At 46.2% G+C, this 140,567-nt stretch overlaps 10 protein-coding genes across 11 annotated transcripts in view; 3 read left to right on the top strand and 7 right to left on the bottom strand.

Moving 5' to 3' along the window:
• Nucleotides 1-660: 660 nt before the first annotated feature.
• herpud2 (HERPUD family member 2) lies at nucleotides 661-10,778 on the bottom strand. Of its 2 annotated transcripts, none has more exons than XM_030103269.1 (9): nucleotides 10,658-10,778; nucleotides 7,168-7,553; nucleotides 5,100-5,177; nucleotides 4,541-4,639; nucleotides 4,294-4,439; nucleotides 2,697-2,822; nucleotides 2,280-2,615; nucleotides 2,071-2,197; nucleotides 661-1,246 (listed from the first exon to the last, which is right to left on the bottom strand). In XM_030103269.1, exons 2-9 carry the CDS (start codon nucleotides 7,312-7,314, stop codon nucleotides 908-910), a joined length of 1,398 nt encoding a protein of 465 aa, XP_029959129.1. In that variant the 5' UTR covers nucleotides 7,315-7,553; nucleotides 10,658-10,778; the 3' UTR covers nucleotides 661-907. The 2 variants fall into 2 exon arrangements, with proteins under 2 accessions (XP_029959129.1, XP_029959128.1); XM_030103268.1 differs by having other exon boundaries at nucleotides 4,541-4,642.
• A 1,250-nt stretch (nucleotides 10,779-12,028) lies between these two features.
• pkdc (protein kinase-like domain containing) lies at nucleotides 12,029-14,301 on the bottom strand. Its single transcript, XM_030103270.1, has 2 exons — nucleotides 13,826-14,301; nucleotides 12,029-12,678 (listed from the first exon to the last, which is right to left on the bottom strand). Exons 1-2 carry the CDS (start codon nucleotides 14,194-14,196, stop codon nucleotides 12,081-12,083), a joined length of 969 nt encoding a protein of 322 aa, XP_029959130.1. The 5' UTR covers nucleotides 14,197-14,301; the 3' UTR covers nucleotides 12,029-12,080.
• Nucleotides 14,302-42,786: 28,485 nt separating this feature from the next.
• On the bottom strand, nucleotides 42,787-49,956 carry tmem116 (transmembrane protein 116). Its single transcript, XM_030102945.1, has 11 exons — nucleotides 49,839-49,956; nucleotides 49,335-49,381; nucleotides 48,302-48,365; nucleotides 48,046-48,177; nucleotides 45,976-46,080; nucleotides 45,725-45,774; nucleotides 45,538-45,621; nucleotides 45,151-45,286; nucleotides 44,554-44,698; nucleotides 44,324-44,403; nucleotides 42,787-43,485 (listed from the first exon to the last, which is right to left on the bottom strand). Exons 1-11 carry the CDS (start codon nucleotides 49,896-49,898, stop codon nucleotides 43,318-43,320), a joined length of 1,071 nt encoding a protein of 356 aa, XP_029958805.1. The 5' UTR covers nucleotides 49,899-49,956; the 3' UTR covers nucleotides 42,787-43,317.
• Nucleotides 49,957-50,351: 395 nt separating this feature from the next.
• On the bottom strand, nucleotides 50,352-60,470 carry LOC115397389 (zinc finger protein 835-like). Its single transcript, XM_030103666.1, has 9 exons — nucleotides 60,331-60,470; nucleotides 59,013-59,130; nucleotides 56,298-56,941; nucleotides 55,920-56,192; nucleotides 55,732-55,783; nucleotides 55,070-55,371; nucleotides 52,492-52,605; nucleotides 52,239-52,410; nucleotides 50,352-52,156 (listed from the first exon to the last, which is right to left on the bottom strand). The coding sequence occupies exons 2-9, from the start codon at nucleotides 59,083-59,085 to the stop codon at nucleotides 51,267-51,269; spliced, it is 2,520 nt and encodes an 839-aa protein (XP_029959526.1). The 5' UTR covers nucleotides 59,086-59,130; nucleotides 60,331-60,470; the 3' UTR covers nucleotides 50,352-51,266.
• A 539-nt stretch (nucleotides 60,471-61,009) lies between these two features.
• Nucleotides 61,010-63,517, bottom strand: mrps12 (mitochondrial ribosomal protein S12). Its single transcript, XM_030102672.1, has 3 exons — nucleotides 63,335-63,517; nucleotides 62,695-62,744; nucleotides 61,010-61,635 (listed from the first exon to the last, which is right to left on the bottom strand). Exons 2-3 carry the CDS (start codon nucleotides 62,741-62,743, stop codon nucleotides 61,253-61,255), a joined length of 432 nt encoding a protein of 143 aa, XP_029958532.1. The 5' UTR covers nucleotide 62,744; nucleotides 63,335-63,517; the 3' UTR covers nucleotides 61,010-61,252.
• Nucleotides 63,518-64,987: 1,470 nt separating this feature from the next.
• LOC115397262 (ectonucleotide pyrophosphatase/phosphodiesterase family member 7) lies at nucleotides 64,988-69,092 on the top strand. The gene is made up of 5 exons (XM_030103491.1): nucleotides 64,988-65,231; nucleotides 67,309-67,454; nucleotides 67,529-68,152; nucleotides 68,489-68,711; nucleotides 69,019-69,092. Exons 1-5 carry the CDS (start codon nucleotides 64,988-64,990, stop codon nucleotides 69,090-69,092), a joined length of 1,311 nt encoding a protein of 436 aa, XP_029959351.1.
• Nucleotides 69,093-69,381: 289 nt separating this feature from the next.
• slc4a7 (solute carrier family 4 member 7) lies at nucleotides 69,382-91,461 on the bottom strand. Its single transcript, XM_030102360.1, has 25 exons — nucleotides 91,307-91,461; nucleotides 85,949-86,030; nucleotides 85,550-85,690; nucleotides 85,340-85,478; nucleotides 85,106-85,266; nucleotides 83,809-83,997; nucleotides 82,747-82,856; nucleotides 81,370-81,527; nucleotides 81,111-81,198; nucleotides 80,133-80,279; nucleotides 79,925-80,028; nucleotides 79,672-79,846; nucleotides 79,432-79,565; nucleotides 74,112-74,357; nucleotides 73,759-73,864; nucleotides 72,545-72,706; nucleotides 72,282-72,395; nucleotides 71,991-72,152; nucleotides 71,668-71,919; nucleotides 71,345-71,413; nucleotides 71,083-71,256; nucleotides 70,873-71,004; nucleotides 70,721-70,794; nucleotides 70,535-70,645; nucleotides 69,382-69,940 (listed from the first exon to the last, which is right to left on the bottom strand). The coding sequence occupies exons 1-25, from the start codon at nucleotides 91,349-91,351 to the stop codon at nucleotides 69,859-69,861; spliced, it is 3,357 nt and encodes a 1,118-aa protein (XP_029958220.1). The 5' UTR covers nucleotides 91,352-91,461; the 3' UTR covers nucleotides 69,382-69,858.
• Nucleotides 91,462-121,451: 29,990 nt separating this feature from the next.
• LOC115396940 (IgGFc-binding protein-like) lies at nucleotides 121,452-126,748 on the top strand. The gene is made up of 4 exons (XM_030103028.1): nucleotides 121,452-121,505; nucleotides 123,051-123,132; nucleotides 124,128-125,273; nucleotides 125,812-126,748. The coding sequence occupies exons 2-4, from the start codon at nucleotides 123,072-123,074 to the stop codon at nucleotides 126,219-126,221; spliced, it is 1,617 nt and encodes a 538-aa protein (XP_029958888.1). The 5' UTR covers nucleotides 121,452-121,505; nucleotides 123,051-123,071; the 3' UTR covers nucleotides 126,222-126,748.
• A 1,501-nt stretch (nucleotides 126,749-128,249) lies between these two features.
• si:dkey-11p23.7 (V-set and Ig domain-containing protein) lies at nucleotides 128,250-134,504 on the bottom strand. Its single transcript, XM_030103492.1, has 3 exons — nucleotides 134,432-134,504; nucleotides 133,047-133,433; nucleotides 128,250-128,727 (listed from the first exon to the last, which is right to left on the bottom strand). Exons 1-3 carry the CDS (start codon nucleotides 134,502-134,504, stop codon nucleotides 128,297-128,299), a joined length of 891 nt encoding a protein of 296 aa, XP_029959352.1. The 3' UTR covers nucleotides 128,250-128,296.
• Nucleotides 134,505-139,304: 4,800 nt separating this feature from the next.
• Nucleotides 139,305-140,567, top strand: part of cmtm7 (CKLF-like MARVEL transmembrane domain containing 7) — a 3,732-nt gene continuing 2,469 nt past the window's right edge. The window contains exons 1-2 of the mRNA XM_030103445.1: nucleotides 139,305-139,538; nucleotides 140,214-140,390. Of these exons, the coding sequence (XP_029959305.1) occupies nucleotides 139,425-139,538; nucleotides 140,214-140,390 (291 nt within the window). The 5' untranslated portion in view covers nucleotides 139,305-139,424. The remainder of the gene's footprint in view (nucleotides 139,539-140,213; nucleotides 140,391-140,567) is intronic.

The following is a 140,567-nucleotide window of genomic DNA, read 5'->3' on the forward strand; positions in this document are numbered from 1 at the left end:
TAATTCGTTGTAAAAATAAAATAAATCAGTTAAATGCAAAACTGATTTATTCTAAACGATTGAAAATGAATTAATAACATTTATTTCAGATATAAATGTAAAATCCAGTAATATTTATATCAATATAAAAGGAGCCGGAGGAGGATGGGAAGAAATCACACATCAGAAACTGGAAAACAATTTGCTTTGCTTCCATGTTGTGCTAAAAGAAAAAAAATATCTCTTTTTATTAGAATTTATGGCTTGATCTGGCCCCTGTGAGACATTTTTAAAGTAGAACTGAAACAATCCAAACACCAAATTACTGTAAATACCTGGTTTCATGTCTATCATCTGGATATGTGAATAAATATCAGTTTTAACTTTTCTTCTTAAAATTAAAAAAGAAAAAAGTTTCACACTTGAGCTTTTTTCCTTCTTAACCAGGATGAAACAGTGTTAGAATTTCCAAAGCTTACAGCTTAATTGCTTAAAAACCTCGGAAGTTTGTTAGTAATACTTTTGGGGGTTTTTTTTTTCACAATTTGTTTTCAGATTCGTTTCATCTTTCTAAACACCGTGTGATTCAGACCGTTTGAACGATGACTTCTGCTCTTTTCCGTTTCAGGATTAATGGCTGCGGAACACCTTTATAACATGAAGAAACACAGACCTCAGGAATCAAACTGCAGTAAGGTTTTTATTAAAAAGAAGCAAATATTCAGGAATTAAAGATGCATATACTTACATGTGTAAATACACAAAATGGGAAAACAAAGTGCTTCCGTAGCTGCAATGTTTGTATCCACAGTGTGTGAATACAGGAAGATGTTTCATTTCATGGATTAAGGAGACGTTTCCCTATCGCTGTAGGGAGAAGTCGGGCTGCTTCATTTCACATCCGTCATTTAAAAAGTTTCAAAAACACTCAAACTGGAAGACGGCTCCTTCCAGCGTTTCTCCGAGTCCGCGGTTCCACCAATCGATGAGAAGAAGAATCAAAACGTTCGCTGAAAGTCTGTTTCCGTATGGCTGGGGTGGGGGTCGTGGAGAGGCGGGGGGGGGGGGGGGGGGGGGGGGGGGTCTGGTTCCTAGTTGGCCGGCTGCGGTCGCCCGCGGGGATGAGCGAGGTGAAGAAGGTGCTGATGAAGGACCAGGCGGTGGTGAGGAAGCCGGGCTCCGGCATGGCGGCGGCCCGCTCCTGCTGCCCTCCGCCTCCTTCCTCGCCGCTCTCGTCGTCCTCCACCCCTTCATCCATCAGACGCTCCTGAGACACAGACAAGACAACAGCATTTTTCAAAGGATGTCTGGGGTTTTTTTTTTTGGTCCATATTTCTAAAACAAGCATTCTGAAGCAGTGGATTGTTGAAAAGATTGACGTGGATCAGATCTGATAGCGATCGGAAAAGTCGAGTCTGTGTGGCATCAGTCTTCACGCGCAGACAAAATCTATCTGGACAAATGAGATTTCTGCTATTTATGCTTCAGACTGGAGAGTCGGGATTTGGTGGAAACAACATGAAGATGGATCCACGGGGCCTCGGCTCCACAGCTCAGCTGCTGCTGGTGTGAAGATCCTGAGGATCATTTCAATATCAGTCTGGTGATGATCACGTCTGTTAGTTTATGATGAGGTTAAATCTGGGTGTCAGAGCTCCAGCCATCCTTTTTTTTTTTTTTAACATGAGGAGTTTACTGAACTCTTAATAGGCACCAGATTTCAGTCTAAAAGAGCACTTTGACCTCTGATTGACCCAAAGCGATGTTAACAGTCTTACTTCCTGCACAGAGATGGTTGGAGTGTATCTGCACCGCTCCCAAAGCGCTGAGTCAACATCCTCCAAACAGGATTCTTTGTAATTCACAGTCTAAAGCAGGAGACGTTATGAGCCGTGAGAGGAACTCCCGGGCAGAGAGGAGGCAGCAGACTTTCAGGAACGCCGCTCTGCTCGGGTTCAGTCTTCAGACGGCAGAGTGACGTCTGCTCTCGATATTCATCCCAATGTCCTGTAACGGCTTAAAACCCAGGCGGAGGCTGAACTAAGAGACGCAGATAACGATCGGACTGAACAGCACGGATTCCAAACCCACCAGCTCCTGCATGTCCCGGTGTCTCCCTGCGTCCTGCTGAGGCGCCGCGGGCGGCGCCGCCGCCGCTCGCTCTCCTGCTCTCAGGTTCTGCTGCTCGGGCCTGAAGGGAAACCAGCCGGCCTGGTGCCTGAAAGACAGGAGCAGGGGTGTGAAGCTCCCACGGGGGGAGGCGCGTGGCGCCGGCGGCGTGTGCGGCGAGCGGGCCTCACAGGTACACCAGCAGCATGGCGCCCACCACCATGACGAAGCGGCTGAAGGAGGAGTAGAAGTAGACGATGCTGAGCAGCACGCCGGCCCGGGACACGGTGTACAGCCAGTCCAGCCAGTCGCGGTTCAGCTCGTCGTCGTTCAGCACGGCGCCGCCCTGCGCGTTCATCTGGATGGGGTTGGCCGGCGGGTTGTCCGGCAGCGGGTTGGGCGCCGGGTTGGGCCCCAGCGGCGCCTGCACCGCCGCCTCGTCGGGCCGGGCGGGCGGCAGCGGCGAGGGGGCGGGGGAGGAGGGCGGCCGGGCGCCGGCGGGCTGGGAGGCGGCCACCGCCGCCTGGCTGAAGGGGCGGAGACAACGACAGTGAGGAAGACTCCAGACACTCCCCCGGCGATGGGATGGGGCCGCGGCTCTGACTTACTACTGCAGGTAGTACTGCCGCGCGTACATCTGCTGCCACCACAGCATCTGCAGCGGCAGGTACATGGGGTGGGGGGGCGCGTTGGCCGGGAGGCCCCCGTTCAGAGGCACCTGGGCGGCGTCCGGCCTGCAAACACAGTCATGCTGCTGATTGGTGGAACTGCTCGTTTTTATGAAACATCTAAATCCAGTGAATTCTATCCAAACCTAAACATTATGGCCATCATCAAGAAAAAGGTGAGATAAGCCTCGAATCACATCAGAAACAAACGTTCTGCTATGGTCTCACTAACCACAGGAAATGAATCGAGTCTCACTGCAAAGAAACCGATCAGTGATTGGCTGAGAAAGAATGACTTAAACCAATGAGAAAGCTCCTTTCATTCCACTCTGAGACATGTTGGACGAGGCCTGCTGAAAGAAATATCACATCAGAAAGCCTGGAAGTTCATTTTCATTAAATATGTTCGATTTTTTTCCAGGTTTTATTATGTTGTTCTTGTACAACTTAAAGATAAAATGGCCTTAAAATGAGGAGTAAATGTTTCTAAATAGTCAGTTCCAGACGGCTCCCAGTTGAAATCGTTCTTCTGTTTCCACCTGAAGTTAATTTGACTTCTGCTCTCTGAAGCTGTGAAAGCTCTTGGAGCTGAACACATCCCAGAGTCAGCGGTAGAATCTGAAACCTCCAGATGGCCGAGGGCCTCAGAACGAGGTTGACTGAGTGTTTCAGAGGCAGAAGCAGCTTTCAGTTCCTCTGCTCCTCCACTGGAACGACCGTCCTGCTGACTCACTTCCTTTAATTCACCTTTACCTGCTCAGGCTTCCCAATCAACAACACACTTCACTCATTTTATGTCTAAATAAAGATTTAATTGTATTTATTCTCCTTCTTAATGCCGTGATTTTCATGTTTTTAATCATCTTAATCACCTTGTTTTAATGTATTTCTTTATCTCTTTGCAAAACAGTGACTGAACAGTGCTTTAGAAATAAACCTGTCTTTCCTGTTGAGCACATTTATACACATAAACATCCGATAGTTTCCAGTTCTGTGATGAGAGAAAACGACCGAAATGGGTGAGGAGTTTTCAGTTCTGCTGAACAGTAATCATCTCTAACGTCTTAACATTGCACTGTTCGGGTTTTCTGACACTTTTCCATCAGACCCAGCATTAATATCTTCTGCTTTAAAGTGACTTGGTGAACTTTGACCCCGTCGCTGCTCTTCCTTCTTTGCACCAGGCTTACTGATTCTGACACACTGCAGAAGGAAGAAGCTCCAGAAGAGCTGCAGGCTGAGGAGATTAAATCTTTTACTCGAATCCTTTACATTCGCCTGATTTTCAGCTTTGAGGACAAAACGCCTCATTTCAAGAGACCCACTTCAACCGTCAGTGGTCTTTAGGTTGAGCCTGATCTGTGTCAATTTAAATATTTAACTCAACACCTGGCTGTATTCTTTTGTCCATCTCGTCTGCAAGCTGCTGTGAATTCATCTGCAGAGTTTCACCTGCGCGGGACTTCCTGCCGGGCATCGCTAGCTGACAGGTGTTAGCTGGAGGAAGAGAGAGGTCGGGCGGGTTGCGTTCGCTCACCACTGCGGCACGGCGCCGGGGCTCTGAGGCCCGTACTGCGGGAAGGCGCCGCGATACCTCAGCCCGTCGTCGCTTCTGGGGACGGGAGAGGAGGAGGCTGGCTGGCTGTCCTGATTGGCTGAGGCGGAGCTGGCACTGTCTGAACTCTGTGACGAGACGGGAACAACAAGCGAGAGGCGTTCAGGCTTCCGTTTGTAAAACCTTCACTTCAGCTGAACGTCAATCTGTTAACGCGAGGTTCACTCACACTGGAGCCGGGAGCAGAGGAGCCGGAGGGGCTCCGAGGCGAGGGCGAGCCCGGCGGGCTGCGAGACGCACAGATGAGATGCATCATGTGGTACTCATCCTGCTGCAGGTCAACCAGGCCACGGAGGAGGAGGAGGAGGAAGAGGAGGAGGAGGAGGAGGAGGAAGAGGAGGAGGAGGAGGAGGAGGTGGAGGAGGAGGGGGATGAGGGGAATGAGGGCAGCAACAAAGCAGCGGCACACAGGGAGAAACAGAGAGAGCAAAGATCAGTGTGGAAACGACCAGAAATCACACACAAAGCTCATCCTTTGTTTTCAACGCGCATCAGGTGACGATTGTTTCCCGGCCGGGGTCAATTCACAAAGAGACGCCACGTTTAAACAGAAACAGGAGCGCTCAGTCTGTGTGTGAAAGAGCCGTTGCATTCAATGATTCACAACAATAACGCATCAGGGCTGATTACTGAATGATGAACGGGGGTTTGCATGTTTTCCCTGTTAAAAACAAACATTTCAGCTTCAACAACTAGATTTGCCGGCCGTTGCCTCTTTGTGGTCTTACCTTTCTGAGCACGTCGCCGAGCTGCAGGTGGTCCTGAAGGAGCCTCCCTGAATACACCAGCCGCTGGTCTTCAGACAGCTGTGACACAAACACACACATTCACCACCGAGTGAGACTCTCATTCATGAAAACACCGTGGAATCAGGTCAGCGGATTTGCCTGATATCAATACTGCAGCTGCTTTGAGGGTGAAGACGACACCGCAAACAGCTCGAGGACAGAGTCGGGCCTCTGAGCTAAAATTAACCCTCAAACGTCAACAAGTGTGTTTTCAGGAAACTGGTCCAGCCGGCCGTCTGTCCTGAACAGCCAGCAGCCGTCCTGCCAGCAACAAACAGCACCTTGTTTTTCCAGTTTGTCTCTTTAAGCCTTTATCTGCAAAGAACAAAGGAACCAGAACATTTCAGGTGGCACTCTGTCTCAGCCGCTCACTGCTGCTGACTCGCTTCCCCTCCAAACTGCCACCAGTAATGGTAAAGAAGCATCACCAGGAAGACTTGTCTGATATACTGGTCACTGATAATGATGTACTGAATACCGAGAACTTCTCGTGTCTGCAGGATTATCATCCACACAGGAAGAGTGAAGCGGTTTGTTCTGGGGCTCGCTCCCAGCTCAGTGTACTTGAATTGTTTAGTGGAAAACTGCAGATCACCACAGGAAACATGTGATGAGTGTGAAGAAAAGCGGTGAGGATTTCACCAGAGTTTCACATCTGCTCGCTCCAGTTTGCTGTGAAGTTGTGGTTTTCAACTGAAATGAGGTGGGATGCAGCGAAGTGCTGTGGGAGGAGAGAGAGCTTTGGATCGCAGATTTTCTTTTCAAAGCTGGGAAACATGTCGCTGTCACAGTTTTATATTGTGTCGCTCTATTTACTCTCACAATTGTCTACTTTTTTTTAAATGAAGTAATTCAGGATAAAAGTATCTGATAGTAAATGTTTAAACTGATCCGACACTTCTTGATAAATTTTTATCATAATGCCTTCTTCTACTCCCACATTTTAAGATCCATGAATGAAAATCCACATGAAACACCCCGTCGAGCGGATTATGAAGCCACTTGTGTGTGAGGCAGAACCTCCACTGCGCTAAAACCTGCAACAACACACCAGTTTACAGGCACAACAGACTCATGACTCAGGATAAAGGCTTTGTCTGCAGACAGGTGTTTGTTCAGAGCAGAGAGCGGGATTATCGGCTCCCAGCGACTGTGCTGGACACGTTTCACCGCTCTGTCAATGCTAACATTAAAAAATAATTCATGTTTAGAAATTAAAACTAATTTCATCTTCTGATATTTTTTATTTGTATATTAAACTGTATCTCGAGACCATTTGGGAACTGTGAACACACGAAGAAGGTGACTGAAGATGACAACATCTGATCAGGGATATTTGACAAATTTAAACCTTTAATTGAACAATGTCTGATTATTTTTGTCAGTTTCAACTGAGAGGGTGTATATGTTCAGACTTTCTTAAAAAAAATCTAAAATACATAAAAGCACTGCTGGGAAAATTGTATCTACATCAGGGGTGTCAAACATAAGGCCTGCATGGCAAAACCAGACCCCAGAGGCTCCAATCTGGACAAACTATAGAAAATTAATTTCTTTTTAAACAAATTAGTTAAGAATAGCAGAAACAACACAACACACTGAGACCTGAGCTGAGATACGGGTGATGCTGTAGGAAAGCTAGCTACTGGGCGGCGCTCAATCCACACAATCAGGGTGGGTTTGTAAAATACCCAAAGTGCAACAGCCGCAGGAGACGCTTTTTGGACATTTCACTTCATTGTTTTGCACCATAAAGTACTAAAATTGGCTTTTATCTGTCGTAATTGTTAAACTTCTGAAACAAAGACAAACTTTTTAAAATGTACCATAATTCTGTGACTATTTCAACGGTCCAGTCCACTAAAGAGGAGAGGAGTCTGAGTGCGGCCCCTGAACCAGAGTGTTTTTGACCCCCCTGACCCAGACGCTCACATTCCTGCACTGTACTGCTGACTCCATGTTGACACACTGGCTTGGTGTGTATTCAGGTGAAGGAGCGGCCACTCACCGGCCTGCTGGGGTACACGACGGAGATGTGACTCTTCAGCTTCTCCACCGTCCAGTTGAGGAAGCAGTTGATGGTCTGGTCCTCATACTTCTGGTTGGGAGCCTTGATGACGAGGGTGACGGGACTATCGAGGACCCCGGGGTCCATGGCTCATATTACGAGCAGGACGGGCTCTGCGGAACCTGAGCTCAAGGAGAGCTTAGCGGCACGACTCAGGACTCCCCTGAGGAGGAAGCGACTCTCAAATTCTCTCCATTCTGGACTCTGTGCAACACCGGAAGCAGTTCCTGCTGTAAGCTGGCGAGGACGAAGGTTCCCCCACTACAACGTCTGAGTCATCTGGCGCTCTGAGTCCGGCTCTGCAGGGATTCTCCGTGCTTTGATTCCTGAAAAACACAAAGTCTTTTTAGAGTATGTCTATATTTTTGGAGGCAGGGCTGTGGACCACAATTTAGTTCAGAGATCACAAACAGTCAAATTTCATCTGTAGTGGTTAAGAATAGTAAAATAGAGCAATAACAACATTCAGTTTTGAGATTTTTTTTTGTTGTGGCAAAGAATATTCGAGATGAAAATGCTGATATTTTCACAAAAAAAAAAAAAAAAAATTACCAACATTACAACCTCAACATGAAGCCCATTTTAATGAAACTGTCTGGTTCAAATACAGTGAAATGCCCCATAAAAACTGTTGCATTATGGGTGTTTTTACAAACGCACCCTGACAACATGGCTTTAAGACTAATGCTAGATAATCTGTTCAAAAACAAATGTTTGTTTTCTTTACAATTTTAAAAACTTTTCTTGGTGGTTCAGTGGCCGGATTGGAGCCTCTTGCGGGCCAGTTTTTGACCCATGGACCTCATGTTTGGCACGCCTGGTTTTGAAAGATACAACAGCTCCCAATAAATCCAAAGTCAATGAGCAATTACATAAAAACCATAAAATCACTTACATAAGTGTTAAAGTGAAGCTGCTTCTGCACGTGTGTGTGTGTGTGTGTGTGTGTGTGTGTGTGTGTGTGTGTGTGTGTGTGTGTGTGTGTGTGTGTGTGTGTGTGTGTGTGTGTGTCACAAGATTAAACTTCAGGACTTTGGCTAACCTGACATGTTTGTCTAAACTTCAGTGGTAATTAGAGCCAACTTTCAGGAGGGCGTACAGAGAAGTGCGCTCCATGATCATTCCAGCCTTTACCCTGGTAAACAAAAACACGTTCCTGCATAGCTCTTTCATTCTCCCACGCATCGGCTTCACCACATAAACAGGGAACGGAAAGCATGTGGCCGACATCTTATATTCATGAGACATGAATTATTATTATTATTAAAAGGCTAACAGCAGATTTCCGACCGTCAGTCCACTGACTGTAAATAAGGCATAGGTCACACAGCCCGAGATTAAAAACGATCCCACTCCTTTCTGGTGCATATGAACTGCGACATTTGAATCACTGATTACATATCTCATCAGAAATGATCTCTGTTGTGTTTATTATTCAAATAACTGGATTAGCTGGAGTTAAGTGGCTTGCATGCTAAAAACAATCTAAAAATAAGACAAAACCTTTGGCAACACTTTACTTGAAGCCCCCCTGTGTAACACATTATAAGTGCATTTATAAAGCATTATAATGCCATTATAGCACGTGTAGCTATAGCTATAAACATTCATAAATGATCACAATGCCAGGACCGAACCCTAACCCTAACCCTAATCCTATGCTGTATAGTGAGTTATAAAGCATTGTGATCATTTATGAGTGTTTATACTATTTATAATGAGTTATACCGGGTGCTTCAAGTAAAGTTACCAAACCTTTTACTCCACTCTTCTTTCACAGTGCATAAATCCATACTAGTGATAAGCTAATGGAGAAAATTTCACAGCAAACATTGATTAAACAAAATTCTTAAGAAGAGCAGACAAAGCATTGAGACCGGAGCTGAGATATCAGTGACGCTGCCGTGAAAATATTGAGATCTTCATCACGCAACCTCTGCGCCACAACAAAGAAAAGCTTGCAAGTTCACGTTTCAAGACTATTATGGCACTTTTTCACCGGTCCGCCCCACTCAAATGTGTTCGACTCTCCTGGTTTAGAGACACGACAGTTTCAGAAAATTAGACATTACTGTTCAGTATAATTTTGTGCTGAAAACACACTACGCTGAACAGATTGTTTGACTGCATTTTTAAGAATACCGATATTTATGGATTTTGTGCAGTATTCTCCAAAAGTGGTTTTGATATGCTCTCTAAAGAGTTAGTGCTATTATTATTTATAACAGTATTATAACAGTATTACTTCATATTCATGTTGAATGTGAGGTATAATCAGAAGTTGGGGGTATATTTTAAATGACATGGAACTACAACAGATAAAAGATAACAGAGCAGTAAACAGTCTAAAAACTACAAAAATTTGAGCAGAATACGATATTTTACCGATCCATTTTACAACAAGGGATTGTAATGAATGTATAGCGGATGATATAAAAAAAAATGAATAAGCCATGATAAATATTTACAGTGGCAGACTTAGTTTAGTTTTCACTTTCAGAATGAAGACCTGCTTAAAATTATTGGTATCAAACTCACTTTAACTATGTTATCTAGGAATTTTTTTACAATGCGCTTGGTGGTTTGACAGGCCAGATTGGAGACTCTTGCAGACCGGTCTTGGTACACGGGCCTTATGTTTTACACCCGGACATAAACTTTCAACACAAGGAACTAATGGATAAACTATTGACAGCAATATATTTTGAAAAAAAAAAAAAAAAAAAAAAAAAAACAATAGGCGGGGAGGGAACTTATTAGTATTCCAAACACTATTTCCTGTGAGTTCAGAGTAAACTTTCTGATGTGAAGCTGTGTTTTACTCAGGTCATTAAAGTATTCTTACATCTTGTGAAGAGGCTTTCCGCCTCACCGCAGAACAGGCCTTTCTCTCTGATCACACCCTGGCTAGAGCCACTGCAGCCACGCTGTCAATGAGTTAATGAGCTGCTCTGGCCTTTATTAAAGGACTTTAGCGAAGTGTAAAATAAACGCAGACGTGCCTAAACGTAGCAGCAGCTCTTAAAAGTTAACCTGCAGAAGTAATCCCGCTGGCAGAGTAACGCTCTCCTGTCGACTGACACGCATCCAAAACAAAAAGTCAACAGTTTCACTTCCTGGCACCAGGTGCGTTACATCACCTTTACTGTAAACGGGAGTCAGAGATCATTCCACTGACAGAGAGTGTTGTAATCCCCCGTGAATCCCGCAGACACACAGAATAAGCCCACTTTGTGTAGGAACGGGCTGCTTCTGCTCCCCTGTCATCTTCACGAGCCTGCCCTGCGGTTAGCTTGTTGGCTAACGCCGCTTCGCTGAGCCTTTCTGAGCTAACTGGATTTGCTCGCGGTGACACCGCTTTCACGGAGCCTCTCTCCGACAAATAAACCCGGCATGTCGCCGTGTGGCGGTTTCTCTTCCCTCTCCGTACCTGTTTACTTCGGTGTGAGCGTCGTCCCGTCGCCCCAGCTCCGCTCGTCCGCCTGCCCGTCTTGTTGTTGTAATGTCGGCGGACGGAGCGGAAACCACGTCACCATCCTGCTCATAACAGCTGATCACCCGGACGCAAGCAGACAATCACACACCGAGGGACGCTTCCAGGCCGCACAGTGCTTCCCCATCATAAATACAAAGTAATAACACCGTATTTATCAGACAGGAGCCGGTGGTGCAGCAGAAAAAAAATGTTTAGGGTCACGTAGTTGCCAGAAGACCCCTGGAGGTGTTACACTAAATTATGCCACTCTTCATATTCTGTGACGAAGGAAACCTGTTAGGGTCAAATCAATGAGGAGACGGAAACGATGTTAATTTGTGATTTGCATTTAATTATTGTGAAGAATATAGTAGAGGCACGATTTGAAGTTTAAAATGCTGTGTTAAAACCTTAATGTGAGGTAAAAGCGGAAATATTAAAATTCTCACAGAAAAGTCAAGAATGAAGTTAAGATTTATTTTGGGAGAATAAGGTTGAAATGTCAAAATGTTGACATTTAGTCGAACTTGTTACAAACAATGATGCTGCCAACTTTATATTTAAACCATAATCTCTATCTGATCTTTTTCGTGAGCTGATCCTTGACTTTGTTCTAATATTTTTTTTGTCAACACAAGTTTGTCATCTTCACTTTTCTTGCTTATTTCTGACCTTTTTTTAAAAATGCACAAATTTTACTCATGTTCTAATTTTTTGTAAACTTTGTACATCTTTCCTATCACAGAATATCACTTTCTTGGCATATAATACCTGTAATTGTGTAATACTTAAAGGTGCTGTAGGCAGGATTTTGCTAGTCAATGCTAATTTTTTCTTTGTTTTCTTTGGATTAAATGTTAGAGTATCCATTGATAATCCTTTAGGAGTGTAGCATAACTGCACTACCGCGAGGGCGCAGCGTTTCCATCTGTCTCTGTTCTGAGCTGAAAAGAAATCTCAACGGCTCCAGGTATCTTTGACCAATCAGAAGAGCCCCTGAGGCTCTAACCGTGATTGGTCGAGGGGCATTCGTCACACGTTCTTGTGGGAGGGGCTTAACTTGCGTAAGAGCGTGATGCGAGAGAAAAGAGGACAGGATTGGCTGTGCTGGGTTTCAAATGGCCATCTTAGATGGGTCAAATCGCCATCTTGCTTAGGTAACCCTAAGCAAGATGGCAGGGATGCCGAATCCTGCCTACAGCACCTTTAAATTGATAGAAAACTGACAGCAAAACATATACTGATAGTTAAACAAAAAACATCATTAATCAGTAATCTCCTAAAAGATGTAATTAGAGGGGAAATAAAAGAGCTGAAACATTTCTCGTAAACTTTTATTTATTTACTGTAAAAGACCCTTTCTGTTTGTTGTACAAGTTCAGGATTGCTGTTTCAACTTGCTCAGAACCTCCTTGGTTAAGCGTTTACTGTATCGGTTGATCTTCCAGTGTCCGGGCATCCAGCCCAGCAGGAAACGGTGAAAATCAGTCCAAGCGAAAGCAAACATCTCCCTCCACTCCTCCTCCAGGGCCTCAAAGTCCACATCTTTCTTCACAGAGTGCCTCAGCTCCGTGAAATAATAGTCCAAAAGTCCCGGCACCTTCTTTTCACACTCCTTCTCCTCCATGCAGCTTCCCAGGAAGTACACCACGTCCTTCATGCCGCAGCCGCCGCCCACGTACTGGAAGTCCACGGCCGCCACGTCAGCGCCGCTCTGGGAGAAACAGAAGTTGGCCAGCTTGGCGTCTCCGTGGACGATGGTTTTGAAGCGGCACTCGTTGAGGACGCGGTCGATGTCGGCGGCGGCCGCCTTGAGCTCGGCGTCGTCCATGGCCTCCAGCTCGTCCGGCCGGGTCTCCAGGTGCCAGTAGGTCCCGACAGGCCACAGACCCTCAGGGGGAACCCCCAGGAAGAGGGCATGGAAGTGGGCCAGCCAGCTCAGGCAGGCCTTCATCTCCTTCTCCTTCACACTGGTCCTACAGAGAAAACATACACTCTCAATCAGAGGCTCCCTGTTTTAGAAAAACTTCTCCACTGAGAACTTAAATCATACAAACTGGCTTCAATCATAAAGCACGTCTCAATCAGGTTAATACGGTTCAAAGACTCAGTTACAGATGATCCACAAGATGAAATGACACACACACACACACACACACGTGACGGCGAGAAAACAGAGAAACATGAAAAAATCTGGAAAAAAGCACACTCAATTTGAAGAGAGTGAACCTGAAGGACTCCCATGCTAAGTCCTAAAACACAGGTGCAAGATTGAGGACAAGGAGGGAGAGTATCAGCGGTTCCACAGTCGAATCAGACATTGTTAGTGACTTTCTAAAGAACTGGAGACTGACTCATTCTCTGCAGGGTTCAGCCTGTGTCACCTGTATACTTGTAATTAATAAATAAACATGATGAGGAAATACACCTAATACACCTAAAATGTTAAACTGAAATTAAAAAAAAGGTCAAGCAAGTATAAACAAGTGCTCCACGTAACCCAGTGACAGTAACTGCTCTATTTGAGATCTTATCTCCCAAAATCCATCAAATTTTAAACCTTTTGTGACTTCATTAGAACAATGTTTAATTCTGTGGCCCCCTCCACTCCTTCTTAATAAAAGACATACTTAATTTGATTAAAATCAGGTGCACATTAAAATTCAGTCAGTGGAAGCCTTCCTTTGCACATCCTGACAGCCCACATGATCCCTACGCTTTTTTGACTTTTTGTGTTTTATTTGACTTATTTGACTGTTTTTCTCTTAACTCTGTATTAGATTAATAACTTTTCCTGTTGGTCATCTATGACAGTGTATTGGGTGTATTACTAACGGATCCTGCGCAAGGTGGTGTGGCGCTGGAGTCAATCCCACCTAACTATGGGTGAGGATTTCTTTTATTTCTTTGTAAATGTTTAATGCATTTTTTTTTCTCAGCAAAGCTTTGTGAATAGTCGTGTGTCTGAAAGAGGTTCGACAAATTAATCTGTTTTGCCTCGATCAGCCAGAAACACGGATGTGATGGTGACGTTGGAGAAACAGCTTTTACTTGAAGGAAGGTGAGTCTTCAGTGACATTATGACAGAACATGCAGGTGATGGAGAGTGTTTTAATACTGCACCTTCTTACGTCATATCCGGCCACATCCAGGTCCTCGAGCACCATCAGCATCTCGTCTCCATGGGAACAGGCCTCCAGGCAGGCCGGGATGCGGCAGCCGGGCTCGGTGGAGAAGTTCCGGTACCAGTGCGCCTCCACCTGGTAGGACCGGACCTTCCTGGCGTGGCCCCGGTCGGTGTTCCAGCCGCCGGGGTGCTCCGCCTCCGCCGGGAACTGCACGTGTTTGACGACCACCGACGGCCGGTCGCAGCCCTCCAGGTGCAGCCGCACGATCTGGCCGTAGCCGCTCCACAGGGTCTGGATCCGGGCCCCGATCCGGAGCGACGAGGCGCCGCTGCACCGCAGGACCAGGTCCCGGTACTCCTGCTTCATGTCCGCAGGCAGAGCTGCGAGGAGACCGGAGGACTGAGGACCGTGCACCAGCAGCCGGATCGATATTTACCTCCAACCTGATCGACTACCGGCCACCAGGAAGGACCGTCAACAAGTGGGATTTAAAGAGACAGACGCACTGCTGCTGCCCCCTGCTGGACTGGAGGGGGCACACACAAGGTTTTACATCACTAATATTTACATGCACCTGTTCCCAATAAGTTCTGAAAACCTGGCAATTGGTAAAAGCTTTGTTTTTCCCACAGCCTCAAACAAGCATCACTAGAAACACACACACTGGAGTGTTTTTTTTCTGACCTGGTGTAACCAATAAAAGCCTAACTCTATTTTTCCAACAGAACTGTGTTAAGTCCAGTTGACATCCATTGTAGTTGATATATTTTGCCCCAACTGTCACCAGATATAACAACACTTCCCTCTTTTCCCCATTTTCTCGTTATATATTCTGTTTCTCATTTTCATCTTATATACTCCATGCAAAAAAAATGTTTTTGAGTGTGTGTTCACATGTATCAATTAGGGCTGAACGATATATCGTTATCATATCGATATCGCGATACGAACATTCAGGACATTAGTTTCTCAAAATCAACGATATCAAGATTCCCCCTGCTTGCCCTGCATGTAAGCTTGCCCATGCACAGGTAAGGCCAGCCAACCACAAACCTCGTTTACTGGTTGACAGCTGATGGCAGAGGGCGGTTGCAGAATCTGCACAAACGAGTTTGGTGGTGGTGGCAGTGAGTTCTTAGAAATATAACTGCATTTTTTTTGCATCCTTTTGTATTATGATGTTTTTATTTTTCTGAAAAATGCTTAAAGCTAGGGTTGGCGATTTGAATGAGATACATTTTTTTAAATACTGGTTAAAATGATCTTTATGACCCGATAGGAAGCAATTCATAGCGTGTTCTTAAAGTAGTTTGGGAAATATCCGCTATCTACAGCAGGAGTAAAACGGGAAAAACAGCAACCAATCGTCTTGACGGGACACCTTTTTTTTAAACCAATCAAATCCCTTCGCCGTTCGACCTGCCCCCTGCGCGTACATGTCAATGACGTGCACTGACCCTGGTTCAGTGCGCGCGTAGAAGGACGGAGCGTCGTTGCAGAATGGCGGAGAAGAATGTTTGGGGCTTTACTTACCGGTGAGTGCGCCATAACTTGGAGTAGTCCAAATAAAGAAAAACGAAGAAACGAAGCGCTGAGGACAGGTTACGCCAGGAACGCACTGGACGCAGAAGGGCTGCGCGCACCGCGCGCACGTCTCCGCATCTCCGCTCCCAACGGAGCTCCTCCAATGGGGTGGTCGCTGGGCGGATCCTTGGGGAGATGCTACATTCGTGCTACATGCTAGTTTTCCAAGATCGCCAACCCTAGCTTTAACTTTCACTGAATCCATTGTAATATATCGTATCGATATCGAGATATCTGGTATGGATATCGAGATATGAAATTTTGCCCGTATCATTCAGCCCTAGTATCAATATAGGTTTGTGTGTGGAATCGCTGATGTGTGTAAACCCTTGGGTTAGTGTGTGTGTGTGTTTTTGTTAATGTATATAAATGTGTGAGTGTCTTCACATGTAGTCCAAAAAGGTTCATCGGTCTTCCAAGTTATAATCCAAGTTATAATCCAAAACAAAGGTTCTTTTCCAAAGACCAGAGAGGTATTTTGCCGAAACCGTCAGGTAAATAACAAAATACCTCTCTGGTTTTTGGAAAAGAACCTTTGTTTTGGATTATAACTTGGATTATAACTTGGAAGACCAATGAACCTTTTTGGACTATTACGCGCAAGTCATGGATTACAGTGTATCAAAGACTTCCGGGCATTGGAGCGCCTGGAAGAGAAACGGGCACGTTTCCGCAACCATCTAAAATTCAGCTTAAGATGTCGAGACAAGGAAATCATCCCATGCAGCCTCTGTCTAAAGAACCCCATCCCAACCCATAATGCTGAAAAGATAATAAAAGGAGCGAATACGGTAGCACCGCAAACAAGGTAAACTCAATAGACACACGACTGAAAACAAACATTGACAGCTGTATACACATCTACGCTATGGATGAGCACACGAAAGGTTTGGTAGATGAATATCTTAAGGCAACACACGAACGCGTTTTCATTAAGACAAAAACAAGACATATTGAGAAACTACTAAGACTAGAGACACGCAACCGGAAAGAAACTGAAGAAGTCAAAATTAATCATAGGTGGGTGAAGAACCTGTCTGAGCGGCAACTCTCACAAATCGAATTAAAAGTGCTATCCAGAGGACTTAATTACGCCATTACCCCCAACAAGATGCCATACTATGATTTTATATTGGCCACGGAGCTAGCGTGCCAATCAATAAAGGACCAAGGAAAAAAAGCAGAACTCAGGAACGAAGTAGCAGGAATCTTAAAAACTGCAAAATTACCACCAGGCAACATAACAAAGGAGGAGAGAAAGGCCATCCACGCACTTCAGAATGATAAAACAATAACAATAATACCAGCGGATAAGGGCAGAGCGACGGTCATCATGGACACAAAGTGCTACGAACAGAAAATGGAGGACATGTTAAAAGACACAGATACTTATGAAATAATGAGAAAGGATCCAACAGAGGAAAAAAAGAAGGCTCTCAAAGCTCTGCTCAAACCACTGTTAGCAGAGGAAAAAATAGACAAAGACACATACAACCACCTTATACCAACAGCCAATATCACTCCACGTATATATGGCACACCTAAAATCCACAAAAAGGATGCCCCCCTGAGGCCCATAGTGGACAGTATAGGATCAGTTACCTACAACTTGTCAAAAGCACTGGTGGATTTAATTAAACCATTGCTTGGACAATCGAAACAACATTGCAAAAACTCAAGAGAACTGGCAGAAGAACTTAAGAACATTCAAGTACACCCAGATGAAATCCTAATCTCGCATGACGCCATATCCCTCTTCACAAAGACCCCCATACACGTTACTCTGCACATAGTGGAAAACAGACTCAGGACAGACAAAACACTCAAGAAACGCACCAATTTGACAGTAGAGGACATAGCCCGGCTTTTACATTTTGTCTCCACGTCAACATATTTCCAGTATAAACAAAACATTTACAGACAAAAAGAGGGTTTCGCCATGGGGGACCCCCTCTCAGCCATCATGAGTGGTTTTTTCATGGAGGATCTGGAGGAGAAGGCCATCAACACTGCACCAGCTCAATGTGGACTCACTATGTGGAAGAGGTATGTGGATGACATCTTGGAGAAAATAAAAAAAAAGGACACACACAAGAATTAACAAAACATCTCAACACAATTGACACCACCGGAAAAATACAGTTCACACACGAGGAAGAAGCGAACCATGCAATACATTTTCTGGATATCAACATTTCCCACAAAGAGGACGGCAGCATTAAAATAAACATTTACAGGAAACCAACGCACACCGATCAATATCTCTTATGGACATCTGAACACCCCACAGCGCACAAACTTTCTGTAATAAGAACACTTTTTGACCGGACCAATATAATCACAGACGAGGAGGACAGGAGAAAAGAAGAACAACACATCATTCAAGCGCTCAAACAATGCGGATACCCCGACTGGGCAATACAAAAAGGAAGAAGGCAGGTTCAGGAGAAGAAAAGAGACCCAAGCCAAAAGAAAACAACAGAGAGCGGATGGAGGGCAGCACGATGGTAACCCTCCCATACATCAGGAGCATCACAGAGAAAGTACAGAGAGCAATGAAAAAACAAAACATCAATACTCCAGCAAAACCATATAGAAAACTCAGACAAATACTTGTACACCCCAAAGACAGAATACAGCCGGAACAAAAATGCAATATTATCTACGAAATCCCATGTAAGTTATGTAACAACATACATTGGAGAGACAGGGAGGACTTTCAGCACGCGAAAAAAGGAACACAAGACAGAATGTGAGAAAGAAACCACAACAGCACTAACACGAGCAACAAAAATAAAGGCTGAACAGGAACTACTCAAGTCGGCCATTTCAGATCATTGTAAAAGAGAAAATCACATTATGGATTGGGACGGAGCGAGAGTCATCGGGACAGAAGAGAACAAACACCGACGCTGGATAAAAGAGGCTATTGAAATTCGGAAACGTGCCCCCGAGACAGTGAACCGGGATGAGGGGGCCTTTTTGCTTTCACACACCTGGGATGCTGTACTCAAGAAGTCGGACTGCAGATGGCGCTGTTCTCCCGCTTCCACTAGTGGGAGAATAGCGCCAAAACCTGTATAAATCAGCTGACAAGATACGTCACCACAACATCACGTGCCAACATCACTCTGAAGAAGACAGCTGACAGCTGCCGAAACCGTCAGGTAAATAACAAAATACCTCTCTGGTCTTTGGAAAAGAACTTTTGTTTTGGATGTCTTCACATGTGTTTATGTGCATAAGCATTTGTGTTAGCGTGTGTATGTGTTCACATGCATATGTGTGTGTTACTGTGTGTCATTGCTCAGCTGAATCTTTTGGAGTTTTTTTTTCCTTTAAATATTATATATATATATATATATATATATATATATATTATATATATATATATATATATATATATATATATATATATATATATATCTTTAAATGGATTTAAATGCTTCCACAGGTTAAAGAGGTTTAATTTATTTGAACAAACCACCACCACCACCAAAGGTGTTTTGTTTAGCCATTCGGAAGTGAAAATCCACTTTATTGAGACACGGTGGAGGAGGTCTGTAAGATTTTCAGTTGTTGTGATGACTCTTACGGGCCCAGGATGGCCAGCACGTCCGAGAACAAGGAATGAACAGCCCAAAGTCTTGCAGAGCTCTTCCATTTATTAATCACACCAGGACACAGTGGCAGCATCTCCCCTCCACGAACAACAGGCGACCCAGGTGTGTGTGTGTGTGTGTGTGTGTGCAAACCCGGGACTAAACCACCCAACCAAAATGCAGAGGGCTGTGCTCAATTACATCAGCTATTGAATTAGTGGTATTTACAATTAAGTATTCTATTTACATCATTCAACACTCACTCTGTACAACAACAAATAGTCCTATCTTCTCCATCCTAAGTTATGCATTTAAGTTCCCTTTAAACCAAACATCGCAAATCCCCCAAGTGAAACCTCCCCTCTCTTGGGCTCCACTTGGGTCAGTCCAATCAGGGTGATGATGTGCAGCTGGCCTGCACTCACATGGGCGCGCCTCCATGCCATTTCCCCCAGCCAATCACCTCAAAGAAAGAGAACTGGTGAGAAGTCAAAACAAACAAATGGATGTGAAAACTAAATAAGGATCCGATCTTCAGTTAACACAAAACCATCTGTAAAAGAAATGCAATGTATGAACCTAAATGAACACCTAAATAAATGTGTGAAGACAGAAACTAAATGAAAATGTACATAACAGAATGTGGGTGGCAGAATACACCTGATTAGTGAGGGAAGGCTTCCAGCTTCCTCACAAGGTCTGATGAAATCTGTTCAATGACCTGTTGTCATTCTGAAAATCCCACAGTTCCCTGCCAGAGGACAAACTCCCAGGACAAGAGGTCACGAGGAAAAGCAAACAGGGAGGAGCGTCCGGACCTTTAAAGTGTCTCTGAGCTGTGGATCAGATCACATCGGATCGGACTCCACCATGAGGGGCTTTCAGGCGGCTCTGGCTCTGCTGGTCCTGGCTCTGCTGGCTCTGACCGTGCCGTCCCCCAGCAATGGTGAGTCCAGAGCTTTCTGGAGACGGAGAGGTTTCAGGAATCTGAGTGATGGTCTCTCCTGCAGGGCAATACATGTCGGGCACGGCGCTGAACCAGCTCTACAACTCCCCGGGTTACCAGGCTGAGAGGATGAGGAGGCCCTTAGGGAGGCTGTCCTTCTCCATGGGACCGATCAGCCACTCCGGAGTCCGGTCAGTTCCTCCAGTCACTGGGAGGAAGATGCTCTACACTCTGGATGCTCTCTTCTAGAAGATGTGTGAGGTGGATGTATGACCCGGTGTTTGTTGTGTTTCTGCAGTGTGACGCTGGCTGATAACTCTCAGTTCCTCATTCACAAAGGGGATGACTATGGAATATCCTCTCAGACAGTGGTGACGCCTGCTGGAGAAATGACTGATCGATGGAGTGTAAGACCATGGCAGGGCACTTTCTGAAGTGTTCACAGACAATGGTTTCTGAAGTGTTCACAGATGATGGTTTTCAGAAATACTCATGAGTCCATGTGGTGAATTTTACCAAGTTTCAGTTTTTTCCATTATACTGAGAGTTTTCACTGTCAACAATGACTTCTCTCCAGTCTGGTTTTTATTTTCCAAAATCTGTCATGAATTATCTAGGTTTTCATTTTTGTGTCAGTTTGTGTCTTGAAGAAAATATTGGAGTTGAAAATGTTTCCATCTTTCTGCAGGTGGTGGAATCGAAAGACTTTGCAGGTCAGAAGACAGTCGGGGATTTTGTGGCAGCAGGAGGCTCTGACTACAAGTTGCTCTTTGATAACTGCCACCATGGAGCCGGCAGGATGATGGACCAGTGAGGAGAACACAGACGGAACCAAATAAAAAGGTGAAAGCTCACAGTGTGGTGTCGTGTTTCCTCCAACAGAGGGCGGCAGAGTTTCAAACCCTCAACACTGATCAGACATGTTTCCTCTCCTCACAGGCTTTAAATGAGAAAGGGGAAGCTCATGTTTGGCCTTCATCATATTTGTTCATTTATCAAAATGTAAACTTTTCTTTTTCAAGACACAGTTCATCTCTTCCAGGGACATTTGACCAGTGTCCTCTCAATCAGCGTCTGTTTTGCAGAAGAAAGACCTAATAATGCCAATGCAGCTTGACCTTTAACATGGACTCGTGTTCATTTCCAGATCTTTTCATTACCCCATCAAAGTTATACAGATCCCAAAACCCACCTTTGACCACCAAGAGCCCCTTCTGAGATGGTTTCATCACGAGGCATTCATCAACTCGCTCATCTTGTCGTAGCAGGACAAGTGAAGACCTGAGACTTTCTCCACTCGCCGCACCAACTGAGTCTGAGCTGATGATCTGCTGCTGAATTCCAAAGCCCCGTCTGAACGATGTTTTCAAGTTAAAAACAGAAAACTTAAAATTACATTCTGGGTGGTCTAAACCACTGAAAGCACAATTTTATAAAAATGGTTCCCAAGGTGAAAATTTTCTAAAATACGAACTCCGTCTCCATGGAAACGAAGGTAAACATAACTTTCTGAAAATGCTTGTGAAACACTGCTACTGTTCACAGCTGTAGTAAATAGTTGTGCACATGCTCAGCTGATGGCCAGTAACAACAATGCTTGTGTCCAGAGTGTCATGACTCCCAGTCCATCAGTCCATATTCTCCTGGTCCTGGTCCAGGTCCAAATCCAGATTCTCCTGGTTCTGGTTCCAGTCTCGGCTCTGAACGCAGCTCAGGATACAGCTCATGAAAAGTCGACAATAATACCAGGAAAATGCTGTGTGTGTGTGTGGGTATGTGGGTGAGTGTGTGTGCATTGTCATACACACACAAGCTTCTGTCACCTCTGGTCTGCAGTTTCTGCACGCCAGCAGTCGGCACTCTTTGAAGGCGGCTCGTGAATATAGATAGATAAGACCTTTATTTGTCCCGCATGGGGAAATTCCAATCTTACAGCAGCAGAATTAAATAAATAAATCTGAAGACGCTCAGATATTTCGTCACCACGCCGGGGTTTCCTGACATGACGCTAAGATTACGTCATCCACACGCGCTGGCGCGGCACGCGTCAGAACAAAGATGAATGAATCGTTTTTGTGTGGCAGGACGGTGGACTTTTAGTTATGCTGCAGATAATGCCACCTGGGGAGTGTCGCCCCTGGACATAGTTAGAGGAGATGTTATCAAAAACTAGTCCGTGTCACACAGGTCAGTTTTCACACTTACAAAGAGAGTGCCAGAGACGTAATTTCCAAAAGTTTGTCAATAATTTTATTACAACAAAAAAAGGGTTTACCATAGATAAGGGCAGAGCAAAGTAAAGTCTAAGTTCACTAAAATCGTGGGTGAACTCAACCTACGCAAAGGAACCGGGATCGGGGCCTACCAGGCAGCCAGCAAACACAAATACACACAAGGGGGATCTACACACCACGTGACAACACAAACCAAGGACACCCAGAGTGCACGTCACTGCAGCCAGCGGATCACCACCACCAAGGCCTGGCTGGGCTGGGCGCCCATAGTTCCTGAAAAAAAGAGAAAACAAATCAAATACACAAAACCCACAATAGATAAAATAGAAACAAAAATGCTGGGAGAAGAAAAAAAGAAAAAGGAAACAACAGAGGTTTCAACTAATACAGCCAAACAAAAGAACAAACAATAGCCACAGTGTATGCTTCAACAGTTAAAAAAAGAAATAAATTCAGCCTGGCAGCCTGACGTGGACTCAGGGTCACTCATAGTTCCAGTCCAGCAGAACAGCTGAGCCAAGCTGAAGCACACCAGCAGGGGCGTAGAACCAAGACAAAACACTGGTGTGCAATGTTGTAGGTAATCAGAATCAGAATCAGTTTATTGTCATTGCACAAAGTGCAACGAAATTTCAAGCAGCATCCGTGTATATATAAAAAGAACAACCAACAATAGTGCAAATTTAAAAGGAAAACATAAATAGAAAAAAAAAAAAAAAAAAAAAATCATATATAGAAAAGAACTTGCAGTATTTGCAGATTATTGCACATTTCCATGAGTGCGTGTCTGTCAGTGACCCTTCAGATTCAGTGCAGTGATGGCTTGTGGAAAGAAGCTGTATAAAACAAAAAACAAAAAACAGCAGCTCTGGAGGGAGCAGCGGCCGGCTTTACATCACGGCTCAAAGCCTGCAAGTACCATTTTAAAATCAGTACTGACCGAGCATTGGACAAACAGCTGAGGGTCGCTGGGTATACGACCTGCCTGCCCTGCAGACCGGGGAAGATGGTGCACATTGAGGTGTCGACCAGCAGTGGAGCGGCCAGTCCGGCGCAAGGTCTGCCGACTGGGCCCAGGTTGAGCATCCAGCGGAGGAGGCTCGGCCCGCTGGGCTGCGTCTCTCTGTGCACCAGGTGTACTGTCAACAGCCTGAGGTTCCAAGTGGACAGCAGGCGATGGAGCAGAGGAGGGCGCCACACTAGGAGCTGCTTTGGTAGGTGACACGGGGGTTTCCAGGAGCCATAGATCTTCCTCAGCAGACTCACTGTCCGACTGGACTGGTGCAGGTGGGACAGGACCCGGGAAGAGTCAGCTGGGGATCCCGACCTGACTGGCTTTATCATGTCTCTGTGGACCTGGTGCACCTTCAGGAGGTCATCCACCGGGGCAACAGAGTAAATTGCACCCTCCACAGGTGCCTGCACAATTTGGTAGGGACCGAGTTGCAAACATCCAGGATCTTATGCCGACCTCTGACACCATGATCCCGCAAGTAGACCAACTGGCCCACCTTCAGAGGGGCATCACGAACACACTGCTCATGTCGTTCCTTCCGGCGTCTGGCAGCAGCAGACAAGCGTCTGCGAGCGCCCTCAAAGGCTAACCTTAGCCTGGCCTGGTGCTCAGCAACCCAGTCTTGGACCTCTCCTGGAACTGGATCACAAACCCAACCTAGGAGGAAGTCTACAGGAAGCCGCGGCTCACGTCCAAACATCAGGAAAAAGAATCCCCAGTGCCCTGATGAGGTGTGGAGTTGTGGCAGAACAGGACCTGCACCAGACTAGAAGCCCAGACATGCTTCCGTGAGGTTGGGAGTGTGCGCACGAGGTTGTGAACGTCACGTTGCCCATTGCCTGCAGGATGATAGGTGTGGTGCGAGATTTTGAAACCTCGTACAGGCCACAGAGATGCTGAATGATAGAATTCTCAAAGCTCTTCCCCTGGTCTGAGTGAATACGGCCAGGAACCCCCAGTCTACAGAACCACTCCGGACCAATACCTGGACTACAGTGACTACAGCTAATAGTCATGTCAGTCCTGAACAGCACTCAAGATTCAATCCTCAGATAGTGTAGAAACAGCGGCCATGCAACTGCCACACATACTTGATGTCTGTTTCTGTGTTATTGTGTCTGTAGTTAAATAGAATCTTATATTGATACTACTCAGCTGAACCCAGCATGGTGCTGATGTTCTACAACTCATGCAAGATGGCAAAAAAAACAAAATCTTTTCTTGGTCTCGAGCTGAACTGGTCTTGGTCTTGGTCTTATTGTCTTGGTCTTGAGACTCTGACTACAAGTCTAACACCCCCCCCCCCCCCCCCCCCCCCCCCCCCCCCCCCCCACACACACACACACACACACACACACACACGGCTGGGATTCCAACTTATGACATTGTTATAATGAGATGGGAATTTATAAACAATACATCACCAAGGCCAGGGTCACCGCTGAGGACACACACACACACACACACAACAGGATAGTAAAGTGAGGATGACAGACAATAATGGTGCTGTTGCTCTTGCGGATGAGGATGAGGAGGGTATGTACCTACACCACAGCAGATAGCCCCTTACCCTAACCCTAACCATCAAAAATAAATGCCTAACTATAACCTATGTCCTAAACCTAACCTAAACCCAATTCTAACCCTAAATCAAAAACCAAGTCTTAACCCTCAAAAAGGTCAAAAAAGGCCTTTTGAAAAGTGAGGACCAGCAAAAATGTCCTCACTTTCCAAAAATGTCCTCACTGTGTTGATGAAAAACGAATTTTGGTCCTTACTTTTGGGTATGTACAAGAACACACACACACACACACACACACACACACTACTTGTGTGGTACAAATAGTGTGACAAGTATCTTGATGTACCCACTTCTCCAATTGTCAACCGTTATGTCACATAAATATACTGTTTATGTCAAATACATCACTAACATGTTCATAAACCTGTTCCCAATAAGTTCTAATAACCTGGCAATCCAAGAATACATGAAGGTGGTTATAGCTTTGTTTTTCCCAAAAAGCCTCAAACAAGCATCACTAGAAACACACACACTGGAGTTTTTTTCTGAGCTGCTGTAACCAATTAAAGCCTCACTCTATTTTTCCAACAGAATTCTCATCATGTATTAAATTCAGTTGATGTCCATTGTAGCTGAGCCCCAACAGTCACCAGAAATCACAACACTTCCCTCTTTTTAACATTTTCTCGTTATATATTCTGTCATATAAAGACATTTTCATCTTGTATACTCCATACAGAAAAAAATATGCTTGTGTGTGTGTGTGTGCTCACATGTATCAATGTAGGTTTGTGTGTGTAATCGCTAAGCTACAGCTTCAGCGTGTCAGCCACATCATGTCTGAGTCAGCCAACCTGCAGTGTGGTGTGCCTCAGGGCTCAGTTCTTGGACCCCTTCTGTTCCTACTGTATTTGCTTAATCTGGGTCAAAAAATCCAGCAGTTCAGTGATGTCTCCTATTTGCTGTCGACCTTCAGCTCTACTGCTCATTCAAGCCTTCTGAATCTCACAAACTGAGCTTGTTAATTAACTTCTTGTCACTAACCAAGCAGTGGCATCCCCACTATTAAACAGCACCTTGGTGATCTGAGCCCCTCAACCAAAACCGAATTGAGGAACCTTGGGATGGTCTTTGAAAATGCCATGTCACTAGACCACCACTCAAAGCAGCAGGTTATAAACTGTTTCTTCCAGCTGCGCAACATCGCTAAGCTCAGATCCATGTTATCAAAGACGAGTTTAAAAAGATCATTCATGCATTTATATCCTCACGGCTGGACGAATGTAACAGCCTGTTCACTTGCCTTAACAAGAAACAGCTGCTCGTCTTCAGTATGTCCAAAACTCAGCAGCGAGGCTGCTGACCAGCACTAACAGGAGGTCCCACATCACACCTGTATCGAAATCTCTCCACTGGCTCCCTGTTGCATTCCATGTTCAGTTCAAAATTCTGGTGCTGATCTTCTGAGCTCTTCATGGCCAGGCTCCCATGAATATCCATCCATCCATCCATCCATCCATCCATCCATCCATCCATCTTCTACCACTTATCCGGGACCGGGTCACGGGGGCAGTAGTCTAAGCAGAGATGCCCAGACTTCCCTGTCCCCAGACACTTCCTACAGCTCTCCTGGGAGGATCCCAAGGCGTTCCTGGCCAGCCGAGAGACTTAGGCCCAATCCCATTTCTCTTTCTAGCCCTACCCCTTAAGGCCGGTACACACTACAGAATTTTTTCAATCTTGCCCGATTCAGAGACCGCACACTAGAAGACAACAGAGGACAGATTTGCACCCGATCTTCCTCTCCTGATATTCTCGTGTGTGGTGTCGCTCTGGAGCAGAACACAGACTAGCAGATTCTTCAGCCGAGAATCGGCTCCTCACTCTTCCAAATCTCGTGCAGTCCAACGTGACTTTGTGCGGTTTCCCTTCATTCCTGTGCTCACATTCATCTCCACTTTTAATAGAAAGCGAAGAACTCAAGTTCATTCATTCACCCCTCCACCCACCCCCCCAGCGTGAACACAGAGCACGGACTGTCGGGACCTTGTCAGAAAATTTAAATGTTCCAGTACAGCAGTACAGAAGAGGGAAACATAGTTTCAGATCATTTTCTGATAATTTAATTGATTGATTGATTGATTGATTGATTGATTGATTGATTGATTGATTGATTGAAACCTTTATTGAAACCTTTATTGTCCCCTCTGGGGAAAATCAGTTGTCAAACAGCTCCTAACATTTGAAAAGAGGAAGACAAACAGAAAAACAGAGTTGACAGTGCAATAAATATAAACACACTGCTGGTCCAATAAATATGCAGTGCAAGCTAGTAATTTGCTAAAATGCATCAAGTGCAGCTAAGAGTCCCAAGTCAGTTAGCCCATCAACTCTAGCTCCGGGTCTCCTAGTGCCTGCAGGGCCTGGTTGTAGAGTCGGAGTACAGCTGGAATAAACGACTGTCCAAGTCTCTTTGTGCTCTGACGGGGGAGGATAAATCTGTTGCTGAATTTGCTCCTCATCCCCGTCAGCTCGATGTACAGTGGATGGGAGGGATTGGCCAACATGGCCGCCAGTTTTTTCCCCATCCTCTGTTCAGCCACCACCTCCAGGCTGTCCAACCCGGTCCCCACCGCAGAGCTGGCCATCTTCACCAGCTTGTTCAGCCTGGTAGCATCCCTGGCACAGCTGTTGCCTCCCCAGGCATAATTTACCCTCCACATTGAATAATAATTCAGCTTATTAATCTGTGTATGTGTTTTGTTTTTTTCTTGACTCCCGAGTGGAGCAGTAGAATAAAGTTATTAGCAGTCCGTGTCAAATAAAAGCTACTTTTTTAAATCACCAAGTATTTTAAATTATTCTTTTTGTCCACAGATTTGATAGTTTAAACCAGAATAAAAACTGTTGAGCTTTGATTAGGTAAGTTTCATTGTACATCCGCTCTTTCTCTCTGAAGGCATGGAGTAAGTGGAAAGTTTTTATTATTATTATTATTATTATTTTTCTTCCCCATTCTTTCGTGATGGTTAATAATGGAGATTGATTAAAACATTAGGATTATTGCAGGACTGGCGGAAATGCAGATGTATTATTCGGAGTTTGGGTCTGAATCAAGGAAATGTTCATTCAGGAGCGATGAGGATTAACCACTCACTTTCTCCAAGGCTGAGTTTAGGAGCTCTTGCTTTTCTGTTTCACTGTTATATAATATATAGTGAATATATTTCGCAGACATATATTCATCCAGTTCTGACAGCTGAGAGTGTATTTTTTTAAGCAGCAGCACCTTGGTGAGACGGAGCTGTTCAGCCAATCAGGGAGCTTTATTCCGAGGGTGTGGACAGGTCTGCTCGGAGCTGATCGGCTCCTCGCAGAGCGCACCACACACCACAGGATTTGCTATCGGAAATATTAAACATCTTCATTATCTACGATCTCCCCTTCCGACCCCTCCCGAGAGGCTCCGCCCGGAAAAAATCTCTCGGAACACACCGCACACCACACGAAGATCGGACCCGAACTCATATGCATACTCCCGACAATCAGCCCTTGTCAGCTTCGATCAGGAGGATAAGATCGGAGCAAAATTCAGCCCGATCATCCTGTAGTATGTACTGGCCTTTAGCCCTTCCCCTTGCCCCTACCCCTTTGAAACGGAGTGCTAAGGGGTAGGGCCGAAAGTAAACCCCTCCAAATTGGGACACCCCTTCGACAATCGCGTACGTCATCAGTAGTCGCCGCTGCCGATGATGTAGGCAGATGGGACAATTGTTTGCCGAAGAAGAATGTTTTTCTTACATTTTAAAACTTTACTCATTGAGAAAATACTTACATTTAAGAGCTTCTTTCGTTGCGTACGCCGCCATCTTGCCGATCTTGCAAGGTTTTCCCAGTGGCGGCCGGTGGCGAGGGGCGGCGGCAGGAGCGCTTGTTTTGTCCGCTTGTTTTGTTTACACCGCGAGTGGTGGGCGGCGTTAGTTCACTTCCGCATTGGCGGGAGCACTCGTTTCCACACCCGGACATGCTCTAGGCATAGGCGAAATAGGCGGCCGCCTAGGGCGCAGTGTACGGGGGGGGGCGCCGTGGCTGTACAAGGGGCGTGTTCCGTGTGAGCATTACTCTGCGCTGCTCCGAACGCTCTGTGTGAGCACCGCACTGCTGCCCCCCTACCCCTTCCCCCTATCCCTCCATCATAATGACAATCAGGACAACCCTACCCCTCCACGTGAACACACAAAACGGAGGGGTAGGGCCAAGGGGGAGGGCTAAGGGGTGAAATGGGATTCAGCCATAGTCTCTCCAGCATGTCCTTGGTCTTTCCCGGGGTCTCCTTTCAGTGGGACATGCCCGGAACACCTTCCCAGGGAGGAATCCAGGAGGCATCCTAAAGAGGTGCTCAGCTGGCTTCTCTCGATGTGGAGGAGTAGCGGCTCTTCTCCGAGCTCCCCCCTGGTGACTGAGCTAACCACCACCTCAGTCTGCCAGTCCAGAGGCACCGTCCCCGACCGCCATGCGATGTTGCACAGACGTGCATCCAACATCGCATCCCATGTATATCAGAGACCTAATCAAGCTCCACAGCTCGGCTCGAAGCCTGAGGTCCTCTGACCAGAACCTGCTGAGAGTTCCCTGGCGTTTTAAAACTAGGGGTGACCTCTCATTCATATCCACTGCCCCTCGGCTCTGGAACCAGCTTCCTCCAGACCTGCGCTCCCTGGACTCAGTGGATGCCTTCAAAAAACACTTATAAACATTTCTGTTTGAGAAGACATTCTAGACCCTTTGATCTCCATTGTCTTTTGTCTTAGCAGTAACATACAGTATACTGTCTATATGATCTGTGATCCCTTTTTTTTTTTTTTTTTTTTAATTTTACCTGTGAAGCACGTTGTGACGACTGCTCTGGGAAAAGTGCTATATAAATAAATTTTACTTACTTAAAGCTGGTGTCCGGAGTTCCCGTTCGTTTCCAATGTATGTATCATTTTTTTAACAGACCTTAAATGTGTCAGTCTGGTTCGATACTACAATATAATATTAGCATAAAGCAATATAAAAATTTATTTATGAGCCCGCCTTCATCTCATAGACTCCCATGTTATCCGAAAAAGCGCCGGTCAGCTGCAGCCAATAGATTACGAGCTTCCGCTTTGTCATGCTGTCAATCAACATGTGCATGCAGCCAGAGAGCACGCGCACTCGCCCAGGCAGAGGTGAGTTAGCTACGCAGCAGCCGCCCCGCTTACCTCGGATATATCCACTGTCTGCTGAACATCCACGGTAAACAGCTAAACATGTAGGATGTCTTGGGGACTCGGAGGCTCTCATTTTCACCCAATGGATAATGCGCGTGCATAATTGAAGGGGCGTGGCTTGGTCGCTCAGAAAGCAGAGGGAGGGCAGAACCTCGAGATGTTGGATTTAAAAAAACTCTCATTCTTTCAAAACTCCGGACACGAGCTTTAATGTTACTTACTTAACATTTGTGTTGTGTGTGTGTGTTTATATATAGAAATGTGTGTGTGTTAACGTGTGTATAAGCATTTGTGTTAGTGTATGTGTTCATGTGCATAAATGTGTGTGTTACTGCGTGTCACTGTGCTGCTCAGCTGAATCTTTCGTAGTTTTTTTTTTCTTTAAATATTATTTAAAGTGATTGAAATGCTTCCAGAGGTCAAATAGGTTTCATTGGTTGGAACAACCGCTGAGTCAGAGTATTTCCTGGAGCCCCCCCACCCCACGAAGGTGTTTTCCTGTTTGGGAGTGAAAATGAACTTTATTGAGACACGGCGGAGGTCTGATGAAATCTGTTTGATGTTCTTTGGCTTTTCAGAAAATCCTACAGGTCCCTGCCAGAGGACAAACCCCCAGGTGAAGAGGTCAGGAAGAAAAGCAAATAGGGAGGAGTGTCCGGACCTTAAAGTATCTCTGAGCTGTGGATCAGATCACATCGGATCGGACTCCACCATGAGGGGCTTTCAGGCGGCTCTTGCTCTGCTGGTCCTGGCTCTGCTGGCTCTGACCGTGCCGTCCTCCAGCAATGGTGAGTCCAGAGCTTTCTGGAGACAGAGAGGTTTCAGGAATCTGAGAGATGGTCTCTCCTGCAGAGCAATACCTGTCGGGCACGGCGCTGAACCAGCTCTACAACTCCCCGGTGTACCAGGCTGAGAGGATGAGGAGGCCGTTAGTGGGGCTGCCCTTCATCGTAGGGCTGTTCAGCCACTCCGGAGTCCGGTCAGTTCCTCCAGTCACTGGGAGGAAGATGCTCTGCGCTTTGGATGCTGTATTCTAGAAGATTTGTGTGTGCAGTGGATGTGTGTGTGCAGTGGATATTGTGTGCGGTGGTTGTGTGTGTGCGGTGGATGTGTGTAGTGGATGTATGACCCGGTGTTTGTTGTGTTTCTGCAGTGTGACGCTGGCTGATAACTCTCAGTTACTCATTCACAAAGGGGATGGATATGGAATTTCCTCTCAGACAGTGGTGACGCCTGCTGGAGAAATGAGCTCACAATGGAGTGTAAGACCACGGCAGGGCACTTTCTGAAGTGTTCACAGACAATGGTTTCAGAAGTGTTCACAGATCATGGTTTTCAGAAATACCCATGAGTCCATGTGTTGAATTCTTCTCAGTTTCAGTTTTTTCCATTGTAAGGAGAGTTTTCACTGTCAGCAACGACTTCTGTTCAGACTGGTTTTTATTTTCCAAAATCTGACATGAATTGTCTATATCATTTTCAGTTTGTGTCTTGAAGAAAATATTGGAGTGGAAAAAGTTTCTGTCTTTCTGCAGGTGATGGAATCGAAAAACTTTGCGGGTATGAAGACGGTTGGGGACTTCGTGAGTGCAGGAGGCTCCGACTACAACCTGCTGCTTGATAACTGCCACAATGGAGCCGACAGGATGATGGATCTATGGAAGCCCATTTCCGCCACTTGAAAAAAACCACACACATGGTATGTCATTATTATGAGATAGTAAGTCGAAATTATGAGATAGTAAGTCGAAATTATGAGGCAGTCATTGTGAGATACTTTTGCACCAGTCAAAAGTAGCAGGTCTTTGTTGGTGTGACCTCTGCATTTCAAATGAACACAGAAATGGATTATTAGTATATTGAGGACTACTTTAAATGTTACTTCACAACAAATGCAACTCTTAATGTGATTGCGGATTCACATGGTATTATATCAAGCAAACACACTCTGGAATGGATTTTAAGCAAAAAACAGCTCTGAGTTGAAAAGAATAAAACGAATATGGCTGAAGTGGCAACTTGAACTTCATCTGGAAGCCTGTGGCCGTTCTTAACACAACGCCACAGATCTTTATTAGAACGCGTAGTACCTGGCCTCCACAGTAGGTGGCACATAGTCATTCATAGTCATTCATGCGGAAACGCGTATGCTTCACATGTATGGGTTTCTTTGTCCGCTTTGGAAGGTCTGCGCACCACCGATGCGGACGTGCTTTCTCCCATACTACATTTTGAGCTCAGCTGTGCGCATCCCATGCTGGCATGGTGATCCACGCAGCCTTGAGAAGCTTTTCCAGCACTACAGACTGTTTATCTGCTCCTTTGTAACTGATTATTTAGAGAAAATTAAGTACATGCATTGTCAGTACATTATCATTAAGTATTAAAGTTTATTTAGCCTTTTGTTTTCCTGTTTCTGACTCGCGGGGGCGGCGACGGAGCGATTAGTTACTTTCACTTCTGTCTGCAGACCTTCTCCTCCCTCCAGACAGTCTGCTCTCTCTTTCCACGAGTTTTTCACTCTTTCGGTGTCTTTAAGTGGAGCCATCAGGCTGTAGACACTCCGTCTACTTTCACTTTTACCGTCATGTTTTGTTTGCTGTGGCGCTCTGGCACATGCGTACACTTCTGCAACCGACGCGCAACGCCGTCTCAAAATCTGGCTGCTGCACGGACGTCCGCGGATCGGTCCGCGCAGACCCTAGCGGATAGGAATTCATGACGATTTTTATGTCACGCGGACCAACGCACAACGGGCAACACGTATCCACGCGGATATGTGAAGCATGGACGGGCCTGATTTATTACCTGTCCGGTGTGCCACTTACAGAGAGAGGCACACTGTTTTTTGACCGCTGTTTCGTGGCATCACCTTAAGTCGTTTGTTTCTGGTTTTGCACCCAAGTTATGGATAATAAAAGTGTGTGTAAAGTAAATACATTATGAGAAGAATTGGACTTTGGCTTCATTGGAAAAGCCACGGATGATGCGTCCACTAGATGTTTGCGGTAGCAGCCCCTCAGTGGCGTAGATTTTTCACGTTTAGTACTCAGATCAAGATCAAGTCAGTACAATCTTCATGCAAGAAGTGGCTGTACTGGAGCGCATGCACAGATATTATCTCATAATTTGGACTATCTCGTAATTTCAACTTACTATCTCATAATTTTAACTTACTATTGTTGTATTTATATTGCAAAGTATGACCCTGTGGCCCTCTTCACTCACCGTAGTCCATGTGGGAGTGGCAATGCATGCTGGGATATGTTGTTCAGGGCAGTCCATAATGTAATGTCAATGTGGACAGGTGAATATCAATAAAGGTCAACCATAAGCTTCATGAAAGCGTCTTATTTAACACAATAAAGAACATTACATGGTGTCAGAGACTCGCCGGACCGTACGCTTCTAAAAAGAGCTAAACATGGATTCATCGGGAGTGCCTACACCGCAGATGGATGGGGATTCGGCAAACCTTTCTGATGCATGGCATAGATTCGCGCAGCACGTCAAGCTCAAGTTTTCTGGCCCGCTGGAGGGAAAGGAGGAAGCGACCCAATGCAGTTACTTACTTTTGTGGGTAGGAGAAAAAGGCTGTGATATTTTTAATACTTACACATTGAGAGATGATGAAGCTAGAAAGCTGGATACTTATTATGGACGATTTGAAGACTACCTCATGCTTAAAATCAATACGATATTTGCAAAATATAAGTTTACAAGGTGAAGTGGAATCTTATGAACATTTCGTTACTGAGCTAAAGCTACTCGTGAAGCAATGCGGCTTTGCTAACAGTGACTAGGTGGTGTGCAATAAGATCGTATTCGCCACAAACTCACCCCAAATGAGAGAGAAGCTATTAAATCAAGGCTTGGATCTTACACTGGATAAAGCCATTGACATTGCTCTCTCATATGAAATAGCACAAGACCAGCTAAAGACAATGGTGACCCCAAGTCCAAGTTCCCAAGCACCAGTGGCAGCACATGCCGTTTTCTCTAAGCAGAGGCACGCTCAGCAGAAAAACTCAAAAGCAGGCAACAGTAATAACCCAAAGAAAATATGCGAGAGATGCGCGCTGCCGCACAGTGACAAAGAGGAGTGTCCTGCAAAAGGGCGTAAATGCCAAAAGTGCCAGAAAATGAACCACTTCGCCAAGGTTTGTAGGTCATCACAACACAAGTCAAACAACGTATACACAGTTGAACCAGACAGCTCAAGTGGCACAGATGAACTGTTTATAGACTCTATCATCAAAACCAATGAGGGAGAACTAATAAACAGACATTTGCAGACGTTCAGGTGGGATCACAGTCACACAGTATCTGATTCAAACTTGACACTTGAGCTATCACTGATGTCATTCCTGTTCGACTTTTCAAATATGTCAAACTGAGTCCAGCCACATGGTCTCTGTCAAGCTATAGGGAGAGAGACCAGACATTAAAGATACGTGTGAGCTCAAATGCAGCAGAAAAGGCAGTCACCACATGCTCATATTTGATATTATCCCCCAATGGGATGCTCAGAGTTTGCCTCGATCCTCATGACCTAAACAAGGCAATCAAGAGACCATACTACCCTCTTCCTACATTGGACAACGTTTCCCCAAAGTTGTCCGAAGCGCAGTACTTTAGCGTGATGGTTGCACGTTCAGGTTACTAGAACATCAAACTGACACATGAGTCGTCCCTGCTCACTATGTTCTACACCATTTTTGGCAGATACCTTTATCTCCGTCTGCCCTTCGGTATCATATCTGCTCAGGACACTTTCCAGAGAAAAACAGACAAGACATACAGTGGTCTAAATGGTGCTGTAGCTATTGTTGATGACATCTTGGTGTTTGGCAGAGCCAGAGAAGAACATGACACCAACCTCTGAGCCACGCTGGAACACACAAGGGAGCGTGGTGTGCGTCTGAACCCAGAGAAAAGTGCCATATGTGTAACCGAGGTGAGCTACTTTGGTCATAAACTGACACATGATGGCATCCAGCCAGATCCAAAGAAAGTACAGGCAATCAATGGCATGCCACCACCCGGAAACAAAAATGAATTTGAAACTGTTCAAGGCTTGGAAAACAACCTTTCAAGGTTTGCACCAGGCTTGTCCGAGGTTAATGCCCCACTGTGCCAACTGCTCAAACAAGACACTGAGTTTGTTTGGATCAAAACCAGCTCAGGGACTACGGATGGAAATTAGCCTAGGCTAAATCTGGTGTGAAGCATCTTTAAATAATGTTTTTCACACATTGTCCCTGAGAAATAAACCAATAAACTAAACTAACTAAACCATGACAAGGCATTTCAACAAATGAAAGAGCTCATTTCCAGAGAACCAGGCCCAGTACTGAGCTACAATGATACCACAAAGGAAGTGCCCTTGCAGGTGAGTGCGTCAAAACACGGTTTAGGAGCAGTGTTAATGCAGGAAGGTGGACTATTACAGCCATACTTCGAGCTGGATAGGCTTCATTTCAACACCTCAGACTCAGTCATAAAGAAGATCAAGGCTGTGTTTGCTTGACTTGGTGTTCCCGAAAAGCTTATCTCTGACAAAGGCCTACAGTACAGCTCACAGGACTTTAGGAGCGTTTGCAGCTTTATGGGACTTTGAGCATGTTACATCAAACCCCCATTATCCACAGAGTAATGGGCTGGTGGAGAGAACTGTCAGATCTGCCAAGTCCATATTGGAAAAAGCTCACACTCAGAAAAGTGACCCATGCATGTCCATCTTAGAGCACCGCAACACACCTGTCCACGGATTCAAGTCACCTGCACAACTTCTAATGAGCCGACGCCAATGCTCTGTATTCCCAGTCACAAACCAACACTTAAAACCCCGTGTTACAGGCTGGAGAGCAGTCCAAGCAACAAGGAAAAAGAAACAAGCCACTAAAAAATTGTACTAAGACCGCAGTGCCAAGCTGTTATCCACCCTACAACAAGGAGACAAGGTCCAGTACCAGCAAGAAGCTGGCAAGTGGAAACCAGCTGTCATCCTCCAACCATTCGAAACGGAACGGTCATACATGATCTGCGAAGGGCAGACACTCTGCCGCAACCGGCGACACCTAATAAACACCCAGACTCAACCATCATCCACCGAACCACCATGTGACCAACCAACAACTCCACAGCAGTTTCAGTCGGAACCAACTGCAAAAGGGACTAGCGCGCCACACAGTGAGAACACTCTGCCAACCACTCGATCAGGTCGTGTGATAAAACCCAGAAATATTCTTGACCTGTAATTTGTTGGACATGTTGAGTTGGGCCTTACACACACACACACACACACACACACACACACACACACACACAAAAGGAGATGTTATATTATTATTGTAAAGTATGACCCTGTGGCCCTCATCACCAGTGTTGTCACTAACGTGCTACTAATTAACGTGTTTTTTTTAATCTGATTACTTTCTTTCAGTAACGAGCAATGTAACGCATTCAGTTTTCCAAACCAGTAATCTGATTAAAGTTAGTTTCCTAAGAGACTGTGCATTACTATTTCGTTATTGCCTTACTATTTCGTTATTGCCTCATAATATATGTTTACGTATATGTATAACTGAATTTCTTTTTTTTTTTTCTTTTCCCTTGTCCTGTTCGGCAGTTGGGGCGTGCAATATTGTATGATTGTACCTTTTACTATCCGAACAGATTTTAATTTTAGCAGTAGGACGAGACTGAATCTCCTCCTGCTGCTGCCTTTATTTAAAGCTGGCATCCGGCATGGCTGCACAACCTATGTACAAATTCATAATGCAAAACAGTGTTGTCGATGCACCACACGCAAGCAAGAACAATCCCAAACCCCAATCTAGACAACACCAAAACAGAGCCGACAACCAACACAAAAACTGACAGAACCATACTTAAACATATTTTTTTTTTTTTTTTTCCCCCCCTGACGAACCATAGTAGTGAACAGACTAGGCCACAAAAATAAAAGGAGGTGCAGGGAAGGAAGGAAATGTAAGGACACCACAAACCTTTTTTTTTTTTTTTTTGACAATATAGCTAGTAGTAACTAGTAGTAAACTCGGGGCGTGCATCAACAGAGGTCCACTACAGATCACCATTAGTCTAACCACCACAAGAAGACAAGGTAACCGAGTATGTGAAGAGTGATTAAAGATCAGCGTGATCATACAAATATGATGGTGATAGTGATCATGCATATATGACCTCTGACCACTGAGAAGGCCAGAAGCAGGCCAGAGAGGCCCTCAGAGCCCAGACAGCCGGCGGACATCACAGAGCCCGGATCCAAGCCGCCCCCCCAAGCAGACGCCCCCGCTCCGGTTCAGAAATGGGGCAGAGGAAAGCCCCGGCCGGGGACCCTGGCGGTCCCGGGGCCCGGGCCCCGCGGAGCCACGACCGGCAGGAGCCGGTCCACCCCGGGTGCCGGATGCCCAGGGCAGGCAGAGCCGAGAGCCCAATGCCCAAGAGCCGACCCCCCACACAGGCGGAGGGCCATGACCCACCCGGGAGAACCGGCCCACACGGGTGGCTACCCACCCCAGGCCAGTACACCCCCCAGCGCTCCGGCCACGCACCCCGAGATCCAGGGCATCACCCCCCCCCCCCCCCCCACCCCCCCACCCCGGCCCAGCCCACCCCACCTACCACTCCCCGACCCACCCCTCCCACCCTGTCCTCCAACCTCACTTCCCCCCGCCCGCCCCAACCCAACACTCACACCCACTCACTCACACTGACACACACACACACGCACACACACACACACACACACACACACACACACACACACACACACACACACACACACACACACACACACACAACCACTCATCCCTAAACCAAACACACTCACATTCTGGCACACTCACACACACACACGCTAGCAAGCATGTACACACACACACACACACACACACACACACACACACACACACACACACACACACACACACACACACTGCGTCAACCCTGCCCTAAACACACTCACATTCCCACGTCATCCAACTGTCATGTCCTGTGGGAGACCCCCCTGGAAGGCAAGGGAACACCGAACCCCACGTCCAGGCCCCCGCCGCCACCCACAACCGCCGCCCCCACCCCCAAACCCCACCGCTGCAGACAGGTATGCACCCCCCAGAGCCAGCAGCCCCCCAAACCACAGCCGGTCCAAACCCCAGGTCTGTGGGGAAAACAACAGCCCCTCCCCCGCCCTCCACCAGAGGGAATCCGGAAACGGGGACTCCCTGGATTCCGGGGCAGCAACCAGACCCCAGGGAATGCACCGACCCAGGCCGCGGCAGCACGCCTGAGCCGACCGGCCCCCCCAGCCAGGCCGACCCCCCCACCCTAATGGAAGGGGACAGGCCCCAGGCACCAGGGCCCCCAGGCACACCCGCCCCAGGACACCCCGGCCACCCTCACATGAACCGGCACCCGCCGACCCAGGCCTCCTGGAGCCCCCGCCCCACCGCCGCCAGACAGCCCCAACAACCGGCGGCCCCCCAACCCCAATCCAAACCAAACACGAAGACAGCCCCCAGCAAAGCAGCCCAGATCCCGACCCCAAGACAGCGCCAACCACCCGCAGCCATCAGGCCCCCCCCCACCAACAACCAACCCTCAAAGAGTTACCCTATAAGCCCTATAAGTGAATTTCTAAGAGCAAATGTTTCTCTTGCATTTGGGTGTGACGTCGCATGTCACATTTTCCCAGGGGAGGACAAAACGCTGGGTCACGTATATTAAAGGTGTAATACAGGATTTTCTCGAAAAGACGAAGCCAAATGTCTGTTACTCACTTTTTGAAAAACGCGCATGCGCCAGACCATCCTGCCTGCTCTCCTGCTTCTCCCAGGAAACGCCTATCAATGGCGGAAGCGTGCGAGCGCGACCCATCTTCTCCGGGCGTGCACGGCTCTGTATACACTTTCTGCGATTGGCCTCGCTCATAAAGCTTATTTTCTGAAACAGTTACAGTTTCATTATGTCAGACTCGCCATCGGTAGGTACTAGCTGAAACAGAAGCTCACCGGCTACATAAACACTCTGAATGTGCATGCACAACGTGACTGGGAGCAAACAGGGTTAGGGTTAGGGTTGGCGAAAGCAGCTCGTCAGAATGATTGACAAACAGACCCACCAGTTATTTTGATGATCCACCTGGAACTCAAAGCAAATAGAAAATCCTGTATCACACCTAACCACTTGTCATTCTTATGTTGAGGCAGCAAAGGGAGGAAATCGGTAAAAAGTATCTAAGTTACTTTTAAAGTAACTTAGTTACTTTGATATTGAAGTAATCAGTAAAGTAACTAGATTACTTTTTGATGAGTAATCAGTAATCAGTAATTGGATTACCTTTTCAAGTAATCTGTGACAACACTGCTCATCACTCACCGTTGTCCAGGCGGGAGTGGCAATGGATGCTGGGATATGTTGTTCAGGGCAGTCCATAATGTAATGTCAGTGCGAACAGGTGAATGTCAATAAACGGCAACCGGAAGCTTCATAAATGTGTCTTATTTAAAACAATAAAGGACATTACAACTATCTCATTATTATGACTTACTATGTCATAATTTCGACTTGCTATCGCATAATTATGACATACAATCTGTATGTTTTTCGTTTCAAGTGGCGGGAATGGGCTTCCATGTGGACCAGTGAGGAGAACACAGCTGAGACGGAACCAAATAAAAGGATGAAAGCTCACAGTGTGGTGTCATGTTTCCTCCAACAGAGGCCGGCAGAGTTCAAACCTTCAACACTGATCAGACATGTTTCCTCTCCTCACAGACTTTACTGTAAATGAGAAGGAAGAAGCTCATGTTTGGCCTTCATCATGATATTTGTTCATTTATCAAAATGTAAACTTTTCTTTTTCAAGACACAGTTCATCTCTTCCAGGGACATGTGACCAGTCTCCTCTCAATCAGCGTCTGTTTTGCAGAAGAAAGTCCTAATAATGCCAATGCAGCTTGACCTTTAACATGGACTCGTGTTCATTTCCAGATCTTTTCATTACCCCGTCAAAGTTATACAGATCCCGAAACCCACCTTTGACCACCAAGAGCCCCCCCGAGACGGTTTCATCACGAGGCATTTGTCAACTCGCTCATCTTGTCGTAGCAGGACAAGTGAAGACCTGAGACTTTCTCCACTCGCCGCACTGAGTCTGAGCTGCTGATCTGCTGCTGAATTCCAAAGCCCCGTCTGAACGATGTTTTCAAGTTAAAAACAGAAAACTTAAAAAGAACCTTCTGGGTGGTCTAAACCACTGAAAGCACAATTTTATGAAAATGACTCCCAAGGTGAAAGTTTTCTAAAATACTAACTCCATCTCCATGGAAACGAAGGTAAACATAACTTTCTGAAAATGCTTGTGAAACACTGCTACTGTTCACAGCCGTAGTAAATAGCTGTGCGCATGCTCAGCTGATGGCCAGTAACAACAATGCTTGTGTCCAGAGTGTCATGATTCCCAGTCCATCAGTCCATAGTGTCCTCGTCCTGGCCCAGGTCCAAATCCAGATTCTCCTGGTTCTGGTCCCAGTCTCTGCTCTGAATGCAGCTCAGGTCACTGCTCGAGACAATGGGGGGAATTAACTTACTCATTAACTAATGAAGTAACTACAGAGCAACACAAACATATGGAAAGTCTACAGTAACACCAGGGAAATGCTGTGTGTGTGTGTGTGTGTGTGTGTGTACACTCATTTTTCTATGCTTGTGGGGGCCAAATGTCCCCACAAGGATAGGAAAACCTGTCACGATGTGCCTTGTGGGGACCTTTTTCCGGTCCTAATGAGGGGAAACAGTGTTTTCTTCACCATGTTGTTGTTACTGAAAAAAGTAAAAGTGCAAAAACATTTCTTTAGGGTTAGGCTTTGTTGTGGTGTGGGTTAGGGTTAGGATAAGGGTCAGGGTTAGGAGTTAGACATGAATGGGAGTCAATGGAAGGTCCCCACAAGGATAGAAATACAAGCCTGTGTGTGTGTGTGTGTGTGTGTGTGTGTGTGTGTGTGTGTGTGTGTGTGTGTGTGTGCGTGCGTGGTCATACACACACAAGCCTCTGTCACCTCCAGTCAGCAGTTTGTGCACGCGAGCAGTCGGCGGTGTTTGAATGCGGCTCGTGAAGACCCTCAGATGTTACGTCACCACGCCGGGGTTGCCTGACATGATGCAAAGATTACGTAATCCCCACGCGCCGGCGGAGCTGCACGCGTCAGAACAAAGATGAATGAATCGTTTTTGTTTGAACTCCCACATGTTGCATATTTGTGTGTGTAAAATAAGAATGTTCAATGTCGAGCGCAAACACACACACACACACACACAAACACACCTGATTCTCACGAAGATTCATGGCCAAGTTCAGCAGAAAGCCTGATAATGAGCCACATTGCAATCAGCTGTGTTGAAGCAGGGAGACATGGAAAACATGCAGGGCTGCGGTCCTTCAGGACCAGGAATGCCACCCCTGCCCTAACCCTAACCAAAACCTAATTCTGACCCTAACCCAAAAATCAAGTCTTAACTCTTAAAAAGGTCTGGCGAAACGTCAGGACCATCAAAAATGTCCTCACTTTGTTGGTTAAAAATTTGTTTTGGTCCTCACAACTGAGTATCTACAAGAACACACACACACACACACACACACACACACACACACACACACACACACACACACACACACACACACACACGACCGGGATGCCAACTTATGACATTGCTATAATGAGATGGGAGCTTATAAACAATACATCACCAAGGCCCACACTTAATGTTAAAGGTGTAATACAACATTTTGATTTCCGGGTGGATCACCTAAATAACTGGTGGGTCTGTTTGTCAATCATTCTGACGAGCTGCTTTCGTAAGGCGGTTCTACGTGCTTGCGCCCAATCAACTTCTCCCTTTTGCGCATGCGCATTCGGAGTGTTTATGTAGCCGGTGAGCTTCTGAGCTAGTACTTACCGATGGCGAGTCTGACATAATGAAACTGTAACTGTTTCGGAAAAAAAAGCTTTATTTATGAGCGAGGCGGATCGCAGAAACTGTAAACAGAGCCGTGCACGCCGGAGAAGAGGAGATCGCGCTCGTACACTTCCGCGTTTCCTGGGAGAAGCAGGAGAGCCCATAGATATATAAAAACTAGATGCCTTAAGGCGGAGTCAGCAACGTCGTTCACGGGCGGCCATCTTAGAACAGTGGACCACTCTGGGGCGCTCTGTGTAATCTAAGGGAAGGTGAGTGATTTACACTAATTAAAATACTCAACTCACTGAATTCTTCATGGATTTATAGAGTTTGATTCATTACTGACGTTACGTTGCTATGATGCAGACTAAATTTTAATATCACAACTTTTCTTTTTGCATGCAGTTAAATGCCTACATGTCTGACGTTTATAACAAACCAAGTCGTTTGAAAATCAATTGAAAATTGAGCAATCTATAGCTATTTCAAAGTTGACGCTCAATTGACATTAATGTGATGAGTGAGTCAGCGGCCCGGTACCAAGATGGCCGCCATGTGACGACGTTAGTCCCTATTGGGTTACAGCACGCATGAGCCATCTAGTGTTTCTATATATATCTATGGGAGGGCCAGGCGGAATGTCTGGCGCATGCGCGTTGTTCAAAAAGTGAGTAACAGACGTGGGGCTTCGTCTTTTCGAGAAAATCGTGTATTAGATCTTTAATATTGTAAAGCAACAATGTTGAGAAACGCTTTAATAATTTATTTGACAACAGACTTGATTTGAACACTTTATAAAGCATTTATTAAAAGAGAACAGGAAATTTAAAATGTCAGTCACATTTGAGGATAAAGTATAAATAATTTCCCTAATGACTATTAAAACATCCAATATTTCACAATCTCACACAGAAATTCTCTAAATTGGACACATGTTTCACTGAAGTTCTGGAGAAGACTGTCTCTACCCCGAAAGTACCACTGTTCACAAAAAATGTACTATTTACACAGGATATGATTTATTGGAAGCATGAAGTGTGTGTTGATTCACATTTTCTGTTGTTAGTTTGGAAGGAAAAATGTCATCATTTGAAAGTGAACAAATATGCTCTTTCCTGAAAAATGGTTAGTGGTGTTTTTGATCTGCTCTTCACTCTGTGGTGCCCTGTCCAATATGGCGGACGTGCTGATATGTCCATCCATCAGAGTGAAGTGGACATCTGAGACAACCAGCGGAGGTCAGGTCCTCCTCTTTCTTCTTCTCCGCGTCCTCGGAGGTTCAGAGGCGGAGCTCTCTGGCTTTCCTTCAGAACTCCTGTGGAGTGTTTGAGGTGAGGACGTCCCTCAGCAGATGCTCCGTAGCGTCCTGTAGGTCCTCGAGTCTTTCTGAGCTCGCAGCAGCGGCGTCTGCGTGTCGGCGTCCCGGCAGCCGTGACCAGAACGGCGCAGCTGCACCCGAGTCCAGCCGTACACCAGAGAGTTGAGGAAGCCCTGCGAGGCCGAGGTGAAGGCCTGAGGACAGATGAAGATGCAAGATTTGATTAAACCTTTAAAAAAACCCGGAAATGACTGTAAACACAAACACTGAGGAAAAGATACAAGACAGCAGCAGAAATAACAGAAGTGATCAGGAAGACAAAAAATTATATATGTTAATAGAAAAAAACACAAACGTTTCCCTTCCTGGACTGTGACTTTATAGTGGTGAGAGGTGTTCGTGGCCGAGTGATCTCCAGACCTCTGGCATCCAGAGCACATGCTCCAGGTCCGTCCAGAGTGAAGGCAGAGACAAACACGTCCACATCTCACCCATGCCAAGGAAACACCGTCCACCCTACGGACTGCCTGGATCCGCCCGTGGAGTTCGGCCTGGAGGTGGTGCTTGCCTCTGACCAGGGAGTCCAGAGTCCAGGTCTACACTGCCTCTCTGATAACTTAAGGAAGTTTCTGACTTCCAGGAAGAAAAACTGCCATTCAGTCAGCCTCAAAGTGGTTCTGGGGCATCATTGGGGTCTTTCTCCGGTTGTGCTCAGCAAGCGAGGACCTCCTCTGGCCTCAACCATTTTTTCTATTGCAGGCCACCATGGTGGTCAAAATACTCCCTCAAGGCACACCTGAGATGTTCAGAGTCTTTGAGGGTCCAGGATATTGGGTGACGGTCCACATTTTCAAAGCAGAGGACCGGAGAGTGTGTGGATGGACAAGAAGGCACAAATCATACCGAAAACAAAGGCAATATGTTGACGTCTATCATGAATAATGAAACAAAAAATAAATAAATAAATAAAAACCCACACAAGAAACCGCACAAATAACACAGAACAAGTTTTCTACTTCAGTTCAGACTGACCTGTGACACATAGAGGATGACCCCGAGGAACCCGTGAACTGCCGAAGGCAGGACCACCCGCATGAAGGCCAGGGTCACCGCTGAGGACACACACACACACACACACACACACACACACACACACACACACACACACACGGGATAGTAAAGTGAGGATGACAGAGAATAACGGTGATGTTGCTCTTGCGGATGAGGATGATAATGAGGATGAGGATGAGGAGGGTATGTACCTGGACCCCAGCAGATGATGAAGATCAGTGGGTAGAGGATCATCCGTCGGTCCATCAGGCGGAACAAGGCTCGTTGCTGGTTTCCAAGGTAACCCTGCGATGTGACGACCCGTCGGTAGATCCGGCGACTTTTCACCACAAAAACCTGGAGGAGGAGGAGGAGGAGGAGGAAGAGGAGGAGGAGGGGGTGTTTACAGAGGTCAGCTCTGGTCACCATGGAAACAGGAGCAAAAACATTGTACCCATGTTAAAGTGTGATTACACAAAGTAAAACAACTTTATCTTTTATTTTGATGATTTGTTTGGGGGGTTTAAAAAGTGCAGAGTTTTGTTTTTGTGTTATTTATGAGTTATTTCTGGAAAAACACTCACTGAGACTGTTATTAATCTGTAAATACAAACAACACTGCTGAGTTATTGTGTGACACCGTGTCCCAAAACAAAGTGCTAAAGCTCACTGATGCTGTGTTCCTGTTCCTGCAGATCAGAGCTCTGCAAGTGTCACAGAATGTCTGCTCAGCAATCACTGAGAGAATGCATGGAACAGATGAGTGTGAGAGGTGTGTGAGGTGTGTGTGAGGTGTGTGTGAGGCGCACCGTGATGACGAGCAGTGTGAGGATGAAGGAGCTGAGGAAGACTCCCCTGTGGTAGGTGCGCAGCAGGCTGCAGGACGGAATCAGTGGCTGATGGTGGGAGGGGTTGAACACAGGTCCGGTGTGCATCAGCAGGCATCTGAGGCAGAGGTCAGAGGTCAGAGGTGAGAACAGGGCACCACCTTCAGGTCAGTGATGGATCATTCTTTCTTTCTGAGGTTGAAGCTAAAGGCAGGACCAGCAGTTCACATGTGGCACAGTGATGAACAGAGAAACAAAACAGGAGGGTTTTGGTTTTACTCCTCAAAGTCTGGAGGGTCCTGAGAGCCTGGAGGACTCCAGACCTGGACCCGGACCCAGATCCAGACCCGGACCCGGACCCAGACTCACCTGTAGGGCTGGCTGAAGTTAGTGTGACACTCGCTGATGTTTCCCCAAATGAACACTGGAGTCATCAGCAGGAGAGGAAGCAGACTGAAGACACAGCGAAGAACAGATTAAATCCAACACACACACACACACATACACACACATACACACACTCTCAGAGGGAACATTTTTCAAATACTATACTCACCCTGAAAGCATGGCGATGAGTTTTCCTGTTGAACTCACTCTGTTAGAAAACTGCAACAACAGAAATATTAATGAGGACGAGATTAAACCATGTTCATGATTACTGACCATTAAAATACGGTGAAATATTCAGAGGTGGGGGATCGAACCTCAAACATTCTGATTGAAAGATGATCTATCCACAGTGCGTGTGTGTGTGTGTGTGTGTGTGTGTGTGTGTGTGTGTGTGTGTGTGTGTGTGTGTGTGTGTACCTGGACTGAGTAGCCACTCAGGCAGCTGTACAGCTTCTCTCTCAGGCCTTTGTACAGGTTCCACACGTAGTTGAGGGTGCAGAAGAAGGAGGCCATGTACAGGACCTGAAACACAGTGAGTAAAGGTTGGCCCGTGCCTCAGAGAGTGTTTCCAAACAGTTCCGTCCCCTCGCAGAGCGGCAGAGGGCTAAAACTCAGGCGGGACCCCGGGGTCGCTGCTCCAGGACAATAGATGTGGGTCAGGAATGTTTCCTGGTGTTTTTGTGTACATCAGGCTGTCCTCACTCTGCTGCTCTATTCAACCCATTGACCCAGTTTAGGACCCGACGTGAGCCGGGTTGCCTGAGGAGAGTAACCCTGATCTCCAGGACAGAAACAAATCACCAAAGCCTGAAGGATCACACTCAACCCGTCACAGTGTTGTTTTTCAGTTCCGCTGACATAACCGTGCAAAGGCTGAGGAAAGAAAACCACGGAGGCTCTGTGAAGGGTTCCCCTCACACCAAGTGTGTGTGATGGTTCGTCTCTGAGGATAAATTCAAGCTTAAGAGTGAGAGAAGATCCAGCAGGCGGAGTTTGGTTTGCTTCCAGGAAGTGATCCAAACATTGCCGGAGCTGCTCAGGTTTTTATTTCACTCCTTGGATCACACGGCGAATGTCCACAACTGTGCGCAAAAGGAGAAGGATGAAAAGTCCAGACTCTTATCTGCACTGTTTTCATGTCCTCTTTTGTGACCCCTCTGCAGCCTTTGCTTGGAAATTCCAGGTGGGAGCCACAACTTCTGCTCAGTAGAAAACCCAGAGTCTCGTGATTTGAAAGAGAAACACTGAAGTCTGACCACGGAGCCGCAAAAATAAAGGTCAAAGTTCTGTGTTCTGTTTTCTTAATTTCAAGAAACTTGATTCAGAATGAGAGAGACGTGTTCAGGTTTACAGGTTTCCGAGTGATCTACTCTTCCGAGTGTGTCTGGTTATGGTGAACAATAAACGGGATGTGTTCCTCGTAGAGAAGGATCAATTAAGTATCTGTTCTTCTTTCACCTGATGAATGAAATCTGAGAGCAGATTTCCATGAAATCGCCATGTCACCATGACGCAAACCATGTGAAGACAGGCGAGTCTTGTTTTCTGTTTCTCCTTCTAGCATCAGTCTTCTGGCCTTCTGATGGAGATTCCTGGTTTTCACACAGGTTTTAAACTACAGCAGGTCAGAGAGGTCAGGTCAGGTCAGGACAGTGAGAAGACAAAAAGCACCAAGCGACCACGTGCACTGATCAAGGTTTAGCAATCGAGGGCATTCCAGGTTCTGTATTGAGGTTTTCTGGGGTCATAACCCAACAAGGGAATCCCAAAAGAAGATCGAGAAGAACCTTCCCTTTTTTGTATGGGTTTTATTTTAGAGTATCATCTTGGGACCGAAGGAAAATAATGCCAAATGTGTAAAGTCTGTTCACCACTCACATGTCTGGGGTGTTTTCATGTCCTCTTTCAGTGCGCACGGTAAGTACCTACTAAGGCTCAACCCATAACTTCCACCCAACAGAAAGGAAGTGGTGTCCAACATAACGCCCCCGTACGGTCCAGTGGCCAAGGTTCCTGGTTTGACTCCCTTTTTAGAAACTTTCAGCATCACAAAGTCAGTCTTCTGCTTTTTGTATAAACAATAAGTCAGAGTCAGAGTGCAAGACATGATCTTTAATGTCTGCAGAGAAAACTCAGGTCTGTCTAAGGACCCATACACTTCACTATATACATGCTTGGGGGAATATCATCAGAAAATGCTACATTAGCTTCTCTTCACTGTTAAATCTAGAGTAGAATTTAAAATGCTTATTTCAAAAACAATGTACAACCGGGAGGCTGGCACAGTCTCTAATTTCAAGGTTCGGCTGAAGACTGTTCCAGTTAATCAAGCTTAAAATGAGAGCTGGTTCAGGACACAGGACCATTTTCTAGTAAAGCTGCTGTAGGTTAAGATCTGTACTGCACTGCGCTTCTTTCCGTTCGCGCTGTTACATTTCTGTGACTCTCTGTCTCGGTGTAGCACGGTGTAGCACGGTGTAGTTTTACCTGTTCCACGGTGTGCAGGTTGTAGCAGTGGACACTCACACTGCTGCAGTTTCGAGAAAAAAGGACGACTCCAATCAGCCAACAGAAAGCCAGCAGCAGGTCGGACACACTGAGCAGGAAGAGGGGCTGCAGCTACACACACACACACACACACACACACACACACACACACACACACACACACACACACACACAATTAATGAGAGTGGTTTCCACGGTGATGGTTCAATGATGTGACAGTGAAGCAGTGACTGACCTCAGGTGTCCGGCTCAGTCTCTGTAACATCAGACAGTAGATGATGGATCCAGAACCCAAAATACTGTAAACACACACACACACACACGCACGCACACACACACAGGCCTCTGTGTGACAGGATGACGTGAACAAACGAGCTCTGATCAAACGATTTCACGCCAACTGCACGTTCCCCTCCCTCTCCATTGTCCCGGCACCGCGACCTCTGACCTCCCACCTCTTTTCCCATCATCCCGTGCAAATGAGCCAGAAAAGAAAAGTGCTGCACAGTCGCCTAATGAGAATAACTCCACGCAGTCACACGTGTTACTTCATCACAGCCTGGGAAACAAACGACGTGAATTATGAAGAGAGAAAGAAACAAAACGCTTCAATTTTCTGATTTTCCGTGGAAATGCTTGAACGTTTTCTTCATTAAAATGTCTTGGTTTCCTGTTACAGCCACAAGTACACAGCATGGAGAATAATTAACCAACTGACACGTCCACACTGAAATGAAATAAACTTATTGTCATAATTTGTGTCAGTCACGTGAATTTCTCCTCTGTCAGCGGCGCCGTTCTCCTCCTGAACCCTCAGCTACAATAACTTGAAGCTTTGTGCAATATTACAACGTGCGTGTCTCACACACAATCTTTCTTTTACTTTTTCTTACAAAAGGTGAGGGAATGCTGTATTTCGGTCAAAGGGGTTCAGTTATGGAACAATCCAGATTAAAAAGAATGTAACTCACACACCAGATTAAAAAACTGATAAAGTGCAGCCTATTGTTAAAATACAAAGAATCAGTGTGATATGAAATAAAGCTGTTAAGAGAGAGAGTGGCTGTGCAGGCTGCTCAGACTGTGGTTATTTTGGTTTGCTGTTAGTTCACAGAATTATGACATTTTTTTAATTTAATGACTTTTTTTTTTTAAGTTTGATGAATATGACTCCAGAGGGCAGATTCAATAAGTTTATTGTCTCTTCTCCTCCCTTTCATTCAGTTTGTATTGCTCTGTTTTAACTGTTGCATTTGTCTCTGACTCACCTGAGAGAGGCCATGACCAGCTGGATCCACCAGACAGCCTCATACACCTGAACACACACACACACACAGTCACTTCACCTGCTCCTTGTGACCTCTGACAGTGTGTGTGTGTGTGTGTGTGTGTGTGTGTGTGTGTGTGTGTGTGTGTGTGTGTGCAGATGTGAGATTGAAAGCAATAAATATAGAAAAGTTAACGATATAAAATCCCCACAGAACTTATGAAAACTGAGAGTGAAACATAAACTCTTCAGATCCTCTCTGTCTCACACACACACTTCCTCAGTTTTACTACTAAATGAGTTTCAATTCATTTAGAACCTAAAACTATTTAAAAAAAACACACACATAGCAATCTGAAGATTTAACAAGTGGCTTTAGATAATAAAGACAAAACCTAATATGCACATACAATAAAACTAAAAATACACAAAAACATAATTAACATTTACTGATTAAGAACTGAGAAATATGAGAATTGAGAGGATGTCTGTGAGGTGGACTCACCTCCGTCCAGTCTGCAGCTCCTGTGGTGTTTCTCACTGTGTTGTTGGTGAAAATCTCCATCTCTGCAGGGCAAGCTGTCTCGCTCTCACACACACACGCAGACACACAGACACACACACAGGCAGTGAGGAAGTCGAGGATAAATGTCTGGTGCTGAGCCAAAGATGTCCTGCAGCCTCCTGACATGCCTCCTTTTATCCAGCATCCTTCACAGTGGGCGGGGCTTATCACACAGCACCACCCACCTTATATATTTTTTAACCACGCCCCCAGTGCCACCTACAGGTCAGAAGGTTTTACACCAAACAGGCAGTATTTTTTTACTATGCAAGTCTTTAGTTCAACTTAGTTTTTTCAATTTAAAGTGAAACTTCAAAATAAATTTAAAAAATCAGAGCGAGAGAGAGAGCGAGAGAGAGAGAGAGAGAGAGAGAGAGATCTGCAGGCATTTTCCTTTTCAAAATAAAACAAAGAAAACACACAATTTCAGAAAAGTGATTTTATTTTGTTTTCATGTTTGTTTTTTTCCTTGATGTTTTTTGCAGGCTCCAAAAATGTGGAAGTGTGCCTTTAAGACAAACACAGATCACTGATCACTGAAGACAGCAGTCCCCAGAGACATGAAAGGCCTTTACATGGAGGACATACACTGTGTGTGTTCCTTGGTCTTCACTCGTAGGTTCATTTCTGTCCTTTTGTGATTCTCAGTGCCATTTTTTCTTTACAAATTCATTTCAGACCTGAAGGCACAGACTCTGGGTTCATTTGCCCTCAGTGAGGGCTGTAGGCTCACTTTTCATGAAGACAAAACATCTGTGTCAATTAATGTGTGCGTGTGTGTGTTCACAAGGCCCTTTCAACGTCTCTGTCGATGCCTTGGACATCTCAGTCTGTTTCCATTTCACTCTCCAATCACGGCAGTAATGCGTATGAATCTTGTTTCCTCTTCCCTCAATTCAGACTGGAAGGCGCAACTGTCACGTTAGGTACCAGCCTCCCATCCTGTAATGTTTGGTTTAAGGTCACTGGCCAGCAGGAGACAAGAAGGCTGTGTAGCTGCAGACCAGAAGACACAAAGCCTGCAAGTCTAATGTCGGGAAGCAAAGCCCAAAGGAAGGAAGGCATGTAAAACACTGACAGGCAGTCTGAGGTGAGGAGACATTCACAGGTTCAACCTGCAAATGTCCAACTCACACCCTTCAGCACACATTGCTCCCCTGTTGTAACAAGAACCTTTAAACCTCTTCTCTCTGAGTGTAGACTTGCAGGCTGCCCTTGGTCTGAGGAAGTTACTTTTTAAAGTGATCGCTACAATACTCAGCCTGCCAGTCTTACATGAGGGCGAAGGAAACCCAGAGAGACATTTATCAGTTCGTGTGCACCTGTGCACCATGATGCTACGCAAGTCCAGCTCCTTTCTTTTTTCTTTCAGACATGGTCTTCGTTCTCTTCCTGTTTCACCACAACTAGCGACGGCCGACTCTGCGACTCGTGCGGCGGGGAAATGTGCAACTCGTAGGGCGGCGGTGGACTCTGGGACCCATGCGGCGGTGGACTTTGGGACCCGTGCGGCGGCGGCGAAGTCTGTGACTCGAGCAGCAGTAGCGGCAGACTCTGCGACTCGAGCGGCAGTAGCGGCAGACTCTGCGACTCGAGCGGCAGTGGTGGCGGCGGACTCTGCGACTCGTGCATCCTCATGTGGTCATGGTAGACCTGGGCTCCGCTCAGGTTCTTCTGGCAGATGTGGCAGAAGTACGACGCGGCATTGGCGTGCACGTCAATGTGCTGGCCGAGCTCCACGGCCGAGCCGAAGGTTTGGCCACACACGGCACACTGGTAGCGGACACCGGTGTGCGTGAGTTCGTGGCCTTTGAGCGTCACCAGCTGCTTGAAGCTCTTGTGGCAGACGCTGCACTGGTAGCGGATACTAGAATGCGTCTGCTCATGGCCCTTGAGCGCCCCCTGCTGCTTGAACGTCTTGTGGCAGACGGGGCACTCGTAGGGCCGGGCGTCGGCGTGCAGCCGCTGGTGGCGGCGCAGCGCGCTGGAGAAAGTGAAGCTGCGGCCGCACTGGGCGCAGCTGTAGGGCTTTTCGCCGGTGTGGATCCTCAGGTGCTCCCGCAGGTGCACCTGCTGCGTGAAGCTCTTCCTGCAGGTGGCGCACTGGAATGGGCGCTCGCCCGAGTGGATGCGCAGGTGCTTCTGCAGCGCCGACGCCTTGAAACAGTCGCGTCCGCAGACGGGGCAGTGGTGACCCTGCTTCCCCTCGGCGGCGGCGGCGGCGACGTCCGGCTGCAGGTCTGACGTGCCGTCTGCGTCTGTCAGAGACACAACAGGAAGACTGAGAGGCTGCGGCGCCACCTGCTAGTGAGGCGGAGGAGGTGCAGCCTGTCCACGCACCATTAACCACCAGCTTCCAGTCCTCCTCCTCCCCTTCAGAGTTGATCAAGCCGCTCACGTCTCCCTCCTTCGGCTCCTGGCCGTTCTCCGCCTGCACTGCCCCGCTCTGGTTGCCACGGTTACCAGACCGACGGGCAGGTCTGGTGACCAAGGAGGGAAGATGCGCCGAATCCTGCAGGGTATGAAGAGACTGAAACCTCAACATGACAAGGTCCAAAGAGAGAGTGAAACGTGTGACGAGTTCGCTTCTCACCCGCTCGGGCAGCGCGCCACGCTTCACCTTCATCAAGTCCTCCTCCTCTTCCTCTTCCTCCTCCTCCTCCTCCTCCACTTCCTCCTCCTCCACCTTGGTCTTCATGATGAAGTCCTAAAAGAAACGTCTCATCAGGCTCTGGATTCTGGAGTCGTATCAGCCCGTTTAACGAACCGAAGTCAACCACCAACAGAAGCGGCTCTGAGGTAGTGGAAGGTCACCTGACCGGGGCAAAGAGCCACAGCTGCTGCAGGAGACAGGATTACAGGCTGGAACAGCTCTGTTCAATTTCCCAGACATTTCTAGTAACGTTCCATGGGAAGCTAAGCTGGGGAATTACAAAAGTCCAACCACCATCCATTTTCTACCGTTTATCCAGGACTAGGTCACCGGGGCAGCAGTCTCAGCAGGGATGCCCAGACTTCCTGTCCCCAGACACTTCTTATAGCTCCTCTGGGAGGTTACCAAGGTGTTCCCAGGCCAGCCGCGAGACATAGTCTCTCCAGTGTGTCCTAGGTCTTCCCTGGGGCCTCCTCCCAGTGGGACATGCCCGGAACACCTCAAGACAATTAAATTCCTCTACTTGAGCCAGAGTCTCTCCGCCGACCTGAAGAAGGCAGACCACCTTCTTGCGGTCGAGGACCATGGCCTCAGATTTGGAGGTGATGATCCTCATCCCTGTTGCTTCACACTCGGCTGCGAACCACCCTAGTGCATCCTGCAGGTCTGGGTTCAATAAAGCCAAAAGGACAACATCATCTGCCAAAAGCAGAAACAAATACTGTGTAGTCCGATGAGGTTCATTAGGCCTTTTTTTTTTATAAGAATCAAACATGAAAACAAATACTGTGGCTACCAAACTGGGCCCCCTCCGGCCCCTGGCTGCACCTAGAAATTCTGTCCACAAAAATAAAAAACAGAACCGGTGACAAAGGGCAGCCCTGCCGGAGTCTGACATGCACCAGGAACAGGTCTGACTTACTACCGGCAATGCGGACCAGGTTCATGCGTCGGACATACAGAGACCGGACGGCCCTTAACAAGGAGCCCTGGACTCCGTATTCCCACAGCACTCCCTACAAGACACAACGAGGGACATTGACAAACGCCTTCTACAAGTCCACAAAACACATGTGAACTGGTCGGATGGACTCCCACGAACCCTCGAGCAACCTATAGAGGGTATAGAGCTGATCCACTGTTCCGCGACCAGGACAAAAACTGCATTGTTCCTCCTGGATTCGAGGTTCGACTATCGGTCAAATCCTCCTCTCCAGTACCCTGGAATAGACTTTCCCAGGGAGGCTGAGGAGTGTGATTCCCCTATAGTTGGAGCACACCCTCTGGTCCCCCTTTTTAAAAAGAGGAACCACCACCCTGGTCTGCCAATCCAGAGGCACCGTCCCAGACTGCCACGCGATGTTGCAGAGACGTGTCAACCAAGACAGTCCCTGTACATCCAAAGACTTAAGGTACTCAGGGCGAATCTCTTCCACCCCCGGTGCCTTGCCACTGAGGAGCTTACCGACCACCTCGGTGACTTCAGCTTGGGTGATGGACGAGTCCACCTCTGAGACCTCAGCCTCTGCTTCCTCCACGGAAGACGTGGCGACGGGATTGATGAGGTTCTCCAAGTATTCCTTCCACCGTTCTATAATATCCCGGGTTGAGGTCAGCAGCTCCCCCACCTCCACTGTAAACAGTGTTGGTGGAGACCTGCTTTCCCCTCCTGAGGCGCCGGACGGTTTGCCAGATTCTCTTCGAGGCCGACCGATAGTCCTCCTCCATGGCCTCCCTGAACTCCTCCCAGACCCGAGTTTTTGCCTCCACAACCACTCAGGCTGCAGTTCGCTTGGCCTGCCGGTACCTGTCAGCTGCTTCTGGAGTCCCATGAGCCAACAAGACTCGATAGAACTCCTTTTTCAGCTTGACGGCAGCCCTTAATTCCCATGTCCACCACCGGGTTCGGGGGTTGCCGCCACGGCAGCACCGGAGACCTTACGACCACAGCTCCGGGCAGCTGCTTCGACAATGGTCCACTCAGAATCAATGTCCCCAGCCTCCCTCGGGACATGAGAGAAGCTCTCCCGGAGGTGGGAGTTGAAAACCCTGCTGACAGAGGGTTCCACCAGATGTTCCCAGCAGACCCTCACAACACGTTTGGGTCTGCCAAGTCTGTCCGGTTTCCTCCTCCGCCAGAGAATCCAACTCACCACCAGGTGGTGATCGGTCCACAGCTCTGCTCCTCTCTTCACCCGAGTGTCCAAAACACACAGCCGGAGGTCAGATGACACGACAACAAAGTCGATCATCGACCTCCGACTTAGGGTGTCCTTTAAAAAATATTTGCTATAAATGACCATGTTGCGCCATCGACGCAGAATTCAGTACATTCCTGATTTATTCCCAATAATTCCTATAAATCACAGTCTAAAGGAAAGTTTTCAAATTTCACCATTAGATTATGAATTTTCCAACCTTGTCAGGAGAATATTTACTGCGTCCATGGGACGCATGCTAAGTCTTAGTGTTTGACAACATCTGGTAGTCAGGTTACGGTGGCGGCGGCGTTGCTCACCTTGTGCGTGGGATCCAGCACCAGCCCCTCCTTGATGTGGACCCTCATGTGCTTCCGCAGCAGGCAGGGCTTCTTGAAGCTGCGGGGGCACAGGCCACACTCGTGGGGGCGTTCACCCAGGTGCACCTTGTGGTGCGCCCGCAGGCCGCCGGCCGTGCTGAACGCCGTGCCGCACACGGAGCAGCGGTGCAGCGCGTCGGCGGCGTGGATCTTGGAGTGCTCCCGCAGTCTGAAAGGCCTCGTGTAGCTTTTCCCACAGACAGAACAAGTGTAACGCTTCTGGGAGGAGTCAGGGGGGAGGTCTGAGGAGGGGGGGGGGTAGGAGGAAGAGGGTGGAAGGGGGGTGGAAGGGGAGGAGGAAGAGGAGGAGGGGGGTGGGGGGAAGAGGAATAAGAGGAGGAGGAGGAGGGGGGGAGGAAGAGGAGGGGAAGAGGAAGAGGAGGAGGAGGAGGAAGAAGAGGAGGATGGTGAGGCGAAAGAGGAACAGGAGGAGGAGGAGGAAGAGGAAGGGGGGAGGAGGAAGAGGAAGGGGGGAGGAGGAGGAGGAGGGTGTCAACAATCCAACAGTAAGCTGCTTGATCAGCTGACTGTTTTCGCAATAAACATAAAAAAAAAAACTTAAAATGTGAAGAAAACCCTCAGAGTTCAATTCATTTTCTTACCGGTCAATGACGGCACCGTCCGCTCTCCATCCTCAGTCTGTCTGCCCTCCACCTTACACACACACACACACACACACACACACACACACACACACACACACACACACACACACACACACAGTCGGTTGCAGTTTGATGCGTTTTCAGATCAGCGGCTCCTCAGGAAGGTTTCGAGGCGCCCTCCACACCTGGTCATCAGCGGCGGTGACGCCCTTGTTGTGGATCTTCCTGTGCCTCCTGTAGACGCCGTGCGTGGAGAAACGCTTCTTGCAGACGGCGCACTGAAACGGCCGCTCGCCGGTGTGCGAGCGCATGTGCTCGCTCAGCCGGTACGCCCGCGGGAAGCCCCGCCCACAGATGTCACACACGAACTGCATCTCCTGCTGGTGGAGCTTCTCATGCTGCTGCAGCTTCTCCACAGAGGAGAACTCCCTCTGGCACTGGGGACAGGGGTGGCGCTCCTGCACACAAACACACACACACAGACAACCTGTTTTAACTGTGTCAGAGGCAACAACCACAAAGAAACACCCGGCAGCCCCCCGCGGCGCCCCCTCACAGCTCACCAGGTTCTTCTGCTCGGCGTGTTTCTGCAGGTGCTTCCTCAGCAGGCCGGGCCGGTTGAAGCTTTTGCCGCACAGCGTGCAGGGGTGCAGCTTCTGCCCCGTGTGTAGCCGCACGTGGTCGCGGTAGGCGGACGGCGTGGAGAAGAGCTTCTGGCAGATGGGGCAGGACAGCAGGTTCTGCTCGCTGTGGCCCTTCTGGTGGTCGTTCAGTCCGGTGCGCGAGGCGAAGCGCTTGGGGCACAGCGCGCAGCCGAACGGCCGCTCGCCGGTGTGCGTGCGCTCGTGCTGCTCCAGGTAGCGGCGCTGCGTGAAGCCGCGCCCGCAGGTGGCGCAGCGGTGCGGCTTCTGGGCGGCGTGCACCAGGCGGTGGCGCCGCAGGCAGCCCAGCTGGGCGTAGCTGACACCGCAGTCAGAGCAGGAGTAGGGCTTCTCGCCCGTGTGCACGCGCTGGTGGACCGCCACGTTGATCTTCTTGGTGAAGAGCTTGCCGCACACGCCGCAGCTGTGCCGCTTCTCGCCCGAGTGGGAGCTCATGTGGTCGGCCAGGCGGGACGGACGGGAAAACTCACGGCCGCATACCGGACAGCGGTGACCAGCTCTGGCCTGGCGGGACGGAGACAGGGCGCCGCTCCCACAGAGGACGTCTGAAAGGACGACACGGCAGGACGCCGTTACAGCGACTCCTTCATAGGCTGGGAGTCTCCACAGCGTTCTGGACATTTATCAGACTTACTCAATACTTCTTTATAGGGTTCCTTTATGAGGGACTGCAGATAACACTTAACTAATATTCATCATTGACATAATGCTTCTGTAATTCAAGATCATGAAAAAAATATGCTTTTGAGTTCTTTTCAAAAGATTTCAAAAGTATTGAAGCTGAAGAATCACCGGCGAGGAGGAAGATGCTCTATAACCAAAATCAGTGGTTCTCAAATAGGGTACTATACCCCTGGGGGTACTTAAAGGAATACTCCACCCAAAAAACGATTTGGCCTCATTTTCTACTCACCCTCATGCTGAGAAACACTCTGGAGCACTTTTTTGACGTTTCAAATGCAGTTGGAGATGTTTGGGGATTTTCGTTGTCAACAAACAGGGACCGACAGAGCCCGACAGAAAAAATGGTCCATAAAATCCACAAAACGTTCCCATTTTCCTTCATACTGCTCGTCCGCTGTAATCCAAGTGTCCTGAGCGCGTAACGTCCATAATTAATTCTTAACGAGGTCATTTAGTACATTTTAAGAGCCCAAACAGGGCACTCTCATACAGCTCCATTGCATGTCTGCGCGCGCACCCTGAACTACGGAAGCCGCGGCAGACCAAGCAACACGCTTGCGCGCTTTCAGCGACTACTTTTCTAAATTGCAAGCATAGAAGAAGAAGTTCCGCTGTTTATATTCTGCTGTGAGTGACCGAGCTGTGGACAATCACAAAAGTGATTGGCTACTGTTTTAAGCTTTGAATTCGGTGTCCTGCTGAAAGGGCACAAGCGTGTTGCTTGGTCTGCCGCGGCTTCCGTAGTTCAGGGTGCGCGCGCAGACATGCAATGGAGCTGTATGAGAGCGCCCTGTTTGGGCTCTTAAAATGTACTAAATGACCTCGTTAAGAATTAATTATGGACGTTACGCGCTCAGGACACTTGGATTACAGCGGACGAGCAGTATGAAGGAAAATGGGAACGTTTTGTGGATTTTATGGACCATTTTTTCTGTCGGGCTCTGTCGGTCCCTGTTTGTTGATCACGAAAATCCCCAAACATCTCCAACTGCATTTGAATCGTCAAAAAAGTGCTCCAGAGTGTTTCTCAGCATGACGGTGAGTAGAAAATGAGGCCAAATCGTTTTTTGGGTGGAGTATTCCTTTAAAGGCATGTGAGATTTTTTTTTTTAATGTTTTAAAAATACTAACAATTCAAGAATCACCTATAAAATATAATTATTAAATAATTCTTCAATAAATTATGAATATAAGATCATAAATTGAATTTCATATCAAGTCAGTGCTTTCATTACATGACCATAAACACAGCGTTCCCCCCACAGCATGATGGTTTGACCCGACCTGACACGTTCCACTTGTTCTTAACCAACTTCCTGAATCCAGATGTTTCTCAGTTATAATCCTAAAAGAGGAGATTTTAAGTTGATGGTTAATTCTATGTGTAGACTTCTTTATTTATAATCAAATCATTATTTAAGTTGTAAGATATTTTTACAACTTTTTTCCAAATAGTTCAATAAACACCACTACAAATGAGCAATACTTTGCACTGTTATAAAAATCAATAAATCAGAAACTGAAGACATCGTGCTGCGTTTTATTTCTTTATCTATTTTTTCAACTAAAATGTTTTGCCCTGATTAGAGGGTACCCGAATGAAACAACTGTTCACAGATGGAACCGCACTGAAAAAAGGTTGAGAACTACTTATCTAGATATTTGTTCTTCTTGAGATAAACTATCAGCATGCAGACGGAGACAGTTCTAAAAAGAGGGGAAGCTCTTCCTTCAGCATACTAATGCTAATCACAGCCACTGTGGATCCAGGCTACTGATAATGCTGTTGACAAAGGAAAGTGTTTCATGTTGCTGTCAGGAGAACTGAGTTAGTGTAGATTAATGAAGCTCCTCCAAAAAAGCTTTTCCTAAAGCTAAGTTAACGAGAAGACATCTGTAGCTCATCATTGGGAAAACGGAATCAGCTCTGACCTGCAGGAAGCTGCCCACAGTCCTCCTCTCCTCCTCCTCCTTGATACTCCTCTTCTAGCTCTCCTCCATTCATTTCCTCATCCTGCCTTCCTGCTGAGGGAGGGCCAGTGTCCCGCACCTGAAAGACAGTCAAGTCACAAAAACTGTTGCAATAAACAAATGAAAAGATTTTTAATTATTATTATAATTTAATATCTGGTCACCAAAAAAAGGTTAAAAAAATAAAATACAGGACTAAAATCTCAATAAATCTCTGCATTTCTTAATCACTCCTAATGTGAAATGAGTCTCATCACAGGTCATACCTTTAAGGTTGTAGAGGTTGAGCCTACACTTCAAGCCCCTTCACAGTGTGAATGGAGTGACAGGGGCGATCGTTTCCTGATTAATGTTATGTCCATTTATTTTTTCTCAAAACAAACTCCAAACCAGACACCCATCTTTCATGATGAAGATGATATTCAACCGTTTTGCCTTCCAGGCTGCAACACCTGCCAGGCAATGGTCAGTTCTCTATTTAACACCTTGTGCTAATTGGCTCCTACAAAGGTAACACAACATTAAAGCATATTTGTATCATTGTGCCTTATTGTTTCCACTTAATGATGAATTAAAGTTTGAGATGTGATGAATGTGATTAGTTCAAACGGAATGAATTATAGTGTAATGGATTCAAATTAGATTAAATTGAAATATGATTCATTTGAAGTGGGACTGAGCAGGAATGTCATGAATTAAAGTGTGCTTAATTAGAATATGAGCTAAAGTGTGATTGATTAAAGTGCCATAAATCAAAATGTGATTAAAGTATGACGAATCGAAATAGGATGACTTCAAATCTGAAAAATTAAAGTGTGATAAATTAAAATGTGATGAGTTTGATTAATAAAAGCATCCTAAATCAAATTGAAATTAACTGAAGTGTGCTGAATGAAAATATTGTTGATGAAAATTTGATGAATTGTAATGTGATTATTTAAAGTGTGATTAATTGTAAGTAATGAAGTGAAATGTGATGAAATAAGGTGTGATGGTTTAAAGATTTGATGAATTAAGATGTCATAAATGAAAGTGGAGAGTGTGTTGAAAATATAACACGATTGATTAAAGTGTGATGAATAAAAATGTAATGATTAAAGTGGAATCTGGAGTTTTATTAGTGCATGATTTAAAGTTATTGCAGTCAGCTGATCGGGAACAGCCAATCAGAGAGCTCCAATCTCCTCTAGCTTTAGCATCCACAGCTAGCCTGTTATCTCAAATGAAAAAGAGATGTAACCCTCAAATCAAGGCTTCGCTGAAACACAAGATCACGTACCGACCAAAACGTCACTTCATTGTCAAGGTGCCAAGGAAACCACGACGCCCATGAAATGCCACAAATATTCGCTATTTCAGTGTAAAAGCCTCCAGCAGATCAAACAGTACGGCTTCGGTTTCTAATAGGAAAGAAGCTAACTGCTAGTGCTAGCAGCGCGTGACGTCACGCACGTCAGGGTCCCTGAAAGATCAGAGAAAAGCGGCCCGGTTCTGCTCGTTTAAGCGGTTCTATGGTCGATTCAGACCGGGTTCAGATTTCAATACTTACCAGAGTGTCTGGGGAGGGATTACACGTGAAATTAAAACTGTTTAAACACGAAAGCTGCGTCAAACTGCTGCTGATTGTCACATCAACAAATCAGGCGCGGCTCGGTGCTGCCGCCGCTGGCTGGAGGGTGAACTGCAGCTGCACAGGTCCCAATCAGCCGAGTGGTTAATGTGGTGTTTAAAGACAAACTCAATTAATATAATACGTTTTCAGGGTTTTTGGTTTCTGACAAACATTTCAGATGATTTTTGAAACTCAACTATGTGAAGAACTGAACCAACAAACTGTGAATGTCAGAAGCCTGAAAAAAACTGACTGCATGAGGACTGAACTAATAAATTGTGATTATATGAAGACTCAGGGCTTCACACTGACACATGAGAAAGTGAATACATTTTCTGACTCTGAATCAGATTCAGATGAGTTTGATTTTATTGAAAACAGCAAAGAATCAAACATTTTGACCTGATCACCAAAAACATTGAACCCTCATGGAGCCTTCCAATTACTGGTCCAGAACCTTTCAGGAGGGCGCCGGAGTTGTTGGGAAGTCCGAGGTTCTGTCTGCTGAGGTTGTTGAAATGAGATTCACATATTTAAAAAAGAAACAAAAGAAAAAAAATAGCACACACACACACACACCCTCTGGAGTCTACTGCTTCTTCTTCACCACATGAGCACAGTCATATTTGCCCCGGACCACTTTGAGTTTGACCCCCGGCAGGTCCTGGGTGCGCCCCCCCTCCACCAGCACCACGTTGTGCTCCTGCAGGTTGTGTCCCTCCCCGGGGATGAAGACCACCGCCTCCTTCCCGTTGGACAGCCGCACGCGGGCGCACTTCCTGTTGGCGGAGTTGGGCTTCTTGGGCTTGCGGATCATGGTCTTCAGCACCACGGCCTTGAGCTGCGGCCGGCCGAACGTGGCCCCCAGGGCTTTAGGAGGGGTCTTGGGCTTCCCCTGCCGGTGCATCTGGTTGAGGGTGGCCATGGTCCTGGACAGGAGGGGGGACGTCCAGGCAGAGGCATGCTGGGAGGCTGCAGACACACAGGTCATGAGACTTCATCAAACAGCACACAGTTCTAGCAAACGTTACATTAGAAATGTGATACATGATCTGAAGTCACTTTATTAAATGGACACTGACATCCTGCAACTATCACCCTGGAGGGGGGGTTCAGTCAGAGCAGTTGAATTTATTTTAGTAAAAATGCTTTTAAAGATCATGACTGTGACCCTCAGGAAGTAAATGAATGAGCTGAAATCTTCAGTGCTCTTAAGAGGGCTCAGAAACTATCTCTGCAGCAGACTGAGAAAGGAGTCTGAAATGAGACAACAAAGATTCCTCGCAATGCGAAAAAAAATAAAAATTTAAAAAAAACATCTGCAGAATTTAGAGCTAAACAATTTAATAATGAACACACTGGGCTGAAGTCTGCTGAAGCTGGAGGCGCTTTGCTCCCTGCAGTACTGACGGTTAGTATTTACCATCCCTGCACAGTGTCCTCAACATCTTCCAGAACCTTCCTTAAAGCTCCAACAAGGGAGGAGAAGCAGATGCTGGAGCTCACTCTGGTTAACAGATCACAGTCTTGGGGCAAATGATGCCACATTAACCCTGAGTGAGGCTACCGAACAGCAGAAGTCAATATATGGTTTTGCTTTGACTGGAGAAATTATGAGAGGTTTTTTTTTTTTTTTTTTTGTCCTGCCTGTCTGTTTACTGGAGTACTGCTACATTAAGCATTACTGCTGTACTTAGGATTCTGCTGAAGGAGAATTACACCTGCAGGAGTAATCTTTACTGCTGCAGTAATCCTCCAGCAGCAGTGATCCTAAAGGAGTAATCCTGCAGGAATATCGAAGGTTGCATTACTCTGCTGCAGCAGTAATCTTTTAAATATCTGCTTTCAGGATTACTGGTGCAGTAATCCCCAATGCAACAGTAGGAATTACTGCTGCAGTAAGGATTACTGCTGCACTCGGGTTTACTGCAGCTCCCTCTGGTGGTAGGAAGTTGAATGACAGTTAAATGAAAGAAACCCAGACTGGAGTTTGTGGGGTTGGGAAGTTCGGTGGATTCTCTTTGGACTCACCGTGAAACAGAGACGCCAGCAGCGGCCTCACACCCCACAGCAAAGACATCCTGAAACGAGGAGCACAGGTTCAGTTCTAGATCCACAGAGGCCGTGTGGACTTCTGGACGGAGAACCATATCAGAGAGAAATGTAGTGTTCCACAACAACAACAACAACAACAACAACAACAACAACAGTCGTCTGGATGAAATTTTATATTTCTATCAACAAAAAAGGGTGAAATATATTTAAAGTATGTGGGTTACTAAACCGTTTACTGTTTCTTATGTATGCACAGTACACTTTCAAATTTATGAAGTTCATCAATACAATAGCACTGATAAACTTATTTCAAGTATAATGATTCGGCCGAAGTGCAGAAAAACTCCCGGTGGTTTGACGGAAAGTCAGATATGCTCAGTGTTTTTGTTATAAAAACTTCAGTAAAGAATAAAGGGTAAAACTTCACGTTTGACGGGCGGGATTTCGGCTGTCAGCAGGTTTTAATATGAATCAATCAAACTGGAGTCATGAAGATGTCGAGCCAATTACGAGCTAATTACACAGGATCAATTAAAGATGACCGTTTCGGTTGATAACCAGGAATATTCAACCAAGTGCTAAATGCTAACGTCCGCTAGCTCAGGAGAGAACAAACCTGCTCACAGAGTCCGAATAAACAGCAGCAAAGTCCGGCTGAGCGGCCCAGAGCAGCCCGGTACACGGAGCACGGAGACAAAGTCCGAAAAAACACCCAAAATCTTTCGTTTACTCCATTTCCATAGAAAATAATCGGTTGACTTTAGCGCAACGTGAGACAGTGACCTCCATCAGCCGGAAGCACTAAAACAGCTACTTCCGGCCTTCAAAATAAGAGTCAGAAGCGAACCTGTGTTTTACTTCTCGGTCGAGATAAAAGGATATACGGATGGGTGGATGGATTGATTGATGGATGGATGAACGGATGGATGGATTATAAATAAATTGAATTTCAAGAAAAAAAACAAGTTTCCAGCAACATATTGCAACAAAAGAACAAAAACAAGCTGGTTAATAACAACATTGCCATAAGGTCATTACACAAAACACCTCTGTTTGAAAATCTGTAGGATCTACATGAGCAACATCAGTGCAAGATTTTTTTGTTGACTGTACCAAAAAGAGGTACCCCAGGTACTTTTTGTCCTCTTCTGTGAGACTACAACCACCTGTGCTCTCAGTCGATCAACAATGTGTAATGTTACCCATCTAAAAACCAATAAACAACACCCACATTCACATTGAGAAATACTCATTTACAGTACACTGGTTATATGTATTTTATGACATGCATGTCTGTGTATATGTTGCATTATATTTTTTGCAATCTTTCGTAGGCGTATCTGTGTGACGGCTGGTGACTAGACTGTGAATTTCTCAACTGTCAGATAAATAAAGGCATATCATATCTTATCTGACCTTATCTTAAATGCACAATATAAACAGATAAATATATAAAGATAACCTTGAAGAATTTAGTGTCTGTTGAATTAAGGCATGCTGAAGCACCGGTTGGAGGGTTTCTGTCTAGACTGGGTCTATGAACCCAACAACTCAGAGAACCCTGTACACAATGACCGATGATAGATCCAGGAGCTGGGTACACAGTGCCCTGGCAGCTGAAGGAACCCTGTACATAGTGACCCAATAGCTTAGAGAACCGGTATACAGCAACTGGACAGTTCAGAGGACCCGGGTACACACTGACCCGACAGTTCAGAGGACCTGGGTACACAGTGATCCGACAGCTCAGAGAACTGGTACCCAGTGACCCCACACATCCAGGAGCCGGGTATATAGTAACCCCAAAGTTCGGAGAACCCGGTATACAGCAACCCGACAACTCAGAGAACCAGTTCATAGCAACGTCACACATCCAGGATCCGGGTACACAGTGACCCGCTAGTTCAGAGAACCGGGTACACAGGGATCCGACAGCTCAGAGAACCCGGGTACACAGCGACCTCACAGGATCCGGGTACACAGTGACCCCATAGACCCAGGAGCCGGGTACACAGTGACCCCACAGCTCAGAGCCAGACTCTGCCCCTTCTGGAGACAGAAGCTGGGCTCTCGAACGTGTGCTGATGTATTGGTTTCCTTTGTTGGAGGCTTGACGCCGATAAGACCATGAGTGTTCTCACAGTCGAAGGTCTCAGCAGATTATTATCCAGTTACCCGTTAACCCGGGAGGGGCGGAGCCTCAGGTGAACCTCTCAGGTGAAACTCTCTGAACTGCAGTCAGACAGACGTCTCAAGACGAGCATCAAACATGAGATCCCAGCTGCTGCTGATGTTCATGGTGGTGGTCGGTGCCGCCGGAAGGCCGCTGAGCAAGGCGGCGTCGAGCCGTAACAAGCTGCTGCTCATCTCTTTCGACGGCTTCAGGTGGGACTACGACCAGGACGTGGACACGCCGCACTTCGACCAGATGGCCGCTGACGGCGTCAAGGCCAAATACATCACCCCGCCGATGCTGACCGGCACCTCGCCATCACACTTCACCACCATCACTGGTAACCCACGGCAACAGAGGACACTGTCCCCGTCACCACCACCGAGTCAACTCAGTCAACTCCATTCACTCACATTCAACTCAACTCTAACATCATTTTATTTCAGTCATCTTCAAATCTGCGAACAGTTCATTGATTAATCTTGTGTTTTTATGCAAAATTCAATCAACCAAGCATTTATTACAATTTAGAATTCAAGTCAAATCAATTCAAACTAATAAATGTCTTCCGATTTGGCATTTTTCCCTATTCCATTTCTCTATTGAAGGCGACAGTCTTTTAATTTAGTCAAAATTTTAATTGTGATTTTATTCGATTTACATAAAAATAAATTAATGTAAGTTCAATAATGCAATTATTTCTTCATTTAATATGGGATAAAACAAATTTACTTCAAGTTTATTTTTCTTTGTTCTAAATTACTTTTATTTTTTAAAGGTGAAAATGTAGTCAGATCTACACGGAAACTTTACTGTTTTAAGTATTTCATAGATTTAAATTAAAATAATTAGGTTCCATTGTAAAACAGGAATATTTTCCCTTTCTTTCTTTTTTTTTTTTTTTTTTTTTTTAATTTTCTGAAATGCTTTGCATTTGTTTGTGATGATTCATTCCCTAGTTGATGGTTGAAATATTCAGTTTGTGTCATAAATGTAAAATATATGAACAGTTTGATTTAAATTACAGGAGAAAATAACTTTTTTGCAGTTTGGAAAGTTGAGGGGAGGAACTTCAGTGTAAAGCTCGGTTTGTGATTGTGAGAATGCAGCTGAACATTTGGACCTTCAGGGACAATGCTGAGCAGAATTCAGATTATCGACAGATTAAAGGTAATAAAGGCAGATTAGCAGAGATATACTGCAGGAGAAACCAGTTGGGTTGTGCAGGTTTCACTCTCTCTCTGGAATAAACCTGCTGCAGACTAAACCTGGCTTTAACCTAACAATTAAGTTATCATTAGTAATAATAATTCATAAAGCATTGCTATCCTATTCCATTCTACTCTGTAGGGTTAAATTCTAACCTGGTACAGTCCCATTTTAGTCTAGATCTAACTTTTACCTTGTTGTGGAACTTGTTTAACTGTAGTTGGGATAAACCTGCATTGAACTTAGTTTAGATAAAATAAACATAACCACCTGTGGTGGTAGTTAGTTAAAGCTGTGGAACAGCTGCGCCTCAGAAGAACTCATTGGAAAACCTAAACTAAAGGAAGGGCACTGAGGTAGCTCTGCCCTAAATGTAATAATATGAAACTGAGAAACCAGTCACAGAGCTGTCTATCTATAATGTCTGATGAATTAATATTGAATAAAATCACCAAGCTAGCATTATTATCCTCAATTTTGCGCCGGTGTTCCTTCCTGGTTGTTGCTGCAGCAACAGTGCTGCTTTTATCCCGGATGATGTTTGAATTCTTCATATTGTTTCAGAATAACTGTCTGTGACTCCATGGTGAAGGAAGCTGCTTTTCAGGGTTTGTGATTGGTCAGACTCAGCAAACCCCGCCCCCTTTATGTGAACGCCCACTGATCAAGGTTTCAACTGATTATCAAGGACTGAAAATGTTTGGGCTTATCGATCCAGATAACTGAGAGATATTCAGGGAATGTTAATCCACTTTCATAATACAAGCCTCCGGTTTAAGTTAAGCTGCAGTGAACCTGCTTTAATGCAGCTATAACTCATGTTTAACCTGAAAGTAACTAAACCTGATTGAAGTCATGTTGGGTTAAACTTTGTGTGTAGCCTAAACTGAACTTAAACCTAAATACAAAGTAATCGTTTTATGCGTCGGATTATTTTAAATCTGAATTTAGTTTAACTCAGGTTAATCCTATTGCAGATCAAGTTAACTAGAACCAGCTGCAGACCCGATTTAACTTAAGTTTAGAAGAAACATGTCAGTGACCTGGTTTATTTCTCAAATCTACTTTGGCCTGGGTGGAAATGGCTGATTCAGCTTAGTTTCAGAAGATTAGTTCTGGTTAACTTAAACCAGGTACACCCCGGGGCTCAGGGTCTTGGCCTGTGTCCAAAACTTAAACCGGGCTTAAAGACTTCCTGTGTTCTTTAGGCAGGTGGGTGGAGGACCACGAAGTGGTCCACAACATCATGTTCAACACCACCACCAACCTGAAGGTTTTCCACAAGGAGACTCTGACCCGGTCTGAGTGGTGGGACAATGGACCGCTGCCGTTATGGATCACAGCTCAGAACCAGGTCAGGCCCCGCTCACCACTAACAGGAAGTGGCTCTGTCTTCTTCTCGCGGCCTCATCAGTCTCTTTGTCGCAGGGTCTGAAAACGGCGTCCTTCTTCTTCCCGGGAGGCGGAGTCAACTACAGCGGCCAGGCGGTGGACCGAGCTCTGGTGGAGGAGAACGGTCACCCGGACGACAACGAGACGGAGTGGCGACAGAACATCGACACGGTGATGAGTTGGTTCTCCGAGGAGGACTTCCATCTGGTGACGCTGTACTACGGCGAGCCGGACAACGTGGGCCACGCCAAGGGCCCGGACCACTCCGACAGGAAGGAGATCATCCGGCAGATCGACCGAACCATCGGCTACCTGCGAGACGCCATCGATCGGCACGGTCTCAAAGACAGCCTCAACGTCATCATCACCTCCGACCACGGCATGACCACCGTCAAGAAGCGGCCAGAAGTGGAGGAGATCATCATCAACAAGTACCTGAACCTACTGCAGCTCACCAGCTTTGAGATCCTGGACTACGGTGGGTTCGGCATCCTGACGCCGCGGCCGGGGAAGGAGCAGCAGGTGTATGACGCGCTGTCCAACGCTCCCAATCTGACCGTCTACAAGAAACACGAGATTCCAGAGAGCTTCCACCTCGCCAAGAGCAAGCGGCTGCCGCCCATCCTGGTCGTGGCGGATCTGGGATTCAACCTGAACTCCGTGAGTGTCACCACGCCACATTCAACACGCCCAACTCCAGCCAGTTCTTTCAGTCTGCCCCGACTCTGAACAGCAAACGGAACAGGAACCAGACACGTCCCGTCTGATTCCAGAGCGACACCAGGGTTTGTCTCATCATAAACATGCTTCAACTAGTTCTGAAAAGCGCTTTTGGACCGTTGTGGTTTCACAGTGGCTCCAGAATAGATTCAGATGTGGTTTCAGACTCGCTTCATCCAATTTCAGACCAGGTCTTTTAGTTGTTTGTGAACAGATGTCATGTCAGGCAGAAGTCAAAGATCAGCAGCTGACCTCTTGTTTTATTTCACCCCCCAGAGGTTTATCGTGTACGTTAACAAAGGCGACCACGGTTACCACAACGGGGAGATGGACATGAAGACCATCTTCAGGGCCTTCGGTCCGAGCTTCAAGACCAACTTTGTGTCGGAGCCCTTCGACAGCATCCACATCTACCCTCTGATGTGCAGCCTGCTGCAGATCCAGCCCGAGCCTCACAACGGTTCCCTGAGCGTCACGCAGCCCATGCTGCTGCACGGCGGTGAGTCCACGCCACGTTACACCAGCCTCTGGGGCAGCAGGGACGATTCCCATCTCAGCCCACACAGCAGTTCCTCCCAGGGTGACAGTTTTTCCCGCTGTCATCCACCAGGAGGCAGCAAAACGATTCTTGGTCTACTGTAGAAAAACTTGGTATTTGATCAAAATTGCCTTTCCTGGAAACCACAACTCTCCCCTCTGAACAGAAAGACATGTTTATCCACAACAAACAGCTACTCATACATACACCTGATACTCCGCTCAGCTGATAGAGGGTGTGTGTGTGTGTGTGTGTGTGTGTGTTTCAGGTGCTTCACAGAGAGCTCAGCTGTCCGTCGTTCTGCTGGCGTCGATGCTGCTCGTCGCGTTCACACAGCTCTAAGTGATCGGGATCCGACCGGCTTCTTCTCCTCGCACTCTGAGCTTATTTTGGGATGTTTGCGCTTGTTCTCACAGATTTATTTGGAGGGAATGGTAACTTATGATTGTATATGTTCTGTTTATTGTGCAGCTTTTAGTTGAGCCTTCGCAGATTTATGAAATAAACGCTTTGAAACATGTGCACATGTTTTTAACGGTGTGAGGAAACGGTCTGGAACCAGAAACTCCAAACATCCTGAGAAAAGGTCCGTCGTCGTGTAAGCAAACAGTTCACAGCCTTTAAAATTTATTTCAGTTTATTAACAAATAAATCAGACTTCATTAAAATTAACAAATACTCACACATGCACACACACACACGCACGCACACACACACACAAACACGCACACACATGATCAGCTGGGTGGATTAAATAAGACGTCTGCTTCATGAAAGCAGAAACTTTAAAAGCGTCACATTCATTTCCTGTCCGCTCAGCAGCCAATCACAGCGCAGCAGTAAACCACCGAGAAGAGAGGAAAAGGCAACCGATGAGACCTGAGGAAGTGGAGCTGGCTCATGGCGGAGGGAATCTCAGAGTTTTCACCATTAATCGATGAGGAAATGAAAACAACTGACTCGTACTTGAAAACACTGCCTACAGGAGGTGGCATCCGATTGGTCCCGCTGCAAACTGTCCCCTCGCTCCGAGAGGACGGAGAGCCTGCAGCGTCCAATCGGGGACGTTGGATCCGCCCTCCTGGTCCTCTGGTCCCCTACAGGCGGATCATAGCGACGTCTCTGCGTCCACGACTTTGCGCTCGTCCTCCTTCTCCACGGTTATCTGGATGCTGGGCAGCTTCTCCTGACTGAGAAACACGACATCGGAGATTCAGACTTCAGTATTTTAATCCATCGTCTCACACAGAAACAAATTCGAGGCTGTCCAGCAACCAGGAATACAACGTGCAACCATATTTGGTCACTTAGCAACCATCAATGACCGCATAGCGACCACCTACAACCTTCATCAACCCAGAAGCAAACATGTTTGGTCACCTAGCAACCATTAATGACTGCATGACAACCACCTCTGGTCACCAGGCAACCATCATCTACTGCCTAGCAACCAATATCGACCACAACTGCAACAATGTCTGATCACCTAGCAACGATCAACCGCGTAGCAACCACCTCTGGTCACATAGCAACATCATTGACTTATCAATCAAACATACTGAACAAGTGAGCATCGAGGCCCTAAAAGAACTCTTCCACTGGATTTACGCTAACTCAGCTGTTTTTGTAATTTGACACTATAAATAAACCTGAAAATGAAAATTCATACATTTTAGTTCTAATTCTTTTCTGTAGATGAGATATGAACAACATTTTTCAACATGGATTTCTATTCTAAATTTCTAAAAAAATATTGTTTTCCACTGCATGTCAACTCGCTTTACCTGGGGCAGCGTTTCAGGCCCTTGCTGCCTTCGGCCGTTGTCATGGTAACGGACTTCCAGATGCCGCTTTTCGCCATTTCATCAGAGATGTTGACTTCAGACGGGTCGGCGCTGAAATGACAGACAGTCTTCATCCTCTGCGGGCGAGATGGACCGGTCGATCTGAGCGCGGTGTCGCTAACTCACCGTCCTCGGCTCATGACTCCTCGGAAGTCGTACGGCGCCTCGTCCGCCACCTCCTCCAACATTCGCTGAGCATCCTGAAACGCACAAAACAGGGCTGAAGAGGTCTGAAGCTGCAGCTGGCGGCTCTGCTAAGCGTGCTCCGTGGATCCCACCTCCTTCTCCTTCTTCTTCTTGTCGTCCTCCTTCTTCTTCTTGCTCTCTGGTATCAGGTCGTCCAGCCAGCTCAGCTCTCTCTTGGTGAAGCAGAAGTCCAGAAGCTTCCGGATGAAGACCAGAGCCAGAACCTGCAGAGACGAGTCGCTGCGTTAAAAAGACAGGAGGAACTCCGGGAAGCTTCCCGGGACGGCTGCTGCTCGTCTCACCATCATGGGGAAGATGACGGCGGCGGCCGAGACCTTGATGACCCACAGCACGATGAGGCAGAACAGCTGCACCGCGGTGAAGACGTGGACCTTCCACAGCGGGACGTAGCGCAGGTAGATGAGGTCCGGCTGGTGTTTGGCCGGCATGCCGAACAGTTTGATGCGGTCAAAGAGCTGAAGGACGGATAGACAGGATGAGACGGGATGAAATGAGGTGATGAGACAGAAAATGAAATAAAGAAGCATGAAACCAGACACGCACTTGGATGCCTTTGAGAGAAGAGACGCCCATGTAGAGGAAGACTCCATAGAGGACAGGCATCGGGATGAACTGAGGGGACAGAGACATTCAGAGGAATGGTCAGAGGACATGACTCAGCTCCTGCAGTGCTGAGCTGAGTAAACACCGTCCTCTTCTTAAAGATTCACATGAAATCTTCAGACTAACTTTAAATACTTCATCTGAACGTTCATCCTAAATGAGCAACCTGACAGTTTCTGCTGTCTGTTTCTACTTTGTAAACCGTAAAGTTAAAGTTGGCTCCTAAAGTTGGTCCAGCTGTGGTTTGGATGTTGGACTGGGACCTTGAGGACGGAGGTCATGAAGACTGAGCAGCCCATCAGGACGAAGATCATGAAGCCCGTCACACGCTGCTCCCGGATCCCCAGGAACTTGGGCTGTTCTCCCGGCGCGGCGCAGCTGGACTCCAGCTTCAGACTGTTGACGTGCGAGATGGAGAGAACGGTCGCAGCCACGAACCACGGCAGACCCATGATGGAGCACAGACCCAGCATCACGGCCACCACCAGGAGGTCCAGGTGGTAGCCACAGCCTTTCTGCAGAGGGGGGGTGAGACTGTCAGGGAGAAGCTCCTCCTCTGATATGTAAATCATTTTCCATGTTCAACCTTCAGCTTGTGCTCCTTCCTGTTGATGATGACGGCGGTGATCTGCTGGTCCATGAAGATGAGGATGGTGCAGAGCAGAGCAGGAACGGCCGCCGCCAGCAGCGTCCACCACGGGTTCGGGCCCAGAGGAGAGATGATCCAGCCCCGGTTACTGGAGGTGGGCTGGAACCCCAGAGCCCAGAACCCCAGAGGCAGAACTTCAACATGACAGCATGAAAGGAACAAGCAGGGCTGTGATCGCTACAAATTAACTTTAATAACCTTAACTCACACACGCACACACTCTCTGACCTGGAAGCGGTCTGGCACGTTGAGCTTGGTTGAAGGAACTCCAAGTAGGTTATCCAGGAGAACCATGATGAGGATGGTGAGGAAGACAGCAAAGTCACTGATGGTCGATCGAACCTGTGAAAACCCAGAGAGAGCAGCAGGGGAAGTGTGTGAGCCGCTGCTACGCCCAGAGAGAGCAGCAGGGGGCGTGTGTGAGCCGCTGCTACGCCCAGAGAGAGCAGCAGGGGGCGTGTGTGAGCCCAAGTGTTCTGGGTCTGCCTCACCTTGGTGGGAAAATATCTGCTGGTCTTGAACTGCTTGAGGAAGGAGCAGAAGAAGAACGTGGAGAAGAACAGGATGACGGACCAGAAGAGAACGTCTGGAACAAACGGACCGCTCGGGCTGCAGGCCGGACCCACAAACTGACCTCTGAGAGACACACACTCCTACACACACACACAGACACAGACGCAGCTACGTTTAGCCAACAAAAGCAAACTGTGAAAAGTTAGATGAACCTCTTGGAAAATTAGATATTTCCTTAGAGCAGGGGTCTCCAAACTGGTCCAGAAAGGGCCGGTGTGGCTGCTGGTTTTTGTTCCAACCAAACAGGAGCACATCAGACTCCACTCATTTCCTGAAGTGAGTCGAGCTGTAGACTTGGGCTGTGTCCGAATGTCCATATTCCCTATATAGGGTACTACATAGTGAAGACGCCATTTGTAGGGCTGTCCGAATGTCCAGATAGCAAAAAAGAAGGGCACTAGAAATTTCCCACAGTGCATCTTGAAAAGTAGTGAGCATCGATGGTCCCTAGACGGCTCAATATTACCCATCGTGCATTGCGAATCTATGTATGTATGAATGTATGAATTGAATTTCTTCAATGATTAGAAAGATGACAAGGAAACTAAAATGCAGAATAAGAGCACATTTTAAAAAAAAAATATTACGAATGTTTTTGTGTCGTGGAATTAAGTCTTCGCGAGCCGGTGTGTCTGGTTACCATGGTACCGGCCGGAGGGTCACGTGATCAGCACTGGGAAAAAGCAGGGAGCTGCGTGTTCGAATCGCCAACGGATTCAGGGCACTACAAAGTCCACTATGTAGTCCAGCACTATGTAGTGACTGAGGGGTGAGGGCATAGTGTGGACATTCAGACACAGCCTTCGTGAAATAGGTGGATTCCATTGACTCTACCTCTTTTCACCAAGTCCACAGGTGGACTCACTTGAGGAAATGGGTAGAGTCTGATGTGCACAGCCACACCGGCCCTTTCTGGACCAGTCTGGAGACCCCTGCTTTAGAGTTCTCTTTAGCCTTCAGATGGTGAGGACACTTGCTTCTACTTTGGATTTAGGAGTTCATTCTACTCATTCTCGACACCCCCAGGTGGACAGAGGATGAACTGCACTGAAGCATCGACATGGCTCCCTGCTTTAATGTTCTCTGAATAGGAATGTAAAACAGATTTCTTGGATGCGTGTGTGGCTCGTACCGTCACGCTCAGCTGCTCCCACTCCACACTCTCGGGCGTCACATTCCTGCTGTGCCACATCTGTCGCAGCTCGGCAGAGGCGTTCGCCGGCTCGGCGCACTGACACCTGAAAAACATTGTGGAAGGGGTTACCATGACCACCAGGTCGGGGTGTGGGTTTCGAACCAGGGACTGACTTTGTGGCGGCGGTTGCCGCGGTGATTTTTGTGTTGGTGGTTGTTGCTCTGGTTATTGTTGCTGTTGTGGTTGTGATGGTTGATATGATGGTCCTGATGTTGTTGCTGTGGCTGTGTGCGACACGCGGGGATCAGACTGCACGGAGGCTCATCGGGCTGCAGGTGGCGCTGTCTCACGTGTAGAAGGTGAGGTTGTCCAGATGGTTGTGCATGTTGATGGGGTAGAGCTCTCCCAGGTGCACCAGCTTCTCCAGCGCCTCGTAGATGAAGATGATGCAGATGAGGGCGGCGAAGGCCTCCTCGGTGAAGCGCGTGATGTAGCAGACCAGCGAGCTGGCGTCCGTGGCCACCAGCAGCAGGCAGAGGAAGGACGTCCACAGCCCGATACTGGTCCTCAGGGACAGGTAAGACAGGCCGTAATCACTGAGGAGGAGGAGAAAAGTTCACACTGATTACACAGCACAACGATCGAGACCTACGCATTTTTTTTTCAATAATTTGACATCGGTGTTACAAGTCTAACAACCAGCCTCAAATCCAGCCCGTTCTGAATATGATCCCTGTATTATACTGAATTTATTCAGTAAACACAGATCCACTACCAGAGGAAGTGGTTATTCCCCCACATGACACCATGGAGAGAAAATCTCTAAATCACCTGTTTGAACACACATTCGCTAAAAAGGAGGGTTCAATATCACTGCAGTGAAATGCCAGTTCCTACAAGAAAACAGGCCGATCAGCTTGTCTGACTGGACAAGTTGTCTGTGACAACACTGTCCAAGTCCACGGCACTTGAGCAGAAGGAAAGCTCTTGTGCAGCAGTTGGAACGTGCAGGGATGAAAGCTTGGCCTCTTGGCTGTGGTCTCTGGGGCTGCAGTTCAGTGAGAGTGCAAGCATCCTCCACCACAGCCTACAAATACACAGAAGCACTAAAAACTTTAAGAACACAAACTAAGCACACAATTCAAGTCAAAATATAAAATAATGCTTAATGCAAAATTTTGTGCAATTAAATTAATTTTCGAACAAGTTCAAGTCTGCAGCCACTTGGTTGAAGGGGGGAGGAGTCAGGACTGCAGGCCCCTGTAGGTCCACCGCAGACCCCGCCCCTGGATGTGACCTCCTGTTCTTAGACCCGGATGATCACTGACTGCTCAGCGTACTCAGCCAATCAGTAACCAGCCACAACAACGTCCCGCAGTCTGTCCTAAAGTTCACAAAGTTCAACACCGACTGATTGGATGTCGCGGGTGAACGGCGAAGAGATCAGAAGAAACATCAAGGTTACTACTGCCAACGAGAATCTCTCAGACCATTCTGTCTCTATTTCCACAGATGACCTGTTATCTGCCGGCCCCAAGGTAAACATGGACTCTGGATGGACTCCAGCTATAAGAACCCCCTGTGGGCTCAGCCCGCTGTCTGACCCATCACCATGTCCCCCCACGTGTCCGCCCTGCTGCTGGCTCTGCTCTGCACGGCCCTGCTGGGCTCGGCGCAGCCCGTAGACCACCAGGCCGAGCTGAAGATGGTGAAGGATGCTCTGGAGAACCTGAGGGCCGAGAGGCGAGGTAGGGATGGACCCCGGGTCACTGAGCCGAACTGAGAATACCGAGCAAAAAAAATGCAGGCTGCAGATTTCTATATTTGTGTTTTTAACCGAGTCAACTCGCTCCCACCTGGACGCCAGCACAGGGTGCTGTGTAGCTTCAGCGGGAGCACAGTTTTCTTAGGAGGAAGCCAAAGGAGCTGGCTCAGAAGCTAAATGAGGTAGCTGATGCCTCTGAAATAAAGAAGAAATATTCTGATGTTATGATTTTTATGGCTTAAAAACTGAAAGGATTATCTTCACTTTGTGTCATAAATCTGCAACATGGAAGTTTCACTGACTTTTAGATGCACTGAAATTGATTCACGTTTGTCTCTGTATCTATATTTTTTAATGTCTTTTACTGTGTGTTTATCTGTTAATGTGCACGTCTGTGTGCTGATGTGTCACTGAGTGGCTGCATGCTTTATGGTGTGTCTCTGTGCAGTGATGGATGAGCGCCTGCTGGTGGCTGAGCGCAAACTGAAGAGAGTTCGAGGTGATGCAATTTTCTTTTACTCAACATTCTTAAGCTACAAGTTCTAAACATATTTATGTGACATTACAATATTCTAACTGATGACCTTGTTTCTTCCAGAAACACCCAAAGTTGCATTTGCAGCCTCTCTGGGAGGGAATGGCCTCACGAAGACCACATCAGGAAACCAAAACCTGATCTACAAGGATGTGCTGACCAATGTGGGCGGAGCTTACAACGCAGAGACAGGTCAGACACACTTGCTTCACGATTTACTTACATCTGACACACAATTCACAAATCATTCTTAATTAAATCTACATAAAAAATAACCATTTCATGGAAAACTGGAGCTCCATTTGATGGCAGCAAAACATTTATAAAAGTAGGGACATGGCCTAATCTAGTCTCACATAAAGTCTGAAAGCTGTTACAAACCCAGTTAGGAACCAGATCTGAAACCAGGTCTATACCGAGACCCAAGGCGGTCCAAATCCAATTCTCAAACCGTGACTCCTTCTAACTAATGGAGTTCATGGATGAAGGAACTCCTCTACTTTCTACTGCTTTCTTGATAAAAATAATCAATGAATAGAAACACTCGGCTCCACCTACAAGTCACCTCTAAAACTACCCCTCCTCTCTCCCTTCAGGCATCTTCACTGCCCCCATCCGGGGGGTCTACTACATCCGCTTCACCGCCAACGGCCCCACCGACTTCCCCATGAGCGCCGTGCTCTACAAGAACAGCGACTCCATCCAGCTGATCGTCCACGAGCAGCCGTCGGGCGAGGGCAGCGACACGGCGTCCAACGGCGCCGCCCTGATGCTGGAGGCCGGCGACACGCTGTCCCTGCAGCTGTGGCACAACACGCAGATCTGGGACAACAGCAACCACCACAGCACCTTCAGCGGCTTCCTGCTCTACTCCATGTGAGCCGGCACAACTACCAGTACTGAAGCTACCAATAGAACCACCAGTAGAACTAGTGAGACTACCAGTCAAACTACGAGTAGAACTACTGATACCAACGCCGCTCCTCTTCCTGCTCCACCACATGTGAACCAGCAGAACTAACAGTGGTGGGACTATCGGAAGAACTAACAAGACTACCAGTAGAACTACTAGTAAAACAATGGAGACTACCTGTAGAACCATTGATACCACCACAGCACCTTCAGCAGCTTGCCATTTTATCCCACACGAACCAATAGAACGACCAGTAGAACTGAGACTGCCAACAGAACTGAGCAAAACAACGATACCACCACAGCACCTTCAGCAGCTTCCATGGAAGTCAGCACAACTAGCAGTAGAACTACCAGCAGAACCAGTAATACAACTCTAGACTGAAACGTCTCCGAACAGATCTTGGTTGTGGCTGGAGTAGAAACTGTTGGAACTAGTAAAAGGTGGAGTGGCATTCCCTCTGTGTGTGTTTCAGGGTGGATGAAAAGCCTACAGACTTCGACGTGGAGGTGGAGTTGAAAGCTCTTCAGACGGCCATGGCTCAGATGCAGACGGAGAACGCAGGTCAGAATCATCAATCCATGCATTCAGTGTTTGTTTGTTTTTTTTTAATCGGATGGAAGAAAACTTCAAATGAAGCTTTTTATTAAAATGGATCCAAAGATGAAAATTATTCCATGACTCAGCTGTTTTTACTGTGTGTATGTATATCTGTGTGCATTTTGTGTGTAGGTATCAAGGAGAGACTGGAGGAGACAGAAAAGGCGCTGAAGTCTATAAACGGTGAGTTTTTTTTCTCTATAGAGACTTCGGTCTGGACTAGGTGAGAAATGTCTTTTTACTGTATTCTCCTAACTGTTGGTGCTCCCTGAGTTCTCTTGTGCTCTCGTTTGTTTCCGGTGTTCTTTGTGTTCTCTGCTCTCAGGTGCTCCAAAGGTGGCGTTCTCCGCCTCACTGGGAGGGAACGGTATGCAGAAGACGACGAGCGCCAGCCGGACGCTGATCTTCAGGGACGTGCTGACCAACATTGGACAGGCGTATAACTCTGAGACAGGTGAGTGATGGGGAAAGGCCATCTACCCGCCCTCGAGGGGTCCGAAGGTGTGCATCATTCTGTTACCCACCAACCTCCTCCCCCTCAGGCATCTTCACTGCCCCCGTCCGGGGGGTCTACTACATCCGCTTCACCGCCAACGCCCCCAACGACTTCCCCATGAGCGCCGTGCTCTACAAGAACAGCGACTCCATCCAGCTGATCGTCCACGAGCAGCCGTCGGGCGAGGGCAGCGACACGGCGTCCAACGGCGCCGCCCTGATGCTGGAGGCCGGCGACACGCTGTCCCTGCAGCTGTGGCACAACACGCAGATCTGGGACAACAGCAACCATCACAGCACCTTCAGCGGCTTCCTGCTCTACCCCATGTGAGCCGGCACAACTGCTGAGACCATCACGGCACCTTCAGCGGCTTCCTGCTCTACCTCATGTGAAATAAACACCTGGAAACATGCCTCTGGTTTTGTTCTGAGAATGTTGCTAAAGCGGTTAGCCTTTAGGGGAAGTTATGTGACGTAATGTTACTTCTTGCACCTTTAAGATTAAAGCTGACAGAGTTAAGATTAAAAGCAACGGAGTAAAGATGAAAGCTGAAGGAGTTAGTCTCGAAAGTAGATTAGATTTGAAGCTAAATGGGTTAGTCTTGAAGCTAGCGGAGTAAGACAAACTAATGGAGTGATCCTGGAAATCTAAAGCGTAGCGACTAATCAGCTACGACTTTACTGGAGTTTGAGCTGTGTTAGCCTTAGAGCTAAAGCCTTTAGTTTTCTCTGCACTTTGATATTCCTGAACTTTCAGTGAACTTCCAGACACACTTTACACCACACACACACACACACACACACACACACACACACACACACACACACCCACACCCCTGATGTAACCAGCAAAATGGAGCAGATTGGACTTTGTGTTACGAAAGACCTTTTTTTTTTTTTTTTTAAGTAAACAAAATCCTTTTTGTTTATTTAATCCTGAATAAACGAGCAAAAAGCAAAAACAAAACCAACAGGTGCTGTCCCTTGACCTCTATGAGAGCTTTGAGACACAAAAGCACAAAGTAAACCTTTTAGAGGCCTGATCCCAAATCGCACCAAATCCCACCAATCAGCATAATCCTCCACTCCTCTTAATCCTGCAGCCCTTAATCAACCAGCACGCCCAGTCCTCCACTCACTGCCCAGTAGGGGGCCCCACACCTTCATATCACACACGGATGACTTGAAACAGACTTCATAAAAGTCGAACACAAATTCAGCGGACGCTTCTTCAAAGTTTGACTGAAGACGGACAGAAGCTTCTCTTTAAAGCTAATTTAATATTATAACAACGCTCGTGTTGCATGAGCTCAATGCTTGGATTAACAGCAGTGTAACATGAGCATAGCTTCCGCTTCTCACCTGCAGAAGCTGAAGAGGATCTTCTCAAAGACCAGAACCGGGCCAGTGCTGCCCAGGATGGTGAGAGGCTGTCCGGCGCACAGGGAGTACGCCACGCCCGTCAGAGAAGCCCCAAACAGAGACTCTATGGCACTCTACCACAGAAAGAGAGAGAAAGACAGAGAGAAGGATGGGATCTGAGAGGTGCTGCATCTACTTCCTCATTCAGGCGGGGATGTGTGCATTGGCTGGTTGTCTTACTATGTTTCCTTTGGTGGCCTCGCCCAGCAGCCCTCCGAAGGTGATGACGGGCGACATGCAGGCGCAGTACAGGAAGAGGACCGAGGCCACGCACTGCAGGCTGAAGGCGTCTCGCACGTCGCTCCACAAGAACGGAGCTTTCCTACGAACATCGTTCACCAAACCGCCGAAGATCCTTAACGACACAGAGAAGCGTTTCAGAACACACTAGAGACATCTGGACACTTGCGGACCAGACGGGACGGGGTCCTACCTGCCCGTCCTCTGAAGTTCGGGTACTGTGTGAGGCTCCGCCTCCTTCACCACATCACAGCCGTGGGTGGAGCCATCAGGGACCGACGGCATCTTCCTCTTCTCCTGCAGACGAGCAGGAAAGGCCGTTACCCTCTTCTCTCTCCTGGTTCGATGACGGCAGCTCGATGGTCGACCGCTCCTGAAGCAGCATGGCGCTGTGTGCCTACCTGAGACGGGACGCTTTTGGGGGGCTCAATGCGGATGCTGGGGTCCCACTCGCCCGGGGGCAGCACGGTGACCTGGTCCAGGAACTCATCGATGCCTGACAGCAGGTCGTTGCGGTCCTTTGCCTTGTAAGCCACGTCATGGAAAATCTGTTGACGAACGAGCAGCGTGAGACACGTCAGAATCCAGACTGGTCAGGTTCTGGTTCTACAGAGCCTCCCCTCAGTCCAAAGCCAAACCCAACCATTCAAAGAGTTTCTTACATCTCGAACACCTCTGGACGTTGTCTGAGTCAGTTCTAGTGCTCTCTTAGAATTGATCTTGGCTTTAGTTTGCACTTATTTGAAGAACTGGCTCTGATTGGTGCTCAGTATTTGGTTCAAGACTAGTTTGCTCCACTGTTTGAAAGTGGTTCATGGTTAAATACAGTTTTTTTTGTTTTATTTTTTTAACTGGGTTAATGCTGGTTTTTGGCAGGTTATCTGTCTGGTTCATTCCAGGTCTGTTGAGCTGGATCACGGACTGATTGAACATTGCTTTCAGACCAGTTTTAATCTTGTTCAGACTCAGAATAGGTTTTGGATGACATCGGAACAATTTTCTTTGAATTACTGATTTGTTGTCGTTTGGTCCTCTGATGAATGTGATTGTACTGGAATCATTCCAACCTGGTTCAGTCAGGATTTGGACAGGACTAGTTCTGAAGCTGTTCTGGACTTGGTTTGTTGGAAACTGGCTCAGCACGGAATCAAACCAAACGTTTCATTTCTATTCCTGTAGAAGGCCTGCAGAGCGTGTTGTGGGTTTGGGTGGTTCTTTGGACTTGATGTTGATTGGCAGTCATATTCGTTTTGGATCAGTTCAAATATGTTTTAATACTGAGTTCTGACAAGTGTGAACTACTGGTTTAGACTTCCCCTCCTGCTTATGAACCTGGTATGGGTGCAGGTCGGCCACAGGGACCAACACAGGCACCTCACCTCGTCCGTCATCAGCGTGGCGATGGAGCGTCCGATCTCGTGGTACTGTGGACCTTTTCCAAACGGGCCGAGCAGCAGGAAGAGGAACCTGAACAGAACCACAAGGAATATTCTGGGAAAAGGAACTTGCAAAAACTGACTGGAATCATTGAAAAAGACCAAAAAAAGGAGACAAATCTAAAGAAATACTCAGAAATAAAGTCGTAGTAGAGGTGGCTGGATTGGGGTGGGAAGGTAGAGCATGGGGTGGGGGTGTCACCTTGTGGGCACGGGAACCTCTGTAAGGCCCGTCAGCAGGACGGCCGGAGCCAGACGTACAAAGGCGATGATGGGACGCTCCAGGAAGTCCACCTGACCCACCAGAACGTTGGATGCCTCCGCACCAGGAGGGATCTTCCTCATGAAATTCATGTCCACCTGACAGGCAGACAGGCACCATTCATTCACCATCATTCCCGCATTATAAAACCTTTTATACTTTGAGACTAAGAAAGAGTGACTGACCACATGTACAAAAACGCAATTCATCACGACACTGAAACGACATGGTCGACGTTAGTGAGCTCCAATGGACGCCACAGACAGCCAATCACAGCGCAGCACCACAACACAGGCCACTGTTTGGAGAGACTTACTGTGGGCGCTCTGCCCCCTGCTGGCAGCAGACAGGCACAGTCACAGTCCTGCTGAGAGACACACCATCACCTGATTGGCTGCCGCTTGCCCCGCCCCCTCACAGGGAGCCCACAGACAGGACAGTGGAGGGCCGGTGGCCATCAGTGTTTGTCAACCACGATTTGTTAAACACGTTTAACAAATTTTGTAATCAAAGTTGCAATAGTTTGACCCCGTGACCCTGAATGTAGCGTCAATCGGCCAATCAGGTGGCTCCTCAAGCTTCAGGAATCAATCATCAAATCAACACCATTTTTTTTTTCTTATTCAGCTGAACACTTCTTAAACTGTTAGCAGTGAGAAGGCAAAGCTAAGCTAAAAGTCAGCTAGAACACAGGCCTCATTCAGAACCAATCAGCTTTCAGATGCACATCCGAAAATACCAAACCAGCAGCGGTGGCCGAAAGGCTAGAAAGGATGGGAAGTCCAGTTTAAAACCAGTCTGAAACCAGGCCAAGATGAGACTGACAACAAGACAAAAACCTGTTTGTAAACCAGACGTTCACTAATCCAACTAGTACTCCAAAAACAGGCCTCAACCGAATCACAGTCACAGATCAAAAACCCAGTTTGTGATCCGTCTGAACCGACACATGATCATGACATGAATGAAAGAAAAGAGGAAGAGACCGAAAGAGAACAGGAAACTCCAGAAATAAAACATGAAACTAGACAAAACAGTAAATGACTCAAAGGAAACAGGAAATTCTAGAAGGAAATCGGATGTAAATGACTTAAAAAACAAACAAACTGGAAACTCTAGAAGAAAACAGGAAGTTTCAGAGCCAACAGGAAGTGACTGAAAAAACAGGAAGTGACTGAAGGGGAAACAGGAAACTCCAGAAGAAAACAGGAAGCTCCAGAGATAACAGGAAGTGACTGGAAGAAAACAGGAAGAGATTGATTGGTATTGACCTCAGGGATCAACATGTTTATGGTGGATTTGGATGGGGGTCTTTACCTTACTGAAGTCCACGGTGCTGTTTTCACAGCTGCCTCCGTTGAAGCGGTTCTCAATGTGCTTAGTGTGGTCCAGGTTTCCAGGAACCGACTGAGGCGAGGCCACCAGACCTGCAAAGACACTAGTTGCTCAGTGTAGTGTTGGCTTCTGCTGCTCAACGTGACGCGCTGACAGGGACCCTGGTCCAAAGCTCATACACTTGCTCTAATCAAACCAGAACAGGATATCAACATGGGTTCTGGGACCTCCTTAAAGCGATACTTCAACATTTTGGCAAATTGGCCCATTTAGCGCAATTCCTTAGTCATTTGGAACAGCATACTTACTGTTTTTTGTGAGGGCGAGCTGTTGTTTATTCAGAGGTGAGTCAGGGAAGGTTTTCGGGACGGACACAATGGAGGTGAACAGTATTTTTGTTCCCCCTCGTCGAAAGAAAAAGTAGTTCCCAGTATTTGCTTCAGTGTCGTAACGCTAACAATATTATTTGTTGGTGTTCCACAGCGCAGTGAATGTGTGGATTATAACGTGTCCACCGAAGTGTTTTGGGGTTGTTGGATTGTGTATTTGATGAGTTTGACGAGGGGGAACAAAAATACCATCCACTTCCATTGTGTCCGTCCCGAAAACCTTCCCCGACTCACCTCTGAATAAACAACAGCTCGCCCTCACAAAAAAGTAAGTATGCTGTTCCAAATGACTAAGGAATTGCGCTAAATGTTGAAGTATCCCTTTAAGGGACGTCACATGGCCTCACAAAGACACTGGATAACTTCACGGTATCAAAGGACTAATCGATAGTACAGACTGGCACTCTTGATTCCTCCAACCGAAGTCATGAGTGGGGAAGTTAAAACACAGACTCATTAGGTGGTTATTAGCGGGCTGACTCAGCAGATTTAGCCAGGTTCGTGCTGACTTGTGGAAACGTAGCAGAACTCTGCGTAAAGATTAAACAGCAGCACTTTAATTCTCCGTATGTTCACATCCGGCTGAGACAATCATCCATCAACGCAGCACAACTCAGCACAATTCACAGCTGGTGGTCCGGAGGTCTGAGCTCACCGTTGCGTTCCAGCAGATGGGGGTCGGAGTGCCTCTTGCCTATGTCAGCGAACGACCGGACCAGCGGGATTCTGTTGCTGAGCTTCTTCTCGTTCTGATGGTGGTGCCGCCTCAGCATGGCCTCCCTCACCTTCTCCCGGGCCTCCTCCTCCAGCTGCCCCGACGCCACCATGCTGTCGATCACCATATCTGCACACGGGTCACACACTTTGTTCAAAAATCATGCATGGTCCCAGATCAAAGTGAAGCTGAAAAAACCTGAACAACTAAATGAAAAACTAGGTTTATTGTAACCTAGTAGGGGTATAACGATTCATCTACTTGATCGATGTATCGATTTATATTTCTATGATCCAACTACATCAATCTGTGCTTGGCAGGATGGCCTTCCAGATGACAGATATTGATCTAACATTGTTTAAAAGCTAATCGATTGGTTGTATCAATATTAGAACGTGGCGTATTAGTTAAGCACAGGGTATACCACATGTAATTGTATTTTTTCACCACTTTTTAAAGATAAAAAGACATTAAATGTTACGTGGTTCAGTCACCCAGTCTATGGTTGGCGTCATCGCAACAACGCGCCAGGAGAAATCAAAACAAAGTATGTCAGAAATTATAAAACCACCTCTGCAGTCCAGTGTGTGAAAACATTTTGGCTTTTGTAAAGAAGGAGATGCTCTCAATAAGTAGCTGTTTGTAGGATGTGTAAAGGTCAGGTAAAATACAACAGCAACATGGCAAATATCTCCAACTACCTACTCAGGCGCCATGGGATCTCACACAGCGCCGATCGTCCCTCTTCGGCAGCAGCACAAGGTAACGTGGGCTCTGCTGAAGCTTCAGGCCTCGCCAGCATGTTTAGTCAGAGACTCGGCCAAAACTCAGCTCGGGCGAAAAACATCATGCAACTGCAGGAATCTAGGAAACTTCACCTGCCCTGTCCAGTATCCAGGTATTCATTTCACAGTCACACTGGTTGAATTTTTTTTCCTAATAGGTTACTGAATCGATTTCAAGTCATGGAATCGTTTTAGATCGTATTATTCTAAATTAACCAATATACAGATCAAATTGCTGTCAAAACGAATCATTACACCCCTATAACCTAGTACATAAAAAAAGGTTAACTAGCAGTTTCAAAGAGTTCAATTAACTGTTGGTTTATTATGTTAGCCAGCAGTTTAGCTTGTAATTTTGCTAGCAGACAATACTGAAGTTAACAAGCAGGTTAAATTACTGGTAAAATCGGGAGCTAACATGCCAATGAACCACCAGGTCAGCGGCGTCTGACCTGCGATCTCATCGATGCTGCTTGCTCGCATGTCGAGCAGAACGGTTCCGTTCAGGATGCAGGAGCGCAGCTCGAACAGGCTGTGCAGGGACAACGTGGCCACGTAAGGTTTACTCCAACGCTCCCCTCCGTCCTCCACGTCCTCCTCAAACTTCAGCCACCTGCACAGGAAGGGCACATGTCCACATGTCCACATCTACCGAGTGTGTGTGTGTCTCTGGGTGTGTGTGACACCTTGCAGTCTCCTTCCATTCCTGCAGGTCTCCGTCTCTCAGGGCGAGTTCGTCCAGCTCCGTGAAGAGGTCGTGGGGGATGTGCTCCTCGTCGTCGTCCTCCATGCCGAGGATGAACTGGACCCTCTGGGACGGCGTGTCTGGAAGAACCCAAACTCTCCGTCAGGCCACTGCCGTGACCGTGGCGACGCCGGGGCCGACCGACACCGACCGTATGTGGGTGATTCCCTCCCATCATCCCGGTCCAAACGGTCCCGCCTCTTCCTGTGATGGCGGTGTCCTCTGTGGCGGTGGCGGCGCCGGTTCTGACGGCCCAGAGGGACATGGACGCCGACGTACACGGTACGATGGCCTTAAATACAACAGAACCCATCCCGTTCAGTAAATATTCATCATTACATGAACATGAAGGTGGATTCTGAGAACAATTTAACTGGGAACAAGAACCTTTCATACTTTTATACCTTTATCATGACTTGAAAAGGGAAAGAAATACATTTCCAGACGTCAAGATTTTTTTAAAAAATGTAATTCACATGAATATCAGAGACTAATTCATCAAGACACACAGTGCGTGCGTGCGTGCGTGCGTGCATGTGTGTATACTCACGCTCTAGTTCCTCCTTTTCAAAGTTGGTGTACAGAGTAGAGCTGGTCTTTCCCTGGTCCAACACTGCCTCCTCATCGTTCCCCTGAGACAGACAGACAGAAACTAAAGTTTTTGTCACACTGTCTGTCGCCATGGTTACAGTAAATTGAACAGCACTTCATATAAAACCATCAAGTCTACCATTACATTTTAGAGAAGATAAGATATTTATACACTATATAGTTAGTTGTACTTTGAAAGCCAGAAAGTTATTTCACTACTTCCATCAGCTGCGCCGATACATCGCCGAAGATCAAATTTGCTCCGTCTCCACGTAGATGAGACGAAAAAGCAGTTGAGTGTCGATATATGAAACACCTCCCTAATCTACAAATACTTTATTTCCTATTTTCTTTTTAAGGTTTCAGTCGATAAATGTGAACCAGACAAGAGGAAATAAAGTTCCACAGAGGAATCTAATCTGCAGACTTCTCTGCTCACCTTCCGACTCCTGAGGAAATCCCCCATCGTCCAGCTCCCAAAGCAGAAAACAGACAGCGGCTCACACACCTCCGTTTTTATAACACACACAAACACACGCACGCACGCACACACAGGGTGGGGCTTCTCAGAGACCGACAGCAGCAGGTCAGACCGTCGCATCAAGTGTTTCCTCTCACAGGTTCCACAACTGGTTAAACCCAGAAAGTATCAAAACCAAGAGCAACAGGTACTGAGTCAGCGACCAAAGAAAAAGCCCGAGTCACGAACAAAATGAAGTACAAAACCAAAAAGACCCAGGTACAAGTAGTTTGAAGTCAAGGCCAACGTGTTTCATCAAAACAAATCAAAACAAAGAAGTTACTACACAAAAAATTTACACACAAGTCACAAGTCAAGAACAGCACCAGACGGACCAGTCCGTCCACAGATCCCCAGGCAGGACTCCAGTCAGGGTCCCCGACACGGTAACAGGTGTCAACAGGCTCAGAACAAGGATGATGAGTTCAAAATCAATGCCAATTATTTCTGAGTCAGAGCAAACATGTTTTCATCAAGGTAAGCAAGTCTTCAGAAGCACTATTGATGGTTTTCCACTTTCATCTACTCGCCTCGCCTCAGTTTTACGGATACTTCGAGTACCTACTCGGCTGCGGCTCCAAACGAACTGAGCTGAGCCGAAAATGTGACGTCGGCAGACGACTGGTCACCGATTGGCTGGGGCCATCGCTGGATGAGTCAGGAGAGCGACTCCTTCATAAGAGTCAGCTTCACCATATTTAAAACGCAATCACAACAAGAACAATCATGACCGAGATGGATGCACCGAAGTCAGCCCCGTGGAGCAACGGCCAGGTGCAGACATTTCTTAGTCTGGTGGCTGGAAACAGGATTGAGAGGAGCAACGCACAACTCTGAGGCATCGCCTCACAGAACCTGGAGAACACAACCAACTCTTCTCGAGCCCCTCACACAGAGGCCAATGTGAGGGGCTCTCTTTATTTCAGTGAGGAGGTGTCTCTACGTCAGGTAACTCAAGTCTCATGGGACTGCACAGAGCTCTGACCTCTGACCTCCCTCCTCGGTGGGTTTTTAATCAGGCTGATGCAGGAGGATCATTCTGTGGGAACCTCAGACTGGACTAACTGGATTGTTCTGGAGGGGAAATGAGCAGTGGTGGTAAAACTGAAGGAAGCTCGTGTTTCCTCCTAAAAGGACCGACTGAAGCGGAACAACTGTCCCGGAGATTTAAAGTCTCCGTCCGTCTCTGGAACCAGTAGGTTCCCCATTTAGAGCCTCATTAATACAAAACTTGGGATGTCTGTTGGTGTAGATCTGTGAAGCAGCTGGGTTCTTTCTCTCTGTTCTCCAGTTGAATCTGGCTGCTGCAGTGCCCCCTGGTGGCCGAGTGTGATGCGATCTCCACCGAACCCAGAGAAGCTCAGAGTCCAGAGGAACCTCTGGGCGGTCACAGCTCAGTGATGCACAGACAAAAACAAGTCCAAAGGGCAGCAAGAACACCTCCAAACACCTGGAGAGCGCAGAGACTCACCACATGTTCCAATACCAAAACAATTCAAACAACACCGAACAACTTTCAAGGAAACCAGTTTAAAATTAAACATCAGAAAAAGGTCAATTCGTTTTCAGAACATTTCCGAAATTATCATAACACCAGAAAGAAACTCGGCCCATAACACACTAAGGATCGACCGATATGGCTTTTTTAGGGCCGATGCCGATGCCAATTATTGGTACTTATGGAAACCGATAACCGATATGTTGAACCGATATTCATTTGCAGCAAAAATGAACATTTTGGCATCAAAATGTAGCATTCAACTCTCTGCCGCTGCTGATAACACAACTCTTCCCTTCATTTTCTTGTATGTTGTCCCCTGTATGTCCTGTACTGTAGGAATAAAAAATAATAATAAAATAAACAATGGAGAATCCTGGTTGAACTAAAGTTGTAGGCTACTGCAACGCTAAAAAATATGTTAAAATCAATGTTATCACTAATCGATGCGCGCCCCCGTGGGGGGAGTCATTTTTCGGCAGGCAGTCTGTTCTCGGCACGGTAACCAGTCGACCCCCGGTCGCCCCGACCGACTCGGCCCGGCGTCTTCTGTCACGCACTCACGCCACACATTGAAAACTGGAAAAAAAAAAAAATCAGCGGTCGGTCTGTGACAGGCGTGCGTTTGATTCCTCCCGGTTCCACAGCAGCACCAGACACATTTACCGGTCATTTTTTTTTCAGTTTTCAATGTGTGGCGTGAGTGCGTGGCGGAAGATGCGTGGGGCCGACTGGACTGTAATCCGCTGCCGGTTGACCGCTGCCGGCCGACCGCTCCTGGCGTCCCGGCGAGCGGGCTGTCCGCCAGCGTCGGGCCGCTCCTCGCGGCTGTGCAGCCGCGCGCCGTGCTCTCCGGTTGGGAGACTGGAGGACAAACTGTGGTTCTGGTGACTGACGGGTTAGAGGCGGAGAATCTGCCTCAAGCTTCATGTTTGCCGTTCTTTGGAACTGGCTAGCTTAGCTACAAGCAAGCAGAAGTTGTTTGCTCATGTGATCACATCACAATGCATTATGGGAGCCGTAGTCAAGACAACAGACTGACGACCGGGTGGTCTTTATTACCGTATTTTCTGAAAAAAAAGGCGCACCGAAATATAAGGCAGACAGTTGAGCTTTGAGTCAATTAGAGGCTTTTAGGTGCACCTTATAGTGCGGGAAATACGGTAAAAAAAATTTTTTATCGGATATTGGTGGAAAAAAAGGCCGATGCTGATTATTAGAAAAATGCCCAATATCGGCCGATATTATCGGCCAGGCCAATAATTGGTCGATCCTTATAACACACACATACTAACGGAAGCACCAGACACACAGAAACACACGCAACATTTCTGAAAGAGAAAAGCTCAAGTCTTTCAGTTCACTTTTTATCAACTTTGTGATGGTTTGCAGTCACTGTTCATATCTTTATAGATGCTCTTAGTCTCGCCTTCCTGTGTGTGTGTGTGTGTGTGTGTGTGTGTGTGTGTGTGTGTGTGGGGGGGGGGGGGGGGGTAAATGAAGCGAGAACCTTCACAGGCCTCAGATCATCTTCAGTCTCTCGTCCTCTAGGGATCCTCCTCAGACTCTGGAGGTCCTGATTGGATCCGGTCTCACCTCCCAGCAGGGAGTGAGGAGACGAGCCTGCTGACGTCAGCAGGAGTCAGCAGGGACAGACAGCAAAGACACAAACCTGCACAGAGACAACAGCGGCTCGTAGCGGCTAACAGCTGAGCGTCTCTGTGCAGCTACTGTGTCTCTTTGTAGTCTGTCTGTTGCTGCTGTAAGTCTCTTTGCAGCCTGCCTCTTTGTTGCTGCTGTGTGTCTCTTTGCAGGTGCTGTGTTTCTTTGTTCCTGCTGTGCCTCTTTGTAGTCTGCTGCTACTGTGTCTGTTTCGCAATCTCTTTGTTGCTGTTGTAAGTCTCTTTGCAGCCTGTCTCTTTGTTGCTGCTGTGTGTCTGTAGGTGCTGTGTTCGTTTGCAGTCTGCCTCTCTGTGCAGTTCCATTCAGTGTCTACTTGTGTTCTCTTAGAATTTTCAGAAATCTCTTTATAACCCTTTTGTATCAGTTTGTGATTAATTGCGTCTCTGTAGTCTTTGTAGTATGTATTACTGTAGCCTCGCCCACTGTCTGTGTTTATTCAGATTTTTCTGAAGTTTCTTTTTAAGCTTTTTACCTCACTTTTGTGGTTAATGGTTGTTTTTTTTTGGTTGACTGATTTCAAGTTCGGTTCAAATAAACTGTTCCCATCACATTAATCACATTCTTCACACACATTCAGACTCCCAGAGGGAGAACAGAGCCAGTGATCCTGAAGACTTGGACCTGTCCCGCGTACTTTAAATGCTTAAAAGCTTAAAATCAGACGTGTTACAGGAGAGAGAAAGTGGAACGTGAGAGAGCAAGCAGCAGAAAGTTTTCAGTTACCTTCAAGCCAACTCTGAATGAATCAGTCCTGTTGCCATGGCAACAGGAGAACAGCATCCAACAGGACATCCGTTTCAAAGGTCAAAGTTCAGACACCTATCATCAGGTCAGGATTCAGTGTCAACAAAAGCGCGTGTCTTAAGGACACCTCATCATATCAATAATAAAGCCTCAAACTCACCAGCCTAAAGGAGAAACAACTCACCCTCGGGATACAGCTGTGCACACCAAACTCAGTTACATAGAACGGTAATTTTACTCATTTATGTCAAAAGGCAAACCTACATGCTGAACACAAACGTCCCAGAACTTAAAGGGTTTTATTTGAAATCCTCTTCAGCTCGGCATGCAAGTAAAAGCTTAGTAAGTAATTGCGCAAGTTTATTTTAGATTTTAAAGGGTAAAAAGAAGCACATGTAAGCGGAAGAAACAGTGACAGTAATGGCAACGCAACAAGTACAAAAATGAGACTTTCAGATAAACCATCGCATCTTTACGGATGGAAACGATTCCGATTGTAAGGCCGGTACGTGAGCAGTAAAATCTGCCTTTATGGTTTTTAAGTCTACATCACAGACTTTTAGAACAGCCTCCGAACCAACAATTTTGAGTTTTTCAGATGGAGTTCCGTAAAGTTTCTTTCACTTCCTGGCAGAAACGTGGTCCCTTCTAAAACAAGAGCGCTCGGCTGCTAAAAGCTTTGTAACAACTCCTCCGGTCACTGACAGTGGCTTAAATTGACTAGGTCCAGCTTCTCCCCGGAAGAAGGCACCCTGTTCGGGGGTAAAAAAAATCCTCTTTTTGCCCCGCTCCCCGGAGACAGCAAGACAGCCCCCCCGCCGGCAGAGGAGGCGCTAGCTGCCGGCTAACAGGTACACTTGAGGGGAACTTACAGATGTGAGGAGCGGTCTCATCTGCTCGCTGTGGTCTTCCTCCATCTCTGCTGGAAACTCCGCTCCCTCTCGTCCGGTAACCGCTGGTTCATCCGAGTTTTATCCGGCTGAGCAGCAGTTTCTCCTCCGGCTTTCTCTCCGCCACAGTTTCTCAGCCTCCTCAATTTATCAACTCCAGCTGCAAGCCCCGCCCCCTTTTGATAGACACTGCTGTCCTCCAGTGATGCAGCAGGCGTCGTTTCGCTTGAGCCAATCACAGAGGGGAAAGATGAAAAAGGCGGGACTGTTCTGCACTGGACAGCACTTTGTGATTTTATCTGTGAAAAAGGGCTTTAGAAAGAAACTTTAGTTACTTTCCTATTTTCCCTGGCAACGAAGTGTTGGGATTTTTCAGTAACGAAAACAAACTTTGGCATTGAAAATGCAGCAAATACAACAAAAGTACTCTAACTACTAATTCTATAAATCCAATTTGTCACCTCACAATCTGTCATTTTCATAAGATCTGAAAAAAAACCCTTTGAGTGTACTATGTACAAACGACTGTCTTCATTATTGTTTTATTATTATTTGTTCATTAAAAACAACTGAATTTCCAACTTAACATTGAACTGTAATGTATTTATCACAAATCAACTAAATAATGCGTGTAACATCAGTACCCATAAACTGCTATCAGGAGAAAAAAATAAAGAATATATAGTTTTCGATAGATATGACTCATTCCATTTTATATGATTGTTTCTGGGAGGCAGAACCTGATTATTTCATTTAATTTAATTTCATATATTTTCATTGACTTTCATGTCATTTTATTGTAGTTTAATTGCTGTAACTTTTGTGTTTGTGGTCAGAATCATTAATAATGGAGGTGGAGTTGGAAGAACAGGTGGAGAAGAAGCAGCAGATGGAGGTGGAGATGGAGGAGGTGGTGGTGGTGAATGTGTACCATATGACTCTTCTGAATCATAAAGTCTTTTAAAGGTCATTTAAAGGTCTTTTCTATTTTTTTTTTCAGGTGTCATGAAGTGAAAAGTGTTCTTTGGAGAACAAAAGCAGGAATATTTGAACTTTTCAAAAGTCCAGAGAAATAACTTCAAAGGTTTTTGAATAAAAGCTGCAGTGCACAGATGCTTTGTTCACTTCAGAGAACCTGGAAGTCATTCCTCCTACACACCGAGACAGCTCCTGAACACACCTTATCCCTCTTTCTTCTCCTCTCCTCCTCTTCATACTCTTCTCCTCTCACCCCATCCCTCCTGGTCAGTTCTCTCCACCTCCTCTCTCCCCCTGCTCCTCTCTCCTTCTCTCTTTTCTCTTCCTGCTTCTCCTCCTCCTCCTCCTCCTCCGTCCTCCTCTCTCCTCCAGCTTCTCCTCGCCCTCTTCCCTCGTTCTCTGTCCTCCTGCTTCTTCTCTCTCCCCTCCTCTCCCCTACTCCTCTTGCTTTTTCTTCCCTCCCCTGTTTGTTCGCCTCCTTCTCTCTCCTCTTCCTCCTCCTCCTGCTTCTCCTCCTTCTTCTATGGATTATATCATGCAGCCTCTTTCTCTTTCTTGTAATCTTGACTGATTACTTTATTCATTCTTGTTCCCACAGTTGCGCCTCCTTCCACCTCCTTCCTCCTTGTGATTCTGCTGTTGGAGCTGTTCCTACAGAGGAAACACAGTCGACCTGCAAACCAGCTCTGTTCTGATTAGATTCAATAAAGACGTTTTATTTTCAAAGTTCCTCTATGAAGTGCTGTGTACAGGGCCGGAGCTGTGAGGACACGAATGTCCAGACCTCGGTATTATTCTGTGTATGTAGTTAAAAAATCAATTAAAATAATGCTTTCTAACTGTGTAGTTGTCTGGATAATTCCACCAGGTCAAAACAGGAGGTGCTGCAACTGCATGAGGCAGACAAACTAAACGTCCACGAAGAAGAGCACAGCTTTATGGTCAAACATAACAGACTTGATTTTCACTCTTCTCCAAATAACAGCTGGGACACTAGTCTTTATTCATCAAAAGAACATTTGTTGAGTTTAGCTTGAAGCCAAATTGATGATGTATTTTTGTAGATTAAATTATTACCACGGGCATCTAGAGGTTATTTAGGGAGGTTGCAGTCATAGGACCAGCATGCACCTGGGTGGGCTGATGGTTTTTTTTTACCAGAGCAAGAGAGGCAGAGCAGGAAGTGAAGACCCGATGTGTTTGCTTGCTTCTAGGAAATAAACCAAGACAAAACTCACTGGAATTTTGTGGACATTGCTTCTTTTGCCAGCGTGATCCACAACCCACGGAGCATCAGTGGCAATTCGAAGTTTAAGTGAAGTTTCGATTTTTTTCTATTCTAGACAAATAGCCACAACAATATTTCAGGATGCAGTAGAGGAGGGTTCTCTCCATGATGGCATGAAAACTGTCTGGGACAATCCCCGCAATTTATTTCAGACATGTCTGATTCTCTACAAAACAATTAATGGGTTTTAATAGACTCAAAGTAAAATCACAAGACTGGGATTTAGAAGCTCAGACCTATGTTGGACATACAACATTGTCCGTGGTGCCTCTGACACATATTGTACTCATATCTGAAGATAAAGCTGCTGTGGTCCAAGCTTGTTTCCTTCATGGGCAAAGCCTTGTCCTTTGTATTTATACCTGGACCTGTGCTCTGCCCATTGGGACTGAAGGAAAATGGGCTGAATGCTCACCAAATCTCATGCTGAGGCTCTGGAAAACCACAGGAGGAGTTTCATTAAAGGGCTGGTTGGACAAAATGGCTATAATATTCTGAAATGCATGCGTTCTGCTGAGTCCCTGTCTAATTTTAAGAGACGATTGGAAAATCAATTGTTCAGAGAACATCGAGGCACTTAATCCAACTCCACCTTAGGGTTAAAATCAGTCAGGTGGTCCAAAACCCAGCTCTTATTTAGCACTGACTAAGTTGAGAAAAAAAAAGCGGGGGAGATGCTAGTTGACACTTCTTCTGCAACTTGATGGCAACACCTTTGACCAATTGCACTTGAAGCACTTTTTGCACTTACTAAAAGTTTTTCCTTATGTCTGAATTCTTGCTTGTGTTGTATGTTGCTTTGGACAAAAGCGTCTGCTAAATGAAATGAAATGAAGAAATGAAATGAAGAAATGAAAGATTACAACTGATAGATAGGCAAGAGGATTATTTAAAAATCTGGGGCCCGTTGACCGAGATGAGTGCTAGAGTTACACCCTGAACCTGTGTTAGGGCATTCTAGGTGACAAGTGAAGTTTGAAGTCTGCTGCTTTTTTCAGTATGAAGTGATGCATTACTCAAATTTAGAATCCCATTGCGTCTGTATGTATGCTTGGTTGTTTAAAAAAAAGAGAGAGAAACTTGAGAAAATGCATTTGCAAAAAGAGTTAAGTCTCCATACATTCAGTCGGTTGATAGCTGTACAAAAACAAAAACAAAAAAAAAAAAAAAAAAAAAAAATATATATATATATATATATATATATATATATATATATATATATATATATATATATATATATATATATATATATATACAACTGTTCGCTCATAAAAAAAAGCTCCAACTAAAATCGGGCCAATGACCTGCAGTTCCCCCTGTGTCCAGTAGATGTCAGTATAACGCTGACCTAAAAACAACAAGTGAAGAAGAAGCTGCTTTCAGTAAAACTTGAACAAATAACTAGCGGAAGCCTTTCTGCCTCTCGGAGGAAATATTTCGTCGTCTTGTGCAAAAATGACTTCAGTTCAGGATTTTAGAGGGTTTATTAAGGAGCGACTCAGTGCTGCAGCTGGAGAAATCCTCACTGTGTTCGAACAAATGGTCCTTCAGTATGAGCAGGAGACTGACCGTCAAAGTGTAACGGGACAGTCCATAGACAGTCCATTATTCCACTTGCCGTCATTTCAGTTTTACGAGTCGCGCGTTCGCCCTTGAACGCCTCCTGCACCTACTGACGTGAACAGGCGCTGGTCACGTGAACAGTCGCACTGGTACAGAGACTGGCTAGACTGAAACAAAAACTGGACCTGGTTAGTCTTTCACAAGAATCTGCTAACAGTGCAGGGAGGACAGCTTTATGGACATTTTTGATGGAGACTGAATTGTACAATCGTATTTAGTTATTAGTAATTTATTTATTTATTTATTTATTTTTTACAATCTAGGTTACGCGTCATCCTTGTCTAATCATACCAGTTAGTGGCGGTAATGCACCATTTCAGTTTGCCAACCGCCATTAAACCTTAAAGAAGAAGAAGAAGAAGAACAGTCGCACTGGTTCTCGTCCCGTCAGTTTGGGTTTGGAGGCGGTAGAGGTAAGAATGGTCGCCCTGCGCTCTGTATTTGGGGATGTTTAAATGATGGGGGCTATGGTGATTGGTATAGTGCAGTGTTACATCTTTGTGATCTCCTGCCGGGAGTGTGTTTTGGGGCCCGGCTGCAGCCAACGCGACTGACCCGCCTTATCATTACTTTTTCAGGTAAATGTGTATATATTGTTCATATGTTTGTGTGTTTAGTTTGGGGTTGGAGGCGTTTGAGGGAGTGTGTTTTGTAACTCGACTGACCCGTATTATCATTCCTATTGCAAGTAATTAACGGCGGTTGTGGGCGAAATTGTTACCGTCGTCTCCTTTCTCTTTTTGGAGAAAACAAAACATGAACGAACTCCAGTCCTCGAGGGCTGCATGTTGCTCATGTGTCCCTGCGTCAACACAGCTGATTGTAATGATGCTCGTTATCGGGATTTCTGCCGGACTCGGCCATCAGTCTTGATGGGATTCAGGTGTGTTGAAGCAGGGAGACATGGAAAACATGCAGGGCTGCGGCCTCCAGGAATGCAGTTTGACACCCCTGTTCTAGACGGTCGCGAAGTGGGCTCCGCTCTGTCTGGAGTGCGCCCATTTAGAAAAGCCCGCAAAGTGAATCCCGCGTGATGAGAGACCACGCGGCGGACCAGCGGCGGTGGCGGCGCTGCGTGTCCAGGTAATGGCCTGCCATATCCACGTGGCTGGACTGAGGAAGCGTCTTCTCGTCTGCTCTGGCCGCGGTACACATCACACCACTAGGGGGCAGTGTTGTATAGGAAATGGTGGCGTTTTCTCCTACTGACTGGTTTATCAGCTCGGGTCTATACTGGTGGTTTGAAATGCTGATGTTTGCTTGATTTTATGTGGAATCCTGTGATTTTTTTCTTCTCTTATTCAATAATGATTTATTTGTTGGTTATTTTCGCACACAAGGGCTGTTGTATTGTGTGTACATGATGGATAATAGTGTGTTTTTTTGGAGGGGGCAGTGTACAGAGACGTCCACCCTATTGCAGCGGGTTGGCAGGGGTAGAGGTACATTTTTGCTCTCTCCAGTGGCCTCCACACCAGGACATAGTTTAAGGAATCTGGAGGAAAGTGATGGTGTTTCCAGCAGCGTGGATCGTGACGCGTGTCAGACACAGCTTCCACAAGAGGGTGAGGCATCAGACCAATGGACTCTATGCACAACTTCACCACTTCCTGAACTTCAGGGGGCTCCTTGTTTCCTGTCTTTCATGATAGGACGAGCTGATTAATCCAGGTGTCCCTGACCTCTGTAACCACAACAGTAATGGTCAGACACACCTGCATTAATTAGCTCGTCCTATCATGAAAGACAGGAAGCAAAGAGTCTCCTGAAGTTCAGGGAGTGATTGAGTTGTACATAGAACCTGGCGCAGCAGCGCAGATTAGCCTCTCCAATGGTGAAAGGCAGGGATGCTCAATACCACTTTTTTTCAGACCAATACCAAGTACAAGTACTTCATCTTCAGTACTCACCGATGGAGTGCTCATACTGATACTTTTGACACATAAAATTTAAAATAATGCAATGACAGATCATTTTTGAAAAATGACATTTACTTTTTAAAAAAGGCAGCACAGCCACGATGTTCAAGTCCAAAATAATAGTCTGAAAAATAAAACAAACAACTCTTTGAGTTGTACACTTTTTTTTAAAGCTATAGTGCGTAACTTTTAAATGTCTATGAATGTCCGTTGTAGCCAAGCCACTACTAGTGGAGATGACAAAATGCAGATTAAGCAGATCAGCTCCTCTAACATGTCGCAGGATTTTTCAAAATATATAATTCTTGCTTTGCGTGTCGACCGGCGACATTCCCACACTGGCGAGCAGGAAATTACGCATTTTACGTCACAACAAGAAGGGAGGGGGAGGACGGGAGGGTCTCACAGCAACAGGCTCAGCTCACAGTCTCAGGCAGACCGAGGAAGCAACATGCTACTTCAGGGTTTCTGCCAGACCTTTTCAGTCCATGCGCCCCGCCTGCGTTAAATTGTGCAGCGCCCGGACAACGGAGAGGAGAAAAAAAAAACTCGACGGTCGAACACCAGCAGCGTTAGCCTTTAGCAGTGTTGACACTGTACTTTGTGTGCAACACTGCGTTTTTCATCAAGAAGCAGCTACTGGAGACCAGTGATTTCCGCTGACGACCACTGGGTCTTTTCATCCACTAACCTGTCAGTTACAAACTAGCAGGCACCTTGTCTCCCGTTTGTAATAAGCTATTTGCGTTTCTGTGGCAAAAAAAAGCAAACAATAATTACCTCTCCGGAAGAGTCCATCTTTTTTTCACCAGCTGTCCTTATTCACACAGAATAAAAACCGTTTCGGTGATTCGCGTTGTGGAAATGCGAATCACCGTGACAGGTTGGGGGGACACCCGGGCGTACGTCATGTGGAAGCGCCGGCTTTATTGATGTAAGAACGCAGAATTCCGCTAGAGGGCAACCAAAGTTACACACTATAGCTTTAAATGCAATTAAAGGTGCTGTAGGCAGGATTTTGCTAGTCAATGCTAATTTTTCTGTGTTTTCTTTGGATTAAATGTTAGAGTATCCATTGATAATCCTTTAGGAGTGTAGCATAATTGCACTACCGCAAGGGCGCAGCGTTTCCATCTGTCTCTGTTCTGAGCTGAAAAGGAATCTTGTCAGCTCCAGGTATCTTTGACCAATCAGAAGAGCCCCTGAGTCTCTAACCGTGATTGGTCGAGGGGCGTTCGTCACACGTTCTTGTGGGAGGGGCTTAACTTGCGTAAGGACGTGATGTCAGAGAAAACAGGACAGGATTGGCTGTGCTGGGTTTCAAATCGCCATCTTAGATTGGTCAAATCGCCATCTTGCTTAGGTAACCCTAAGCAAGATGGCGGAGATGCAGAATCCTGCCTACAGCACCTTTAAGTGGAAGATAAAACGATTTCTGAATTTAATTTTTTTTAATGAACTGAAGTACAAGATGTAAACAAACAACTCTAAATTATATACTTTTTCAAATGAATTTATTTTAACGTTTTTTTAAATGAACTAAAGTGCAAGATAAAACAGTTTTGTATGAGTTTTACATTTTACATGAACTAATTTTTTTAAATGTACTCATTTCAATGATTTTTTTTATGAACTAAAGTCAAAGAACAATCCCTGATTTTTAAGAGTTGCTCGTGTTACTTGTACTACTCTTGGATCGGTGCTCTTCAGTTTCTTGGTCTTCTGCAGAGTTTCCCGTCGAGTTGGCTGCAGGAGTTTTTTTTTCCCCAGCACAACGGCGTCAGCCTCTCGTCAGACTCGTCCACCTGCTTCGCTCTGAGGTGTTTCAACAAATTACTAGTGGCAAATGAACAAGATCGCGCACCTCCTCTAGCAATTTCAGCATCGCAGAGTTTGCATTCTGCGAAGCACGTTTAAAAGTAGGGGGCAAATTAAAGTTCCATTAAAAAAAAAAAATCTATGTCCCTTACCCCCTGGTTTCAGATGTTTTGCGGTTGCCCAGAGACGTCTCGGACGTAATTTCACCAAAATTCACTGAGCAAAGCGTTTTTATCCCGCAGCGCTTGAGACGAGGAATCTCAGGATGGAGTCTGACAGAGACCCAAAACTAGGGATGAGCGAGTACCTGTATCTGTTTACCAATCCAAATTATATGTATCCGTATCTGTCCTTGGAGGGGGCGTGGCATAAACCGGAAGTGGGCGTGGTTTAACCGGAAATCGGGTGGGGCAGAAATTGGAACATTATTTTAAGTCTGAAATTGATATGGATTGCTCAGAAGTTGCTGTACTTATTGTTTATTTGAAACATACTTACAGAACAGTCTCAATGATGGAATGTAGTTTTTTTGATACAAAGTTTTTTTTTTTTTTAAGTCAGAACATGAACATTTTTAAAGTTACAAAACTGATTATTTATTCACACAAGAGCCTCAGAACAAAGATTTGAATATTTCTGGTCACAAGAGTAAAGGAACTATTTACAGAACAAGTATTTTTATTGAGACATAACATGAATATTTTTAAGTGTGTGAGTGAATTTACAGAACAGCTTCTCTATAATTGTTGTCCGGACTCGAGCCGGAGTCCAAGGAAAGGAACAGGCCTTCCTGGGTTGGGACTGCCTCCCCCCACGGTCCCCACCAGAATCTTCCCAGTGTCCCGGAAAACCTCTGATCCGCCCTGCTGAGCCTCCTGGTCCTGTCCGCGGCTGCAGCGCCGATCGTAGTGGACCTCGGTCCAGTTATCATCTCTGTCCCACAGATCACAGCCTCCCGCTGGAGCACAAGCCCAAATTATTATGAAAAAGAAGAGAAAAAAGGGTGGAAAAAACCACAAGGGAAACTTAACCCCCCCCTCCCAAAAAAAAATCAAACTCAAGCGTGCACAGTCCTGCGACGTTTCGACTTTAAAAGGTTTTCCTCAAGCACAATGCACGCTACAATGAAATTAAATACCGAATTTTAAATTTAGCAGCACTGATTGGCTTCTCTCACAAGGATCCTGCCGTCTCGGTCGAGCACGGAGCGGAATGAAAGACTGATGAGGATTTCCCATCAGCACGAGTATGACGGACAATGCTCGGACTGTACTCGGATACGGAAAAAATGCATTATCCGTAACCAGTACTCGTTTAAAACGAGTATTCGGCTCACCCCTACCTAAAACCCCGCTCAGCGGTGAGTTCACCTGCAAATATGCTGATGATTGATTGATTGTTTGATTTTCTTTTGAAAAAAACGGTTCGCTACTTAATCACACTGAACTCTAAAATGACAAACAACAGTAATTGTACAACAGAAAACCGAGTGAAGTGGCGACGAAGTTCACGTGAAGGGGGAGTCAGAAAATACTACAACACCGGATCTTCAGGAGGTTCAAAACACTGGCTGGTTAACGAAACTCACACGATCTCTAGAAGAGGAACTGAGACGGGTCTTCATCAGTACCGGAGTCATTCTGTTATTTTCTCACATCTGGCACTGTGACGGTCTGCTGCTGAGCTTTCATGAAGCGGTAAACGTGAGGTTTCAGATGATCTGGTGTCCCTGTTAACCGGTGACCGACCACCGTTAGCATTTTCTGCTGCTGTTAAAACAATCATCAAAGCTCCGATGCGGTCTGCAGTGACTCTCTAAATCAAGACTTTATTTTTATAAATAATCAGAATTTAAGGAAAAAATAGCGTACATATTTTTTGTTTGAACAAAAATAATCCATTGATTGGATTATGTCTGTGTGAGCTTTGACATTCTTTTTTCTGAATTTTTACTTTATTTCCTAAAATTATTTCAGTGGCATAAAAATTCCTGTTCTTTGTCATTGAACTCCGGTATATAAGCTTATTCCAATCAACCTGTCAATCTTTCATACGCATCGCTCTTCCTCTTCCTCCCGTGTTGTGTGTGTGTGTCCTGTAGTATTTTAAAGGATAAGTTCGGTTTAAACAGTTTTCACGTTGTTTATAGAACGGAGTAGAACAATATACTCGCCCAGAAGGGTTTTCTGATCCAATTAGTGGTTTGGGAGAAATTTAGATCCAAAGTCGAGCTGCAGACGTCTGTGTACTGTTACCCAACGGGGCATGTGTGGCGCCGGCTCCCAAAACGGCTGTGCACCTAAGTTGTTGGTCGCCACCCGCTCCGAAGAAGAAGAAGTTTGCAGTTCAAAGATCTTATTCTTCTTTGGAGCGGGTGGCGACCAACAACTTGGGTGCACAGCGCCACATACTGTGTCTCTTGGTGAATGTACTTCAGTTTACATCCTAATCGCCGCATTCAATTCAGAGATCTGTAAAACCGCAACAACAGCATGTATTTTGCAACACCGGGCTGTCGTGGGGGAGTGGCGTGAGCGAACCATGAGGAAATATTGGTGAAACTGAGTTTTTGGATGATTAAAGCCGTTTAGGGAGCCGGCGCCACACATGCCCCATTGGCTAACAGTATACGGATGTCTGCAGTTCGACTTTGGATCTAAATTTTTCCCGAACCACTTATTGGATCAGAAAACCCTTCTGGGTGAGCATATTGTTCTACTCCGTTCTATAAACAACGTGAAAACTGTTCAAACCGAACTTATCCTTTAATGCCATCCTCATTATAAAGCCAGTTTAAAGTGTGTGTGCACTGAGCAGTCAAACAGCTGATAATGTAAAGATATTTATTTACTGTCATAGTCCAGTCACTGCCTCAGTATGTTCTGTAAAGATCAGGAAAGTGAGGAAAACTGGAAACTGTCATGATCATGGAGTTCTTTCTGAGTGTGTCCACTGATCTCTCTTCTTTTTCATCATTGCAGAATGTCACCCAGACCCCAACTAAGAGTCGCCACCACCAGTAAAGGTGCTGGTGGTGACTGCCGGGGAGAGGAAGAGGAAGAGGGTGATCTCCTGGCAGTCCAGCGAGAGCAAAAGAAAAATTCCGTAGCTGCCTGCACTGATGGCAGCTACTGCACAGCAGTGACAGCAGTTTGCTCATCGAATTAAAGTGGGGGAGACCCTCTTCATGACCGGATATGCCCTGAGGGGAGGGTCTCCCTCAGTTTTAATAAATATCACCCAGGGCGCCCGGTTCTTCACCACCTCGCCCCTGGTACCAGAGAGTGCCAGCTCCACACCGGGCTCCTCACCGTGGAGGGAGAGGTGGTGGAGGTACAGATTTCCTCAGCTAGCAGCTTCAGCCTGACGCCAAAAATACAATTCTGACTCTCCTCCTCTTGTTCCTCAGATCCTGGTGCCCACCTGGACCAAGGGAGGAGGGAGAGGAGGGTCCGCCTGAAGGAGGTTAGTTACAGTTTAGTTTCTACTGACTGCTTCACTGTGGCGCACACACACACACACACACACACACACACACACACACACACACACACACACACACACGAAAACAGAGGGATGGAGAGAAGAAAATGGGACATACAGGGACAGACAATGACAGAGACAACCTGCACCGTGACACCGATGTCTCAAACACAGGATGGAACAACAATGCCAGCAGTCCCGTGGAGAGGCCGCCATCATGGCCGCCCATTTACAGATGGTGGAGAATGACTTTGGCCCGAAGCTGCATTCGTCCAACCACACGAGCTTCCAGGTGCTTTTCTCTTCACTGTTTCAGCAGAGCAGCAGCCGGTGGTGATGAGGGATTGAAGGAACAGCTGAGCTGTCATCACGGTGTGTAAACACGCCAGCATTACTCGGTCTTTTGTCTCTGCAGCCGTCCAGAGGTTTTGTCAGGACCGCCTGCCTCCGGCCGTCCAAAGGTTCGTCTTCAGCCGATGGGACACATGTGGCTGGACTCACCTGGCCGCCCACACGCTGTTCTCAGCGATATGCGGCGCAGGTAACTTCTGCGGTTCTTCAGTCAAACTGGGAACTTATAGCAATGAATCCATTTAAGGTTTAGGCTTTATTAATGTAATAATGAAGTAAATAACTATATAACAAGGTTAAAACATACAGAAATGAGTTTTGCATGATACAGCCCCTTTAAGTATTGAAGTTAAAGAATTTGTGGATTCTACTGAAAGCAGATAATGTTTTTGTTACTGCATTCTGAGGTTGTTAAGGTAAACTGCATGTATATGATTTTAGGGATTGAAGGTCAGAGATCCACAACAGCAGATACTTGAAGCTTCCTTCAACATGGCTGAGGCCATCTTTAACATTCACTGAAATTCACTATGTGATCTCCTCAAGCTGCCTGTTCGTCAGCCCGGATACTTCTCATTCATGTCTATGTTCACTTTTGAGGCTCAGTGATAAATTGCTACATATTTTGAAAATGGTGGAAGTATGGATGCTGCTTCAAGTTACAAATAACCCTGAACAGCACACTTCAGGGATCATTCCTCCTTCTGATTGATCATGTGGGACTGTTGGGTGTTTTTCTGTGACAGGACAATGGGACGGTTTATTTTAAAATGTGCTTGAGGCAAGACAGTTTTCTGCCTGATCCAACATTCAGCCTTTACAAACACCTGCGCGACTTCATACATCTAAAGAAATCAAACTGAGACTTCACATTATAAAAGTAGAAAAACTTTGTTAATTTAATTTTCAGTCTTCTTTCGTCTCCCAGGTGCTTTAGCGGCGTCACTCCTCCCTCAGCAGCCTTCCTCTGTGGCGCTGTCTTCATGTCTGAAGCAGACGGTGTGTCTGCAGCTTTTTCAGGCCTCACTAAAGTTCCACTTTGAAGCCCCTTTTTTTTAAGCCGCTGCACCAAGTGCTTCAGCCAGACCGGGTCCACTGAGGGGTACGTCTGCTTGATGCAACTCTGAATTGCTTGGGAGGAAACACCTTTGTGCAAGTCCCCATTTTTGAGAATACCATTTCTGGAAAAAAATGTCATCTTATATTTGGACTAATACGATATATCTCTTCCTCTCCTCCAGTGTGTGTCTGTGTGTGTCTGTGTGTGTCTGTGTGTGTCTGTGTGTGTCTGTGTGTGTCTGTGTTGCAGTATTTTAATGCCATCCTCATTATAAAGCCAGTTTAAAGTGTGTGTGCACTGAGCAGTCAAACAGCTGATAATGTAAAGATATTTATTTACTGTCAGAGTCCAGTCACTGTCTCAGTATGTTCTGTAAAGATCAGGAAAGTGAGGAAAACTGGAAGCTGTCATGATCATGGAGTTCTTTCTGAGTGTGTCCATTAATCTCTCTTCTTTTTCATCATTGCAGAATGTCACCCAGACCCCAACTAAGACTCGCCATCACCAGTAAAGTTGCTGGTGGTGGCTGCCGGGGAGAGGAAGAGGAAGAGGGTGATCTCCTGGCAGTCCAGCGAGAGCAAAAGAAAAATTCCGTAGCTGCCTGCACTGATGGCAGCTACTGCACAGCAGTGACAGCAGTTTGCTCATCGAATTAAAGTGGGGGAGACCCTCTTCATGACCGGGTATGCCCTGAGGGGAGGGTCTCCCTCAGTTTTAATAAATATCACCCAGGGCGCCCGGTTCTTCACCACCTCGCCCCTGGTACCAGAGAGTGCCAGCTCCACACCGGGCTCCTCACCGTGGAGGGAGAGGTGGTGGAGGTACAGATTTCCTCAGCTAGCAGCTTCAGCCTGACGCCAAAAATACAATTCTGACTCTCCTCCTCTTGTTCCTCAGATCCTGGTGCCCACCTGGACCAAGGGAGGAGGGAGAGGAGGATCCGCCTGAAGGAGGTTAGTTACAGTTTAGTTACTACTGACTGCTTCACTGTGAGACACACACACACACACACGCGCACGAAAACGGAGGGATGGAGAGAAGAAAATCTGTTTCCGTGTCTCATATTTCTTCCATCCACAGGATGGACCAACAATGCCGGTGGCCCCGTGGAGGGACCACCCTCTACAGCTGGGGCTGCCATCGTGGTCACACATTTAAAGATGGAGAATGAGTTCAGCCCCCAGCATTCATCCAGCCATACAGGCTTCCAGGTACTTTTCTCTTCACTGTTTGTGACTGTCTGCTTTTCCTTTGTGAGTTGAGACTGATTTCTGCTCTCTGTCTCACAGGAGAGGGAGGAACCGAGGACTGCCGTCGCCGTGGTGGGGGCCGTCCTCAAAGAAGGACCCATGTTCCTCGGACCCATGGCTGGACTCACCTGGCCGCCCACACGCTGTTCTCCGCGATATGCGGCGCAGGTAACTTCTGCAGTTCTTCAGTCAAACTGGGAACTTATAGCAATGAATCAGTTTCAAGTTTAGGCTTTATTAATGTAATAATGAATGATACATTAGTTGATGGATCAACTGAACATTTTTGATGTCTATATGTTGTTTATGCTTTCATTAATTTATTAACTGAGATGAGTTATTTCAGTTTGAGGTTTAACGTTTTAACATGTCGGCCTTCAGTTCTCTCCGTGGGCTTCAGCTTCAACCTGCCGTTGACCTTTCACCTGAAGCTGGTAGCAGGACTTGTATTCACAGGTGAGCACACAAACACTCACACAACTCTATTTGGCAACCAAAACCTGTACATGTGTGTGTTTCCAGGCATATGTGTCGTCGTGGGGGTGCTCTCCTCCTCCTTCAGGCACTGGGCCTGACCTCTCCCTAGTTGTGTTTCCCTCTTCATCTCACATCACTTCATCCTCAAACTCATCCTCACAGTACTGAGGGTCAAAGGGTCTGGGCTTGACGGACAAGAAATTGTGCAGTTTGACGCAATAAAGGTTGATTCCCAGGTTAGTGCTGACTTTTGGGATCTCTACTTCAAAACGAGTTTCAGGAGCAGGTTCCTCAAAATGTGCTGGCTTAAAACCTCCGTCACCGAGCAGCTGCAGGTTCTGCGTCCATTCAAGCCACTGTTGTGCAAGATGAGCTGGAAGCACATCATCCCAGTCAACCTCTAACCTGCAAACAACATTGTCCATGAATTGGACGTCCTCTCTAGACAACTCCAAGTGTTCACCTTGGTTACCTTCAGAGAGGTGATATTTGAATTGCTGGTTCCACAGCTCATCCAGCTTGGCCACAGACATTCTGTTTGATGGAGCATATGCTACTTCATCCCTTGACAGTTCATAACTGCTTTCTTTCAACGGTCCATTCACAGTCCAGCCAGGGACAGTTCTCGCTGCATATGGCCCACCATCAACAGTCTTGATGACTTCTTCTGGTTCCATTGCTCTTGCCACATTTGTCCCAATTAGCAGACCCATTTCTGCATCAGTGTTGGGTATATGTACTCGCTCCAGGTGAGGCCACCGTTCCACATCCTTCTGAAGTGGAATGCTACCTTTGTTGGCTGGTATGGTGAGTTGACGGAAGACTTCTGGGAGTGCAGTGAAGTTGCAGCATTCCAAACCGCTCACCTCCAAGTCTGTTACGACTTTGCTATGCAGTCTTTTGTGCTCACATGGTCGTCAAGAGAATATTGATTTTCCTTCCACGCAGATTGAGCTCATTCATAAGCTCTTCGGTGCAAAAGGTGGCAGTGCTGCCTGGATCCAGGAAGGCATACGATGTAACCACTTTGGTGCCATTCTTTGCCTTTCCTCACACTGGAACAATGGCGAAGATACTGTCTGTCACCAAACTGATTTTGTTAGAAGTGACTAGAAACCCACTGATCAGACTGCTTCTCACCTTCATCTGTGTTGACGCTTGGCTGGCGGTCCACTGGTGTAACATTTGTGGTGAAAATTGTTTTCCCACTTGTCTTTTCTGCAGTGAGGTGTCCTGAAGGTTTCGCTGGTCTTATTGATACTGTCCTTTATATCTCCAAACACAGGATTCGGTGCCACCTTAGCCTGTTTGTTGACAAACCTGACTAGGTCTTTAAACCTCGGTGTTTGAGCCATTGTCTCCTGAATGTCGAAGGCTAAGCTTCTCCACTTCTTCCTCAGCTTGTATGGGAGCTTGCCGACAATAGCGCGCATGTTGGCAACATTATCCAACTCCTCCATCAACTCCATGTCTGACATGGCATTACAACAGCCGGTGAGGAAGAGAGCAAGTGCATTGAGAGCTTCACCATCGTCTGCCTTGATAGTCTGCCCAATTGAGAGCCTTGTCAATGTATGCCACAGAGATCCTACATTAATTTCCAAAATGCTCCTTTAAAAGTCTTTTTGCCTCCTGGAAACCGTTGTCTGGATCCGTATGTAGACAACTTGGTACTAAGTCCCGTGCCTGGCCGCTTGTGTACAGATATACTATCTGAAGGCTGGACACATTCATTCACTTTCCGTGCTGCTTCTATGCGGTTTTGTGCCACATTTATCCATGCATCCAGTTTCTGACTAAATTCTCTGAATGAATTTGCCTTGGGTTCAAACCACTGCTGCTGATCATTGTGCATGTCCTTTTCTGACAAAAAGAGCCCCTTAACTTAATTCAGCTCACAAAAATCCTCGAAAAAGTGATTAAACTCCACTGCCAACTTGGTCTTGATCACCTACAAATTGCCATCATCATCCATAAAGATGCACCTCATTCTTTTTTGCTGTGAGTTGGCTGAGTTTAGCTCTCTTTAAACCTATTTTCCTTTGTAATGTGTTCTCCATACCTTTGACTGTTGGCTTCACTTCCTGTTTTCCCATTGTGGCAGAATCTTTATCCTCCTCCATGATGCTTTGACGTTGACTCACCTTTCCACTTGCTAGCAGGTGTTAATGCCTTTAAGCTGAGGGCCATCAAGCCTAAACCAGATCCCTGGCTGAATGACACCACACGTCCCTGAGAAGGCGCTGCAGGCAGGCTGAGCGGAGATGGAAGAAAGACAAGCTGCATGTGTCTCTGGGTATAGTGAGGGACTGTCTTTCTGACTACCAAAATGCTGTTAAGGAAGCCAAATGTAAATATCTTTCAACGTTCATTTCCACTAGTAGCAATCGCCCCCAAGTTTTGTTCAGTACAATTCAGTCTGTGACAAATCCCTCGGATTATGTGCTAAAAAATGTGTCTAAATCCACCTGTGACTCATTCCTCCATCACTACTGACAAGGTGGCCTCTGTCAGAGCATTAGCATCAGCTACCGCCCCACCTTCTGCCCCTGCTGTTGTCTTGACTGTGTTGGAGCCAGTGTCTCTCTCTCAGCTCTCTGAGGTGATTCAATAGCTGAGACCAACAAACTGTCCCCTGGACATTGTCCCATCTAGAGTTTTAAAACAGGTTTGTGACACAGTGGGGCCATGTCTGCTCTCGTTTTTCAACACCTGCCTGAGGTCAGCGTCTGTTCCAGCTGTTTTTAAGCAGGCCGTGGTCAGGCCACTTATAAAAAACCTAACCTAGACCGAGCAGTTCTTTCAAATTTCAGACCGGTGTCCCACCTGCCATTTCTCTCTAAAGTATTGGAAAAAGTGGTTTTCTTACAACTGCAGTCATTTTTGGATCAGAATCACATTTTTTGAAAGATTTCAGTCTGGCTTCAGAACACACCACAGCACAGAGTCGGCCTTTTGCTCGTTTTATGCGAAACACCGACCCCTGCAGGCCTTAGGCGTAACTGTAGCTTAGTGAAAAGCTCGTGTCTGTGGCTTGTGCCCATGTACGTGCACAGAAGAGGGGATCTCCTTCCTCGCTCTTTTAGCAGCGCTTGGGTAAAATGTAAGTTTCTTTTGCCTGGTGGAGTCTGCTGGAGCTGTGGCAGTGCTAGAAGCCGGTCTTTTCTTACTTTCTGGAAGCTCCATCCTCAGTTGCTCAGTTGTTGTTGCTAAGCATCTGGTGGAGTAATGGCGGACAAAGCGAAATTTAGGATTACCAGGCCAGCGGGAGCGCGCATTACCTCATGCTCAGAGCGATTCGTACCCGAATCACTCATATTGCTGTGCCTTCAGTGCACTGCACAGGAAAATAGGAGCGACTGCGATCTTGCAAAAATAGCTCTTGCTGCCCATCAGGCAAAGGTACAAACGTGTGTGGGTATGAATAATTGATAATTTCATATTTAAAACTGCGCTGTGCCCCTTTAAAGTGCAGAATGACGTCTTGCTGTCCCTGGACGCGAAGAAACCTGTGCTGCTGGTAATGCTTGATCTCACTGCAGCATTTGACACAGTGGACCACTCTGTCCTTCTCACTCGCCTGGCCTAGCAAGTGGGCCTTCAGGGCCCTGTGCTCCAGTGGTTCAAGTCCTACCTAACTGATAGATCCTTCTCTGTGATGATTAATGACCTCTCCTCGTCTTCAGCTCCTCTGTCCTCCGGTGTGCCACAGGGTTCCATTCTCGGCCCTGTTTTGTTCTCGCTGTACATGCTGCCCCTGGGCTCTGTGATATTCCGTCATAATGTCTCATTCCACCTGTATGCAGATGACTTACAAATCTATCTGCCGGTTTCCCAGAACTCCCCAGACACACAGTCCATCCACAGGTGTCTGGATGACACTAAGCAGTGGCTGTCACAAAACTTCCTTTGTCTGAACGAGTCAAAGACGGAGTTCATCCTCTTTGGTGCCTCTAGTCCATCTAATGCAGCTCCAGTTTTCACACTGCTCACCAACCATCTCAGCCAGACAGTCGGAAATCTTGGTGTGACTTTGGACAATGATCTCAGACTCAACAAACAAATAGACTCTGTGGTCAGGGCAAGCTTTTTTCAGCTTTGCCAGTTGGCCAAAGTCAAGACATTTCTCAGCCGTTAAGACCTTGAAACAGCAATCCATGCCTTCATCAGCTCACATTTGGATTATTGTAACGCCCTCTACATCGGTCTCAGCCAAGCTTCTCTGTACTGTCTACAACTTGTGCAGAATGCAGCCGCCCGCCTCCTCACCAACACACGCAAACACGACCATATCTCCCCTGTACTGTTCTCTCTTCACTGGCTCCCGGTTCAGTTCAGAATTCAGTTCAGAATCCTTCTGTTTGTCTTCTGCTCCATCCATGGCCTTGCACCTCCATACCTGCGTGACCTCCTGACCCCTCACCAGCCCAGCAGAGCCCTGCGCTCCTCTGGTCAGCACCTCTTGGTGGTCCCTCAGTCCAGGTGTAAACAGTGGGGCGATCGGGCCTTTGCAGTGGCCGGGCCCAAACTCTGGAACTCTCTGCCTCTGGAGTGACGCTCCATCATGGACCTGCCCCTGTTCAAGGCCCGGCTAAAGACTCTTTTGTTTAGGTCAGCCTTTGACTGTTGAGGTTTTATTTTTATGTAATGAACTGACATATTTTTTATATATTTGTTTTTTATTCATGTTTTTTTGCTCATGTTCAGAGCTTTGATCGACCTGGGTTGTTGTGAAGCGCTATATAAATAACATTTGATTGAATGCAGCAAAGTGCTCCATAAGTCTCTCCATTCACACATAAAGGATGTCCGTTCCACCGGATGGAAAACGCCGGTGGTCCCGTGGAGAGGCCACCACCATGGCCGCCCATTTAAAGATGGTGGAGAGTGACTTCGGCCCACAGCTGCATTCATCCAACCACACGAGCTTCCAGGTACTTTTCTCTTCACTGTTTGTGACTCTGTCTGCTTTTCCTTTCTGAGTTGAGACTGATTTTTGCTCTTTGTCTCACAGGAGAGGGAGGAACAGAGGACGGCCATCACCGTGGTGGGGGCCGTCGTCAAAGAAGAGGACGAGGGACTCGTGGAGCTCTGGAGGCCACACCAGGCCCCCGTGGTGGCTGTTCCTGTGGAGCTTCGGGTGACAACCCAAGGAAATACAATCACGTTAATAAATTAATTAGATCAACTTGATTTACTTGCATTTTCCTTTTCTTATCCCAAGGAAAATGTTTACAGTGTGATCGTCTCCCTCTCTGTTACGCCCTTTGCCCCTGTGGCCATATGGGGGCGCCCTGGGCCCGTTTTGTCCTTTATGCTTACCCTGTCACTCCTGTTTCTGTCTGCTCCTCTTGTTCTCCTGCCTCATTACCGCCCTATAATGTGTCTCCCCTCTTCAAGTCCTGCTCACCTTGTTTGTCTGGTCGGTTCCTTGTTGGTCTGTGGGCGTGTTCGTCCATGTACCATGCCTGGCCTGCGCTGGCTCAGCTCTGCCCTGTGATCCTCGTGTTGTTTGGAAATAAAGGAGTTTTGATCAACCTGTGCTGCCTGCAGTTGTGTCCTTCCACCTGCACCGTGACACACTCTGCAAAGAAGGTAGTTCAAATAGGAGATATTACATACATTAACACAAGATTTTTAACCTGAAAAACACTGTCCGGGTAAGGATCCTAAAGGGTTAAAATAACATGAATCATGCTGGTTTTTATATAGAAAAATACTTGAAATTGGACGATATACTGCCAGATAAGTGAGAAACACTAAATATAAGCAAATGATTCTGATTGAAATAGTCTAATTTAAATACAATTGTTAAAATGATCCCAATAGCAGAATAACCTTTCCAAAAAATGTCCAGCAGGGGTCGCCCTGTGTGGCTCTGTGCTCAATGTCTGAATCAAGAAACGTGAATATGCCGAAAAACAATCTCATACTGTTTTTTTTTAATAATGGCATAAGTGCTTAAACAAAATGTGTGATTCTGTTGTGTATCACGGGTTATTTAGGTCACTTTAAATGCGACAATGTGTGAAACATGTTTTACTTGGCCGGTCACTCCAATCTGTGTGGAGCGACCTGGTGCTCTTCTGCTGTGGATTGAATCTGCAGCGTTTTTCTCTTGCAGTTGTTTTGGGGTTTTGTGTGTTTTTATACTGTATATTTGCAGCATTTTTTGTTTGCATTTCTGTTGTAATTTTGCAAGTCTTTTTGCTTCTGCATCGTTTCTGTGATTGCAGCATTTTTCTCTTGCAGCAAGGCAGAAGTCCAAACTCCCAAGACGTACAATGAGTGTCTCCCTCTATGGACAGGATGGTATCAGGTCCACACGTCTCCAATGACACCGACAGGAAGCAGCTTCAGCTCCTTTCTGACAGCTTTTAAAACACTCCTGGTTCAGATAAAAACTTCTACAAGCTTCTATATGTGTCGATCTCTACATCAAGTTGTATAAACTCAGAGGCAAACCCATGTCTCCCTCTGCTGGATGTGAGGAAGAACACAGCCACAGCCACCCCAGGTTCTACATGTTTGATTACTATGTTGATGAATACCAATTAAAATACAACAGGAAGTAGAATTTTCACTTTTATTTCACAAGATAAACCAAAAAAAAAAAGCCCACAAAACACTGCAGTGAAAAGTGAATGGTGATTTCTCCATTCTGTGTTCTATGTCTTCTTATCTGTTCTATGTGTTCCATGATCCTTATTTCTGTTCTATTTGCCCCATCTGTCCCGTTTTATTTGTTCTATACGTTCAGTGTGATCTTTGTGTTCTATCTGGTCTGTGTTCTGTCCTATGTGCTCTGGTTCTGCTGTTCATTCAATGTGTTATTCTACAATTTAGTGGACGCTTTCGTCCAAAGCGACATACAACACAAGCAAGAATTCAGACATAAGGAAAACTTTTAGTAAGTGCAAAAAGTGCTTCAAGTGCAATTGGTCAAAGGTGTTGCCATCAAGTTGCAGAAGAAGTGCAACTGGGAGGGCGCACTGCTCCCGTCCCAGGAGGACAGGTGGAAACAGAACAGACTCAGATAGGGATGCAAACAATTAATCGGTTGATAAGAAATTACTCGATTAAAATAAATTACTTGCAATTAATTGCATTTTGAACCTGTAATTCCCCGCAAGCCCGCATGAGGGCGCGCTTGACGCTAGACGTCCTTGCCGGAACATAGAAGAAGTCAGCGTCTGACGACAACAACAAGACAGACATGAAGCGGTGGGCTGGCAGGGTGAAGGGGCCGAGACAGAGTTCGGTGCGGAGCCACTTTAAGTTGGTTAATGACAACAAAGACGCCAAATGCACAATCTGTGGAAGTATTTTAAAGTACAACTCCTCCACAACTTGGCTAAATTATCACCTCAATACATCACATTCAGCCGTGCTGCGAGGAGGGAGGAGCTCTCAGCCTATAGTCACCGCAGCGCTGGGATGACGAGTGACTGCACGAAGGCAGAGGGCATTATGGGACATGGTTACTGCAGATGGACGGACAGGGGTTTAGAGAGGTGAGGAGAGAAGTGCTCACATTTTTAAACAAAAATAGATAGGTCTCACACTTTGCAGTGAGAACCACCATGTTTTTAGTTGTTTACAGGCAGCCTGTGTTTTCATGTAAAGGAGGATTATAAATGGTGCTAATAGTCCAATCGTGGCTTAATGGGGTATTTTCACAGCTTCACTACTTCCTGAAAATAGCTGTGCACATTCATTTCCTGTCTTGCATTATTGGCCAAACTGATTAATCCAGGTGTGTCTGGTTTAGACTGCTGCAACAAGACACACCTGGATTAATCATTTTGGCCAATAATGCAAGACAGGAAATGAATGTGCACAGTTAATTTCAGGAAGTAGTGGAGCTGTGAAAATGGCCCATTTCTTTTCAGAATTTATGTATTTTATTACACTGCTAAATAAGATAAAGTGCACTAATTCATTTTAAAGTTAAAGTCACCTTCATTTTTGTTCTATTTGTTTGCTGCTGACAGACAATGCACTTATGTTTCATGTTTCAACGTGCCTTAAATTAGCCTTGTTAATGCACTGTTCCATTTGTGAATGTGCTGTTCCCTGCTGTTTAGAATAAATGTTTTGTTAAGGAATATGATTAGCATTTTCTCTTTCATAAGAAAGACAGCATTTTCGTGGAAATGAACCTATTAATTCAGAGGGAAATTCAGAGAAAAATTCCCACTTATCGATTATCAACTAATCAATCGATAAGCTGAAACAACTATCGATTAATGGATTACTCGATAATTTGCATCCCAAGACTCAGAGCTGAACCCACAGGAGGCAGCAGGACTCACAGCCAGAACCAAGGCCTGGAGCAGAGAGTGGCCCATCCACCAGAGAAAAGAGCCCCAAGTCTATTTTAAGCTAATAAAGTAACTCAGATATACTTGTAAATTCTGGGTATATAAATAAAATAAAACTCAAATGATTTACTAGTTACTAGTTGTTTTAAATAATATGTATGTAAAACCTTTTAACTTGTACACACTTTGCAAGTGAAAACAGAAACTGTATTAAAGTAAGCAATGAATAAATTAATAAAAATAAAATATCAAAATATTTCCCTTCACATAATGTTAACTTCACCCTAATCCGCCAGATTTAATAGTATAAATTAAAGTTCTTCGTTGCAGGCCTGTTCAGTTCAACATGGTGCAAAAGAAACAAAGAACTTTACTGGATCTTCAAAAGACCAACAAATGAAAGCGGCTACACTGAGAGTTGTGTGGTGCAAAAGAGTTCTCATCCAAGTGTTGGAGGGTGGTGCGATAGTGTGGAGCCAATGCAGGCGGAGTAGAGAGGTCCTACAGGTGGAGAGGTGAGGTCCTTCAGGCATCCAGCATCACCAGAGGAACCGGGTGGCTCAGAGCGCCATCTGGAGGAGCGTCTCATCTGTCAGACGACCACAGTCCCATGAAGAGCAGTTCATACGCTGTCAGTGAGTCGGGCAGGCCGGAGGAGTCAGCTGGCTGAGCGGTCAGTTCTCAACAGGTGGTGTCCAAAGTTCTTAGCTCTGTGCTGGAGTTCAGAAAGTGTGTCTGCTATCTGGCCCACAATCTGCAGACGCCGAGCAATTCACCCACTGTTACTCAGACTGCTTGTACAACCAGCCCCACCCTGCTCTGCTCCTCCATGTCTCCACCCTCACACACCAGACAGGTGCAGCACTCAGAGCTTCAGTCACACCTGAACTAATCAGCCCAGACCGGCACGCAACAACTCACATCTCTGCAGAACAAAAACAAATCAAACATAACATTACTTTTACAAAATAAATGAAAGGAAATACGTTTCAACGTTTTAACCATTCTCATGCACATTTAAACATTGTAAAGAACCTGGAACTAGATATTTCATACGTACATTTTCACATTTAAATATTTATTTATATTTATTGTTATTTCACAAGTGGAACCTGAACCTAGCGGATTAGCATTAGCATCATGGCTAAATATCCTTAACAAGATCTGAAACACGGAGCAGGGAAAGTTAGTGGCCTAGCCTAGCAGATTAGCATTAGCATCAAGGCTAACCATCTTAATCATGTGGCTCTGAAGCGTGTAGCAGTTGAAGGTCGTGGCTGAACTATAGAAAATAGCACTGAATTAGCATTAGCATTAGTGGCTAACACGTGAATGTGAAACACTGCTGCACTGTTTACGATCGAGTTCACTGCTCCGACCCTGTAAGGACCAGTTTCAGGAGGCTGGGGTCCTCTACTGAGGGGTGTGGGGCTCCTGATGAGGATGGGCTACCGTGGTAACCACCACCCTCACACACACACACACACACACACACACACACACACACTGTGGGGCCCTCTCGTGTCCAGCTGCTCTCACTGCGCTATCATTGACACTCCTCCATCAGGGGGCGGAGCTCAGCCTGGGAGGCGGAGCCCTCTCCTGTGGTGGGCGGGGCTTAGTGTCAGCAGCTTCCTCAGGTGAGTTACCAGCAGGTGTCGCATACTGGCCGGCGGCCTGGAGCCTACCACCGCAAGGGATTCTGGGGGATCAGCTCTGGGGAAACAGACAGAGTCAGACCTCACAAGTGCTACTAGTACTATTACTAGAACTACATGCAGTATTTATACTGGCAGTACTACTTGACCTTAGTATCTGGGTACTTAGAGTACTTTAGCATCCACATGGTGATTGTGACTCACTGAAGAAGCTCTCTTCTTACTCTCGGTGTTTGTTTGGACCATTCTAATATTGGCCCCTGTGTTTACCTGTGGAGTCTGCAGTGGTGCCTGGACAGCAGCCGTGGGCCGGGGGGGCACTGGGGGCTTCCGGGGGGCCACTGGGGTCCCCCGGGAAGCCTCCTGGACAGGACGGACAGCGAATCGGCGTAGACGAGGCCGCGGCGAGGCGACGCCACGGGACAGTGATGGCACGTGACCAGCTGAAACACACAGTTTGTCCCTTACAGGCCACCACACTCACTGACAGCGTCAGACACTCCTCGTCTCCTCATGTGGAGGGAAAAAATGATTTATCGGATTAAACCTGTTTTTAAAACAATCACTGGAAAACATTTGATATCCTAACACTGAATTTAAGACCGAAAGTTTCCAAAGTGTCTGTTGGTTTTAGTGTTTTTAACTAATTTTTTTTTGCATTGATTTGAATGGAAGTTGAGGCTAAATTAACAGCTGATAACAGTAATATAAAGGTTTTTCCATTGGTATAAGGGGAGCTGAACATATTAACTTCCTTCAGGATCAATAAAAAATTCCTCGATCTAACTCTGGTTCGAACTGGTTAGCGGCTATATCTAACTAAATGATTCTAATGCTAAGCAACTAATGTAACCACCTTCCTAATCTATTGATCAATCTGCACTCAGCCAATCAGGACACATCTCTGAGATGTCAACAGATGTGCTTCACAGTGATTGGTTGATGACAGCGAATGGGGGCGGGGCCTGAGCACTGCTCCTTTAAGAAATGGGACAGGGTTTCCCAGGGGCTTCGACCTGACCCACTTCTCTTCTCATACTCCTCAATTTATTTCTGTCTCATTACACATGTGACCATCAAGAGAGTCACAGTTTTTATTTCTAATCATTTTTTTTTATCCTACAATTCCACAATTTTACTGTCCTGATCAGTAACACTGTGCTTTATGATAGAAGTTCCTAATTTAAATAATATCTGTTTTTGTACTTCTTGACGTAATTGAATATTAGCAAATATAAACGATTTGAAAGACGAATTTGAAATTGATAGTATTTGTATGAAACCACAATTCTTTTAAAAAAAATTAAATAAAACTGACAGATGTATTTTAATGTTTGGATAAATAGCATTTGACAAACTCCAAAAATGTTTTAATTGAATATTCTTTAGAAAATAAGAATCAAGCAAAGATATTTTTAATTCATTTATTAATATTTAATTATATTTCATTTGTATTTATTTCCATTAAAAAAAAGTTACAAACAGATTAAAATAAACGTTCACGTCATATGAGTACAAGAATAATAATAACTGTTTTTTTTGTAGAAGTAGTATCATTATTATCAATGTTGTGTCACAGAACAAAAGAAAACATAAGAAAAATAACATGAAACTTTTTTTACCTTCAAAAAACCAAAAATTCAAGTTAAAACTTTAGATGTGAAACTGAACTGCATTGATTGTTATATCAGTCTTTATACAGTATACAGTAATAATAATTATCCGGGAGCAGTACTCACTGAGACGAAGGTGGCCATGATGAAGAAGCAGATGAAGTCCTCTGTTCTGTTGAACAGTGTCTGTCCTCTCAAAAAAGATGCTGGGGGGCGGAGCCAATCCCACGCCATGATGTCATCATTTAGGACTCAATGTAATCTGGACCCAGATTAAAGATTAGGGATTAAAAATGAGCAGACAACAGAGAGAGAAACAAAAAGGCACGCAGACCCCCCCCCCCCCCCATGTAATCCAATTACTTTGAAAGTATCGCCATGGAAACAGCCTCACAGGTTAGAAACCTTCTATCTTCGACACTGTTTACAGTGGTTTGCAAAAGGATCCATACCCTTGAACTTTTCAACATTTTGCAGTATTACAGTCACAAATGTAAATGTATTTTAGTGGGATTTTTGTCAAGAGGAAGGAAACTGATGGATGGCTTTTACAAATATAACAATACAAAAGTGCTAAAGCATTTATAGCCTTTTAATCTGATCCCCCTGAATAAACCCAGTGCGGCCAAAGGCCTTCTGAAGTCTCCCTGTTAGAGTCCAGCTTCCCGGTAGGAATCCAGCTGCTCTGTGAAGGACTCAGACGTTCATTAGAAAACATTTATCATAAAGAAACTTGGCCGACAGGTTAGGGACAAACCTGTGGGGATGTTTAAAGCAGAATGAAGTTACAAAGCAGCATCCCGAGCGTTGAAGATTTCATGGAGCACGATGCCATGCACCATATGGAAATGGAAAGAGGCACGGGCGTCCTCCTAAACTGACAAAGAAGCTGCTCAGAGGCTCATGGGAACTCTGGAGGAGCTGCAGAGATCCACGCGCCTCGGGTGGGACAGTCTGCACTCCACAAATCAGACGAACAAGTTGCCCCACCATGTTCACAGTGGAGCATGGTGGAGGCAGCATCATGGTCTCTGCCAGTCCGACCGAGTTTGAGTTTGAAAAGTCCTGATCTAAAACAATAACACTGAATCAGAGTGCCTGTGGTTTGTTTGCTGGAACACAGCAGCAGCGTCGACCTCCTCTCCTGGAAACTTCCTCGACCTGCTTCTTTCCTCCTGTAATGCGCCCTGTAAAAACAGATTATTGTTATTATGACGTTCAAAATGTCCTCGTTTCAGTGAAATTTGTTTGGCTAAAAATGGTTTTGGGACCTCATTAGTGACCCAAACACACTCTGTCCTATTTTCTTAGAAATTGTTTCAGACTATAGTTAGATAACAGTTACACAACCTCAGTTAGTATGTGTGTGAGAGTGTGTGTGTGTGTGTGTGTGTGTGTGTGTGTGTGTGTGTGTGTGTGTGTGTGTGTGTGTGTGAGAGAGAGAGAGAGAGAGAGAGAGAGAGAGAAATGAGAGGCAGGATATTGTTGGACGGTGGAAGGAATACTTCGAGGACCTCCTCAATCCCGTCGCCACGTCTTCCGTGGAGGAAGCAGAGGCTGAGGTCTCAGAGGTGGACTCGTCCATCACCCAAGCTGAAGTCACTGAGGTGGTTGGCAAGCTCCTCGGTGGCAAGGCACCGGGGGTGGACGAGATTCGGCCTGAGTACCTTAAGTCTCTGGATGTGCAGGGACTGTCTTGGTTGACACGTCTCTGCAACATCGCGTGGCTGTCGGGGACAGTGCCTCTGGATTGGCAGACCGGGGTGGTGGTCCCCCTGTTTAAAAAGGGGGACCGGAGGGTGTGCTCCAACTATAGGGGGATTACACTCCTCAGCCTCCCCGGGAAAGTCTATTCCAGGGTACTGGAGAGGAGGATCCGACCGATAGTCGAACCTCGGATCCAGGAGAAACAATGCGGTTTTCGTCCTGGCCGTGGAACAGTGGACCAGCTCTATACCCTCCATAGGGTGCTCGAGGGTTCGTGGGAGTTTGCCCAACCAGTCCACATGTGTTTTGTGGATTTGGAGAAGGCATTCGACCGTGTCCCTCGTGGTGTCTTGTGGGGGGTGCTCCGGGAATACGGAGTCCGGGGCCCCTTGTTAAGGGCCGTCCGGTCTTTGTATGACCGGAGTAGGAGTCTGGTCCGCATTGCCGGCAGTAAGTCGGACCTGTTCCCGGTGCATGTTGGACTCCGGCAGGGCTGCCCTTTGTCACCGGTTCTGTTCATAATCTTCATGGACAGAATTTCTAGGTGCAGCCAGGGGCCGGAGGGGTTCCGGTTCGGGAACCACAGGATTTCATCTCTGCTTTTTGCAGATGATGTTGTCCTGTTGGCTTCATCGAACCCGGACCTACAGCATGCACTGGGGCGGTTCGCAGCCGAGTGTGAAGCGGCAGGGATGAGGATTAGCACCTCCAAATCCGAGGCCATGGTCCTCGACCGGAGGAAGGTGGCTTGCCCCCTCCAGGTTGGTGGAGAGACCCTAGCCCAAGTGGAGGAGTTCAAGTATCTTGGGGTCTTGTTCACGAGTGGGGGACGGATGGAGCGTGAGATTGACAGGCGGATCGGTGCAGCGGCTGCAGTGATGCGGTCGTTGTATCGGTCCGTCGTGGTGAAGAAGGAGCTGAGCCGAAAGGCGAAGCTCTCGATTTACCGGTCAATCTACGTTCCCACCCTCACCTATGGTCATGAGCTTTGGGTCATGACCGAAAGGACAAGATCCCGGATACAAGCGGCCGAAATGAGCTTCCTCCGTAGGGTGGCTGGGCGCTCCCTTAGAGATAGGGTGAGGAGCTCAGTCACCAGGGAGGAGCTCGGAGTAGAGCCGCTACTCCTCCACATCGAGAGGAACCAGCTGAGGTGGCTCGGACATCTGTTTAGGATGCCTCCTGGACGCCTCCCTAGGGAGGTGTTCCGGGCATGTCCCACTGGGAGGAGACCCCGGGGAAGACCCAGGACACGCTGGAGAGACTATGTCTCTCGGCTGGCCTGGGAACGCCTCGGGATCCTCCCAGAGGAGCTGGAGGAAGTGTCTGGGGACAGGGAAGTCTGGGCATCCCTGCTGAGACTGCTGCCCCCGCGACCCGGCCCCGGATAAGCGGTAGAAAATGGATGGATGGATGGATGGTGATTGTTAAAGGGGGAGCAGCCCCTCCATGTGGTCGGTCTGTAAAGAGACTATTAATAAGTGAAATGAAACCTTTGACTGGATGGATGACTGTCATGCCGCTGTACATTTCTTTCTGCTTCTGATGAAGGTTTTATTGTTCCTGCTGATTTCACTGGATGGAAATAATGCTGATCATTAAGACCAACCACCAACACACGCTGGACAAACTGACCTAAACTAGTTATTGAAAGAAAAAAATCAGCTTAAAACTAGTTTGAAACTAGTGTGAAACATTCCGAATTCAGCCCATAAACCAGTTTGAAATGCATCTAAAGCAGGTCTACAGTCACCTGACACTGAATCCTGTTTAATGACAGACTGAAACAGTCCAGAAACTGTCCCTAAACCAACTACGAAAAGGTTTTAAATAAGTCAAGGAATTTTCTAAGAGGGTCAACAATGTACTGAAAGTCAGATTTAAATCTTCTTAATGACTTTAAAATTTAGTATGAAGCCACAACAAAATGTCTATGTCTGTTTCAAGTTTCCAAAAAGTTCTCAAATTCATCTCGTACAACAAATTTTGAAACTGAAGTCAGGAGAGAAAGAAGCTCTTCAGATGCTGTGTTGAAACATGGAGGAAAGTTGTGCTGCGGTGTTTGTTCTGACAGTGATCGCTCAGAGGCGTGTTTCCTGCAGCTTGTCCCGCTTTGAATACCGAGTGCTTGGAGAAGGTCAGGTGTTCCCTCACAGGGAAATGTAAACAAAGAGCAGATCAGGCCAGATCAGGCAGAGCGGCGACGCTCCAAGACTCACGCTGATTTGACTGTCAAACCTCTGAGGAGGCCGACAGAGGAGACACGCCTGAAACACACCGGAAATATATCTAAGATTTATCCAAGACAGACCTGAAAAACATCGGGAACATATCTAAAACAGACCTCAAACACATCTGAGACATATTGTAAATGAACTTCTGAAATACACTTAAACCACCTCAGAGGTCAGAAACCTGATCAAGGTCATGATGAAGATGACGTTCGTCTCATGCAAAGTTCTTCCAAAAGAGCTTGAGCTTGGCTCTGACAAACTAAGGTGTGTGTGTGTGCGTGTGTGTGTGTGTGTGTGTGTGTGTGTGTGTGTGTGTGAGAGAGACAGAGAGAGAGAGAGAGAGACAGAGAGACAGAGAGAGAGGAGACATACTGTGACACGCAGCAGCTGAACAGCAGGTAAGATTCACTCTGAACTCCAAGATTGTTTTTCTCATATTAATGTTTTTTCGTGTGTGTGTGTCAGAGAAACTTTGAGTGAATTTTTTTTTCAATCTTCAGATCACCTCAGAAATGAAGATTTTATTTCACTGAAAATAAATGAAAGAAAAAAAGCCAAGAACTATTTGATGAATTCAGAATGACTCAACGCCGTCACTGTTTCCTTCAGATCTAGATCTTCTCTCTACAAATGGATTCATGTTCCGGTAGTTTCACGTATTTTCCAGCAGTATTGTGCTTGACTCTATATATGAACCTGTTGTTTAGGTGATTCCACTTCTACATAATTCAACAACAGAATGAACATTTGAAGTCAGTCAGTCAGAGAGACTGTGTAGCTCCAGAAGAGACGCAAGACAATCAGTCGTCACAGTTACATGGACCTGAAGTAATCTGATTACAGTGGAGTCATGTGTACTCTCCAGTCCAGTCCAGATCACCTATTATCTTCAGTACCAACTCTACACTGCAAAGCATGATGGGGCTGATCCATTCTGGATGCCTGATGACATCAGTCCAGTCACTTTATTCATTGATGTAAATGGAATCTGATTTATCAGTCACAAACAACAGAACCGCGGGAACAGGAAGTTCCAGGCAGAAACACAGGAGACATATTCAGTGGTGGGGTTTTTTTTTTTAATTAAAAAAACATAGTAAATGGAAAAAACTGTTTTTGGCGGGGCATTTCACGCTATTTGTTTAAAATGGAATCATGCTGATATCGTACTTTAATATAGTTAAACTTCTTCACATTAAATCAAAGTAAAAGTTTGTAGATATTTGAATGTCATCAAGTTATTTTGCAGGTCTGTCAAGCTTCAGCGCTACATTTGGTTATGTGTGACACAGGAAGGTCAGCATGCAAGCTGCAGCTTAGAGTGTGTGTGTGTGTGTGTGTGTGTGTGTGTGTGTGTGTGTGTGTGTGTGTGTGTGTGTGTGTGTGTGTGAGTGTGTGTGTGTGTGTGTGTGTGTGTGAGCTGATGAAATGAAGTTTGCCAGTGACACCTGCTGCTGCAGTGACAGTGTTACAGCCTCCTCTTCAGTTAAAAGCTCAACTCTTGATTCTTCAACCCACATTTATAAAGCAAAGAAACTTTTTCAAACATTTTATTGACCCCTACATGATTAAAACAAACTGCTGATGTGTACAGATCCAGGAAACTGGTTGATTTAGAAAAAATATCCCAACAAAACGAGGAGTGTGAGCTTCTGGAGTGTAAAACATGAATAGCATAAAACACAAACACAAGTTAAGAACCTAATACATATTCACACAAATCTGCTGACTGCTGCAGCAGCGCCCCCTTGTGGCATAAACTGTCAATGCCAGTCTCTTCACCCTGGAGCTGTGAGGGGGTAAAATGTTAACACTTTCGGTTGTTTGTGTGAAAATCTCTCCAGAATGAATTGGGAAATAGATGGGGTTGTTTTCCTGGCAGTGTGAGGGAATGAGGAATACGGTGGATAGCGCACCATGTCGACTTTGTGTTTCTTCTGCAGAGACACCGGAGATTTTGCACGATGAGTTCGACGTCCGGCCTCCTTCGGCTGCTGCCCCTCCTCCTGCTCCTGCTCCACTCAGGTGAGTTCAGCAGGTCAGGAGGTCAAAGGTCTCAGTGTAACTGATTAAATCTGCTTGAGTTCTCACGGCCAGCTCGCGTTGAAGTATTCATGATGAAAAAAATAAGACGTGAAAGACTAAACAACTAAATTTATGATAAAAAATCTACTTAAGTGTAACATAAGTGTAATTTAATAGAAGTATTTCTCCTCTTTACAGATGACTTCAGTGTCATAATGAATGTTTCCATCAGTGCATTGATCTTTTCACTGTGGTTCTCGTTTACATGACGTTTCAAGACAGAATGCCGCGTTTTAGTGTTTTCTTTTCATGAAAGTGTTATGTTTACAGGACAACAGCAGAATAATGAAAACCATGTGGTTAACATGCCAGGAAATGAGGTGGCGCTGTTGGCTGTTCTCTGTAATGAAGGCAGACCTACATGCTCAGAGAACAACATGCTACAAACGTTAAACAGTCGAGAGCCTCTGGCATCCGACAGATGATGAACTGGATGCTTTCAGGTTTGAATCATACTGACTATAGAGCTAGAATTAAAACTGAGTCACGCCGCTCCAGAGGCCACCATTCCTGTTAATGTCGGTCAACTCGTGCATGAGAAGTGGGGCGCACAACGCTCCCTCCGTCTGTCGGGGTGGAGTCACAGCGTCTCACGAAAGTTCCACCACAGGAGCCATTTCCCAGGAACGTGTCGTTTTCAGTGGAAAGGAGCACAGTTGTCATGTAAACACAAACGTTTTGCAATTTCTCTCATTTTAACGGTTGCATAATCGGAGTCTGAGTTGTCTTCATGGAGGTTAAAACAAGGAAGTGCTCAACTAGGATTCAGACATGAAAAAAGACTGGCGTATAGTAAAAAAAAGAAGAAATAAACAGCACCAACACTTGGGTACTTTCTACTGCTACACATTTGCTTTACCCTTTCCCTGCAAACAATGTTGTAGGAAAGACAATCACAAAATCAGACAAAGGATTTCTTTTTTTTTCCCCTTCAGAATCCTCAAAGTCTGAGATGCACATCGGAAAGGAATTCCTCGTCGCTTTTCCTGAGCTCATCGCCTACTATCATCCGGACAGACCCAACATCACGATCCAAGCCACCGCCCTGGGCAACGAGGCCTCTGTCACAACTGTATCCCGCCTCGACCGGCAATCAAACCAGCAGACCGTAGTGACGACCTACGATTTCATTTTTGATGAAAATCTGGAACTGGGCAAGGAGGAAATCTCCAACAGGTCTGCCAAGATCACCAGCGACAGAAACATCAGCGTGTTCGCCACCAGCCACAAGAACAACAGCATTCAAACGGCCCTCATCGTGCCCACCCACTCACTGGGCACCAAGTACTTCATCCCGGTTGTACCAACCATCCAGACTACCACCAATCCCGCGTCTGGCGTGACCATGCAGGTGACCGAGAGAAGCCCGTTCAGAATCATCATCCTCAACGCCGGGGCTGAAAACACAGTGACTGTCAAAGGTGAAGAAGAAGACAGAGTGATCGGGCTTTCGCCCTACCAGGTGGCTCAGGTCTGGTTGGATCAAGGAAATAACATGGAGGCTGTGGAGGCCACGGCGCCGGTGGCAGTCTTCTTCGGTCACCCCTGCGCCCTCCGGGCGCCATGCACCTGCGGCCCGCTCTACACCCCGTTGCCGATGGTCATGGAGGACACGTCCGATTTCCTCATCCCTCCGTTTGTGGCGGAGCCCGAGTCAGATGAAGCGCAGGTGCTCGTGATGGATGGCTCCGGGTCGTCGTCGTCCAGGCGCTACAGTCAAGATTCACCGGTGGTTAGAAAGGCCGGTGCTGCCATCCTCTACAGCCCAGGCCTGCTCCTCGCACTCATCCCAGATTCTGACTTCGCCTCCTGCTACATTGTCAGTGCCATCCCTGACGTGAAGTCCTACGTCGTGATCATGGTGAAGAAGGATGAGACTGACGGGGTCTATGTGGGAACCACTAAGGTGGCGACTGGCTGGGAGAGCATGAAAAACACCGACTACAAAGCGGTTCGTCACGATCTGGAGGATGGGAGGTCAGTCATCTGGCATGCCTACTCCAAAATGGCTGTCTACTTCATTGGCAACAATGAGGGAAACCAGTTCGGTCACCCAGCACCCATCATCAGTACCACCCCAGGTAAACCCGCCCAGCAGCTGAGCCCCTAAATAAAAACATTTTTACTGAAGTGCTTTTTAACAGACTGGATGAATCTCTGACTTCAGCTTTGTAACATTGCACTCAGGCCTGCATGGGATTGGTGCTGAACTGTTAGAAGCTGTTTTTGGGATTGGTCCAAAGCTGGTTTTTGGACTGGTTAGAAATGGGTTATAAGGGTTGTTAAAAACTGACTTTTGAGTAGATCTGAACCTCAACTTTTACATTATTTGCAAGGAAATGGATTGTTTTCGAAAAGGTTAGAAGCTGCTTTTGAACTGTTAAAAGATGGTTTTTAGACTGTTAGAAGATGGTTTTAGGACTGTAGGGATGTGGTTTATGGACTTATAGAAGGGATGAAAAATTTTCTTTCTGAAGTCGTAGTGCAGGATCGCAAACTTTGATCAATGTGAATTATTCAAGAAGCAGAGGAGATGTGTTATTGTCCGTCTGTTGGACTGATTTTTTTAAACCTGAGGACGTTTGCATGTCTCACAAGAATACATCTGTCCTTTCCCAGATTTCCGAGGCTGCGCTCTGGTCCCGGAGTCCCTTCACATTGGAAACTCAGCTGAAGGCTGGCGTGAGTCTCTGAAGTACTGCTTGGATCAGGACCTGGAGCTGATCAGCTTCATCAGCGAGGATCACGTTAATCACGTGAACAGACAGCTCGCCCAGAGCGAGCTGGGGGAACTGGCAGAGCTGTGGATCGGCATGCGGCGCAGCTCGGTGGTCGGGAGCTGGTACTGGGCCAACGACCACCCGGTCAACGTCACCTACTGGGGCGAGGACGAGCCCGGCTCGACGGAGGACGGACAGTGCGCCATGATGGGCTCGAAGAAGGACGACGACTTCATGTGGAAGGACGAGGACTGTTGCAAGAGAGCCAGACCCTTATGCATCAGCCGAGGCAAATTCATCACAGAGTAACATCTGGACCAGCCGGACCGCAGGGCGAAGAAAACCAACACACCCCAGGACTAAAGACAACCTCACAGGAGATGTAGCAACATAGTTTAACAGAATTTTAGAGACTCATTAGAATTTAAATCAGCTCCTCCTCACCAAAATGAGGAATTTCTTAATATTTTCACAGTAATTTCAATCTAATTTAGTTGACCTGAATGTTGTGTAATCTTAAAACATTTAAATTCTTCATGTTTATGATCATCTTTTCTTGAGTAGTCAAAGCTATAGGCGGATTTGTTTAGTCAATTTATTGATAAGATTTCAGGTTTTGTGTGTATGTTCTGGTGTGAGTTTAGTTTTTGTAGTGAGTTCATGTAATGAACCTTTGCTTTGTTTATTTGCCCCTCCTTCAGCAGTAATCAAATTACTTCCTGTTGCCTGTAGTGGGGTTCATTTGCAGTGAGTGTACAAACAGAATATCATTGAAAACAGAGCAGAATTTTCAATTTATTGTAAGCCTGGTTTTCATTAATAACAAATCAATAAAGGTTGTGTAATCTGTAAACGTGAGATAGCTGAATGATTGGAAATGTGAGGTGAAAACAGACACAGGCAGGGTTCAAGACGAGACCCGGACAGCAGGTGGGGCTGAAAACACACAAGGGAATCAAGAAGGATCAGGAGGATCAGGATGGAGCCCTGACAGAGAGATTCAAAATGACAGGAACTTAATAATAATAATAATGATAATAATAATAATAATAATAACAATAATAATAACAATGTTAATAATAATATCTGCAAAAATAAACTCTACAGATCTTCTTACTGATAGTTCCTCAAGGGTAATTCAGTATTTTCATGAAAAAAGCTTCATTAAAAACTTTGTGGCTTCTGTTTTACAAGGTAAAGTAATTTCATGATGCTGTGGTTGACATTGAGAAGTCGTCTGTAGAAACAGTAAATGTGACTTTGGAGGTAACTTCATAAAGTCGCACTAATTTAATGAATCAGTGATATTGTTTGATTTGGAGACTCTTTGGAGAGACTTACAGAGTTTCTCACTCCTGTGGGTTCTGGATAAAACTGATGAGGCCAGATGATATGAGAGTGTGTGAGTGTCAGGGAGGTTCAGGTGAGTGTTTCTGTACATGAGCACTCGAATACTGATGGTCTTGTGAAAGCCAAAATCAGCTCCTGTGTATTTTAGAATCAACTATTTAAAATCAAATGGTAATATACTTTACATCAACACACACACACACACACACACACACACACACACACACACACACACACACACAGGGCGACAGAGAGAGGCACCGCACACCGCAGCGCTCCGCTCCAATCACAATGTTGTTTTATTATTCAATATGCTGTTCTTATGGTTGTTGGTGACTGATTTGAGCTGTGGCGGAGGTCTGCGCTCTCTGAGTGCCAAATTCTAGTTTAACATGCATTATAACATGGCGGCGTTCAAGTTGGACGAGCTGTTGGGCCTTTAAATACATCCAGATCAAATCTGAAAACAAGCCAAAAGGATTAGCCATTAAATACAAACACTGAATCCAGATTAGTATTTGAATGACATTAAGATAATAATTCTGATTATTAAAGTATGAAATAAATCCAATTTAACATTCAAAACAAATAGTTCAAAGCTTAGTTCATTTCAGTTCAGTTCAGTTTATTTGAGCATATGTTGAGCATATGTTGAGCAATCAAGCAAAAAAAATTACAAAATAAAAATAAAAAGACATGACATAGTCATACTAGGCTCAAAAGGAGTAAGCAGAAACAAAGGTGAAGTAAAATGTTGATGAAATTGTAAAATAAATCCAGAATAATATTGAAAATAATAATATAATAATACCGAGATTAATATTTGAAATAATTCCAGATTATTGTAAAAAAAAAACCAACAAAAAAACAGATTATTATTAGAAAATAAATACAGACCATTTTTTTGTTAAATAAACCAGATTGCGATTAAAAAAAAATTCAAAACCACTGAATTATTTAATTCAAATTATTCAAAGTACCATTGAACATAAATCCAAAATCTTATTGGAAATAATCCAGAGGATTGATGTTTGTTACTTCCAGGAGCAGCTCGGTCGCTGCAGAGCTCCTCCGCTGACCAGCCACACCCCGACCCCCAGCAGCAGGAGCACTTTGGCCCCCACAGACAGGCAGACCAGGAAGAGCAGCAGCGCAGGGGAGGCCCCGGGGCCGGGGGCCGGCGGGGGCCGGGGGGGCAGCACGTAGAGGGCGGCCTGCTCCTTACCCAGCGGGTTGGAGGCGCTGCAGGAGTACTGCTGACCCGGCTCCACGTCCCTCAGCTCGCTCGCCGTCTGGTACCGGGACCCCGAACCCTGAGCCAGGGGCCCCACCAGGGACGCCTCCACCAGCTCGTCAGATCCCAGCCACTGCACGTCCGGCAGCGGAGAGCCCTGCACCAGACACACGGCTCGATACCCCAATGCTTCGTTACCATCCACCGACAGGGACAGGATCTTAGGAGCAGCTGCAGGAGGAACGGTGGGGGGGGGGGGGGACAAGGAGTAAAAGTGAAGAAGCTTGGCCAGTGTTTTTGAACTGTATTCGTGGCAACAACACTTTTCTGGTTCCATGCTGGTTACCATGGAAACAAGCGTAAAGAGGAAACTGACTGTGTTTGTGATCGAGAGAGGAAATAACCTGCAGGAACCTTTTTTAACCAGTTTCAAACACATTTTGAAAAATGTTTTCACAGCAATTTTCTTCACAAATATTCAAAAATACATTCTTATGTTGGGCCACACAGTGGCGCAGTGGTTAGCGCTCTTGCCCCACAGCAAGAACGTTCTGGGCTCAAATACGGGCCGGGGCTCGGGGCCTTTCTGTGTGGAGTTTGCATGTTCTCCCCATGTGTGCGTGGCTTCCCTCCGGGTACTCTGGCTTCCTCCCACAGTCCAAAAACATGCATGTCAGGTTAATTGATCACTTCAAATTGCCCCTTAGGTGTGAGTGTGCATGGTCGTCTGTCTGTCTAGGTCAGCCCTGTGACAGACTGGCGAACTGTCCAGGGTGACCCCGCAGTCGCTGGGATTGGCTCCAGCCACCCGCGACCCCGAAAGGGAGAAACGGCAAAGAAAATGGATGGATGGACATTCTTATGTTCACAATCATGAAAATCTTTCAATTTTTCTAACTTTGAAGGTGCATTAAGGAGTTTTTCAACTTTAAAAATTCTTATTTTCCACCATAAATATGTTACACATTTTTAATGATGTGTACAATGTGCCCTGACATATTCATTACAAGTACCACTAACAGCGCTAAATTGTCACTTGAAAGTTGCAGTGTCGGTCCAGCACCAGAATTTTTTTCGGGAGAATTTGAAAGGAATGACGTAATGCACGCTCCGGCTGGCCTGATTTATACCCCTTTCCCACTGGCCAAAAATCCCGTTTAAACCCGCTAAGTCATGGCAGTGGGAAAGGGTTTGACCGGGGTCGTTCACCCTGCAATCGACCCGGTAAATTGCCGGGTGAATTTGTTGCGGCTTTTAGTGGGAGGGACACATCCGGGAACTTACATGATGATGCCGATGCAGCGCGGCTAAGTTAGCGCGCTAGTTGTTGTTTCTGGACACAGCGTGAGATTTCCTTCGTCAAGATGACCCAGCAGTGGCAAGATAGCGAGACCAGAGAGCTGCTCTTGATCCGTGGGGAAGAGGAGATTCGTCTACAGGTAACGGGGACTGTGTTCCGCTACATTGTTTACTTTCGTTTTGCTCCGTCGCGCTGATGATGTCATCAACGTGGGACACCATCAGTGCGGGAAAATGCAGCGATGCGCCTCACCAGCTGGAGGTGAGACGCGGGTCTGCAGGCGGTGGGAAAGGAGTCTAAAAAGGCGATAGTTAGCGGGTCGCAGACACGGGTCGACCCGTTAGTTGCAGTGGGAAAAGGGTATAAGTTAAGTTTCGTTTTGTCCGCCATTACTCCGCCAGATGCTTAGTGAGCAACAACTGAGCAGGATCTTCCAGAAAGTAAGAACAGACTGGCTTCCAGCACTGCCACAGCTCCACACAGACTCCACCAGGTAAAAGAAACTCAAATCTTACTTGAGCGCTACTAAACGAGCGAAGACGGAGTTCCCCTCTTCCGTGCATGCGAGCCACAGGGACGAGTTTTTCACTAAGCTGCATTACGCCCAAGGCCTGCAGGGGGCGCTGTTTCTCATAAAACGTGCAAACTCCTTAATGCACCTTTAAAGGTGCAATAAGCAAGAACTTTACTATGAAACTTATTAAAACGATTCCCATTTGTCACCTGTCATTGAAGAAATATCCCCTTTAAACAATCTGTCATCTCCATCAAAAATGTCTTGGTCAAGTTTCTTTCATTCAAAATGAGAAATGCGAGATGGAACAACTTCGGTGGGGGCTAGACCGTCACACTTCTGGGCTGCAGAGCCTATCATGTGTGAGTTCCCGAGGTTGCCAAACAAGGAACATTCCATCGACTGTACGCAGAGGACCACCGCATGCGCCCCGTGCACTGCTAGTAATAATACTTTTTGCACCTTTAAATAATTTTATTGATTTTCTTCATAAACAAAGCAACATGAAACAAGTGCACATTTACCATGTGATCATCTGCAGAATCCACGCATTGTTTTCAGATTAAGAATTTGGCTTTTATTTTGAAAAAGGTTACGTCGTCTTATTTTCTTTTACAGTGTGACAGGGTTTCCTCCCAGAAAACGTCTACACAGATGTGGCGTAGTCAAAGGTGACCGTTTAAGGTGTTCATGTTACCACTCCACAAACTCCAGTGACAAAAATACTTGCCAGTTTGAAAAATTCACACAAAGAAAGCATTTGCCATATTTACAGATGGTGTTGGTCTGTTCTGACCTGTCCTGTTGCTCCTCACTCACAGCCAATGAACACAGTGTTCACTGTCAGTTTGCTCTGCCAAGTACCTGCGTCTGTACTTTCACCCAAACATTGTGAACCCTGCTGCGCTCTGCGAAGCTGTGTTGAACTCCCCCTTAAAGTAGCCAACATGGCTGCTTTATCCTCCCTAAGCCCCGTCCTACTGGACAAAAAGCATAAATTTTGCCTTTAAATGAAAAGAAAATCATATCTCTGAGACAAGTCTGAGATGCAAATAATAAACTTCTCATGATTACAAGACGTCTCCCAAGTTCATATTAAGCACTTAAACTACAGAAAATATAGATAACTGGTCTAGAAATTCACAGGAGCTGGTTGGGTGGCCATTTTCCCACCCAGCGCCCCTTTAAGACTGAGGCTGTAGTAGCGCCTCTGTTTGACCGACTGCTTGTCTGATTGCTGCTAGCACTTGGAAAAATGATGGCGTCTGGCGAGTGTTTATCCTCTGAACTCTAAGTCCCCGTCCACACGAAGACGAATCCAGGCCAAAACTCAAAAATATTTGATCAATTCACCCTGTCATCCACACGAATTCAATATTCCGTGGATCTGAAAACGAACATCTTTGAAACCAGGTCCCAGGGTGAAGAGATCTGAAAACTGTTGAATCCATGGCTCCGTAATTGCTCCTCTTTTGGAGCGTTTCCTGATACGCCTGCGTCGTCGCGCTATGCCGTAACAAATGCGCAGAACACTGTAAACAACAATAACAATGGCGCTGTGCAGTGCAGCAGACGTCCTGCTGAAGACTGCCAGCCTTTTGCCGCTTTTACAGCAAAATACTGCACTGCTTCAGCACCGCCGGATACAACAAATCAACATGGAGAACGCCATGCTTCATGAAATTTCTTTTTTTTTAATTGTAAATATACATGTACATGGCAAACATTATGCCAGGGGGAACACAATAAGCCATCAGTTTCTTTCAAACACTTTAACTTTTTCACAGATACTGATAGTTTTTACAGTCTTTTTTGTTTTCAGAGTCTTTTAACATTTTTATATAAGAGAGTACAACATGTTTGAAGTGGGTAAATAAAGAATTTTGATTTCAGGATTAGTAAATTGATGAAATCCATCCTTCTTTTCCTGTTTTCTAAAGAAACAAAAAAACTCATTTTCACACCTCAAAGTAAAGTCCTTGTCTACATTATTAATTACAAAGCGACAGAAATCCTTCCAAAAGGTCTTGGAGTTATCACATGTCCAAAAGAGGTGTTGAGTTGTTTCAGGATGATTTCCACAGAAAGAACAGTTCACATCAATGTCCCTTTTGTCATGAAGTGGTTATAGCAGGATGCTTCATGTAATTTTGGATCGACCACGAAAAAGATCACGAAGCGCTACTAGGAAGAGGCGCTATGATATCGCCATGTATTTCCAGCGGTTGTCAATGAAGCGCCACCTAACGGCTTGGTATGTTATTGCAACGTTTCAGCCGTTATGAAAACAGTCACGTGGACGGTCATAAATATCGAATTGACTCCGTCTTTACGGGCAAATGTTTTTGGAACTATGAGCGTTTTGGCTTCGTGTGGATGGGGCCTGAATCTTTGCGCGCTGAAGTGAAGGAGTAGGACTGTCAAGTGAACACCCTCAACTGACCTACAGAATTGTTTTAGGGGGAATCATGGTGGGAGTTTTTCAAGTGGTGAAGCAGGACATGAAAGAACTGAGACCGAGTCAAGCCCAAGACCTTGAAATTATGGTCTAGAAAATTGTGAAATAATAATTTGTGAAATACTAATTTGAAATAATTTGTCTTACTGAAGAAAGTAGAAATGCATTTTGAAATTAATTTTATTTTCGTGGTTGATTTAGACTTTTAGACAAAGTTATTCATTTCTTTCCGGGGGAATCGAACCGTGTGGAAGTGGTGCAGTGTGAGCTGCCCCTACCTTCCACCCTCAGCCTGGTGCCCATCTTGTCCTCGAAGCCGACGCCCTCCCGGCCATGCACCTCGGCCCGGCAGTAGTAGCGGCCGCTGTCCTGCAGGGAGACGCTGTTGATGCGCAGCGACAGGTCGTGCTCCCGCGGGTCTCCCTCCAGTCGGTACCGGGGGTCCTGCCCGGGCTCCGGCTCGCAGCCGGGGGCCCCGGGCCGGCTGGTGCAGCGGTACAGCACGGTGGCGTCTCGGCCGTGTCCCAGACGCCAAAGCACCTGCAGAGATGCATGCTGGGAGTGCTGTGGGTGGCTGAAGGTACAGGGCAGCACCACTGGGTAGCCCTCCATCCCTCGAACCTCCGGCTGCACCTTCATGTACCAGCCGTCATCCCCAGAGCATGCTGGGAAAAAAAACATCAGAAACACGACGCACATCATGTGAGTAGGCGAGCAGGGCCGTGCACAGAGGACCAGGAGCTGGGCCCTCGGCCCTGAAGACAGCCTTGCTTTAGCATAATTTAACCTGAAGCAACATGCTAACAGTGATAATATGAGTAACACGGGTAGCATTAGCATAATTTAGAATACAGTAGAATACTATAGACTTTATTTATCTCACCACAGAGGAATCCAGTCACAGAGGCTCATGGGACACACAGGGGATGCAAAAAGTGATGAAAGGTGCAAATAAAGAATAAGAATAAGTAATAGTGAAAATCTTAATAATAATAATTGAAATGTAAGAAAGAAAAGATCTTACTTCATGTACAACATAAATTGTAAGATATAACTGGAAGTATAAAATATACAAATATGTACAAATATGCTTTTAGTGCAGCAGAATCGGTGGTTTATAAAGTGTCCATGATTGTTTTTGTAGGTTAGAAAGTGACAATGATTGTCCATGATTGCAACATATGTCATGCTAACAGTGATAAAGTTAGTGAAACGTGGCATTACCATCTTTAACCTGAAGCAGCATGCTAACAGTGATAACACAGGGAGCATTAGCATCATTTAGACAGATACGGCATACTAACAGAGATAAAGAAAGAGGTGGTATTCAATTTGAATTGAAAGTCACCTTTGGTGAGTATAGGAGTTTAGGATCCAGAGATAAGTGACAGTACTATAAGAGAATGCATTTTTATTAAAGTTGTAGAATGTGGAAATTCAACCGATTGTCTTTTTCATTAAAAAAGATATCAAGCAAATAAAGATGTGAACAAGGAGTCGCTTTGACTTTGAAGGGCAGTGTGACCTTTGTGTCTGTAGGTTAATAAATTAATTCAGGAATGAAATATAAAAACAAACACATTTCAATAAGGAATACCAATGCTCTGGTCTGCACCACTGAAGATCTGATCGGTCGTTACCTGGATGTTGGAGAGGAGCTCACCTGTGAGGGCCAGCAGCAGCAGCAGCAGAGCGCTCACGGACATCCTGACATCTGCCGATGGCGCCGCCGCCATCGCCGCCGTGTGACCACTGTGACTCACAGTGTTTCTGTTCAAACATCCTTTTTCTTCCCGTGACTCACATGAAGCATGTGAAACAACCCCCTCCCAGTGTCTGTTTCATGTTTTATTCTGAAGTCTCAAGCTGCTTGCTTGACTTCTCTCCCTTGACCCTGAGACCGAGTGACCTCGAGTTGTCTGCTCAGCTCCAACCTGACAGGCCAAGACGGGTGGCCCATAGCGGGGTGGTCCCCGGTGTGACCCCCTGTGGGAGGTCTTCCATGATGTTTCTGCTCAGGTGGCCTCGGCCCGCTGATCCTTTCAGCAGGGCTTGTGGTCTGTTCCACACTACACCAAAGACTTTCAGTCTGTGTCCACTGATACTGAGAGGAACTCCTCAGCCCTCTGAGAAACCTTCCCCAATGGGCTCTCCTCCTTCATGAAAGATCATCTGGTTCTGATAGACGTTCCCCCATCCTCCCTGGTCACCCAGCTCACCACTCCCTGATGTGGTCCGCTCAACCCTCTTCAGGTCCTCTTATCCAGGCTTTAAAACCTCCCACCAATAATGAAAACTTATCAGTCCCTTTCCCTCTTCTTCGAGCATGCTGAGCTGGGGTCCCTGCTGAGATAACCACTGTTGCACCCCTCGTTGCCTCATCCAACCACTCTGAGACTCCTCAGATTTCTCCAATCTTCTCTCGGCAAGGCCTTCAGTAAGAACGCTCACCACCAGCGCACCATCCCGGTGACTGCACCATCGACAATGGACAAGAACTGACAGAAATTGCAGTTTACATGTTTTTGTCAACGCTGTGATACCACAAGCTGTACACAAGCTCCCTCTAGTGGTATGTGGGGGCAAGTCACAGATATGTATCAAAGTAATAAAAACACATTTCAAAAAGTATAAAACATTGGAAATTCACATTTAAAATAAGCGTTTAAGTAATAAGGCTATAACTAATAGGGTAATCCTCTGCTACTATATGCTCAGGATAGCCATAATACCATGATGCTGGTACTTGGAGAACTTTATATTTTCTCATGTGGGACATACTGAGCAAAGTTTCAGAAGCACCACATTAAAGAGGGTTCTCTGTTTCTGTAAAACAACTATTAAAATGCAGAGAACAGCAGGATGTGAACCTGTGAGCCTTCATCATGTAGCTCCACTCAGTATCTGTATAGAAGAAATGTTCTGCACGTATGCAGATGACAGTGTAAAAAATTATCTTTTTGTTAAATTCTAACCAACACTCTGAATCCTCCTTCGTTCCTGCTTCTTCTGCATCTTTCTACATGTGCATAAAAACTATTTATTACAACTAGAGCGGAAATGAGACTTTCAGAAATCTTTCCCCATCCACATTTTCAAAATGTTGTCTTATCAGTGCTTCCCGCCCAGAGAATCAAACTGGAATCATTTTGTTTGAAGTCATTAAAATTATGCTATGATAGAGAGGTAAAGTTCATGGTTGAGTTTGTTTGTGTAAAATGTTTCATTGATGTGAAACTGAAAGCAGGAAATGAGATTTGATCACTGATGTCTGCAGAGGTTTATCAGCATCTTCCACCACAGGTCCAGGCTGCTTATTAAAGGACTGGGAATAAACTTTGTCAGTGGACAGAAACAAAAAGGGAGGAAGATCCCCGCCAATGGCAAGAAAAGAGGGAAAGGCACTGGACTTGACACACTACGAGACAATTCTTTCCCACAAAACCTCAAAAAAAGACAAAACTGAGGCCTACCAGGAAAACCAAGGCCAAAAAACAGGAAGTTGCCATTTCCCACAAACCAGCGAAGAACAGGAAGGAGGGGGCATGTAGGTAGCCCGACTCAAACCACCTGACCTCCAGCCTTCCCCCCCACACCCGAAACAAGGAGCACAAACCAACCCCGGGCCTCATGGCGCTGTGTCAGCATGCAGCGTGTCTGTTTTCTGACTTCACTTTATGTTTTTGTCACAGAAAACCTGACAGCTTCTCGTCGAAGCGGCAGACACGTACTGTGTGCTTGTGTGTTTCCATTGTTGTGCGTGTGTGTGTGTGTTACCACTGTGTGGTTTCAGGATGTGGTTAATGTGTGAAATATCTATCTCTATGTTTCCGTGGTAACCAATGAACCTGCCGCTGATGTACCTCGTTGGGCGCGTTCACACTTCTGCTTTGTTCCATATCAAGTTTTCAGAGACCTTCAAAAAATGCAACACACACACACACACACACACACACACACACACACACACACACACACACACACACACACACACACGGTATTAGCCTCACTGCATTAGCTTTAGTCTCACTGCATCAGCATTAGCCTCACTGCGTTAGCCTCGCACTGCCAAGCTGCGACGCGTTCACGGCACTTTGCGGTTTTTGTTTAGAGCCGCCGCAGCGTCGCACTGATGTTTTCTCCTCCAGGTTCACAGTTTCTGAGGCAGCAGTGTGAATTATTGATGAGAACTCTGAGTTTTATTCAAAAATTCAGGACGTGGTTCCAGCTGCGGATCTCAGGGACGTCACAGTGTACGGTCACATGAGGAGCCTCTTCACGGAAAACTGAGAAATGTGCACGTGGTATGTGGACATTCAGAAAAATGTCTGAATCCTAAAGAACGACTGGATAAACTCTGATGGATTTTTAAAGGAAAACCACAGTTGTTTTTAAAAAAAAAAATACCACAGACTCTGCTAAGAGTTCTTCATGGTTTTGAAGCAAAAAGTAGGATAATCTGGACACAGAGGAAAGGCTGGGAACATTTGGAGATGTTCAACTGTAGTTCTTCAGCTGTGGATTAAAACTGTGACTGGTGCTGTCATGGCTGTGTTGACTGTAGCACTATCACGAGATGAGCTTTGATCCCTGTGTGGGTCAGTCTCATGGCTGATTAAGTTATCATCTGATGCTACATCAGTCAGTGGAAGATGCTCTGTAATCTGGACATCAGCTCTTCTTCACAAATAGATTTATGAACTGAAGATCAGAAAAAGCAGAAACAAATGATCCCAGATGAACTACCAACATGCAGTGTGTGTGTGTGTGTGTGTGTGTGTGTGTGTGTGTGTGTGTGTGTGTGTGTGTGTGTGTGTGTGTGTTCCTGGTGTTCCACTCCTCTTTGTATTTATCTGTGGATGTAAGCAGACTGTTGTTCCTGCAGAATATTCTCCTGTCTGCCGACCAGCACCTCTCTCTCTCTCTCTCTCTCTCTCTCTCTGTCTCTCTCTCTGTCTCTCTTTCTCTCTCTCTCTGCTGCAGTGGTACAGACCACACCTCTGCCTCTTTCCACTGACTGATCCGGTCAAACTAACAGACTGAACCACACACACACACTCAGCTTCAAAATAAAATCCTGGCACAGAGCACAGTCGCGTTATGGCTTCTCAGGACTACAAAATAAAATATGTTTGTTAATATGCATGTTATATGCATTCTATTTACTTGACAGAACTGTCCCTTCTTTTTCATTCCAAATACATAAAATAAATACCATATTTCTAGTGTGTGTTTGTGTGTAGAAATGGAATAGATAGTGCCCCAAAACCTCATCGAGGTCAACTTAAAGTCCATCTTCATGAACTCTCTGAATTCCTCCCACTCATTAGAGCTGCAGCCCTTACAGTCAGTTTGTTGAGTTCTGAGTCCGCTGAGTGAACCATGTCCTAAACTCCGCTGGTGTCCACCAGAGCTGACCCACTGGTCCACTGGGACAAACTCCAACCGTGTGTCTGCCAGCCAGGCGTTTATGTACAGTACGTGCGTCTCATGATGTCTAGTTGGCATGTCTAGTTTCTCACATTCCCCGTTCCAAGAGCCACGTTCTGCTGTAGGGACCCATGATGCCAAGTGGCGATCCGCCCTTTCACACAATGCACCGCTACTCCATGTTGGACTTTGTGGGTGGTGTGACCATGTGGTCCTCCCAGTTTGCTTGTTTCATGACACAGCTGGGCTACCCAGCCAACAGGCAATCACCGGCGAACACCAACCCCTGGCCTGGCTCCGGGGAGGGTCCTGGTGACCCTTGTTACGGCAAGGTACATGATTTTCAGTGTTCTGTCTTCATGGTTGGGAAATGAAAGCACAGCTGGGCCATAAACCTTCAAAACCATTACAACCAATAAAACTTTAAAGGGATTAAAACAAGTAAAAACAATGAAACCCAATCAAAAAAAATTAAACCCATTAAAACAAACAAAACTATTAGAAAAGTTTAAAAACTTTAAAAGAATTAGCAGTTACAACCATGAAACACATTCAAACTAATAAAACCATATAACCAGTCAAGCTACCAAACTATTAGGTATAAAAATCTTTCAAACAATTAAAACTATCAAAACCATTGAAATATAATAAAACTATTAATACCATCAAAGCCATTAAACAAATTAAACCCTTAAAACCATTAAATCAAGAAAACAGTTCAAACCACCAAATCCGCAGTAACCTAACCACTGAAACAAAAACAACAAAAACAATTAACACAAAACAAGTCATTATAATCACCAAAACCATTCAAATAATTAAAACCAATAAAACAATCAAAGCCTTTATATCATTAAAACCATTTAAACAAATTGTAAATAAATCTTGAAAACCATTAAAACCAATTAAGCCAATTAAAGCATAAAATCAATAAATCTATTAAATTCAATAAAAGTGAAGGGGCCATTTAAACCTTGAACACTTCGAAGTCAGCTTGAAAGTAAAAGTCATCCGTGCTTTTATTGTGAAAGGGCTCCCGGTAAACGTGATGTTTACTGGCGGTAAATTGACTTTCAGACGAACTGAAGTCTAAACAGTCAGTAACGGGACGGTTTGTGCTCCCGAGCCTCCTGCCGCACCTCCTCCGGTGTCCTCCTCCTCTCCTCCGGTCCTCGCATCACCCGGTCCCCCGGTCCTCCGGTCCTCCGGTCCTCCGGTCCCTCAGCATGTCTCACACGGTGGTGGCGTCCAGCAGCGGCACGGTGAGGTCGTCCGGGGACAGCGGGCTGAACATGGGCTACACCCGCACCATCCCCGGGCTGCTGAAGATCGGACAGACGGTGAGGGGGGGCTCCGTGCCCCGGGAGGGGGTTGGGGTGGGAGGAGGGGGGGGGGCGGCGGTCGCTCAGTGACACCTTTATGACTTTATTCCCCGGGAGACTGAAGAAAACCGTTACTACCAGCGTGCGTCAGTGATCGATTCCCCATTGATCGACAGATATCAGATTTCAGTTTATTTACTAAAGAGTCCAGACAGACACAGACAGCAGGGGCGCAACAGGAGGGAGGGGGCCCGGGCCGGGACCCGGGGAGGCCCCCCGACCGGGACCGGACCTACGAGTCTCTTTCTGGTTGTGTTGTTCCTCATTGTGTTGTTTTTGTGTCTCTTTGTGGAGGTGTTCATGCTTGTTTTCTCTCTATGGGTTTTGTTTTGCTCCTCTTTGTGTTGTTTCCTGCCTCTTTGTGGTGGTTTCATCTCACTGACTGTCTCTTGTGGCTGTGTTGTGTCTCTTTGTAGTTACTTTTTGTGTCGTTGTGGTTGTTTTGTGTCTTTTTGTGGTTGTTTTGTGGTTCAGGCTGGTCCTGGAGGTTTCAGGTTCTTCTGCCAACACACTCCAGAAGAGTTTTGTGATGCTATAACAAATCAGTGTGTCTGTGTGTGTGTGTGTGTGTGTGTGTGTGTGTGTGTGTGTGTGTGTGTGTGTGTGTGTGTGTGTGTCTGTGTGTGTGTGCAGCTGGCCCTGCTCATCGCCCTGGTGTGTGTCTGCTGTGTGCGGGGCTGGCCGAGCTGGGCGGCCTTCCAGTTCTTCCAGGTGGTGGTGCTCTGGTTCCTGGTGGCCTTCTTAGTCTTCCTCCTCATGCACCTGCTCCGGCTGCAGAGCAGGATGCCCTGCATCAACTGGCCCCTGACGGTGAGCCCTGTGTGTGTGTGTGTGTGTGTGTGTGTGTGTGTGTGTGTGTGTGTGTGTGTGTGTGTGTGTGTGTGTGTGTGTGTGCAGAGAACAGGACACTTTCCATTTTCTTTCTCTTCAAATGTAAAAACGGAAGGAAAGACTTTTAAATACATGGAAGAATTCGAATCTAAACCG

The sequence above is a fragment of the Salarias fasciatus genome, chromosome 11 (assembly GCF_902148845.1).
Source record: "Salarias fasciatus chromosome 11, fSalaFa1.1, whole genome shotgun sequence".
Taxonomy (NCBI): Eukaryota; Metazoa; Chordata; class Actinopteri; order Blenniiformes; family Blenniidae; genus Salarias; species Salarias fasciatus.

Bases quoted from the DNA above. Each gene is read 5' to 3' on its own strand.
- herpud2 (XM_030103268.1), bottom strand. From the start codon at position 7,314: ATGGACCCCGGGGTCCTCGATAGTCCCGTCACCCTCGTCATCAAGGCT. The intron at 5,178-7,167 runs GTGAGTGGCCGC...TTTGTGTCACAG, and splicing joins TCGTGTACCCCAGCAGGCCG to CTGTCTGAAGACCAGCGGCT. The intron at 1,247-2,070 runs GTGGGTTTGGAA...TCTGTGTCTCAG, and splicing joins ACCGGGACATGCAGGAGCTG to GAGCGTCTGATGGATGAAGG.
- pkdc (XM_030103270.1), bottom strand. From the start codon at position 14,196: ATGAAGCAGGAGTACCGGGACCTGGTCCTGCGGTGCAGCGGCGCCTCG. The intron at 12,679-13,825 runs GTGCAGTATTAA...TTTTCTCTGTAG, and splicing joins GCCGGATATGACGTAAGAAG to GACCAGTGTGAAGGAGAAGG.
- tmem116 (XM_030102945.1), bottom strand. From the start codon at position 49,898: ATGGAGATTTTCACCAACAACACAGTGAGAAACACCACAGGAGCTGCA. The intron at 46,081-48,045 runs GTAAAACTACAC...ACTGTGTTTCAG, and splicing joins ACCTGCACACCGTGGAACAG to GTCCTGTACATGGCCTCCTT. The intron at 44,699-45,150 runs GTGCGCCTCACA...CTCCTCCTCCAG, and splicing joins TCACACTGCTCGTCATCACG to GTTTTTGTGGTGAAAAGTCG.
- LOC115397389 (XM_030103666.1), bottom strand. From the start codon at position 59,085: ATGAATGGAGGAGAGCTAGAAGAGGAGTATCAAGGAGGAGGAGGAGAG. The intron at 55,784-55,919 runs GTGTGGAGGGCG...TGTGTGTGTAAG, and splicing joins TCACCGCCGCTGATGACCAG to GTGGAGGGCAGACAGACTGA. The intron at 52,157-52,238 runs GTGCGTGGACAG...TGTCTCTGACAG, and splicing joins CTGGAAGCTGGTGGTTAATG to ACGCAGACGGCACGTCAGAC.
- mrps12 (XM_030102672.1), bottom strand. From the start codon at position 62,743: ATGTCTTTGCTGTGGGGTGTGAGGCCGCTGCTGGCGTCTCTGTTTCAC. The intron at 61,636-62,694 runs GTGAGTCCAAAG...GTGTGTCTGCAG, and splicing joins GCTGGCGTCTCTGTTTCACG to CCTCCCAGCATGCCTCTGCC.
- LOC115397262 (XM_030103491.1), top strand. From the start codon at position 64,988: ATGAGATCCCAGCTGCTGCTGATGTTCATGGTGGTGGTCGGTGCCGCC. The intron at 68,153-68,488 runs GTGAGTGTCACC...TTCACCCCCCAG, and splicing joins TGGGATTCAACCTGAACTCC to AGGTTTATCGTGTACGTTAA. The intron at 68,712-69,018 runs GTGAGTCCACGC...TGTGTGTTTCAG, and splicing joins GCCCATGCTGCTGCACGGCG to GTGCTTCACAGAGAGCTCAG.
- slc4a7 (XM_030102360.1), bottom strand. From the start codon at position 91,351: ATGGAGGAAGACCACAGCGAGCAGATGAGACCGCTCCTCACATCT. The intron at 72,707-73,758 runs GTACGAGCCACA...GTGTGTGTGTAG, and splicing joins GGGAGCAGCTGAGCGTGACG to GAGTGTGTGTCTCTCAGAGG. The intron at 72,153-72,281 runs GTCAGAGAGTGT...CTGGGGTTCCAG, and splicing joins ACGTGCCAGACCGCTTCCAG to CCCACCTCCAGTAACCGGGG.
- LOC115396940 (XM_030103028.1), top strand. From the start codon at position 123,072: ATGAGTTCGACGTCCGGCCTCCTTCGGCTGCTGCCCCTCCTCCTGCTC. The intron at 123,133-124,127 runs GTGAGTTCAGCA...TTTCCCCTTCAG, and splicing joins CCTGCTCCTGCTCCACTCAG to AATCCTCAAAGTCTGAGATG. The intron at 125,274-125,811 runs GTAAACCCGCCC...GTCCTTTCCCAG, and splicing joins CATCATCAGTACCACCCCAG to ATTTCCGAGGCTGCGCTCTG.
- si:dkey-11p23.7 (XM_030103492.1), bottom strand. From the start codon at position 134,504: ATGGCGGCGGCGCCATCGGCAGATGTCAGGATGTCCGTGAGCGCTCTG. The intron at 133,434-134,431 runs GTGAGCTCCTCT...TTTTTTTCCCAG, and splicing joins GCTGCTGCTGGCCCTCACAG to CATGCTCTGGGGATGACGGC. The intron at 128,728-133,046 runs GTAGGGGCAGCT...TTCCTCCTGCAG, and splicing joins CACCAGGCTGAGGGTGGAAG to CTGCTCCTAAGATCCTGTCC.